General features: G+C 45.5%; 1 protein-coding gene and 1 long non-coding RNA gene across 2 annotated transcripts; both read left to right on the forward strand.

The window, feature by feature from the left end:
• The first annotated feature begins 42315 nt into the window (after positions 1–42315).
• Positions 42316–91071, forward strand: LOC144491555 (uncharacterized). Its single transcript, XR_013497464.1, has 3 exons — positions 42316–42393; positions 42998–43104; positions 90934–91071. It is a non-coding gene; the product is annotated as an uncharacterized LOC144491555 (long non-coding RNA).
• Positions 91072–91107: 36 nt separating this feature from the next.
• On the forward strand, positions 91108–113388 carry sgms2a (sphingomyelin synthase 2a). The gene is made up of 5 exons (XM_078209394.1): positions 91108–91675; positions 101770–101887; positions 103630–103783; positions 107498–107664; positions 110096–113388. The coding sequence occupies exons 1-5, from the start codon at positions 91242–91244 to the stop codon at positions 110273–110275; spliced, it is 1053 nt and encodes a 350-aa protein (XP_078065520.1). The 5' UTR covers positions 91108–91241; the 3' UTR covers positions 110276–113388.
• The last annotated feature ends 7142 nt before the right edge of the window (positions 113389–120530 follow it).

Consider the following 120530-nt stretch of genomic DNA (forward strand, 5'->3'; position numbering starts at 1 on the left):
GAGGGAGGCTCGAACAATGACCCTGTTTCTATCACTGACATCTTCTCTGCTGGACCTATGGCTTCCCACTCAGTCGACTGACCTAGCACTGATTCCATTGAATATCTTTTATTTAGTCTTGCCCATTATTCCCACGCACGATGAGATTCTGCCATGGCCTCATCAGCATAATGTCAAGGGGATTTAATTATTTAATTCAGAAAGTTCTACAGTGCAATAGTCAGACCTGAAACAACCATATTGGGGGAAAGGACTCGCATTTATATAGTAGGACTTGCTGCCCTGTATTAGCTGCTGGTCCTCTGAGAGAAGAAATTCCTCCTCGTCTCTGTCTTATCTGGGACGACCAGTTACTCTGAGATTATGCCCTCTGGTCCCAGACTCCCCCACGAGGGGAAGCAACCTCTCAGCATCCACCTTGTCATGCCCCCTGAGAATTCTATACGTTCGGGCAGCACGGTGGCACAGTGGTTAGCACTGCTGCCTCACAGCTCTAGGGACCCAGGTTCAATTCCCATCTTGGGTGTCTGTGCGGAGTTTGCACATTCTCCTCTTATCTGACCTTTCCATGCTGCACTCCTTGCCTGCTCCGATTCCCCTGACGGGCGACACGGTAAAGTTCCAGCCAATATATGTGTTAAAATATGCAATGCAGTAAAATATATATACAGTTTGTTTGTATCAGACATGGATGTGATTGAATATGAACATGGGCGGCACAGTGGTTAGCACTGCTGCCTCACAGCTCCAGGGACCCGGGTTCGATTCCTGTCCAGGGTGACTGTCTGTGTGGAGTTTGCACGTTCTCCCTATGTCTGCGTGGGTTTCCTCCACGTGCCCTGGTTTCCTCCCACAGTCCGAAAGACGTGCTGGTTAGGTGCATTGGCTGTGCTAAATTCTCCGTCAGCATACCTGAACAAGCGTTGGAGTGTGGCGACTAAGGGACATTCACACTAACTTCATTGCAGTGTTAATGTAAGCCGACTTGTGACACTAATAAATAAACTTAAAATAAGGTCGCCTCTCATTCTTCTAAACTCCAATGGGAACAGGCCCAACCTGCTGAACCTCTCCTCAAAAGAAAATACTGAGTCTGTGCTAAGATCAAGGGTTGGATCAAGCCCAAGATGGGGTACAATGCCTTATCTTGTCAGCTTGGATCTTGTTTGTATCTCTTGTGGGGACCATGGATTGGATTCAGTTGGTTTTTGAATTTGATTTTTGGAGCAAGCAAAGAATGGATTTGTTTTTGCTTGGTCCACTCTGAACATTGGCTTTTAAGGATGGAGTAAAAAAAATTGCTTTGGACAACAGGATAACTCTCCCACTCACCTCTGAGTATTAAACTGGATCTTTTAAATCTACTGGAAAGATCACAAGGGACTTCAGTTTAGCTTCTGATCAAAAAGATGGCAACTCTGACCACCGCACTCCTTCGGCACTGCCTCAGTTACGTGCTCAAGTCTCACGAGCGCCTGAACTTACAACCTTCTGATTCGGACTGCGACTGGCTGAGAGAAAGGCACTCTGCTCTGTCTTGGGGCAGGATCGTAAGAAGTCTCACAACACCAGGTTAAAGTCCGACAGGTTTGTTTGGCAGCACAAGCTTTCGGAGTCTCGCTCCTTCATCAGGTGAGTCTCACCTGATGAAGGAGCGAGATTCCGAAAGCTCGTGCTGCCAAATAAACCTGTTGGACTTTAACCTGGTGTTGTGAGACTTCTTACTGTGCCCACCCCAGTCCCTCGCCGGCATCTCCACATCGAGGCAGGATCAGCAGAGAAACTGGTGACAGGGCAGAACCTGAATCTGGACATAGTTCATTCTAGGAGGAGCTGAACTTGGGAAGAAATGTCAGGCTATGTGTCTGTGAGTCTCTAAAGAAATCAAAGGGAGACATTTGGTGAGAGAGATTTTAGAGGACATTCTACGAATAGTTTGGCACACTAGCGCTGTGCATGGTGCATAGAATGATCAAAAGGGGCTGCCTCTCAGTCTTCCATATACTGATTAAATTATAATCGCAGTCGATACATGTTGTGGGGACACATTTCATAGAATCATAGAATCCTACAGTGCAGAAGAGGGCCATTCAGCCCATCGAGTCTGCACCGTCCACAATCCCACACATTTACCCTAGCTAGACCCCCTGACACTAAGGGGCAATTTAGAATGGCCAATCCAACTAACCCGCACATCTTAACACTGCAATGAGGTTACTGTGAAAATCCCCTAGTCGTCACACTCCAGCGCCTGTTCGGGTGCACTGAGGGAGAATTTAGCATGGCCAATGCACCTAACCAGCACATCTTTTGGACTGTGGGAGGAAACCGAAGCACTCGGAGGAAACCCACGCAGACACAGGGAGAATGTGCAAACTCCACACAGACAGTGACCCAAGCCAGGAATTGAACCCGGGTCCCTGGCGTTGTGAGGCAGCAGTGCGAACCACTGTGCAACGGTGACCCCCCACCCCCGCAATGTGCCACCGTGCCATCCTCCGAATCACACACCACCCTGACCTGAGAATATATTGCTTCCTCAGCAGGATTGAGGAACTGCTGTTGTTGGCATATCTTCACACCCCATACTGTTTTTTTCTTACCCTTTTAGGGAATAGTGGTGGAGGGAGTGGTGGAAGGATTTCTGAGCTGATTATCAGCCCGTTAAACCACACTGAACGCTCCTTCTGTAGCCAACAAGTCATGGCATTGGCCTTCAAGTGGAGATGCCGGCGTTGGACTGGGGTAAACACAGTAAGGAGTCGAACAACACCAGGTTAAAGTCCAACAGGTTTATTTGGTAGCAAATGCCACTAGCTTTCGGAGCGCTGCTTCTTCGTCAGGTGAGTGGAAAATCTGCTCATAAACAGCAAACAGGGCATATAAAGACACAAACTCAATTTACAGAATAATGAATAATGATTGGAATGCGAGTCTTTACAGCTAATCAAGTCTTAAAGGTACAGACAATGTGAGTGGAGGGAGCATTAGCACAGGTTAAAGAGATGTGTATTGTCTCCAGACAGGACAACCAGTGAGACTTTGCAAGTCCAGGCAAGTTGTGGGAGTTACAGATAGTGTGACATGAACCCAATATCCCATTTTGAGGCCGTCCTCATGTTTGCGGAACCTGGCTATCAGTCTCTGCTCAGTGACTCTGCGCTGTCATGTGTGTTGCTGTTTATGAGCAGATCTTCCACTCACCTGACGAGCGAGCACCGCTCCGAAAGCTAGTGGCGTTTGCTACCAAATAAACCTGTTGGACTTTAACCTGGTGTTGTTCGACTCCTTACTGTATTGGCCTTGAACCCAGAGCTTCCGGCCCGGATGTACAGGTGTCCTATTAACCTGGAACTCCTTACCTATCAGCACTTTGGGAGAACCTTCACCACACGGACTGCAACTGCTCAAGAAGAAGGCCCATTTCACAAGACGGCTAGGGGCAACAAATGCCAGTACTGCCAGTGGTCCCCACACCCCCAAGAACAAACAAAAATGTCACGGATATTAATATTAGATAGCATTTCGATTGATTTCAGCAAGATGTCAGCTATTTTTAAAGTTTTTCATTTCAAATCACAGGATGATGCTTTTAACTCCACATTGTAGGTATTTGTAGCCATAAATCTACTCTTTGAAGCATCCAATAGAATATGTGGGTCTGAGCGGTAAGAATTGTCCAAATGTTTGTCCGATGTGCCTGTTTTTATTGAACAGAGGGAAAGATCCAATGGTCTGTGGACACTGCCCCCCACGGGGCCATTCGAAATTGCCCCTTAGTGTCAGGGGGTCTAGCTAGGGTAAATGCGTGGGGTTATGGGGATAGGACTTGGGTGGGATTGTGGTCGGTGCAGCATGGTAGCACAGTGGTTAGCACTGCTGCCTCACAACTCCAGGGGCCTGGGTTCGATTCCCGGCTTGGGTCACTGTCTGTGTGGAGTTTGCACATTCACCCTGTGTCTGCATGGGTTTCCTCCGGGTGCTCCGGTTTCCTCCCACAGTCCAAAGATGTGTGAATTAGGTTGATTGGTCATGCTAAATTGCCCCTTAGTGTCCTGGGATGTGTAGGTTAGAGGGATTAGTGGGGTAAATGTGTGAGGTTGAGGTGATAGGGCCTGGGATGGGATTATTGTCGGTGCAGACTCGATGGGCCGAATGGCCTCCTTCTGTACTGTAGGAATTCTATGATTTCTATGATTTCCCTTCCTGATTACAGTCAACGCATTCTTCGCGAAATTGAAGAAAGCTTTGCATTTATACAGCACCTTTCACAACTTTAGAATGTCTCAAAGTGCTTTACGGTCAACAAAGCGTAGTCACTGCTGTATCATAGGAAATGCAGTAGCCAATTTGCACGAAGCAAGATCCCACAAATTGACAGGGCCGAGATTTGAATATATCATTCAAAAGACAGTGCTTCCAGCAGTGTAGTATTCCCTCGATACTGCATCGAGAGATTTTCATGCTCAACTCCCTGTAGCAGGATTTGAATCCTTTTGAATGGACTTACCTCGTATTAAGCTGATCTTTCTCTACACCCTAGCTCTGACTGTAACACCACATTCTGCATCCTCTCCGTTCCTTCTCTATATGCGGTATGTTTTTTCTGTATAGCATGCAAGAAACACTATATATATGTGATGCGCGACAATCAAGCACGTGGAACAAGGCTTCAGTTATTGAAGGCTTTTATTATCAAACAATGGAACTAACTAACACGAGTACACCAGTTCAGACTGGAGGGGTCCTGCCGGAGCAGAGGGTCTTATACCTCTCCTCCGGAGGCGGGGCCCCACCGGGATGTGCCATAATAACATTTACCACAGGTAAACACCCTAACCCAACAACATTATACAACCCCCACAGTGACAACACCCTAACCCAACAGTAACATAAGAACAACCCCCAGTGGTAACCAACGATGGTTCACCACATTCACCCCTCCTTTAAAAACAAAGGCCGGCGGGGTGCAAAAAAACAGGTCATATATGTACAAAATTCACAAGTCCAGACGGTCTGGAGGACCGCACCGTCGCTGTGATCTCCTCAACACCGGTTGCGAAACCGGAGCAGGTGCTTGCGGTGGCTTTCTCTCCAAAACAGCGTCCGGCTGTCCCCTCAAGGACTCCCGGGCCGGTTGACCCTGGTGAGGCGATGGTGCAGGGGATCCTGGAACCTTCTGTGGTGGCGCCGATCTCCGAGTCTCAGGCAAGCTGTACATGGGAGTATAACTGTTATGCACTGGTCCCGGTGCTGACCGCGCCACGTCTGGGGAAGAAATAAGTAGTAGGGGATTCGTGACAGGGGGTATGGGAGCGACAGGAGTTGCTACGTCCCCTGTGGGCGCCAGGTCTCAAATGGAGACAGTGTCCTCTCGCCCGTCAGGATATGCCACATAGGCATACTGAGGGTTGGCGTGGAGGAGTTGGACCGGTTCGACCAAGGGGTCGGACCTGCGAGCCCTCACATGTCGCCGCAGAAGGACGGGTCCTGGGTACGTCAACCAGGCTGGTAATGAGATCCCCGAGGACGACTTCCGAGGGAATGAGAACATCCTCTCGTGGGGAGTAGCATTGGTTGCCGTACACAGGAGGGAGCGGATAGAATGGAGCGCATTTGGAAGGACCTCCTGCCAACGGGAGACTGGAAGGCCCCTGGATTTCAGCGCCAGTAGGACAGCCTTCCAGACTGTAGCATTCTCCCTTTCCACCTGTCCGTTACCCCTAGGGTTGTAGCTCGTGGTTCTACTAGAGGCAATCCCGTATGAGAGCAGGAATTGCCTCAAGTCGTTGCTCATGAACGACGAGCCCCTGTCGCTATGAATGTAGCAGGGGTACCCGAACAGGGTAAAAAGCTCACTGAATGCCTTAATCACGGTGGCAGTCGACGTGTCCGCACAGGGGACAACAAACGGGAACCGGGAGTACTCATCTATTATATTGAGGAAATAGACGTTCCGGTCCGTTGAGGGAAGGGGGCCCTTAAAATCCACACTCAGCCTCTCGAAGGGGCGAGTGGCCTTGACCAATTGTGCCCGGTCCGGTCGATAAAAGTGCGGTTTGCATTCCGCGCAAATCCGACAGCTTCTCGTCACTGACCTGACATCCTCCACCGAGTAGGGCAGGTTGCGGGCTTTGACGAAGTGGTAGAGTCGGGTGACTCCAGGATGACACAGGTCATTGTGGAGGGCCTTCAAGCGGTCCTCCTGCATGATGGCGCATGTTCTGCGCGAGAGGGCATCCGAGGGCTCATTGAGCTTCCCTGGACGATACATAATATCGTAATTATAGGTGGAGAGCTCAATTCTCCACCGCAAGATCTTATCGTTTTTGATCTTGCCCCTCTGCGTGTTACTGAACATAAACGCCACGGATCGTTGATCCGTGATCAGAGTGAACCGCTTCCCCGCCAGGTAATGGCGCCAGTGTCTGACTGCCTCCACAATGGCCTGAGCCTCCTTCTCCACCGCTGAGTGCCGAATTTCGGGGCCTTGAAGGGTGCGGGAAAAGAACGCGACGGGCCTGCCTGCCTGGTTTAGTGTGGCGGCTAGGGCGAAATCAGATGCATCACTCTCCACCTGGAAAGGGATGGATTCATCCACTGCGTGCATCGTGGCTTTCGAAATGTCGCTTTTCAAAGCCTTGAAGGCCAATTGGGCCTCCGGCGTGAGTGGGAGGGTCGTGGACTTGCTGAGCGGACGGGCTTTGTCCGCGTAGTTGGGGACCCACTGCGCGTAATACGAAAAGAACCCAAGGCATCTCCTCAGTGCTTTCATGCTAGTGGGCAAGGGAAGTTCAGTAAGGGGGCGCATATGGTCTGGATTAGGGCCAATGACCCTGTTTTCCACCACGTATCCAAGGATGGCTAACCTGCGCGTACGAAATACGCACTTCTCCCTGTTATAGGTCAGATTCAGGCGAGATGCAGTGCGCAGAAAGTGTTGGAGATTCGTGTCATGGTCCTGCTGGTCATGGCCGCAGATGGTGACGTTATCCAGGTACGGGAAGGTAGCCCGCAACCCGTTCTGGTCCACCATTCGGTCCATAGCACGCTGGAAGACCGAGACCCCATTGGTGACACCAAATGGAACCCTGAGAAAATGGTATAGACGACCATCCGCCTCAAAAGCCGTATATTGTCGGTCCTCTGGGCGGATGGGGAGTTGATGGTAGGCGGACTTAATGTCTATGGTAGAGAACACTCGGTACTGCGCAATCTGATTGACCATATCAGAAATGCGCGGGAGAGGATACGCATCCAGCTGCGTATAACGGTTAATGGTCTGACTGTAGTCGATGACCATCCGAGGTTTGTTCCCGCTTTTGACTACCACGACCTGCGCTCTCCACGGACTAGCACTGGCTTGTATGATCCCTTCCTTGAGGAGCCGCTGAACCTCAGATCTAATAAAGATCCGGTCTTCAGCGCTGTAACGCCTACTCTTAGTAGCGATGGGCTTGCAGCCTGGTACCAGATTCTTAAATAAAGAAGGTGTGGTGATTTTCAGAGTGGAAAGATTGCATGCGGGGCGCTTTGGGCAATTTGGAGGCTGCGGCTGATTCCCTACTGCCAGTGAAGGGAGTGGCCCACCGTACTGTAGGATCACACTCTTCATGTGGACCATAAAATTTAGTCCGAGGAGAATTGGCGCACAAAGGTGAGGTAACACAAGGAGCCTGTATTGCTCGTAAATTGTGCCCTGTACCTCTAGGGTTACCATACACCGTCCTTGGATCGGTACAGACCGGGACCGTGATGCCATGGAAATTGTCTGCTTGGCAGGTAGAACCCGGAGTCCACACCTTTTTGCAATGTCAGGGTGTATGAAATTCTCAGTGCTCCCACTGTCAAACAGACAAGACACAGTACGACCATTTACCTTGATATTCATCATGGAATTCTCAAGCCTGTGGTGCTTTGTCTGGTCCAGGGAGATCGACGCCACTGTTGGCCCCTGGGCGTCACTGCATGCAGCCGATGTTGATGCTGAGGACCCCTGCTGGTCACTTCTAGTCGTCGTGGACCATGATGGCCGCCCCCATGAATCGCACGTGGGTGAGGGCGCCAAACGTAGCGACTCCTGGTGGTCTTCCTCCTCCTCCGTCAGCCACGATGGCGCCGTCCTGGATTCGCACGTGGTCGGACCTCGTGGGTACTGCGACGCCGAAGGAGATTGTCTCCGCTCTGGAGGGTTACAAGCTGCACTGCCGTTTTTGGACTTCGACCTGCAAACGTTAACATAGTGGCCCTTTTTACCACACTGGTTGCAGATTGCCGTTTTTGCAGGACACTGTTGCCGTGGATGCTTGGCCTCACCGCAAAAATAGCATCGCTGGCCGCCTGGAGCTGCCGCCGTCGTCGGATCGATATGGGAGCGCGAGCCCGCGGGGCGAGGAGGGATTTGAGCTTGCTCTTGCCACGTTGTCTCCACGTGGTCCTCGGGGTACAGAGCCAAGCTTTTCGACGCCGCTTCCAGCATCTCAGCCATCTCCATCGCTTGGGTCAAGTTGAGGTTCCCTTTCTCCAGTAACTTAAGCCGGATGTACGAGGACCCTACCCCTGCTACGAACGCGTCTCGGGCGAGGTCGTACATATATTGTTCGGCTGATACGTCTTTACAATCGCAACCCCTGGCAAGCTGCAGGAGCTCATTGGTGTAGTCCTCCATGGTTTCGCCCGACTGCCGACGTCGTGTAGCGAGGAGGTAACGAGCGTGTATCTCGTTGGGTGGTCTCGTGTATCGTTTCTTCAAGAGCTCGACGGCCCTCGGGTAAGTGGTGGCCGCACGAATCGCCAGATAAATCGTGTCGCTTACCCTTGCGTGGAGGACCTGGAGTTTGTCGCTGTCAGTAGTAATAGCTACAGAGGCTGCCAGGTAGTCTTCGAAACACTTCCACCAGTGGTCGAAGGTGTTAGCGGCACCGACCGCACGTGGGTCCAACGCCAGACGATCTGGTTTTAATATCTGTTCCATACTCCCTTTTTACTGCTGAGAGTTTTCTGTTTGATAATAAAATTGATGCGCGACAATCAAGCACGTGGAACAAGGCTTCAGTTATTGAAGGCTTTTATTAGCAAACAATGGAACTAACTAACACGAGTACACCAGTTCAGACTGGAGGGGTCCTGCCGGAGCAGAGGGTCTTATACCTCTCCCCAGGAGGCGGGGCCCCACCGGGATGTGCCATAATAACATTTACCACAGGTAAACACCCTAACCCAACAACATTATACAACCCCCACAGTGACAACACCCTAACCCAACAGTAACATAAGAACAACCCCCAGTGGTAACCAACGATGGTTCACCACAATATGTGACAATAAATCAAATCAAATCAAACTCACCCCCCCGCACCCCCCCCCCCCCCCCCCCCCCCCGCCCACCCATGGACATGTACCATGCTCCTTCGGTACTGCACTGGACTGCAGTATGCGGTCCCCAGATGGGGTCCCCTCGGCAGTACCCCTGGCACTGCCCACTGGCACTGCCCCTGACAGTGCTGGAGCGATGTCCAGTCAGTGCCAGGGCACTGCCAGGGTATTGCCCAGGGACGTCCCTCTTTCCCCCTCCTTGGGGGCTATAATTGTCCGTGCGTCCCCGGTGGGTTCACTTCAACTGGTTGGTGTTGCTCCAGATCTGTTGTAAACCTTGTCCACATGACGCCACGTTGTTGAATGGGGAAATCCCAATGTGGAAGCCCAATAATGACATTTTAAATGTATTTAAATGAGGTTCCCGACATTCCTGGGTGGGAACCTCGTGATGTCAATGGCAGGGGGCCGGGGACAATCATGTCCGGTGGGAATCTTGATTTTGGCCTTTCGCCCACATTGCTGTTTGTGCCCATGGCAAACATGGGCACAAGATCCTGGCGATTATGTTTGATTGGGTATACGATTTCAATTGGAAAACATGTGAACATGCTGAATTGAACATAACAGGCAGCCTTTGGAACTTTATAAAGTGAAAGCATTGAAACAAATCATGGTCCTAACTCGACGGGAGGGAGGACAGAAAACACCATTCTGAGAACTTAGCAGTGAGCTTGCACTGATCATTTTCTCACAATATCAAATAATATTCTTATTGCACCACACACAATGTTCATATTCCTGGTCCATAATATAGATTTTAACACCAATACGCAGATAGTGTGTTCAGTAATAGTACATTATAAACATTTTATTCTGTGTGGATAAACAAAATAATGAACAAAGAGCAGTACAGCACAGGAACAGGCCCTTTGGCCCACAATGTTGAGCTGAACATGACGCCAAATTAAACTAATCCCTTCTGCCTGCCCTTGCTCCATATCCCTCTACTCCTTGCGTATTCATGTGCTTATCTAAAAGCTCCTTAAACACCTCTATCGTACCTGCCTCCACCACCACCCCGGCAGCGCGTTCCAGAAACCTACAACTCTGTGTAAAAACTTTGCCCTTCACATCTCCTTTGAACTTTCCCCCTCTCACCTTAAGTGCGTGCCCCCCTAGTATTCGACATTTCAACGCTGGAAAAAGATTCTGACCGTCAACCCTATCGATGTATCTCCCATTCCACCTCATGGGGTATCTTAGCCAGTTTAAAGGTTTACACAAATCTGTAAACGCGAGTTATTATACCACCCCATATCACACTTACAACAGTAAACCATAACAGATCTGTTATAATTGACTCCTTAAGTAACATGAACTCAGTGTGCCTCAGAACAACCTTCTCTGACTGCAATAAGGTGAACTGACATGACAAACTACTCCCTATCAATTAGCAGCGTTTGATTTATGGTTTCTGGTAAATGCTGCATGATAACACTTGCCACTGTGCAATTTCCAACTAATTATCAACATGGTTTTCCCAACCACAGCACAAAGTCTCTGTACATTATCTCAACTCATGGTATAGTGGGGAACAACTAGTTATTCCCGTCTGCTCAATCCCACCTATTTGAATGCCTATGGTCGCATAAACATTACATCACTGGAGTATTAATCCACTCAATGTGATTGCAAATCCTGATGCGGAGATGCCGGTGTTGGACTGGGGTAAACACAGTAAGAAGTCTCACAACACCAGGTTAAAGTCCAACAGGTTTATTTGGTATCACGAGCTTTCGGAGCTCTGCTCCTTCATCAGGTAACTCATCTGATGAAGGAGCGGCGCTCCGAAAGCTCGTGCTACCAAATAAACCTGTTGGACTTTAACCTGGTGTTGTGAGACTTCTAACATTGCAAATCCTACCATAGCATTTTGACAATATGAATTCAATTAAAATTAATCTGGAATTTACGACCTGGATATTGGTGAAATTGACCATGAAGGATTCTCGTAAAACCAAACTGATTTAGCAGCACCTTTTATAGAACCCCGACAGTGCAGAAGGAGGCCATTTGGCCCACTGAGTCTGCACCGATCACAACCCTACCCAGCCCCTATCCCCACAGCCCCACGTATTTACCCTGCTAGTCTCCCTGACACTAAGGGACAATTTAAACATGGCCAATCCACCTAACCCGCACATCTTTGGACTGTGGGAGGAAACTAGAGCACTCGGGGGAAACCCACACAGACACAGGGAGAATGTGCAAACTTCGCACAGACAGTGACCCAAGCCAGGAAACGAACCCAGGTCCCTGGCGCTGTCAGGCAGCAGTGCTAACCACTATGCCACCATGCCGCCCATGATGATTTAACCTGAGGATCACCACACCTCAGGCGAGGGACAAGGTTGAGAGTTGAGAGGAGGAACCTTCATGAACAACCGTAGCCAGTGCAGGAATTGAACCCGTGCTGTTGGTGTTGTTCTGCACCACGAACCAGCCGTCCAGCCAACTGAGCTAAACTGACCCCCTTTTAAAGAAGACAGCTTGCTGTCCATACCTGGCTTGGTCTATGTTTGGCTTCGGTCATACACTAATGTGGTTGACCCTTAATGCCCTCTGAATGGCCTAGCAATCCACTCAGCTGTATCAAACTGATCAGTTGTTGCTGGATCAAAATCCAGCAAAACTTTATCAAACGAAGACAGAAAATGCGGAAAAATCTCAGCAGGTCTGACAGCGTCTGTGGAGAGAGAATGGAGCCTACATTTCGAGTCAGGATGACTCTTGGTCAGAGCTTGTGCGCAGACTGCAGTGGTCCAGGGGGTTGGATCGCCATCACCTTCTCAGGGGAAACTAGGGGTGGACAATGAAGAGCAGCTTGGCTATCAACACCTACATCCCAAAAATAAAAAAAGACCCTGCAAAGTCTGTACTGGTAACATGTAAAACACACATGTTAAATAAATAAACATCTTGTGTTTATATAGTAGTTCTAACGAGTATATATAGAAACTAGAAGCAGGAGGAGGCCATTCGGCCCTTCGAGCCTGCTCCGCCATTCAGTTTGATCATGGCTGATCAACAAATTCAACATCCTGATTCCCCCCTTCCTCCCATATCCTTTGATCCTTCTAGCCCCAAGAGCTATATCTAATTTCTTCTTGAAATCACACAACATTTTGGCCTCAATTACTTTCTGTGATAGTGAATTCCATAGATTCACCACTCACAGGGCATATACACCGGGGCGTACGCACTTGGACAGATGTGGACCAGGGCCATGGATACCAGTAGGGGATGACTGCAGACATGAGCAAAGCAGCAGCTCTGAGGGTCTCCATTTGCAGGGCCAAGAGGGTTAGTGGTAGAACAGAGAGAGAGGGGAGGTGAACTATTCATAGAAGTGTGGACAAACTGAAAATGCAACAGTTTCAGTAAGATATTAAGGCATTAACTTCTCTCATCATCTCACTCACCAAATGCAACAATGTTTACTGTTATTGGGCCAATTGCACGGCTGAAAGAAAGCCATTCCTCTTTTGAAGACCGCTGTGCTAATTTTTTGTTGAAAGCTCCCAGGCCTCCGGCCTCTGCAATAATACATTTTAAACAGGGGCGTTTTCTTGGCCAACATTTAGCCCTGAGCCAGATTGTTCATTTACTTCATTGCTGTTTGTGGGGCCTTCCTGTGTGCAAATTGGATGCAGTCGGTGGTTAGGATTGGTCCTCTCACCACCTTGGTGCACAGGATGTAATTTTCAGCAGTATCATTTGTGAACAGTTTTACTTGGTAGAAGTTTGGAACTCTCTTCCACAAATGGCAATTGATACCAGGTCAGTTGCTACTATTAAATCTGATTTTTGATTTGATTTGATTTATTATGGTCACATGTATTAGCATACAGTGAAAAGTATTGTTTCTTGCGCGCTATACAGACAACGCATACCGTTCATAGAGAAGGAAACAAAAGTGTGCAGAATGTAGTGTTACAGTCATAGCTAGGGCGTAGAGAAAGATCAACTTAGTGCAAGGTAAGTCCATTCAAAAGTCTGACAGCAACAGGGAAGAAGCTTTTCTTGAATCGTTTGGTACGTGACCTCAGATTTTGTATCTTTTTCCCGATGGAAGAAGGTGGAAGAGAGAATGTCCGGGGTGCGTGAGGTCCTTAATCATGCTGGCTGCTTTGCCGAGGCAGCGGGAAATGTATACAGAGTCAATGGGTGAGAGGCTGGTTTCCGTGATGGATTGGGCTACATTCACGACCTTTTGTAGTTCCTTGCGGTCTTGGGCAGAGCAGGAGCCATACCAAGCTGATTGATAGGTAATAAAATGTATAAGGGTTATGGGGCAAAGGCAGGAACAGGCTCAAGGGGATGAATGGCCTACTCCTGTTCCTATGTTCCTGGCATTTTTCATACATTAAAATAGTAAATACACTTCAAAAAATACTTGATTTGTTGCAAAACATTTAGAGTGTCGAGTAATGGGGAAGGTGGTATATAAATACAAGTTGTTTTTTCATCTTACATAATGGCAGCATTGAAACTAGCATTTGAATACAGTTGTCTAAATATGTAGGATATGCATTTGAATCTGGCAGTTAATTAAGGTTAACTGTGCCTGAATTTCCTAATAGCTGACATCTGGCCTGTCATTAATTAGCATCAAATATGGCTGTTATAGTTACAGACGCCAGAACGGGAGCTTGGGTGGGAAAGGGAAATATCAAGATGGTTGTGTAGGATCCGACTGGATGATGGGCATGTTTTGCCCAAGAGAGAGCTTTGCCCACTGTCCAGTGACATGACTGGAAGGACATGGAACTAGAAGCTTGGTGAATATTCATCCCTCTATCTATCCATCCATCTGTCCGTCCATCCAGCCAACCACAGGTGTCTCAATGCACGCCAGTGACAGAACCCAGAAACTTTACATCAATTGGCTTTTTCGACAGTGATCAATAGATTTTTATTGGATAAGGATTTCACGGGATATGGATGTACAGCAGGTAAATGGGCTGGAGATACAGATCATGATCTAACTGGATGGCAGTACAGGAGCAATTTGCTGAATGGCCATTCTGCACTCTTTTTGCTCCATGTCTACGTGCTGAGTTCCCACTAGGGGTGGCACGGTGGCACAGTGGTTAACAGTGCTGCCTCACAGCGCCAGGGAGCCGGGGGGATGGGGGAGGGGGGTGGGGTGGGGGGGAGGGGAGTGGGGGGAGAGGGGGGGGGCAGGACTCAGGTCATCCTCTGATCGGGGTGGGGGGGGAGGTGTGACGTCCCATCCTCTGTGGGGAGGGGGAGGGGTTGGGGGGCGGGACCCAGGTCATCCTCTGATGGGGGGGTGGGAGGGGAGGGGGTGTGACCAATCATCTCCTGGGGGTGGGGGGTGGGTCCCCGCTGAACTTTAAAATAAACAACTTTCTTAGGCACACAGCCAGCATTCCGACACATCTGTAAGGCTTTGTTTCCCAAGAGGTAGGCATTACAGAGAGTAGCATTTTCTTTAAAACATTGTAAAATGCAGATACAGTTTGAGAACAATATTCTGTTATACCAGTAGTAAAAAGTGATTTTAAAAAGTCCCCCTCCCCAAATGCTGCACATTTATACATAGTAGCATAAGTTTCAGAGTCCAACATTTTATACTTCATTATTTTACAATTGCAGAGTAAAAGAAGCAAAGAGGAACAGACAATAGTCAAAACTATTTGTTGGGTCTCCACCGGTAAGCTCCTTCAATGAGACCAATTGGTGGAACTGATATTCTTTGAAGGTCCCATTCAGTTTCATTATTATTCACAACTGCTGCTGCTCATACAGGAAGCAGTGGTCTCAATGCAAGTGTCTGCTGTATGGGACATATTGTTACATCATTACCTGTTGCCTTGTAGTAAAACTTGGGTTGCAAATGGGTAAAGAGCTATTGATTTGTTCCATGACATCCGGAAGGTCTGTACTCATGTCCTGGGGCGGAATCAGTCAATCATCTGTCTGCGAGCTGAAGTCCACATTACAGGTGTGACCATTTCCAGCAAGCTGAAAGGGAGCAGTTGGAGAAACCGAAGGAACTCCATTCAGCTTCGATTCTGTTAATGGCTCTTCCAGGAGTTTTCGCAGTCGGCACAACTGTGACTCCAGTTGTTTGTTGTGGTCCTCCAATATCTGCATTCTGGCCTCAAGTCGTCCCTTGTGTTGCCGTAGGAGCTGAGCCTCAGCCAGGAGCTCAGCATCGTGATAGTTCTGCTGGTTTGCTGAGAAGGTTGGCGACGGCAGGGGTTTTTGCAGCAGACCCTGAGAGATATAAACCTGAGAGACCTGTGCTTAACGCTCTCTCCACTCACATTGTCTGTACCTTTGAGACTTGATTACCTATAAAGATTCGCAGTCCAACCATTATTTTGTAAATTGAGTTTGTGTCTTTATATGCCCTGTTTGTGAACAGAACTCCAACTTACCTGACGAAGGGGCAGCGCTCCGAAAGCTAGTGGATTTTGCTACCAAATAAATCTGTTGGACTTTAACCTGGTGTTGTGAGACTTCTTACTATAATGTGACTCCAGAGCCACAGCAATGTAGTTGACTTTTAACTAACTCCTGAAATAGCCCAGCAAAACATTCAGATAAAAGCAAAATATTGTGGATGCTGGAATATGAAAAACAAAGCACAGAAAATGCGGGAAAATCTCAAGAGGTCTGACAGGGGTCATCCCCAACTCAAAATGATGGCCCTATGCTCTCTCCACAGATGCTGTCAGACCTGCTGAGGTTTTCTGTTTTTGTGGCAAAGACACTCAGTTGTGTTCAATGAAGCGCTTATCCACATCTTCTCAGGACAATCGAGGATGGACAATAAACACTGACCTTCCAAACAACGTCCACACATGCGAATGTGAAAGAAGTGAGCGAGAAGCCAGTGGGCTGCAGGTTTCTGTGGATACTATCTCAGCGCAGGTTAACACCTTCAGGAGATGGTGGGGTGTGGTGGGGTTGGGTGGGGGTGGGGGGGGGGTGGGGGGGAGGATCGAGCAAAAAAAAGTTGGTTAAATGTAATGTCAGATAAGCCAATCTTCCCACCACTCTGTTCAAAATGTTACTTTCTCAAAGACTGTTTGCTTTTCTCTCAGGTTGTCATCTGCACACCATTTAGGGAAACACTTAGGGAAACTAACAATTGGTTTTTGGAATGCCCCTCATACAATGACATTGAAATGACTTTTCCAAATGCAACTTGGTAAAATTGAAGGACACTTAAAACTGATCTGAGTTTAAAGTAACGTTTTAGGAAGAGATTGGTTGAATAGCATTGCATTGTGAACCAATGGAGTGATCGCAAAACAGAACTGGAGTCTGCGTGGTGGGATCAAATAGATTAGATTCTACCCTGTGCTAGGATGATAACCACAGGGCCCAGTTTAATTTGGGAAAAGAAAGTTAGCCTAATGTAACACATATAATTTATAGAATGTTATAGAAACATTGAATCCCTACAGTGCTGAAAGTGCATTCGGCCCATCGAGTCTGCACCGACCCTCCGAAAGAGCATTCCACCCAGGCCCTCCCCTCTGCCCTATCCCCATAACCGGCGTATTTACCATGGCCAATCCACCTAACCTGCACATCTTTGGAGTGTGGGAGGAAACCAGAGCACCCGGAGGAAACCCACGCAGACATGGGGAGAACGTGTAGACTCCACACACACAGTCACCCCAAGTTGGGAATTGAACCTGGGTCCCTGGAGCAGTGAGGGAGCAGTGCTAACCACTGTGCCACCGTGCCACTCATGTTACGTTATATAGTGGGACAGAATCATTCATTGTTATTTTTCTATTACACTCAAATTCCAATAGTTTGAAAGCTGTCATTTGTGATTTTGCTTTTCTGGCCTCCATATCTCTGATGGCTGCACCGATGAATGGTGGGATGCATTTTGACTTAGCAAGGAATCAGCACTAGATGATGGACCGAATGGCCCACTCCTGTGCCGCAAGCATCTAAGCTTAAATGGTGAGATATATCCCAGTAAGAGTTTTAACAACACCAGGTTAAAGTCCAACAGGTTTATTTGGTACCAAATAAACCTGTTGGACTTTAACCTGGTGTTGTTAAAACTCTTACTGTGTTCACCCCAGTCCAACGCCGGCATCTCCACATCATGAGATATATCCCTACAGACCTGTGATTGGAATGCTGAGCTTTTGCATACATCCAGAGAAAAGTGCCATTGTTTCCCTGTTACCACTGCCTCTGAAGGCAATTGTTGAAAAGTTGTTCTTCAAAAGGGTCTCAGAGCCTCAGGAGGTAACAATAGTTTGTGCCGTGTACCTTGCTAAACTGCCATTCATGTCAGTGTGTTATTAATGGCAATGCTAAATATAACTACATAATGCCAGTTAGCTCAGTTGGCTGGATGGCTAATGTGTGGTGCAGAATAATGTAAACAGTGCAGAGTTTGATCCTTGATCTAGCTGAGGTAGTCTCGGGGTCTGCCTCATACGTGAATCACGGCAGACGCTGTGGGTCAGCAATGCTTGAATAATCAAGGATGCTACCTGGAGAAACTGCACCACAAACCCTTCTCTCCAACATTTAGATAAAGGCTTCTTCATAATTTTCTTACAATTTTCAAGGAGAATTGTTGGCTTACAGTATTTACAGATATCTAGGTTAAATGCTGAGGAATCCATGGGATCTGTCTTGGTCGCATCTGCCATATATTGTACAGTGTAGTGTGCAACCACAGTTAATTCACATTTACCTCACATTAACCCCGAGTGTTAAAGTATATGATAGATATTGTGAATTGATTTATCTTCTGACTTTATATAATAAAGTTTATTTTGTTTGTTCAAAAACAATGGAGTCTTGGAGCTTCATTCTCTTAGCAAGTGTCTTGGATCTCAAACTTTGTCTACTTTAAACAAAAGGTCCTATGAAAAATGTGGGGGGGAGGGGGGTGCGAGGCAGGGGGGCAGGGGGGGGGATTGTTTTGCTCCAGGATCATAACACTTGTATCTGCTACACCCTCTATCTTATACTCTCAAACCCTCAACCTCTACCATCTGGAAGAAGTAGGGCAGCAGATACATGGAAACACCATTGGTTCCAAGTTGTCCTCCAAGTCATTCACCATTGTGACTTGGAAATATATCTCAGTTCCTTTGCCTCTGGATCAAAATCCTGGAAATCCCTTCACCACATGGACTGCAGCAGTTGAAGGGAGAAACTCACCACCTTCTCAGGACAACTAAAAATAGGTGAGAAAGACCAGCCTTGCTCGAGATACCCCCATCCCCTGAACACATGTCTAACAGGTGGTAACTCAGTTTGTAGCACTCTCACTCCTGTCTCAGGAAGTTACGGGATCAAGCCCCTCTCCAATAACTCCAGCACATAGCCTGGATGAACACTTCAGTGTAGTACTGAAGGAGTGCTGCACTGTTGGAGATGCCATGTTTTGGATGAGATCTATCCATTCAGTTTGTTGGCACAAGATTCCATTACGCTATTTGGAGAGGAGCTGGTAAGTCGTCCTGGTCAATCTTTGCCCTTCACCAGCACCAACCAAAACCAAAGTAACTTGCCGTATATCGCAGTGTTACTTGAGTGACCTTACAGCATAGAGTCATAGAAATTTACAGCATGAAAACAGGCCCTTTGGCCCAACTTGTCCATGCCGCCCTTAAGCTAGTCCCAGTTGTCCGTGTTTGGCCCATATCCCTCCATACCCATCTTACCCATATAGCTGATGCAGCAAATTGGTTGTTGTGTTTGCCTCCAAAGCAATGGTGACTGCGTTTCAAAGTGATTGGCTGTGAAGCACTTTGTGAGATCCTGAGCACATGAAATGTGCTAAAATAAAGTGCACGTGGGGTGGACTATTCATATGAATAGTAAGGAGAAGTCCCAAGTGCCCACATGAATGGTTCCATAGCATCACCAGAACCTGTGAGGACCCTGAGGATTCTAATGCCCTTTTGGGAGACCCAGTTTGTCTCTGAATAATTTGGGATGCACTGTCTGGAGGGCTGGTATTTATTCTTCCACGGCATGTGGGCGTCACTGCCTGGGCCAGCATTTATTACCCATCCCTCATTGCCCTTGAACTGAGCAGCTTGCTTGGCCATTTTCAGAGGGCATTTAAGAGTCAACCACATTGCTGTGGCTCTGGAGTCACATGTAGGCCAGACTAAGTAAGGGCGGCAGATTTCCTCCTCCAAAGGACATTCATGAACCAGATGTGTTTTTATGGCAATAGTTTTATGATCATCTTTAGATTTTTAATTCCAGATTTTTTTTTAATTGATTTCAAATTTCACCATCTGCTGTGGGGGGATTCAAACCCAGATCTCCAGAGCTTTACCCTGGGACTCTGGGTTACTAGTCCAGCGAAAGTACCACTGTGCCACTGCCTCCCCTCATAGTAGCAGATTCACTAGTAACTATTAAAAGGAAATTAGGTAAATATTTGAAAAGGAGAAATATGCAATGGAGTAGGGAGCGGAAGATGCGGGACTAATCTTTCAAAGAGACAGCACAGGGTACAATGGGCCAAATGACCTCCTTCAGTGCTCTGAGACTCAGAGAGCTCATTTCTGAATGTTGATAGAGTTATCTAAATGCAATTGTGGTGAACCATAGATGGTTATCACTATGGGTACTGAACCATAGATGGTTATCACTATGGGTACTGAACCATAGATGGTTATCACTATGGGTACTTGTACATATGTTACTCCTGTTACTGTTGGGGTTAGGGTTGGGGTGTTCCACCTGTTGGTATTGTTCTGTGGTACACTCCAGTTGGCTCCGCCTTCCTATAGGAGTATAAAGGTCACTGCACTTCCTAGTGACCCTTTAGTCTGGGATTGTATTGTTAAGCAGTATGCTCTATTCTTGTTGCTAATAAAAGCTTTTATTTCCCGGGTACGATCCAGCCTCCCGAGTGAATTAATCGCGCATCAGCAATTTTGCCCTGTTTGAGTGGGAACACTGTAAGCAAACTATGGGTTACATAGCTAAGTGAGACATCTGCGACTTGTTGGTTACCCAAATGGAATAACCGCACTCAATTAAACGGCCATGTACAAACATTTACCATGGAGAGGTATGATGATGTGGAGATGCTGGTGTTGGACTGGGGTAAACACAGTAAGAGTTTTAACAACACCAGGTTAAAGTCCAACAGGTTTATTTGGTAGCAAATGCCATTAGCTTTCGGAGTGCTGCTCCTTCGTCAGATGGAGTGGATATACCACTGGTGTTGTTAAAACTCTTACGAGGTATGATAAGACAGACTTGGAAATGTACATGTTTATCCCATATCTCGCAGGATGTATTTTGAATTGATTGCAGCATGGCATGTTGAAGCCAAGTCACTGAAACCTTTAGACGGTAATAAGGTGAGATCCAGTTCATCTCGATTTAGGTAGGAGGCAAAATATGGTGTTTTGCAAATGAGGGTGTGACAGAGACCTCTGTTGGTGGGCCAGCTGTTGGGGAAGAGGGCTTGGGTGGGGTAAGGAGAAAATTGTTGTACACAGAGTTGTGAGACTGTGGTATTCACTTCCAGGGTTAATGACTGAGGCAGAAACTATGTCAACATTCAAGATTAGATTGAATAGGTGAATGAAGGGAAAGGGGTTGAAGGGATATGGAAACAGGGTGGGTAAGTGTGATTAGAACTATTTGCTCGTGTCAACACAGGCTGGTTGATCCAATGACTGGTCTCTGTGTTTTTTATATGTATTTACTAACGCTGTATTTACCTCACAAGTCAAAGTTCACCAACAGCACTGTTAACATAGTGAACTGCTGCTACACTTGAAAGAAACCAAGTGTCACTTCATAAGATTCCTTCCTCACAGTGCTGTGGAATTACAGTGCCAGAGAGCATGTTAAAAGTATCCCATGAGGCTGGCAATGTAATCATGCCAGTCCATAGCCTACATGGATTTAAAGGTGCACATTGATGAGAGACCATTTATATCCTTTTTTTACTACAAAAGGTCGTGAATGTAGCCCAGTCCATCACGCAAACCAGCCTCCCATCCATTGACTCTGTCTCCACTTCCTGCTGCCTCGGAAAAGCAGCCAGCGTAATTAAGGACCCCGTGCACCCCGGACATTCTCTCTTCCACATTCTTCCGTCAGGAAAAGGATACAAAAGTCTGAGATCACGTACCAATCGACTCAAGAACAGCTTCTTCCCTGCTGCCATCAGACCTTTGAATGGACCTACCTCGCATTTAGTCAATCTTTCTCTACACCCTAGCTATGACAGTAACACTACATTCTGCACTCTCTCCTTTCCTTCTCTATGAACGGTATGCTTTGTCTGTATAGCGCGCAAGAAACAATACTTTTCTCTGTATAGCAATACATGTAACAATAATAAATTGAATCAAATCATTCCAAGGGCCAAATACAACAGTTCACAGAATCATTGATCAAATCATTCTCCATTCACTTCTTAAAATCTACCTGGTATCAGATTGGAGGAAAGTCTGTTCACCAATTGAAGTGACTGTTCTGCATAATTGATATGGAGTGAGTGATAGGCTGTGTTGAATTGTGGAACAGGTTTGAAGGGCCGAGTGGCCTACACCATATCTTCTTATGACAGGACGTTGTGACCTTCAGTGTTGAGCAAGGACATGTGGTGCTACATACCGTCCCAGAGGAGAGGGTGGTGCTGCTGTTGGTGACTTTAGTCCGCACATGACCATGTAAATACAGTCATTCCTTCTTGCCAAGGTGTAACTGGCTACAGACGTGCGTATAATGGGGACCATGCTGGCCTCAACCAAGCAATCATGGTTTCTGTGACAACCCTGTCCTTTCTATAAGTGATCCATCAGGACGGCCTGTTCTGACCCTGATTCCTCAACATGAAAGGCTCTAGTCCGCCTGACCGTTTGAGAGGTTATCATCGGCCATGTTTGCTTTGGCTAGTGAGTCAGGCAAAGTACTTCCTGCTTGCCAAACAACTTAACCTGGCCCCTTTTCCATCCCTCTCAGTATCAACCTTGATACTTGGCACAAACAAACTATTGTCTTTCATGGAGTCCTATTCACTACTTGCACTCACATCTTCCCCCAAATTTTCTACCTGAGCACTTCCTGCCTCCAGTTATTTGATTCGATTTGAATTATTATTGTCACATGTATTGGGATACAATGAAAAGTATTGTTTTTTGCGTGCTATACAGACAAAACATTCATAGAGAAGATAGGGGAAAAGGAAAGAAGAGGGGTGCAGAATATAGTGTTACAGTCACAGCTTGGGTGTAGAGAAAGATCAGCTTAATATATGACAGGACCATTCAAACTTCTGATGGCAGCAGGGAAGAAGCTGTTCTTGAGTCGGTTGGTATGTGATCTCTGATGTTTGTATCTTTATCCTGACGGGAGAAGGAGGAAGAGAGAATGTCCGGGGTGCATGGGGTCTTTGATAATGCTGGATGTTTTTCTGAGGCAGCGGGAAATGTAGGCCTCCTTAATGAGATAAGAAAGGATTTCACCTTGCCTAATTGATATAGGAACCCTATTGCCTTTTCCATGACGCATTTAATGGTTCAATAACATGTAAATCACTGGTATTCAAAGACCGTTTACATTGTTCAACCATTCTATCAGTTCATTAATTCCTTTTATCCAGGGAATTGGGTCCGAGATCAATTAAAGTGCATCATCATAGAATCATAGAATCCCTACAGTGCAGGAGGAGGCCATTCGGCCCATTGAGTCTGCACCGACCACAATCCCACCCAGGCCATATCCCCATAACCCCATGCATTTACCCTAGCTAGTCCCCCTGACACTAAGGGGCAATTTAACACGGCCAATCCACCTAACCTGCACATCTTTGGACTGTGGGAGGAAACCGGAGCACCCGGAGGAAACCCACCCAAACACGGCGAGAACGTGCAGACTCCACACAGACAGTGACCCAAGCCGAGAATCGAACCCGGGTCCCTGGCGCTGTGAGGTGGCAGTGCTAACCACTGTGCCACCGTGCCACCCTTTGAGAAAGATTGTATCTGGAGAAAATATTCCCTGTAATAATGCAACCTTAGGATTCACAGAAAGTTTCTCTTGAGGATCTAGCTGAATTCATCTGTAAAGAAGCTGTCCCTCACAAGATCACTAACTTACAAAAATGCCCATCCATGCCATACTGCATAGAAGGAAGAAAGACTCCTATTTATGAAACGCCTTTCACTGCCAGTGGGTCTCACAAAGCGCTTTACAGCCAACGAGGTATTTCTGAAGTGTAGTCACTGTTGTAATGTAGGAAACACAGCAGCCAATTGCCTCACAGCATCAAGGGCCCGGGTTCAATTCTTGCTTTGGGTCACTGTCTGTGTGGAGTTTGTACGTTCTCCTTGTGTCTGCGTGGGTTTCCTCCGCGTGCTCCGGTTTCTTCCCACAGTCCAGAGATGTGCAGGTTAGGTGGACTCGCCATGCTAAATTACCCCTTAGTGTCCCAAGATACATGGGTTAGGGGGATTAGTGCGGTTACAGGGTAAGGGTCAGTACAGACTCGATGGGGTGAATGGCCTCCTTCTGCACTGCAGAGATTCTATGATTTGGGACATTTAGCTGCCTCTTGCATTCCTGAAGTGACAGAATTTTGTTGCTTTTCCCCCACTGTTTATAAACATTTCATTGCCCATATATGGTCACATCTGAGACTATTACAATTCATTTACATAATCTAGTTCCAGTTTATGACCCTCAAGACGACAACTTCATTGGGCATCTTATGACTCTGAGCTTATCGAACTGGGGTAAACTTATCCTTATCAAGATCCTATTCCATTGTCTAAAGTTATCAACCTATTAGACAATAGCGAACTATACTCCATTACACATGTCTCTTCCCGGCTGTAGGTAAAGTAAATTAAAATGCTCTTCTTCTATGGTTTGATCAAAATGTTTTTAGATTGAATTCAGGATTTGAGAAGCACTAAGTTCATCATTATCCGCTATTTTTGTTGTCGTCGTTCTGCCTTGCGTTCAGTTAGAAAACCAAATGACACAACTTTTCGCATTTCCGTCCCTGCCTCTCTGTCCAACTACAGCTGAAACTCTTGCATCTTTGTTACCATAAGACCATAAGACATAGGAGCGGAATTAGGCCACTCGGCCCATCGTGTCCGCTCCGCCATTCAATCATGGCTGATATTTTTCTCATCCCCATTCTCCTGCCTTTTCCTCATAATCCCTGATCCCCTTATTAATCAAGAACCTATTGATCTCTGTCTTAAAGGCACTCAATGACCTAGCCTCCACAGCCTTCTGCGGCAAAGAGTTCCACAGATTCACCACTCTCCAGACTTGACCTTTCCAAGGTTCTCCTGACTGGCCTCCAAACCGCCGTCCTCAGTAAACATCAACCCCTTCAAAATTCTGCCCCCCATGATGTGTTTCAGATGTGTTAGATCCTTAAGAGAAACTTTCTGTGGTCACTAAAGTTACACTATTACAGGCAATATTTCAGATGTGTGAGGTAATGCATTTTGCATGGAAAAGACAAGTGACTGCATATACTCATTGGAAAGATGTGGATGAACAAAAAATATCACTAGAGGGTCAAATGCATTACCACCTGAATGTGTGGGTGATGGTAGATCACACCATAACGATCAACTGAGTCTTCTAAATAAAACTGTTAAGTATGATGTGGATCTGAACGAAATTTGGTCTGGCTGCAGTTAGTGTGCAGTTTTAGATATCTCTTTGATTTGATTTGATTTGAATTATTATTGTCACATGTATTGGGAGACAGTGAAAAGTATTGTTTCTTGCACGCTTTACAGCCAAAGAATACTGTTCATAGAGTATAAAGTCTAAAGATGTGCAGGTTAGGCTGACTAGCCATGCTAAATTGACCCTAGTATTAGGGGAATTGGCAGGGTAAATATGTGGGGTTACGGGAATAGGGCCTGGGTGGGATTGTGGTCGGTACAGACTCAATGGGCCGAATGGCCTCCTTCTGCACAGTAGGGATTCTATAATTCTATGATTCTACATAGTAGAGAAGAAAAGGAGAGGCTGCAAAATGTGGTGTTATAGTCATAGCTGAGGTGTAGAGAGAGATCAACTTAACATATGCTGGGTCCATTCAAAAGTCTGATGGTAGCAGGGAAGAAGCTGTTTTTGAGCCTTTTACAGGAAGGACATTAAAGCTATTGAGATCATACATAGGGTGGCACAGTGACACAGTGGTTAGCACTGCTGCCTCTTAACACTGGGGACCTGGGTTTGATTCCAGCCTGGGTCACTGTCTGTATGGAGTTTGCATGTTCTCTCCGTATCTGCGTGGGTTTCTTCCGGGTGCTCCAGTTTCTTCCCATAGTCCAAAGATGTGCAGGTTAGATGGATTGCCCATGCTAAATTGCCCCTTAATTTCCCAAGATGTGTAGGTTAGGGGGATTAATGGGTTAAATACGTGGAATTACAGGGATGGGCCTAGGTAAGATGCTCTGTCGGAGAGTCGGTGCAGACTCGATGGGCCAAATGGCCTCTCTCTGCACTGTCGGGTTCTATGATTCTATGACCTATCCAATGTTCCATTTAAAGTTTTTGTTGTTGTGTGCGACCAGTTTTCTCAGTACGTGGTTCCTTTCAATTTATTTTTTCATGGTTGTCTTGCAGCCACGGACACATGTGGTATTTCTCACTGGACCCGGCCTTCTGGGGTGTGTGTGGGAGGGGTGTGGGGGCTACACACCCACACAGATTAAAGGGCACATTGATCCTAACCCACAGCTGTGACCTTCTCCTTCTGAAGGGGCTGACTCTTGGTGGGGCAAGGGCCAACATCGTGCTGCTATTCTCTGAGTATCTACACATTGAGACAGTCAATGTGTCAATTTTGGGAGGGTCTTAATGGAGGAGATGAAGGTGGAAAGATGGAGGGATATAGAAAGGGATTCAAAAATGTGGGGCCTCGGATGTTTAATTCAAGGTTGCTGGGGGGAGGGGTTGGAATGGGGGTGGGGGGGGGATGGTGGTGGGACAATGAATTAAATGTGGTTGGGGAGGGTGGTGTCTGGAGTAGTTCCCAAGCCCTTCCAGGTAGGCCTACTCTACGGTGGGATTATCTTGGTCAGAAACACCAATGGTCTCATTGGGAGTCAAGTAGGGTTGCCAACGATGATTCAATGTATTCCTGGAGGTTTCATCACATGACTTGCCCCCACACTCCAGCCATTAGTCAGCCAACACATCCATCCTTGTGACATCCAGCCTTCCTACGCCAGTTGGAAAGCAAAGATTCAGTTCCCCAATTGGATGACGCTTGCAAGTCAGCCGATCAGTCTTTTCTTTCTCACCCATTTTAGATCTGGAACAGAGAAATGTTCAATCAAAATGACAACAAAAAAACCCAATCTTTTTTAACGTCCAGATAACTTTTCTCAGGGGTTGTAAACAGCAGTATCCTGGAGACTCTGGAACAACCCTGGAGAGTTGGCATCCCTAGAGTCGAGGAGGAAACCAATAATCTCAATTGTAAGGCCCTTTCCTTTATCCACCCTTAGATTAGTATGATACCAGTCAAATTCTCTTTCCTAGTGGACAGTGTTCATTCACCTTTGCAGATAGCTACAGTCCATCCCAAGTGTGCAGTTGACCCTCTTCCCCAGGACTTGCAATAGAATTCCTGACCTAGTATCTGGGCGGTTGGAAGTTCTGCTCCATTACACTTGAGAAGGACTTGTAGAATGTTGGGCCTGTTGTCTTTTGTGCAATGCTTGTGGTCACGCCACATGATACTACCTCCCTGCAACATTTAAAGGCACCAACAAGAAGTTACTTCCAGTTATTAGCTTCCATGGGGGTGTCAGATATATTTTACCACCCAAACATATCTTTACCACCCTCCCCACCCAACCCCACCCATCCTGACCTCCACACCCAGTTGTAATTCTTCTTTCCTGGAAGCACTGGCTCACATTGGACCACAGACCACAGAGACATTGACACATTGAACCGGTCTACAGGGGAAAGCTTAGCATTTTCGAACATGTCCTCACCCGTCATTCACACACCCACAATACCAACATAGATTAATCGATAGCAATCAGCAATGGATAATATTTCTGGATAATTTCCTGGCCCCGCAATACTAAATTACAGAGAACATCCTTGTTCATCTTTGAAATAGTGGCCATGGGGTCTTTTACCTCCAGCTGAGAGAGCAGACACGACCTTGGTTAACAGTTCATCTGACAGACGGCATCTCCCACAAGCCTGTTCTCCCTCAAAGCTGCACTAGCGTGTGGGCTTAAATTACTTAACCAATCAAACGCGGGACTTGAACCCACAACATCTGGCTGAGGTAAGCACGCTATCAGTGAGCTATCAGTGAGCTAAGGCTGACAGGATGAGCCTGCAGCTTGATCTACAGGCTGGAGCTGAATAGCAATGCTGCAATGACAGAGCTTGACTGAATTGATCTATGAAGTTTCTCATTGCCTGAGAGGCGATCTCAAAACCATCGCATCACAATGGCTGTGGTGACTGTGTCCACGGCCCATGAGCTGCTATCCAAAGTGTTACTTCAACCTTTATTTCCTCCCTTCTCCAGTCATACATTAGGCCCAGATATATGCTTCTGATAAAGTAGGAGCGTCTGAGGTTGAAAAGCGTCAGGATTGAGCATCAGTTCTGTAGCCGAGACTGATAAAGGGAGAGAGTGAGTCTTGCTTACATTCTCAGGAACCGATGGAGCTGGAAAGAGGAAGGTGTCTACCATGGAGGATGCCATTTGAACAGTTACATCAACTTACAGACCATGGACTGTTACCAAGGAAGCTGGCTAGCGGAACGTTCAATTTGGTTGATGAGCTTGGCACAGTTCTTGAGAAGACCTTCCTGGGGAAGGTGCTATGCGAGGAAGAACACCCAATGGATCATTGTCCAACATTTGGTTCTTTCTGTTTGTATGACCATTGCTGGGTTACTACATTGATGGATGAATTTAGCCTTAATATTGCATCTTCATTTGGAAGAGGGAGCAGTTCTCATTCAGTAAGCTCACATACAGAACTAACCCAGCAAGCAAACAGCAATTGTTTTTAAGTTTAAGTTAAAGTTTATTTATTAGTGTCACAAGTAGGCTTACATTAACACTGCAATGAAGTTACTGTGAAAATCCCCCAATCGCCGCACTCCGGCGCCCATTCGGGTACACTGAGGGAGAATTTAGCATGGCCAATGCACCTAACCAGCATGTCTTTTGGATTGTGGGAGGAAACCAGAGCACCCGGAAATTGTGATTCTATTGTGATAGAACCATAGAATCCCTACAGTGCAGAAGGAAGCCATTCTGCCCATCGAGCCTGCACCGACAACAATCCCACCCAGGCCCCATCCCTGTGACCCCATGTATTTACCCTGCTAATCCACCGACACTAAGGGGCAATTTAGCGTGGCCAATCCACCTAACCTGCATATGTTTGGACTGTGGGAGGAAACCAGAGCACCCGGAGGAGAACGTGCAAACTCCACACAGTCAGTGACCCAAGGCTGGAATTGAACCCGGGTCCCTGGCGCTGTGAGGCAGCAGGTGTCAGGATGGAGAACTCAACAGAGCCTGAAACAAAGCAGAAAGTAAGGGTTAGAAGTATCGAAAGTCACCGGCTGTCGGGATAAATGTACCATGTGATGTAGTTCTAAGCCGTACAAAGCCAGAAAATCCCTGGACAGCTTTGATTTCCTGAGTTATTTGATAACATTCCAAGGCAGGATTTGGAACACAACAGTTGGCCCTGCAGGACGGCAGGGTTATGGAAAAGAAAGCCAGCCAAAATTCCACTCGCTCATTGCTATTCGACTGACCCCCCTGCTAGAAAATTCCAGCGCCTCAGGGAAGACAGTCGTGAAATGGAGAAACCAGCTGGACTCTGGCTACTCACATTCATACACGTAGAATGGCCACTTGGACAAGATACCAGAGGGCCCCATTCACTGTGGTCCAATGTGAGCCAGTGCTTCCAGGAAAGAAGAATTACAACTGGGTGTGGGGGCCAGGATGGGTGGGGTGGGGTGGGGAGGGTGGTAAAGATATGTTTGGGTGGTAAAATATATCTGACACCCCCATGGAAGCTAATAACTGGAAGTAACTTCTTGTTGGTGCCTTTAAATGTTGCAGGGAGGTAGTATCATGTGGCGTGACCACAAGCATTGCACAAAAGACAACAGGCCCAACATTCTACAAGTCCTTCTCAAGTGTAATGGAGCAGAACTTCCAACCGCCCAGATACTAGGTCAGGAATTCTATTGCAAGTCCTGGGGAAGAGGGTCAACTGCACACTTGGGATGGACTGTAGCTATCTGCAAAGGTGAATGAACACTGTCCACTAGGAAAGAGAATTTGACTGGTATCATACTAATCTAAGGGTGGATAAAGGAAAGGGCCTTACAATTGAGATTATTGGTTTCCTCCTCGACTCTAGGGATGCCAACTCTCCAGGGTTGTTCCAGAGTCTCCAGGATACTGCTGTTTACAACCCCTGAGAAAAGTTATCTGGACGTTAAAAAAGATTGGGTTTTTTTGTTGTCATTTTGATTGAACATTTCTCTGTTCCAGATCTAAAATAGGGAAGAAAGAAAGACTGGTAGGCTGATTTGCAAGCATCATCCAATTGGGGAACTGAATCTTTGCTTTCCAACTGGCGTAGGAAGGCTGGATGTCACAAGGATGGATGTGTTGGCTGACTAATGGCTGGAGTGTGGGGGCAAGTCATGTGATGAAACCTCCAGGAATACATTGAATCATCGTTGGCAACCCTACTTGACTCCCAATGAGACCATTGGTGTTTCTGACCAAGATAATCCCACCGTGACCAAGAGTAGGCCTACCTGGAAGGGCTTGGGAACTACTCCAGACACCACCCTCCCCAACCACATTTAATTCATTGTCCCACCACCATCCCCCCCCACCCCCATTCCAACCCCTTCCCCCAGCAACCTTGAATTAAACATCCGAGGCCCCACATTTTTGAATCCCTTTCTATATCCCTCCATCTTTCCACCTTCATCTCCTCCATTAAAACCCTCCCAAAATCCCACAAAGAGCCAGTGTAGGTCGGTGAGCACAGAGGTGAGAAAATGAATGAGACTTGACGAGAGTTGAGATCCAAGAAGTAGAGTTTTGGATGACCTCAAGCTTTCGGAGGGTCAAAGGTGGTAGACCAGCCAGGAGCGCATCTGAGTTGTCAGATGTAGAGGTAACAACGACCCGAATGAGGATCTTACCAGCAGGTGAATCGAGACAGGGTGAAGTTGGACAAATGTTGCTGTTATGGTGGGCACAGGGGGTCGTCAATAGATCTCCCTGTGGCCATCGTACAACCTCCTTTATTGAGTGGGTGGACGTTCGCCCAGTGGGAAATGAACAGCGGAAGGCGGAGGGGGGGTGTTAAAACCCATTGCTTCAACCTGGACCAATATTCTGTGGGTCCCCCGTATTGATTTATATGCTGTAAGCCGTGGGTGTGGCTCTTGTGGTTATCAATAAGGAGTTTTTGTTGATGGAAGAATGGCCTTGCTGGAATGATCACAATTGCAAAGGTGAAAATTGGAGATCTGAGTGATGGTGCGATGACGTGGTACATGGGATCGATAGTGACACCAGTTCAACACGTAGACTGGCTTAATCTCAGACTGCTGTCAGGGAGAGGGAAAGGTTTGGTAGCAAGGGAATGGAGCTTGGAGCAGGAACCAAAAACAATGTTTTCCTGATATCTTATTGTGGAAATTCCTGCCCATCCAGCACTGGATAAACAGGCCGATAGGTTAGCGACAGTGGAAGCGTTGAGAGAGGTAGTGTTGAGGTAGAGCTGGATGTTCGGAGAATCATAGAATCCTGCAGTGCAGAAGGAGGCCGTTTGGCCCATCAAGTCTGCACCGACCATAATCCCACCCAGGCCCTATTCCCATAGCGCCATGCATTTACCGTAGCTAGACCCCCTGACACTAGCTTGGGAAATTAAGGGGCAATTTAACATGGCCAATCCACCTAACCCGCACATATTTGGAGTGTGGGAGGAAACCTGAGCACCCGGAGGAAGCCCACGTAGACACAGGGAGAACTTGCAAACTCCACACAGACAGTGACCCAAGCCAGGAATCGAACCCAGGTCCCTGGCCCTGTGAAGCAGCGGTGCTAACCACTGTGCCACCATGCTGCCCAGGGTGTTCTGAGGACGGGATGAGAAATAGGAGGGCCTTGGGCGAATCCCAGAGATAACGGTACGGGAGTGGGAGCAGTGGAAGCTGGTGACACTGTACCCACCTCAGGCCCAGAGATGTTGTGGGACCCCAGACTAAAGGTGAGTGAAGTTGGGATGGGGGTTGATGGATGGGTGCCACGGGAAGAGTGTGGGGGAATCCAAGTCAAGGATCGTGGGGGTGAGGGAGCTTTCAGCGCTTGACCTAGCCCTTCCCCTCCCCCATGCCGGGTCCCTTAATCGAGCACTGAGTGGCTGATCATGAGGACCCTTCCGCCCCTCTTGGAGGCCACTGGCTAACACAATAGGGTTTTCTGAGTGGCCTTCCAAGGGTGCGGGAAAACCATTAAATCCTGGAGGCACAATTAAATTGCTGTGGCCTCAGGGATAATGAGCGTCAATTGGCTCATTAATGAGTCTACTTGGCATCCCACAGCCAGTGGCATCAGCCACTTCTGCCCTCCGAATTAATCAGGGTGGGGGGCAGGCGGGGAGTGGGGGTTTCTCTCCATCGCTGGAAGACTGAGCTGGGATCTCACCCCCCCCACAATGAAGTGTGTTCAGCTGCCATAGTTCCCACCATGATGAGCAGTGTTAAAACTAGCCCTATCTCTATTGGAAAGCAATCTAGAGATATCCTGTCATATTTAGGTTACTCGATTGCGAAAGAACAGTCTCATGATTGGGGAATTATAGAGTGGTACCACAATCATACTGTGATTACACAGTCACAAACGGCCAGTGTATGATGTTTCCCTTCCCTATTCATGGAATAGCTGAAACATAACATCAAAGCCATGGAATGAGTTCATTAGAATTTAGAACACGTTGGCACAATGGTTAGCACTGTTGTCTCACAGCGCCAGAGAACCGCGTTCAATTCCGTCCTCAGCTGACTGTCTGTGTGGAGTTTGCACGTTCTCCCTGTGTCTGCGTTGGGTGGGTTTCCTCCGGGTGCCCAGGTTTCCTCCCACACTCCAAAGATGTGCGGGTTAGGGTGGATTGGCCATGTTAAATTGACCCTTAGTGTCGGGCGGATTAGCAAGGTAAATATGTAGGGTTACAAGGATAGGTTCTGGGTAGGATTGTTGTGGTTGCAGCCTCAATGGGCTGAATGGTCCCGTTTTGCACTGGAGCAATTCTATGATTCTCGGAACAAAGGAATCAATTGAGCTTTCGCTGAATTTGCCATCATAAAAAGTAAAGTACAAAGTGCATCCAATTCCCAGAACTATTTCCTGAAACAGAGTCTCCATTTTTCAATAAATCAAACGTGACTTTTTATTGCCCCACAAAACAGAGGGCTTGGCCCCAAATCAGAACAACACATTACTTTCTATAATCCCCTGCACTATCGGAATCGATCAGCTTGACTTTGAATAACTTTCTCCTTTGATACTTTGGCCTATTTTAGTTATGTCATTTTCCTTCATTCTGGTAGCCTTGTGCCAATCAGTCCTGCCTGATAGCACAAGAGCCCATTTAACAAATATTCCACACCGTGCAAACATGCTTTCTAACAACTATTAGAGACCACGTTTCCTTACATTTCATCACAGGAATGGAAAAGGTTTCAATGAGAACTGTTTTTGTAAATGTTAACGGAGGGTCAAAGGAACAAAACTGGCAGGCAACAAAAGGCTGCCCCATATCACGCACGGCTGGAGCATCTTGACTTCCTTCATGAAACCATTCTCCATCATTACCCCCATCCAATATTCCTTCCTGAATTTCTCGCAACAGCATCCAGGAAATACATTTTTAATTCTTAGAGACGCTGGGACAATCCATGGGGGCCTCGACCCTTGCTCTCAGGTTGATCAGTCCTATATCTTCGCTGTCGAGTCTTATTTCCAGCCCATCTTGACACTCAATCCAAGCAATTGTCCATCAGGAAGTTGCTGGATCTTCAAATAATATTATTTTTCCATTCTCTATTCCATGTTGATGTCGATTGTGGAAACAGCTCGTCCATGCATGGGTGGCACGGTGGTTAGCACTGCTGCCTCACAGCGCCAGGGACCCGGGTTCGATTCCCGGCTTGGGTCACTGTCTGTGTGGCATCTGCACATTCTCCCCGTGTCTACGTGGGTTTCCTCCGGACGCTCCAGTTTCCTCCCACACTCCAAATATGTGCAGGTTAGGTGGATTGGCCACACTAAATTGACCCTTAGTGTCAGGGGGACTAATAGGGTAGATGCATGGGGTAATGGAGATAGAGTCTGGGTGGATTGTAGTCCGCGCGGACTTGATGGGCCGAATGGCCCCCTCCTGCACTGTTGGATTCTATAATTCAGAAGTCAAAAACGCACATCCTTTAACAACAGCCTGCATTTATATACCAGCAAATTATCCCACTGCAATTCCATGGAGGTGCTGTTGTACTAGGTTTGCCACATAAAGAGATATTAGGACAGGCAACAAAAAAGCTGGTTCAAAGAGGTTGGTTTTGAGTAGCATTTTGGAGGATGAGAGTTTTAGGGAAGGGAATTCCAGCATGTTGAACTTAGACAACTGAAAGGTTGGCCACCAGAGGCAAGACAAAGACAACTGGGGAATCTGTAAGAATTAGAGTAGGGTGGGGATCTCAGAGCATTGTAAGGCTGGAGAAGATTGCAGGGTTGGGGGCGAGGAGGTGGTGGGGGCAAGACTGCACCGGGCTTGATTTCGCACATCTCTCTAAATGTCAACCCCAAGCCGTCATGAGGGCCGCAGCTCACTGTAGCTTAAGCTGTTTCCTTCTTTCTTGTAGATGAAAAGCTGCTGTGTTGTTTCAGCAATGACTTTTTTCACATTGCCTGAAGTAATCTTTCCTTTAAATTGCCTGACTGTGGATGAATCATGGCGACTCACATTTCAGTGTCCAAGGGTGGGGTAAGTCTGTTATTTAATTTTAATTCATCTTTCTTCCCCTTCTCTTTTTGAAGAGAGTGAATGATATTAATTCCCACCTTAGAGATGCTGAGACAATCCATGGGGGGCCTAGGCCCTGTGTCACCGGGCAGTAGCTTAAAATGGCCAGGTTATAAATACATAGCACTGCTGCCTCACAGTGCCAGGGACCCGGGTTCGATTCCCGGCTTGGGTCGCTGTCTGTGCGGAGTCCGCACATTCTCCCCGTGTCTGCGTGAGTTTCCTCCGGGTGCTCCGGTTTCCTCCCACACTCCAAAAGACGTGCCGGTTAGGTGCATCGGCCGTGCTAATTTCTCCCTCAGAGTGTGGTGACTGGGGGATTTTCACAGTAACTTCACTGCAGTGTTAATGTAAGCCTACTTGTGACTAATAAATAAACTACTCTAGGAATTTTACTGCCCTGGGAATCGGAGAGGGTGAGGGGCGGACAATGGAAAGGTCCGTTGACCTTTACGGTTTTGGGACGAGCGAGGGCGTAAAAGCCCACCCATTGGGCCAGGAGTAGGCCATTTGGCCTCTTGAGCCTGTTCTGCCATCCAAAAATGCTGATCTTTACCTTAACTCTATCTACCTATTTTTGTTCCGCAACCCCTTTAATACCTTTGACTAACAAAAGTCAATCATCTCTCTTTTGAAAAATGACAAAATGTTACTGGGTTGGGGAAGAGAATTCTGCATTTCCACCACCCTTTGTATGAAGACGTGCTTCTTGGCATCATCCTGAACAGCCATGTTTTAATTTTAAGGGCTGTGTCTCATGGGTTCGGAATCTCCCAGCCAAGGTAATAACTTACCGTCCTTCACCTCATCAAAAGCTTGAATCATTACAATTGACTCTATTGGGTCACCCTTTAAACCCTTTATACTTATGAGAATTAAAGATGAGTTTATGTAATCTGCCTTCATAACTTAACCCTTTCAGCCCTAAATTAATTCTGATGAATCTGCACTGCACCATCTCCAAGCCCAATAGATCCTTGCTGAGGTGTAGCGCCCAGAACTGAATAATACCATCAAAAAGTTAAAGTCACCATATTCCCAGATGACCATAGGTTGCTCTCCCCTTTGAGGGAGATTGTAACCTGAGGTTCACCACACCTCAGGCAAGGGGCAAGGTTGAGAAGGCGGAGCCTTCATGAATAACCTCAGCCGGTACGGGAATTGAACCCGCGCTGTTGGTGTCGCTCCACATCCAGCCAACTGAGCTAACTGTCTCCCCAACTAATAAGTCCAATAAGATCATTACACCGTGTGAAATGGAAGTAGGAGGAAGCCATTTTCCATCCCGCCCACGATGATTCCAATGGCAGGTGGGACTGGAAAATTCCAGCCCTGCCCTCAGCCGGGATTGTCCAGTCCCATCAAAAGTAAATGGAATCATAGAAAGAATCATAGAAACCCTACAGTGCAGAAGGAGGCCGTTCGGTCCATCGAGTTTGCACTGACAACATCCCACCCCAGGCCCTATCCCCACAACACCACAGATTTACCTCTCTAATCCCTCTAACCTACACACCCCGGGACACTATGGGCAATCTGGTATGTCCAATCAACCTAACATGCACATCTTTGGACTGTGGGGGGCAACTGGAGCGCCCGGAATGTTGGTTGGGTCGTCCAATCTCTCGTCATGATGGGGTCAGAAAGTCCCAGCTTATATCGATTGGTATCTTATATCCACTGGTACTTGTTACATCATCAAAGAACTCAAATAAATTTGTCAAACACAACTTTCCCTTTCACAAAACCATATTGTCTCTGCCAGATTGTGTTATGATTTTCTAAATGTCCTGCTACCACCGCCTTAATAATGGATTCCATTATTTTTACATGACAGATGTTAAACTAGCCTATTGTTTCCTGCTTTCCCACTCCCTCCTTTCTTAGGTGGAGATGGTACGTTTGTGGTTTTCCACTTTGATGGAATCTAGGGAATTTTGAAAGGTTACAACTAATATATCCACCAACTTTGCAGCCCCTTCCTTTATGATCCTAGGATGCAGAACATCAGGTCCAGACTTGTCAGCCCTTAGTTCCATTAGTTTCCTTGTACTTTTTCCCCAGTGATCAGGATTGTTTTAAGATCCTCTCCCCCTTTTGTCTCTTGATTTTCTACGTCTCTGGAGTACTTTCTGTGTCTTCTACTGTGAAGACAGATGCAAAATAGTTGTTCAAAGCCATTTCCTTGTTTCCCATTATTAGTTCCCCAGCTTTACCCTCTGAGGTTCTCATGCTCAAACACTTTGGCTACGCAGCAGAAAGACCTGTTCTATCAGCTAGGCCATGCACACACTTGAAATTCCTGAGCTCCAGGAGGGCGGAAAATAAGATCCCCACCCAGGAAGGCCAGGAATTTGGGGTGGAACCGGATTATATCAGGATTCTGCCCTGTTTAGAATGATCCTGTAAATTCCGTAACCAGTTCTGTCACCCGTCCCCCTGTCCACCAGGTCAAGGGAAATTCTGCTTTTGTCTGGCCTCAGTGCAACACACACACGCACGCACACACTCACGCACATGCATACACGCACATACACATGCACACACACGCACATGTGCACACACACGCACATGCATATATACACACACACACGCACATGTGCACACACACGCACACACAGACACGCATACACACACTTAGACAGCAGGGGAGATCTCAGCAGCACCCGAGAGAATGGTAATCATCCTGCCAGATGATCAATTGTTGTTCAAGTCCCCGTATCCTTCCGATCAATACAATGAATTCGCGGGCAAGATATGTTGACGCCAGGTAGGGGCCTCAAGGTCTCTTGTTAGAGATCATAGAATCATGGAATCCCTACAGTGCAGAAGGAGGCCATTCAGCCCATTGAACCTGAACCAACAACAATCTCACTCAGGCCGCTATCCCTGTAACCACGACATATTTACCCTGCTAATCCCCCAAATGCAAGGGGCAATTTAGCATGGCCAATCAACCTAACCCGCACATCTTTGAGAAGAAACCGGAGCACCTGGAGGAAACCCATGCAGACACAGGGAGAATGTGCAAACTCCGCACAGAGAGTCACCCGTGGTCGGAATTGAACCCAGGTCCCCGGCGTTGTGAGGCAGCAGTGCTAACCACTGTGTCGCTGCGTTAAGAGTGATTCTGACAGCAGCCAGTATATTGGGGCCGTGCTTTCAAAATAGTCCTACTGGGGCATTGTGTCTTCCCCCCCACCCAAACAGGCATTTAAATCCTGCAGTCAGGATGGTCAGCTTCAGCTAGGAGGAGACAGGAATTCTACTTCCCTCACCATCACAAGGGTAGAGAGATCCCCCCCCCACCCCCCCACACCCACACCCCCCCCCCCCCCCCCCACCACCTCCCCGCCCTCTCCGAGTAATTACGCTGCCTGTTCATTTCCAATTGTTTAAGCACATCCATTCAGCCAGTTTGAACAGGATCAACTTAGTAAATGAAGTTGCTGTATTTCATTGTTCTTTCCAGAAGGGTAGGGGGTTTTAGTTCAGTCGGGCAGCATGGTCGGTGCAGGCTTGGAGGGCCGAAGGGCCTGTTCCTGTGCTGTAATTTTCTTTGTTCTTTGTTCTCATCATCAAGAAGTAGCCATTCATAAATTGTGTGCCCTCCTTATTCAAGGGGCTTCTCGTATATTGCATTCATAGTTTCCACACCAGGGACAATGGTATAATCTTATATTGCCAGCCAAGTGATTCTAGGAAAGGGCAATTCTAAATAGACTTGCTATCTTCCAATTTCAGTGAAATCTGTAAACAAATATCCATGAACAATTGTATGCAAAGTCTCACCTGGACTTTTGAGAAAGAAAGTTTGAATATTCCAGAAACGGAAGACATGTTTCCAAAGCTTCTCATCCCATACTCTTCGGGATAAATGCAAGAATATTAAATTTCAAATGATCACAACAATTTATCCTACAAGAGAAAAGGGTGCCGATTGGCTGTCAAGTTGACTGTGATTGGCCAAAGTGTTGCCATGGAGAGAGTAACAGGGAGCTATAGTCTCCTCAATCTATCACCATGTAGCTTTAATGCCCTCTATTCCTGTGTTAAACTTGCAAGGTGAGCAAATAGTTAGGCCCCAATTTATAAGATTGTTGATAAAGCCAATATTATAGTATGTGGAGCTATATGAATCTCAATGTGTATATTGACCAGTGAAGGTCATCTCAGAATGCAGAAAGAAAGATTTGCATCTTTCATGGACTCGTGATATCCCAAAGCACTTTACAATCAATTAAGTACCTTTGAAGTGTGGTTATTATGGTCGGAAACACAGCAGCCAACTTGTACACAGCAGGTTTTCACAAATAGCAATGTAATGATGACTAATTCATTATTTTAATTACATCAGTTGAGTTATAAACATTGACCAGAACAGAGGGAATTCTTCTTTGACTAGTGTCGTGGGATATTTTGCAACACCAGAGTGGACAAATTGGATCTCAGTTTAACATCTCATCTGAAAGAAGGCCTGTCTGCGAGTGCAATCCCTCATTACTATTGTGGTATTTTAAAAATACAGGCTTCAGACCACAAAGATACATACCAAACACAAGCTTTATTAGAAAGGTGCTTCTCTACCGGCTGCTAGAATAAACTGACTGTTAACCCGCGCAAACAATCAGTACGTTGCATGATTGTACTCTTAAAGTGACCTTGTTCCAACTAGGATCAAACAGGAATGCACAACCACTATGCTGGATAGTCAATTTGATTCTGTGCTGGAGTCTCTGAGATGGGACTTGAATCCGTGAGCCTCTGACTGAGAGATGAGACACAACTATGGTCAACTACACCTACTGGCGGGATTTTATGGCCTCGCTTGGGCAAGATCTTAAAATCCCACCCGTGGCCAGTGGAGATTTCCATTCTGGTAGGTTTTCAGCCCCCGAGTCCACCAAGAGTTCTCATCGAACCTTGAATGGGTATAGAACAGAAGGCCATTCGGCCTGTTGTGTCCATGCTGGCTCTCTGCAAGAGCAACTCAGCTAGCCCCGTGCCCCCAACCTATCCCCAAAGTCTGACAATTGCTTCCTTTTCCGATTATTATCCATTTCTCCTTTGGCAGCCATGGCTGAGCCTGTCACACGCCACACGCTCAGGCAGTGCATTCCTGATCCTAACCACTTGCTGTGTTGGAAGTTTCTCCTCATGTCACCAATGTTTCTCTTGTCAGTCATCTCAAATCTGTTCTCTCTTCTTCCGACCCTCCCACCAATGGGAACGGTTTCTCCCCACTCTGTTCAAATCTCTCAGGATTTTCAAAACCCTCTCATGCTAATCTCTTCTTCTTCAAGGGGAAAAGCCCCAGCTTCGCCAACCTATCCACACATTCAGAGTTCCTCACCACTAAAACCAATGTCATGAATTGTACCCACATCCTTTCTCATGACTTCACATTCCTCCTGCAGTGTGGTGCCCCATGCAGAACTGGGCATGATTCTATTCTTTCATGTGCTGTGGCTGTCACTGACAAGGCCAGCAACTGTTGCCCATCCCTAATTGCCCTCAAACTGAATGGCTCGCTAGGCCAATTCAGAGGGTAGTTAAGAGCAAACCACAATGGTCTGGAGTCACATGTAGTGCAAACTGGGTAAGGACGGCAGATTTCCTTCCCTAAAGTGAAACAGATGGGTTTATACAACAATCAGTGATAGTTCCATGGTCACCATTACTGAGACTAACTCTATATTTCCCCAGATTTACCATCAGCTGCCGTGGTGGGATTTGAACCCAGGTCACCACAGCATTAGCCTGGGCTTCTGGATTACCAGTCCGGTGACATTTCCATTGTGTTACCCTCTCCCCTAATACCCCAGCTGAGGCTGAACCAATGTGTTGCATAAACCTGCTTTATGTACTTCAGTGGTCTATTGCACCGTCCAGTATTAAACAGGCAAAGACCTCCCAGTTCAATTCCTCTTTTATGATGAATTGTTGGAAGTTGCCATAGCAGCAGTAATGGCTCCAGCAACTATGGGATTGGGGAGGGTTCAAACCAGCTCCTGCTTCTGACTGCTGTCCAGTAACCCCATCCCCGCCCCCCCACCACTGGTAAGTATTTGTGGGCTAAGGACACGATGAGACTTGGCTGTGATGTTCCCTATTGTCAACATCTGCTGACACTCAATTGCCAGGCTCCTCAGTATAAGTGTCAGCATTTGTACAACTGTGCCTGTTGAGAGATAAGGATATATTTTATACATATATATATATGTATTTGAAAATATCCTTTAGGAGGATTATTAAGATTTGAACAAAAACCTGAATGGCCGTGAAGCTTGCTTTCACCATATCTGATGAGAATTATTCTGTTGACCTCAGAAGGAAGGTGTATCTTATTCAGGTACATATGGAGGCTAAGGTAACGGTGAATGCAAGATATTACTTGTAAATTAGATTGTGTGGATGGGAAACCTGGACTAACTCTAACTCAAAAAGATTTTACAACTGCTTTTTGGGGATTTCTTCGCACAGAATGCAGGAGGTGAATTTGCTGGTAGAACAATCTTACAACAATGGTTAAACATCAGGGAAAGCATACCCCCCCCCCCCCCCCTCCCCTTGACTCTGCAAAATCCTGAGGCTGGGGAAGGGGAGAAATCAATGCAGAAGCTTTCTTTTATTTAATGGGAGGGAGAACCCTGGAATCATTTCAGAAACAACTGTGTGCCGGAACGGGGAGAGTGGAGTTAAGGTGCATTTGGACGAATGGAATGGGTTGTGAATGTCTTGTTGTCACCTTCACATAGAAAATTCGACCGTCATCAAATCCCACACTCACAATGTGGAGGAAGAAAAATAACTTTGATACTTCAGAATAGAAAGGAATGAATAGTGGCTCCTCACATCACAGTGCTGGTTGACTGATCTGACCTCACAATGACTTAAAGATATACAATTCCACAGACTGTGAAAAGGGGAGGGGGCTGGGTGAAATATTCTATTCCAGCTGATTGATACAGTAAGTGTAGAAAAGGGGGAGTCAGATATTCTATCCCAGCTGATAGATTGAGTGTAGAAAGAGGGGGTTCTGGTTGATAGACTGAGTGTAGAAAGTGGGGGGGGGGGGGGGGGGGGGGGTGGGGGGAAGGGGGGGGGAGATATTCTACCCAGCTGATAGATACAGTAAGTGAAGAAAGAGGGGAGGGTGAGAGATTCTATTCCAGCTGGTAGAACATAGAACAGTACAGCACAGAACAGGCCCTTCGGCCCACGATGTTGTGCCGAGCTTTATCTGAAACCAAGATCAAAAAGATCACACTTACTGATAGATACAGTAAGTTTAGAAGGAGGCGGCGGGGGGGGGGGGGGGGGGGGTGGTGAGATATTCTATTCCACCTGATGATACACTGAGTGTAGAAAGGGGTGTGAGATATTATATCCCAGCTGATAGATACAGTAAGTGTAGAAGGGGGAGGGGGGGTGATGAGATATTCTATTCCACCTGATGATATACTGAGTGTGGAGAGGGGTGTGAGATATTATATCCCAGCTGATAGATACAGTAAGTTTAGAAGGGGGGGGGGGGTGGTAAGATATTCTATTCCACCTGATGATACACTGAGTGTAGAAAGGGGGGTGAGATATTATATCCCAGCTGATACAGTGATGGACTGGGTGCCAATAAAGCATTATTTTTAAAATGGACAGAGAGGTTCTGGGGCAGAAAGGGAAAGCGAAAGAGAAGTGGAGTTTAAATGGAGAGGAGTGCTTGAGCGTGGGATAGGTTCATGCGCAGACTGGGAGAGAGGGAGGGTGGAGACAGACTGGGATTGGGACTGGGACTTGTCCCGGAGCTGCGTGTTCCCTGACCGCTTCGGTTACAGCTCCTTGGCGCAGGCTGGCAGAACAGCAAGAGGGGCTGGCAGGCTGGAGGACATGCATGGTGCGAGCTGCGGTAAGAAGCTTTGGGGGGGAGAGTCCCTGGTTCCACTTTCACCTCTCTTTCTGCTCTGCAATTTGCAGGAGTTTGTGAAAGTGTCAGGGACGCCCGAGAAACGTCTCCAGTTCCGGGGGGGGGGGGGGGGGGAGAGTGTCCTGTTTAAAAGGACACAGATTTCACACCTCAGTCACTGATTTAGTGGGGACCAGTCTGAAAGGGCTGGACTTAGTAGGTGCTCTGAATGGCTTCAGATAGGTTGGTACAGCTCAGGGGGGAGTTTCTGAAGTATTTGGAAATGAGTTGGTAGTTTCAAAGGGGCTAGTAAAGAAATGGGGACAAAGATTAAAGGAGTTCACCATGTCGGGGGGCTTCGTGTCTGTGAAGTTCGGAGCTAGGGTAGATTTCCATGGGGAACGGAACAGAGGTTCCTCTCTCCCAGTGAAATGAAACTAAATAAAGCAGTGTTTGCTCCAGTGACTCCTGCAGAGGGTTTGAACCCGGAGACTACCTTCAGAGTGATTTATTTCCAAATTGGGGGGGAGTTTATTTTTAGTGACAAACTAATTCCTCCTCCATTCCTGGTGTGTTTTAATCCTTTATTTTTCTCTCTGTTTCTAAGGTTCGCTCCCTCATTCCTGAGGAGCAGAGCGTTCCAAGACGAGTTAATCACTTGCAGGCAAGTGGGCACTCGGTGTAAAGGTGTGTCAGGACAGAAACACAAGTTGGGTAAGGAGAAAGACTTCCTTGTTGTGATGATTGGTATACAATTAATCCTTGCTCCCTCCCAATATTGACCATCTTTTGACCAGCAGCTGGGTCACCAGGGGGAATGGGGTGAAATATTCTATTCCAGCTGACATACAGTAAGTGTAGGAAGACGGGGGAGTCAGGTACTCTATCTCAGCTGATACACTGAGTGTAGAAAGGTTGTGAGATACTCTATTCCAGTTGATCGATACACTGAGTGTGGAAAGGGGGGTGAGATATTATATCCCAGCTGATACAGTGATGGACTGGGTGCCAGTAAAGCATTATTTTTAAAATGGGCAGGGAGGTTCTGGGGTAGAAAGGGAAAGCGAAAGAGAAGTAGAGTTTAAATGGAGAGGAGTGCTTGAGAGTGGGATAGGTTCATGCGTAGACTGGGAGAGAGGGTGGAGACAGATTGGGACTGGGATTTCTCAGTCTAACGTGGAGAGTAGTTTCAGGAACAGGAACCTACCCAGGAGCTCATGTACGAGATAAGGGGCACATAAACAGAAAGTTCTGGAAAATCTCAGCAGGTCTGACAGCATCGACGATGGGTCTCCACACTCGAAACGTTGGGTCTATTCTCTCTGAGATTTTCCAGTATTTTCTCTTTTTATTTTAGATTCCAGCATCTGCACTAATTTACTTTTATTAGAGTCATAGAGGTTTACAGCATGGAAACAGGCCCTTCGGCCCAACTTGTTCATGCTGTCCTTTTTTTAACAACTAAGCTAGTCCCAATTGCTCGCATTTGGCCCATATCCCACGAAAGCCATCTTACTCATGTAACTGTCTGAACGCTTTATAAAAGACAAAATTGTACCCACCTCTACTACTACCTCTGGCAGCTTGTTCCCCAGACACTCACCACTCTTTGTGTGAAAAAATTGCCCCTCTGGACTCTTTTGTATCTCTCCCCTCTCACCTTAAACCTATGCCCTCTGGTTTTACACTCCCCTACCTTTGGGAAAAGATATTGACTTTCTAGCTGATCGATGCCCCTCATTATTTTATAGACCTCTATAAGATCACCCCTATGTTTCCAATGCTCCAGGAAAAAAAAGTCCCAGTCTATTCAGCCTCTCCGTATAACTCAAACCATCAAGTCCTGCTAACATCCTAGTAAATCTTTTCTGCACTCTTTCTAGTTTAATATCCTTTCTATAATAGGGTGACCAGAACTGTACACAGTATTCCAAGTGTGGCCTTACCAATGTCTTGTACATCTTCAACAAGATGTTCCAACTCCTGTATTCAATGTTCTGACCGATGAAACCAAGCATGCTGAATGCCTTCTTCACCACCCTGTCCATCTGTGACTCCACTTTCAAGGAGCTATGAACATGTACCCCGAGATCCCCCTTGTTCTATAACTCTCCCCAACACCCTACCATTAACTGAGTAAGTCCTACCCTGGTTCGATCTACCAAAATGCATCACCTTGCATTTATCTAAATTAAACTCTATCTGCCATTCGTCAGCCCACTGGCCCAAATGATCAAGATCCCGTTGCAATCAGAGATAACCTTCTTCATTGTCCACTATGCCATCAATCTTGGTGTCATCTGCAAACTTACTAACCATGCGTCCTAAATTCTCTTGCAAATCATTGATATAAATGACAGGTAACAGTGGACCCAACACCGATCCCTGAGGCACACCACTGGTCACAGGCCTCCAGTTTGAAAAACAACCCTCTACAACCACCCTCTGGCTTCTGCCATCAAGCCAATTTTGAATCCATCTGACTACCTCACCCTGGATTCCGTGAGATTTAACCTTATGCAACAACCTACCACATGGTACCTTGGCAAAGGTCTTGCTAAAGTTCATGTAGACAACATAGACTGCACTGCCCTCATCTACTTTCTTGGTTACCCCTTCAAAAAACTCAATCAAGTTTGTGAAACATGATTTTCCACTCACAAAGCCATGCTGACTGTCCTTCATCAGTCCCTGCCTCTATAAATGCCTGTAGATCCTGTCTCTCAGAATACCTTCTAACAACTTGCGCACTACAGATGTGAGGCTCACTGGCTTGTAGTCCCCAGGCTTTTCCCTGCAGCCCTTTTTAAACAAGGGCACAACATTTGCCACCCTCCAATCTTCAGGCACTTCACCTGTGGCTGTGGATGATTTAAATATCTCTGCTAGGGGACCCGCAATTTCCTCCCTAGCCTCCCACAACATCCTGGGATATACCTCATCAGGTCCCGGGGATTTATCTACCTTGATGCGTTTTAAGACTTCCAGCACCTCCTTCTCTATTATATGTACGCTCCTCAAGACATCACTATTTATTTCCCCAAGTTCCCTAGCATCCATGCCTTTCTCAACAGTAAATACTGATGAGAAATATTAATTTAGGATCTCACCTAGCTCTTGTGGATCTGCACATAGATGACCTTGTTGATCCTTAAGAGGCCCTCCTCTCTCCCTAGTTACTCTTTTGTCCTTTATGTATTTGTAAAAGCTCTTTGGATTCTCCTTTGCCTCATCTGCCAAAGCCAGCTCGTGTCCCCTTTTTGCCCTCCTGATTTCTCTTTTAACTCTGCTTCTACTCCCTCTATACTCTTCAAGGGATGCACTTGATCCCAGCTGCCTATGCATGTCATGTGCCTCCTTCTTCTTCTTGACCAGGGCCTCAATATTCTGAGTCATCCAGGGTTCTCTACTTCTGCAAGCCTTGCCCTTCACTCTCAGAGGAATGTGCTTACCCTGAACCCTGGTCAACACACTTTTGAAAGTCTGCCACTTATCAGACGTCCCTTTGCCTTCCCACAGACTCTCCCAATTAACTTTTGAAAGTTCCTGTCTGATACCATCAAAATTGGCCATGCCCCAATTTAGAATTTTGGGCCAGACCTATCATTCTCCACAGCTATCTTAAAATTAATGGAATTATGGCCACTGGATCCAAAGTGATCCCTCACTAACACTTCTGTCACTTGCCCTTCCTTATTTCCCAAGAGGAGGTCAAGTTTTGCCCCCTCTCTAGTTGGACCATCCATGGACTGAATGAGAAATTCCTCCTGAATACATTCAACAAATTTCCCTCCATTCCACCCTCTAATACTATGGCTGTCCCAGTCAATGTTGGGAAAGTTAAAATCCCCTACTATTACCACCCTATTTTTTTTTGCAACTATCTGTAATCTCCTCAATTTCCCGCTGACTATTTGGGGGCCTACAATGCAACCCTATCAAAGTGATTTCCCCCTCCTTATTTCTCAATTCTAACCATGTAGACCCAGTGGGCGAACCCTTGGATATATCCCCTCTCAGTACAGCTGTGATGTTTTCCCTAATCAAAAGTGCCACTCCCCCTCCTCTCTTACCTCCTGTTCTATCTTTCCTATAGCATCTGTACCCTGGAACATTGAGCTGCCAGTCCTGTCCTTCCCTTAGCCATGATTATGAAACATTAGTACATTTATTCCATTGGATTAGAAAGCTGTGGGTTCCAACTCCACTCCAAAGTGTGCGGTTTGGATTTGCACACTGCAGTGCAGCACTGTCTGAAGTGCTGTCTTTTCAATGAGGTGTTTAAATCAAGATGTCTGCCCTCTCAAATGTATGTTCATGGTCTTAGTGAAAGAAGTGCTGGTGCCCTGGTAAACACTTAGCCCTCAACCAACATCACTGATGGCAGATTGTTTGGTTGTCATCACATTGCTGTTTGTGGGATCTTGCTCTGTGCAAATTGGCTGTAAGATCATAAGAGTAATTACAATTCAAAAGTACTTAATTGGCTGTGCATCGTTTTGGGATGTCACAGTCATGAAAGGCGCTACATGAATGCAAGTTCTTCTCTCTTTTAGTTGCACTGTTAAACCAAGAGTGTTAAACTTAGGAAGAGGAAGGGAGTAATTTGTCTGTGATGGAGATTTGATCTCCAGGATGAATGCAGCTCCAACAAAATTGAGAAGCTCGATGCCATCCAGAACAAAACAGCCCGATTGATTGGCACCCAGTCCACCACCATACACGTTATTCACCCCCTGCACTATCGCGCACATTGGCAGAAGTGTGTGCCATTTGCTTTCTCAAGGGCAATGAGGGATGGGCAATAAAAGCTGGCCTCGCCAATGATGCACATATCCCATGAATAAATATATATTTAAAAAACATGAGCAGGATTACAAATTAGTTTATTGCTGAAAACAGATAGTGGAGCAAACTATCAAAAATTGATTTTTTAAAAAAATCATTTATGGGATGTGGGTGTCGCTGGCGAGGCCAGCATTTATTGCCCATCCCTAATTGCCCTTCAGAAGGTGGTGGTGAGCTGCTTTATTGAACTGCTGCAGTCCCTCTGGTGTAGGAACACCCACAGTGCTGTTAGGAAGGGGTGTTTAAGTATTGGCTGTTTTACTGTGGCTAACATTGGGATAAAGTCATTGAATCATCCAATAGTTGCATTAAGAAATCTTTTTAACAATTGGCTGCACTCTGGAAGATATCCCATTTAAAATTATAGCCTAAATTTCACAAGACTGGAGCAGCAACAATCTGGTTTGTGATTCTGTTCTTGGTTTTTATTCCTTCCCCCTCCCCCAATGTTTTGGAGGATGTATGCGTGGGTTTCCTCCGAGTGCTCCAGTTTCCTCCCACAGTCTGAAAGACGTGCTGGTTAGGTGCATTGGCCATGCTAAATTCTCCCTCGGTGTACCCGAACAGCCGCCGGAGTGTGGCGGCTAGGGGAATTTCACAGTAACTTCATTGCAATGTTAATGTAAGCCTACTTGTGACTAATAAACTTTAACTTTATATATGATGGAAAGTCACCTCACTGGTCTAGATAGGTGGGTGTAACTGCTGATTCTGCTAGTTGACGTGCAAGATGTGAAGACCAGAAAATCCCCTTTAAATTATTTTGCCAAGTGCAACTTGAATGGTTGGAGTTGTTTCAAGTTAGCTAGTGAGCCAGATAGTTTGTGAAATAGTTTCGGCTGATCTCTGCCAGCCATACGTTTTGTCTGTTGTTTCTTTCTAGTTTATTAAGCATTGTTCAAATATACAGTGACCTATTTGTGTGTGACTGGTTGCCCAGTTCAGAACGCGTGATAATGCAGGTATTGTTAACAGATCCTTTTCTCAACACTGTGCAGGTTGATTCAGAAGATATGTCAGTGCCAACTTGTGACAGGCATAAACAATAGGAACATTATTGAAATAATTGCGCATTTTGGAGGCCACACTTGATTTAAAAGCAAATTGAGGGTCTGATGTGGCATCTCAAAGTGCTTCGCAACCACTGAGCGAAATGCAATTTTTAGTTTTGAATGAAAGCAGCAACTAATAATCAAGTCCCACAAACAATTGAGGGAGAAAAATGACCAATTATGCTCCACTATTTACACCTTCAATTGCCCAGACCCTAAGCACTGGGTTCCCCTCCTCAAACTTCTCTTCCCTTCTCCCTCTCTCCTCCAGTAAGATGCTCTTTAAAACCTACCTCTCTGACCAAGTCTTTGCTCACCTCTCCCAAAATCTCCTTGCGTAGCTTGGTGCCAAATTGTGTTGGGTAACATTCCTGTGAAGTGCATTTATACTCTGTTTAAAGGCAAGGGATAAATTCAAGTTAATCTGTTTGTGGAGTTGGCTAAGGGAGGATTATTGGTCAAGGTAACAGGAGAATTCTACAGCTCCTCTTTTGATCGTGTGTTGGGATCTTTTATTCAATTTTGGCAGATGGCATCTCCATTTAACATTATCAAAGGTGTCATCTTTTAATGCAATGTAACATCCTGACTGTTCTGAAACAACAAAGAACAGTACAGCACAGGAACAGGCCCTTCGGCCCTCCAAGCCTGCGCTGATCACGTTGTCCTATACAGACCAACCGCCTGTATCCCTTTATTTCCCCGTCTGTTCATCTGCCTATCAAGATAAGTCTTAAATGTTGCTAATGTAACTGCCTCATCCACCTCACTTGGCAGTGCATTCCAGGCCTCACCACTCTGTGTGGGAAAAAAAACTTCCCTCGTACATCTCCACTTTCCTTATCTTGAATTTGTGCCCCCTTGTAGTTGTCATTTCTGCCCTGGGGAAAAGCTTCCAACTGTTTACCCTATCCGTACCCCTCATAATTTTATAAACTTCTATCAGGTCGTCCCCTCAGCCTCCGTCTTTCCGGGGAGAACAATCCCAGTTTATTCAATCTCTCCTCATAGCTAATACCCTCTATACTCGGCAACATCCTAGTAAACCTTTTCTGTACTCTCTCCAAAACCTCCACATTCTTCTGGTAGTGTGATGACCAGAATTGGACACAGGATTCCAAATGTGGCCTCACCAACTTTTTATATAACTGTGACATAATTTGCCAACCTTTATACTCGATGCCCTGTCCGATGACGGCAAGAATGCCATATGCTTTCTTCACCACCTTTTCCACCTGTGCTGCCACTTTTAATGATTTGTGGACCTGCACACCCAGACCTCTGTATGTCTATGCTCCTCTTGGTTCTGCCATTTATTTTATAACTCCCACTTGAATTGGATCTACCAAAATGCATCACCTCGCATTTGTCCAGATTAAATTCCATCTGTCATTTCTCCACCCAATTTTCCAACCTATCTATATCCTGCTGTATTCTCTGACAATCTTCATCGCTCTCCGCAACTCCAGCAATCATCCACAAACTTGCCAATCAGACCAACTACGTTTTCTTCCAAGTCATTTATATATTACAAACAGCAGAGGTCCCAGTACTGATCCCTGCGGAACACCACAAGTTACAGACCTTCATTCAGAAAAATACTCTTCCAACGCTACCCTCTGTCTTCTATGGCCAAGCCAGTTCTGAATCCACCCAGCTAGTTCACCCCTGATCCTATGTGATTTTATCTTTTGCACCAGCCTGCCATGAGGATGAAATGTTGGAACTATGGTGAATGGAAAATGTCATCGATGCTGGTAATTCCAAAGTATTAAATGCTAAAAATATCTCTGATTTAGGTAGGTGTAGGAGCAGTTGGAATAAGCTGCCTTTGGTTATTCCTGGTTGGCAAAGCAGCATTAAGAGCCAATTTAGAGTGGTATAGGTTAGCTGTAAACCACAATGATGCTGTGATATTCCAACCCCCGCCAGACCCCATAATACTACCAAACGTATTTCATAGCATGTTGAGTCTGTAATGACTTGAATCTGAGTGTGTGATGATGTAATCTAAAGGAAATGTTTCATCAAACGCCATAGTAGCAACTGTATTTTTTCAAGCCCTTCCTCATTATTTCTTCTCCCTTTCCTCGCTGGGATAGGACAGGAATCTTGTTTAAATAGTGTGGGCTCGGGCACAGGAAAATCCCCTTGTTTGGCTCTCGGGTGTCAAATATGGTTTAGCAGCAGAACACTCGCCTCAAAGTCATGGAATCACACCCCAGTCAAGAGAGGAGAATGTAATCGATACCGATGCAACAATTCTGCTATTAGGGAGCACTTCACTGTCATCAGTGTTGCCTTTCTGATGTTAAAGATCATGGAGCACTATTGGAGTGGGGGGTTGGTTCAGCTCAGTTGGCTGGACAGCTGGTTAGTGATGCAGAGTGATGCCAACAGTGCAGTGGTTAGCAGAAGGAGTAATACCTGTCCCTTTACCTCTTCCAAACTTGCTATCCAAGGTCCAAAACACTCATTCCAGGTTAAGCAGCTTTTCACTTGCACCTCTTTCAATTTGGTAAATTGCATTCGCTGCTCCCAATGTGGTCTCTTCTATATCGGAGAGACCAAGCATAGACTGGGTGACCGTTTTGCTGAGCACCTTCAGTCTGTGCACAACAAGGACTCTGACTTTCCAGTTGCTTGCCATTTTAACACACAATCCTGCTCCCATGCCCACATGTCTGTCCTTGGCTTGCTGTATATATTTTTTCCTTCCAGGAATGCCAACAGCATAGGTTCAATTTCTGTACCGGCTGGGGCATTGAGTTTAAAAATTGGCAAGTCATGTTGCAGCTTTATAAAACCTTAGGCTGCACTTGGAATATAGTGTTCAATTCTGATCGCCACACTACCAGAAGGATGTGGAGGCTATGGAGAGGGTACAGAAAAGATTTACCAGGGTGTTGCCTGGTATGGAAGGCATTAACTATGAGGAGAGATTGGAGAAACTTGGTTTGTTCTCACTGGAGCGACGGAGGTTGAGGGGAGACCTGATCGAAGTCTACAAGATTATGAGGAGCATGGACAGAGTGGATAGTCAAAGCTTTTTCCCAGGGTGGAAGAGTCAATTACTAGGGGGCATAGGTTTAAGGTGCGAGGGGCAAGGTTTTAAAGGAAATGTACGAGGCAAGTTTTTTACACAGAGGGTGGTGGGTGCCTGGAACTCGCTGCCAGGAAAGGTAGTGGACAAGGGGAGTCTGGATAAATACATGAATAGGATGGGATATGATCCCTGGAAGGGTAGGGGGTTTTCGTTCAGTCGGGCAGCATGGTCGGTGCAGGCTTGGAGGGCCGAAGGGCCTGTTCCTGTGCTGTAATGTTCTTTGTTCTTTTCTTTGTTATTCACAAAGGCCCCGACTTCTCAACCTTGCCCCTTATCTGAGGTGTGATGATGCTCAACTTAAATCATCACCAGTCAGCTCTTCCCCCCCCTCAAAGGGGAGAGCAGCTTACAGTCATCTGGGACTATGTTGACTTTACTTTGTTTAATGAATCCATTGTTAAAGTTACAAAGCCAGTGCTCAGAGTGGACCAGGCAAACCCAAGTCCATTCCTTGCTTACTCCAAAAATCAAATTCAAATTGAATCCAATTCAAGGACCCCACAAGAGAGACAAACAAGATTCAAGCTGACAAGATGAGGCATTGCACCCCATCTTGGGTTTGATCCAACATACTTGATCTTAGCCAAAATGCCGAGTGACGTTACTTATTTTACTATTGGAGCAAGAGAGTTTCCTGGTCTCCCGAGCAACACTGAATCAACAAATAAAAGCAAGTTGTGTCACATTGCAGTTGGTGTGGCTTTGCTGCATGCAAATTGGCTGCTGCATTTGTGACATAAAAGTGGTAATTACGGTTCAAAAATATTTAATTGGCTGTGGAACACTTTAGACATCCTGAATGTTGTATAAATGTTTCTTGGATGAATAGGCAATAAGTTCTGTTGCTGTGAGCGGTAATCTATTTGATACATATTTGGATTGATTAGTGACTTGACTGAGGTGCGTTCGATTTGCTGGCTGGGATTTTGTAAGCAGCAACAACTTGTGTCGATAGAGAAACTTTAACATAAAAAAAATCCAAAGGTGCTGCGCAGGAATGACATCAAACAAAATTTCACATTGAGTCAGGTGAGATACGAGGTCAGCTGACTGAAAGCTTGGTGAGAACGGGGTCTTGTGAAGTATCTTAAAGGAGGACAGTAAGGTGAAGAGAGTGAGGGAGGGAATTCCGGACTTTAGAACCTTGGCAACTACAGGCAAGGTTGCCTATCAGTGGAGTGTTCAGGAAGCCAGAACTGGAAGAACTCGTACCTCGAGTTTTTGGGTTGGAGGAGGGCTGAGGCTGTGGAGAGATGTGAGAATTTTTAAAATGGAGGTGTCACTCATCCGGAATCTGACGTTGGTCAAAGAGCAATGGATAAACAGGACTTGGTGCGAGTTACAGGAGAGTTCGCAATGAGCTTAAGATTTTGGAGGGTGGAATGTGGGAGATCAACCCAGAGAGGGTCAGAATATTCAAGACCAGTTGTAACAAGAGCATGGATGGGGGCTTCAGCAGATGATCAGCTGGAGCAAGAGAGAAGCTGGGCAACGTTATGGAGGTGGAAGTTAGGCAGTCTTTGTGACAGGGCCGGATATGTGGCCAGAGGATCATCTCGAGGCCAAATACAAAGCCAATTGTGAATGGCCAGATTCAGCCTCTCAGTTGTCAGGGAGAGGGATTGAATCGCTAGCTAGCTTTTGATGTTGGGCGGGACCAAAGATGATGGCTTTGATCTTCACAATATTTAGTGGGTGGAACTTTCTGCTCATCCATGACTGGACATTGGACAAGCAGTCTGGTCATTTAGAAGCCATGGAAAGGTTGGGAAGGGTGATTGAGGTCAAGTTGGGAGTCATAGAATCATGGAATCATAGAATCCCTAGAGTGCAAAGGAAGGCCATTCGGCCCATTGAGTCTGCATCGACTCTACGGTGTATCTTTCCCAGGCTCTCTCCCCCACCCTATCCCCATAACCCCACACATTTACCATGGCTAATCCACCTGACCTACAGACCTTGGGACACTAAGGGGCAATTTAGCATGGCCAATCCACCTAACCTGCACATCTTTGGAGTGTCAGAGGAAACTGGAGCACCCGGAGGAAACCCACGCAGACACGGGGAGAACGTGCAAACTCCACACAGACAGTCACCCAAGACCAGAATTGAACCTTGGCCCCTGGCGCTGTGAGGCAGCAGTGCTAACCACTGTGCCGCCCACTGAGTCATCAGTGGAAACTAACTTTGAGAGTCAGCGTGTGGATGAGAAATAGGAAAAGACCGACAATAGATGCTTGGGGAGAACAGAGATAATGGTGGAAGCAAGAAGAGAAGACATCATCAGTGATTCTGGCTGTTATTAAATGGGTAAGAATGGAACCAGGCGAGGACAGTCCCACCCGGCTGGTGAAAGTGGAAGAGTTTTGGAGGAGGATGGTTGGGCCAACCATGTCACAGACTGCGGGAACAGCCCAAGAAGCAAGAGGCGGCACAGTCATATGGGATGTGATCTGAACTTTGATCGGTGCAATTTGAATACTGTGGCAGGAGTGTAACCCAGAACACTGATTCAGGAGTTGTCAGTCTCATTCATGCATCCTTGAGTTTCAGTTGTGTTGTGACTGGGTATTGGCCGTTCTTGAATAATTCAGCCGGATCTGCAGAGCAGCATTGACACACCTGCCAGGGTATCTGTCATGTGAGATTACACAACAATGCAAATACACTTTGGTGCAATCAGCAATGGGCTAATAATCAGGGAAATACTCTCTCAACTGGGTGCAGCAGTGACAGCCTGAGATTTGTGTTACAACTAGATTAAGAGGAATGAACTGACTCCTCCCTTTGTTCCACTCCTGGGCTGGTTTTAACAGAGTTTGAATTTAAAAAGGTGATATGGCCAATTCTTTGTATATATTTGTGTTTATCTGTTGTTTGGGGTAAAAATAAAAGTCAGCCTGGTTCCTTAAGTGAACAAGTAAAGAGTTAGTTTTAATGCTAAAACTCACTAGGGCAACATGCCCACTTAGCCACCAATGCAAAAACAACACACTCGCAACTAGCATCCCCTGCCCCAGTTTCCGCATGCAAAAAATAAAAGGCCTGCAGAGTAAAAAAAAAGAATCACTTTCCGCCATAGTTGCTGATATTTGGGTATCTCACTGCAGCAATTGTGACTGGTTGATTCTCATTTCTCTTAGCGATGGTGGTGTTGGTTTGCAATCTTCCTTCAAGAAGTCTTGGTTTGCAGCAATGAGGTCTTCTGGTGGGTTTGGAAATCACAAAACAGCTTTGAGTGTGGTTTCAGAGAAAGAGCGATGGGGGAAGGCTCTCTGATAGCTCAAATCCAATCTTTACACCCAAGAGCTGGGTCACGTGACCTTGTTTCAATCTGAGCTTTCATAGCCACTGAATCTGAGATCTCTGTAGACTCTCGCTGGAATTCTACTGCCCCGCCCACTACAGAATTGGAGCGGGCGAGGGGTGGACAATGGAAATGTCCGTTGTCCTTGTGGGATTTTCTGGTCTTGAGCGAGGCTGTAGAATCCTGCCCTCTGTCTCGAGAAAGCATCTTGTGTCCTTCACAAATGGACGACAGCTGATGTTCTTTGCATTATTTTCAAAAAGTTCTCTCTCTCTCTCTCTCTAATAATGAACAGTCAACGATATAAATTAATATTCTGTATAACACATCTTCATAACACTTGCTCTTTTTAAAAAAAGTTTGACATTGATTTATTTGGCAACCACTGCATTGTGGTGATAAAATCCAAGACTTTAACATGCCAGCGAGGCCTGGGTTTCATGTCCCATCTGAAAGTTGGCATCATTGTGCGTGCAATTGTTGAAATGTGTAACTCCAAACTACATAAACTTTACATTACAGACCAAGCCATTGGTTCAACTACCCATGCCAGTGTTTCCGCTCCACCTCGAGCCTCATCCCACTCTTTCATCTAACCAGATCGTAGTACATCTATTTCTTCTGTCTTGCTCCAACTATACCCCTTGCTCCGCCCTTCCCTCTCTGTCATTGCTCAAAAGGTGGGGTACACCAGATAAATAGTGGGCATCGATCCACCTTAAAAAGATCCAACCAGAACTTTTAGAGTGCTGCTCGGTATTTTCCATTGTTCTCTGCGTTTCTCCTGAAGTTTTTTAACTCTGGAATGTGTACTGGGGTGTCGGAGATGGGAGTGGAAAGAATTGAGATAATAGCCTGTAATTTCTTGGCTCCCCAGCGTGGATTTGGGGGGGTACCCCAAAGATGCGCTGAGAAATCTCTCTCGGAAGTTCCCAGGTAAGGGTAAGCGCTAACTTCCTCCTGGGCAATTGCCCTGGGCTGGGAACCATCCAGCAAAGCAATTTAAAATCGCTAACTTGATTGGTTCAGCCAGTGTTACACTAATAGTTACTCCGAAAGAGTTAGAAGAAATAAAAGCATTTCTAACATCAGGGTTACTATTTTAAAGATTCAGACCGAACCCCACATGGGAAACCCACCCAACTGAGCACCCCACTCCCCAGAGCATTCCGCCATACCTCCAGCCACATGGGAATTCCCAACCTCCCACCCTTGACCTGACCACACCCCAACCTGCCTTGTGGGTAACTCGCCAATTTGTCCACCATTGACCAAGGAAGGAGACACTCTCCAGACCAGAAAGTGGTGTTGAGCTGTCCAACTGTCAGGCATCACACCGCAGCCTCACCCAGCACATACATCGATCTTTGTACATTTCAATAGACCTGGAGATATTTAAACCCATGTCAAATGAGGAGCCACATCATTTCCACCCCTCCCATTCTCCACGGTCTTTCTACAGCAGGGATTGGACCTCAGGCTTTTGTTGTCTCTGCATAGGTATAACTGCATTTACTTGGAGCCCGTTGGTAGTGCAACTAGCTGTCCGAGTCTGTGCCTTTGTGCATTCTCTCAAGGGCAACTAGGGATGGGCAATAAATGCTGGCCAGCCAGCGACGCCCATGTCCTACGAATGAATTTTTAAAAAAATTCTGCAGATTTGAATAGTGACTGTGAAGATTAAACTGGATTGACTCCTGGGATGAGAGGACTGTCCAGTGGGGAGGATTTGAATAGAATGGGTCCACATTCTCTGGAGTTTAGAATAAGGAGTGGCGATCTCATCAGTTTCTTATGACGACTGGATAGGGTAAACAGCTGACAGTTTGTTCCCCCAGGCTGAAGAGTCATTAGTCTCTGATGAGGAAAAGGTTGGTCATTTTAGGATTGGAATGAGTGAAGAGGGTTGTGAATCAGTGGAATTCTCTGCTCCAGAGGGCTGCGGATGTCCAGTCGATGAGTATTCCCAAGACAGGGATGTCTTTGTGCACTCGAGGGAATCTAGGAATATGATGATAGGGCCGTGTTGTCTACTCCTCCAGTTCCTTGTGTTGTGTTCTTAGCCTGGCTTGCTATCAGTGAGAGAGGTTACCAAGCAAAGGTTTGGGTTCCATCTTTTTTAAAGTTTATTTAATATTGTCAGAAGCAGGCTTACATTAACACTGTAATGAAGTTACTGTGAAAATTCCACTAGTCGCCACACTCCACCGTCTGTTCGGGTACACTGAGGGAGAATTTAGCATGGCCAATGCATCTAACCAGCACATCTTTCAGACTGTGGGAGGAAACTGGAGCACCCGGAGGGAACCCACACAGACACGGGGAGAACATGCAGACTCCGCACAGACAGTGACCCAAACTGGGAATCGAACCCAGGTTCCTGGTGCTGTGAAGCAGCAGTGCTAACCACTGTGCCACTTCATGTGTTGCATTGCAATATGAGGACAGAAGTGGGTCTTTCAGCCATTCGAGTCTGTTCCACCATTCCACTAAATCCTGGCTGCTTTGCACCTCAACTCCATTTTACCTGCCTGCTCCACATTCCTTGATTTCCTTAACCCCTCTTACCTCCTTTTTAAGTTTATACTGCTTGTGCTGAATTCCCTCTTCGAATCCTTTTAAGGTTTTATTGAGATCATCCCCTTTACCTTCTATACTTGGGGGAAGACAGGCCAGGTTACTGCAAACTGTTATTAAGGTTTAAGCCTTCAGTCCAAGATAATGACAGTCCTTCTATAATGAGACCCTGATAAACAGAGCAAAGTCCATCGCACAGAGACGCCAATGTTAAAATCAAATGCAAGTTTCGGGCTGTCAGGTGGGGCACAGAACCAAGCTCAGTCCCAGTTCCTGGGATGTGGGACTGTACAACTCAGCTGCTGTACAAAGTATAATTCATTCAACTAATCTCTCGAGCTGTGGCTTGATCTTGCCTTGAGGACACACATGATTAATAGGTTGTTTGTGCAGTTCATGTAGATGCGCTGAGTGAAGCTGATTGTGTGGTTAGACCATTAACTACAAATAGATCCTTCGGTGAGTGAGAAACCAATGTCTTGCTACCTCTTTACAACACTTTCCGCAATCTCGTTATAACCTTTGTTCTTTTACCGTCTTGTGTCTTTTGAGATTTATCCTAATCATTGCTATTTCGCATTTTCAGCCTGGTTAAATCTGAGAAATCCTAGACCTGTCAGAAGTCAACCTGGTGTTGCTGACTGGAATTCCTTGTTCCACTCTTTTACTCCCAGTGGATCATGCTTTGAGCTGTATCGGTATCAGCCTCTGAGCCAAGATTTACAACCCCCTGCCAGGAACAACATTTCATTGTGCTGGGGTTGGGGTGGGGTGAGGGGGTCAGAGGTCACTTCCCTGCTCCCATCTAATGCGCATATCCCATTGGATATCTGCTCACCGTTGAGAGATTAAACTCTGATCTCCACTTGTTGGGATTATCTTGGCAGTGGAAGCTACCTCGTTAAATATGTTGGCAGTTATCTTGGCAGTGGAAGCAGCGGAAGCTACCTCGGTAAATATGTTTAAGTCGCAGGTAGATAGATTTCTGATCAATAAGGGAATTAAGAGTTATGGGGAGCGGGCGGGTAAGTGGAACTAAACCACTATCAGATCAGCCATGATCTTATTGAATGGCGGGGCAGGCTCGAGGAGCTAGATGGCCTACTCCTGCTCCTATTTCTTGTGTTCTTATGTTCACTATAATGTATAACCCTTAACAAATATATCTAATGTGGTCCAATCAAACCAATCCCATAGACAAAAGACCCTTTTCACAGGTTCAACACAGCAATGACTAATGCTCACATGATACTGGACTTGGGTCATTTGGATGAAGTCTCTGAACAGTTTGGAGTCAGAACAGCTTCCCAAAACACCAGGCAAGCCACCAACAGCAGATTTCCCCCTCCAGAAAGGCAAAACCTTGCTTTCAGCTAGCCAGCAGAATTTCCAAAACCAGAAAGAGAGATTTCTATTCAGCTTGATGCCCCTTCTAAAACTTTTTTTAAAAATTCAAACTGCAGCTCCAAACTGAAAATGGAAAAAACTCCTATCACCTGACCTGCCAACCAGTTCTTCTCCAAACAATGCAGAGTCATAAACATCCCAGTAAAAATAAACAAACCCCGTTTAAACAGCAATAAAAAGACTCATAGACAGCCCAGCAACAATGAGAAAAACAAACTGAAGAAGTTTACTTACAACTGCAGAGTACATGATTTTTTAAAAAGCACTTCTTAAAGGTACACTAATGTCACACTACCGTATGGTAGACATAGTAAGTCATAGAGTCCCTACAGTGCAGAAGGAGGCCAATCAGTCCATCAAGCCAGTACACCTGTAAGCTGCTCTCTGCAAAGTCTCTGACAGCTTCAAGATTTTCTACACTAATTTATAACAAGTATGTCTGGCTTTGCTAACTGTATTTAAAGTTGCATTTAAGTCTTTCGGAAGAATGTTGCTTATTTGGAACTGAAATACTGATAAGTTAGAAATTAGAGTTGTTTCCTTTCATTTCTTTTCCTCTTCTCATTTGAAATCCAGTCTTGCAGCCTCAAATTTGGACTTTTCAATCTGAGATCTGGCTCCGACCCATATCCCTGTGTAGAGAACGACTGAGACTTTTAGTCCTCTCATTGCTCTCTCCTTCCCTGATTCTGGCAGACCAAAATGTCTGTGTGTTTCAGAAATATATTTGGCCTCCACTATCTGGCGAGCTGGCAGGAAACACATCCCTGCTGACTTTAACAGGCCTGCTGCCATTTTACACTCTTAACAGCCGTCGCTTTGACCCAGGTGGGACTTACGTTCATCGGGGTGGGAAAATCCCATCTTGGAGACCTGCTGGCCAATCCAAAAAACACATTGTGAGGGTACATAAAATTCGGGTCCTAGAAACCCCCCTCCCCCCATCTTCATGAGCCCATGTCCATGGCAACATGAATCATATGGGCTTTGTATCCAGGTAGCAACACTGATTTAGCTTAGGCCCCAGCTCTATTTTGGAATTACATTGGCAGTTTAAATGTAACTGCTTATAAGTTGATATTCTCAATACTGTGTGCAGTTTTGGTCCCCTTATTGGTGAAAGGATATATTGGCCTTGGAGGGAGTGCAGAGAAGGTTCACCAGGTTGATACCGGAGATGAGGGGTGTAGCTTATGAGGAGAGATTAAACAGATTGGGTCTGTACTCGTTGGAGTTTAGAAGGATGAGGGGTGATCTTATAGAGACATATGAGATAATGAAGGGGCTGGATAGGGTAGAGGTGGAGAGATTCTTTCCACTTAGAAGGGAAACCAGAACTAGAGGACCCAGCCTCAAAATAAGGGGGGGCCAGTTCGGAACAGAGTTGAGGGGGAACTTCTTCTCTCAGAGGGTAGTGAATCTCTGGAATTCTCTGCCCATTGAAGTGGTGGAGGCTACCTCGTTGAATATGTTTAAATCACGGGTAGATAGATTTCTGATCGATAAGGGAATTAGGGGATATGGGGAGCAGGCGGGTAAGTGGAACTGATTTGCTTCAGATCAGCCATGATCTTGTTGAATGGCGGGGCAGGCTCGAAGGGCCAGATGGCCTACTCCTGCTCCTATTTCTTATGTTCTTATGTTCTTATGTTCTGTCCTTGGACTTTGGAGACGTGCAGTCCAATCACTGTAAACTGTTGCCAACGTCTCAAAGTGTGAACATTGTGCTTTTTTTCAGCAAAACAATCTGGGCCTTCCCTTAATCTTAATAGCCACATCAGTCAGGCCTGCTGCTGTTAGGCAGACTTCAGAACTGGTCACATGAACCCTTCATTTTATCTTAAATCAAAGACACCATTCCAAAACATAACTATCTTAAAACCTCATTTGTCAAACCTTACACCTTTTTTTGCAGTACTGGCAGTGAACCTTCGATTCGTGTCATATCGTTGTCTTGCTTAGATGTGCCCAGTTTATTTATTAGTGTCATAAGTAGGCTTACATTAACACTGCAATGAAGTTACTGTGAAAATCCCCTAGTCACCACACTCTGGCTTCTGCTCGGGTACACTGAGGGAGAATTTAGCATGGCCAATATACCCAACCAGCATGTTTATCGGACTGTGGGAGGGAACTGGAACACCCGGAGGAAACCCACGCAGACATGCGGAGAATGTGCAAACGCCACACAGACGGTGACCCAAGCCAGGAATCAAACCTGGGTCCTTGGCGCTGTGAGGCAATAGTGCTAACCACTGTGCCACTGTGACCCAATCTCTACAGTCAATAGTGTGGCTTCCCTTTGCATTATTAGAATTACTTTGAAGTTATTGTCTTTTTCTTCTGTGTTCAGTGTATCCCTGCCTGTCGGGGTAATCCAGTCAACCTCGTTCAAGCCTTCTGCCATCTTGACGAATATGGCCCTTTTAAAATCGGGTAATGGAATGAAATGTCCTGTGATTTTGCTTTCAACATCAGTCAAATCAGTGTTGCCCAAGTAACTCCCTCCTAGAGATCCGATACTGCATCAAGCTCTCTACTTTTAAAACCAAATCTAGTACGCAATTGCCCTTCACTCCCTCCATAAACATATAAGGAAATAAATATTTCCTGTGTGTGCTAATAACTACACCAACAAGATAAGATAATCAGCAAGAGCATGCCTTCTACTCCAGAAGCCTCAGCTGAACCAATATCTGAGGTCACCATCGCAGACGTCAGAGCAGCCTTCTCGAAACTCTACCCTTGGAAAGCGACTGGCCTGGATGGGGTACCCATCACTCAGATCCTGCACGGACCAGCTGGTGGGGTATTCGCAGACATCTTTAACCTCTCTTTACACCAATCTGAGGTCCCTATCTGCTTCAAGAAGACGACCATCATCCCAGTGCCAAAGAAAAGCCAGGCAGCGTACCTTAATGACTATCGTCCTGTGGCTCTGACATCCATCATTATGAAGTGCTTCGAAAGATTAGTCATGGCACGAATCAATTCCAGCTCTCCAGACTATTTGGATCCACTACAGTTCGCCTATCGCCACAACCGGTCCACAGCAGACACCATCTCCCTGATCCTAGACTCCTCTTCATAGACTACAGCTCAGCCTTCAACACCATTATTCCTTAAAAACATTCTCCAAACTCTGTGGCCTGTGGCTTGGCTCCTTCCTCTGCGACTGGATCCTAGATTTCTTAGCCCACAGACCACAATCAGTAAGGATAGGCAACAACACTTCCTCCAAGGTCATCCTCAACACCGGTGCCCCACAAGGCTGTGTTCTCAGCCTCTTACTATACTCCTTCTACATCTATGACTGTGTGGTCAAATTCCCCTCAAACTCGACTTTCAAGTTTGCTGATGACACCACCCATAGTGGGTCGGATCTCAAACAATGATAAGTTAGAGAATCTGGTGAACTGGTTCGACGACAATTTCTCCCTCAATGTCAACAAAACGAAAAAGATCGTCATCGACTTCAGGAAGTGTAGAGGTATCATCCCCTGTCTACATCAAAGGAGAAGAAGTGGAAATAGTTGAGAACTTCAAGTTTTTAGGTGTCCAGATTACCAACAACACCGCCCCCCCCCCTCCCCCCCATGCCGACGCTATAGTTAAGAAAGCCCACCAACGCCCCTACTTTCTCAGGAGACTAAGGAAATTTAACATGTCCACTACGACACTCTCCAACTTCTACAGATGCACCATAGAAAGCATACTTTCTGATTGTATCACAGTTTGGTATGACTCCTGCTCTGTTCAAACCACAAGAAATAACAAATGGTCGTGAACAAAGCCCAGTCCATCATGCAAACCAGCCTTCCATCGAACGACTCTGTCTACACTTTCCACTGCCTTGAAAAATCAGCCAGCATATTCAAGGACCCCATGTATCTGGACATATTCTCTTCCACCTTCTATCATCAGGAAAAAGATACAAAAGTCTGAGGTCACATACTGACCGACTCAAAAACAGCTTCTTCCCTGCTGCTATCGGACTTTTGAATGGACCTACATTGTATTAAGTTGATCTTTCTCAACACCCTAGCTATGACTGTAACACTACATTCTGCACTCTCTCTTTTCCTTCTCTATGTACAGTATGCTTTGTCTTTATAGCGTGCAAGAGACAATAATTTTCACTGTATACCAATACATGTGACAATAAAGCAAATCAAATCAGTAGAGTTTGTAATGTAGTTCCTTTGTGCTTGCTAGGAGTGATGAACATTCATACGCAGGGACCCATTCTCTGCAAACTAATGAAACATGTTTAAGCCTCGCACCTTTTTGTGAATTATCCGGCTTCTTGGATAGCCTCTAGTTCCCTAGTTGCTGTCTCCATGGCAACACCTCGGTCAATCAGAGTTGACTTGCCAACCAAATTTTTTTTCTCCTTTTTAGTATACATTGTTGAGATTGTTTGTTTGAAATTTGGCATTCTTGTGTTTGTCCTGATGAGTGCAAGATGAAAAGTTTCGGAAACATGTCTTTCTTCAGCAATAAGTAAACATCAGTTATATCTCTAAACTATCCTGCCTTCTATATTAAATAGATTGAATGAAGGATAGGAATGGGAGACACATGGGACTCGGAATGTTGCTCATATGGGGGGTGGAGTGGATAAATACCAAGATGGATGGCCAAATGCCCATTTTTCATTTTCTGAATGGTAATTTATTTTCCAGTTTATGCAATAAGGGGCAACATAGGAATGGCATGGTGGCACAGTGGTTAGCACTGCTGCCTCAAAATACCAGGGACCCGTGTTCAATTCCCAGCTTGGGTCACGGCGTGGGTTTCCTCCAGGTGCTCTGGTTTCCTCCCACAGTCAAAAGGTATGTGGATTAGGTGGATTGGCCATGATAAATTTCCCTTTAGTGTCAGGGGGACTAGCTAGGATAAATGCATGGGACTAGCTAGGATAAATGCATGGGACTAAGGGGATAGGGTCTGGGTGGGATTGTGCACAGTGCAGACTCGATGGACCGAATGGCCTCCTTCTGCACTGTAGGGATTCTGTGATATGATTGTGCAGTGCATCCAACCAGAAACCTGTGAGCAAGGTATCTGTGGATCAATGGATTGGGCGGCACGGTAGCACAGTGGTTAGCACTGTTGCTTCACAGCTCCAGGGTCCCGGGTTCGATTCCCAGCTCGGGTCACTGTCTGTGTGGAGTTTGCACATTCTCCTCGTGTCTGCGTGGGTTTCCTCCGGGTGCTCCGGTTTCCTCCCACATCCAAAGATGTGCAGGTTAGGTTGATTGGCCAGGTTAAAAATTGCCCCTTAGAATCCTGGGATGCGTAGATTAGTGGGTAAATATGTGGGGGTAGGGTCTGGGTGGGATTGTGGTCGGTGCAGACACGATGGGCTGAATGGCCTCCTTCTGCACTGTAGGGTTTCTATGATTTCTATGATTTCTATGATTAGTCAGGCTGTGACTTTCAGCTTCCGTCCTAGACTGAAAAAAATATTGGCGAGGATTCTGAATCCCTTTCCTGGGCTGATACGCATCAAAAATGCTCATTAAACATCTTTGGAATGTTTGTGGGATGGGATGGGATTAACGAAATCTGGACGGTCGCTGTCACCGCCTTGAAGTTGCCGATTGGTACAGGTGGCACTAGAGCTTTGGGATCTTAGTGTTTGCTTGGTGCAGGCATTGCGCATGCCCATTGGGCATATCCCTGACACATGCCAGCTTCATGTCAACAGGAATTCACCTGCCCGCCTGGGGGAAGGGGGGGTGGTCTTACAGGGTTACCAGTGGTCACAGTTCTGACCAATGCCAAGGCTTCCATGAAGTCTTAGAATGATAACAGAATCATCGAATCCTTACAGTACAGAAGAGGCCATTCAGCCCATTGAGTCTGCACCGACTCTCTCTGACAGAGTATCTTACCCAGGCCCTCTCCCCTGCCCTTTCCCTGTATCACCACACATGATGTGGCACAGAAGGACACCATTATACCTGTATCAGTGCTTTGAAAGATGAATCCAATTGGGCCTGCCCTCCCCCCACTCTTCCCCCTTGCTGTACATTTTTTAACTCTTCAAGTATATATCTGATCCCCTTTTGAAAGTTACTGTTGAATATGCTTCCACCACCCAGCCATGTAGTACAATTTGGTTTCAGATCATTGCCACTTGCTGTGTAATTTTAAAAATCACTTTAGGGGAGGTGATGGCCTACTGGTGTTATCGCTAGACTAGTAATCCAGAAACTCGGCTAATGTTGTGGGACCCGGGTTCGAATCCCGCCATGGCAGGTGGTGGAATTTGAATTCAATAAAAAAAAATCTGGAATTGAGAATCTACTGATGACCATGAAACCATTGTCGATTGTCAAACAATCTGGTTCATTAATGTCCTTTAGGGAAGGAAATCTGCCGTCCTTACCTGGTCTGGCCTATATGTGACTCCAGAGCCACAGCAATGTGGTTGACTCTCAACTGCCCTTGGGCAACTCGGGATGGGCAATAAATACTGGCCAGTCAGCGACGCCCATGTCCCACGGACTAATTTTAAAAGAAATATTGTCCCTGGTTCTGCTGCCAATTTCTTTAAATCTGTGTCCTGTGCTTGGTAACGTGAATGTCAGTGGAAACAGTTGTTTCTTAGTTAATCTGTCAAACCATTAATGATTTTGAATATCTCCCTTTAACCTTTCCTGTTCCAAGGAGAACAACAGTACACGTCCATGCCCCACCTGAAGAACTAGAGCCAGCAAAACAGTCATGAGAAAAAAGCATCATGTGCCTTCCTTACCTGTTACCACTTTTACCTGTGATGTGAGCTGTGCCAATCCTTGTAGGCCGGTTAGGGGGTTTCCCAGCAGTTGGTCTGTACAGGCCAACTTTAGGTATCTAGCAAGGTCCGGGGGCTCGGAATGAAATCCTTAATGCAGCCTTCAGTGAGCTGTGCTTGCTCATTCTTCCCAAGGCTTTTTAATGACCCACTGCTTGATGTGACTGGTGGGTAAATGAATGGGAAAAAAAAAAACTGCATGTCCTTCAGATACGTTCTGTTCTCGGGAAGTATCATGAGTGTCGACAGCCGGTGACATCTTCCTGAACAACCTGGTGTTGTCCAGTTAAATGGAAATGTGACCTCTTTCTTTGCACCTGGCTGCTGAGGAAGGTTTTTAATTTGGTTTGACACACTTGAGTGAGCTGAGAAGTACCGAGTGTAAAAATGTAACTTGAATGGGAACATTCAGTCCAATGCCATTCTCCCTGGGGGTGAATAACTCGTCCGGTCTCACCCTCCGTGTGTGTTTGTTAAGTGTGATGGCGATCTTAAATACAAGACTGGTATCGAGTCAGTCTCCATCGAATAGAATATTTTCATATGCACTGAAGCCGGATGCAAAACAATCTCTGGGCAACCATCACCATTGCACATACAGTAGTGGGAAGAAATGAAAGGAAACAACCACTTATAGTTGTGTTGAACTGTTCTGACCCATCGCCCTTTTTATTCTTATGGGTTTTGCTTCATTTCCGTTTCCAATTGTTGGCCTCTGAAAATGCCCAGCTGAAATTTCATTCCATTCCTGTACACTACTTGCAAACAGCAACATGCAGTACCCTGAGCTCCAGCTTGTGGCATCTCTTGTTCACCTGACTGCCTGTACATAAAGGGCTCAAAGTTGCCCTACACTGCGTTAGTGAGAGACCAGTGACCATAATTCCATTAATTTAAGCTAGCTATGGCGAATGATAGGTCTGGCCCAAAATTAAAATTCTAAGTTGGGGCAAGGACAATTTAGATGGTATTAGGCAGGAACTTTCAAAAGTTTGGGAGCATCTGTTGGCAGGCAAAGGGACGTCTGGTAAGTGGGAGGCGTGTGTTAACCAGGGTTCAGGGTAAGCACATTCCTTTTAGAGTGAAGGGCAAGGCTGGTGGAAGTAGGGAACCCTGGATGACTCAGGATAATGAGACCCTGGTCAAGAAGAAGGAGGAAGCATATGACATGCATAGGCTGTCGCGATCAAGAGGGTGTAGGAGTAGAGTTAAGAGAGAAACCTGAAGGGCAAAAAGGGGACATGAGATTGTTTTGGCAGATTAGGCAAAGGAGAATCCAAAGAGCTTCTACAAATACATAAAGGGCAAAAGAGTAACGAGGGAGAAAGTAGCACCTCTTAAGGATCAACAAGGTCATCTATGTGCAGATCCACAAGAGATAGCTGACATCCTAAATGAATATTTCTCATCAGTATTCACTGTTGAGAAAGGCATGAATATTAGGGAGCTTGGGGAAATAAAATGTGATGTCTTGAGGAGTGTACATATTACAGAGAAGGAGGTGCTGGAAGTCTTAAAGCGCATCAAGATAGATAAATCCCCGAGACTGATGAAGTGTATCCCAGGACGTTGTGGGAGGCTAGGGAAGAAATTATGGGTCCTCTAGCAGAGATATTTGAATCATCGACGGCCACAGGTGAGGTGTCTGAAGTTTGAAGGGTAGCAAATGTTGTGCCTTTGTTTGAGAAGGGCTGCAGCGAAAAGCCTAAGAACTACATGCCAGTGAGCCTCACATCTGAAGTGGGTAAGCTGTTCGAAGGTGTCCTGAGAGACAGGAACTACACGCATTTAGAGATGCAAGGTCTGATGAGGGACAGTAAGCATGGTTTTTTGAGTGGAAAATCTTGTCTCTCGAATTTGATTGAACTTTTTGAAGGGGTAACCAAGAAGGTAGATGACGGCAGTACAGTTGACGTTGTCTACATGGACTTTAGCAAGGGCCTTTGAGAAGGTACTGCATGGTAAGTTTGCATAAGGTTAAATCTCACGGAATCCAGGGTGAGGTAGCCAAATGGATACAAAATTGGCTTGATGACAGAATGTAGAAGGTTGTTTTTCAAATTGGAGGCCTGTGACCAGCGGTGTGCGTCAGGGATCGGTATTGGGTCCACTGTTATCTGTCATTTATATCAATGATTTGGGTGAGAATTTAGGACGCATGGTTAGTAAGTTTGCAGATTACACCAAGATTGATGGCAGAGTGGACAGTGAAGAAGGTTATCTCCGATTGCAGTGGGATCTTGATCAATTTGGCCAGTGGGCTGGTGAAAGGCAAAAGAAGTTTAATTTGAATAAATGCGAGGTGATGCATTTTGGTGGATCAAACTAGGGCAGGACTTACTCAGTTAATGGTAGGGCATTGGGGAGAATTATAGAACAAAGAGATCTAGGGGTACAAGTTCATAGCCTCTTGAAAGTGGAGTCACAGGTGGACAGGGTGGTGAAGAAGGCATTCGGCATGCTTGGTTTCATTGGTCAGAACATTGAATACAGGAGTTGGAACATCTTGTTGAAGTTGTACAAGACATTGGAAAGGCCACAATTGGAATACTGTGTACAGTTCTGGTCACCCTATTATAGAAAGGATATTATTAAACTAGAAAGAGTGCAGAAAAGATTTATTAGGATGCTACTGGGACTTGATGGTTTGAGTTATAAGGAGAGGCTGGATAGACTGGAACTTTTTTCTCTGGAGCATAGAAGGCTGAGGGGTGATCTTGTAGAGGTCTATAAAATAATGAGGGGCATAGATAAGGTAGATAGTCATCATCTTTTCCCAAAGGTAGAGGAGTGTAAAACTAGAGGGCATAGGTTTAAGATGAGAGGGGAGAGATAGAAAAGGGACCAGAGGGGCAAGTTTTTCACAGAGGGTGGTGAGTGTCTGGAAAGGGCTGCCAGAAGTAATAGAAGAGGCGGGTACAATTTTGTCTTTTAAAAAGCATTGACAGTTGCATGGATAAGATGGGTATAGAGGGATATGGGCCAAACGCGGGCCATTAGGACTAGCTTAGTGGTTTAAAAAAAGGGTGGCATGGACAAGTTGGGCCAAAGGGCCTATATCATGCTGTAAACCTGAGTCAGTGTTGTATTAAACTCTCAGTTTCAATCTGAATTCTTACCTTTTCTTTGCAAGTTTCTTTCTCTTGTTTTCAGACAGCAACAGTTCATCATTCGCACCTCCTCGAGACACATTTTTTTCGTTTTTTTTATTCATGGGATGTGGGCATCGCTGGCTGGGCCAGTATTTATTATATATCCCTGAGGGCATTTATGAGTCAACCACATTGCTGTGGAACTTAAGTAATATGTAAGCCAGACCAGGCAAGAGCGAAATATTTCCATCCCTAAAGGACATTAGTGAGCCAAATGGGTTTTACGACAATGGTTTCATGGTCATTATTAGATCTTTTAGTCCACATTTCTATTGAATTTAACATCTACGATGGTGGGATTCGAACCTGGGTCCCCAGAGCATTACCCTGGGTCTCTGGATTACTGGAACAGCAACAATACCATGACGCCACTGCCTCCTCTCCATTACTTGTCCCATTTCCACTCCCTTTGGCCTTGAACAACTGACTCCTGATATTTAATTTCCACCGTGTCACAGACTGTCCACTTGCTCTTTTGTCACCCTCTCCCATCTAACTTGCTTAAAACCTATCAGATTTCTACCTGTTCCCATTTTCTAATGAAAGGCCATTGATCCGAACTGCTATTTCTTTCTCTCTCCCGGCAGATGCCGCCTGCCTTGCTGACTACTTCCAGCATTTTCTGGGAGATTTTTTTTATTCCTGATTTTCAGCATTCACATTATTTTGATTTGATAGGGATTGCAAGGTTTTTAATTAAAAATACATTCTTGGAATTCTGCAAGGCCAGCATTTATTGCCAACATCTAGCTGCTTTTGGGAACTAGATTGCACAGCAGTTAACACTGCTGCCTCACAACGCCAGGAACTTGGGTTCGATTCTGGCCTCGGGCGACTGTCTGGAGTTTGCACACTCTCCCCTTGTCTGCGTGGGTTTCCTCCGGGTGCTCCGGTTTCCTCCCACAATCCAAAGATGTGCAGCTTAGGTTGATTGGCCATGCTAAGTTGCCCCTTAGTGCCAGGGGGATTAGCAGGGTAAATAAATGGGGTTTTGGGGATAGGGCTGGGTGGAATTGTTGTCAGTGCAGACTTGATGGGCCGAATGGCCTCCTTCTGTACTGTAGGGATTCTATGAAATTCTATATTCAGAGCAATCATGAGCTAACCAAGTTGGAGTCACATATAACCAGGCTGAAGAAGAACGCCAGGTTTCTTTCCTATTTGTAGTTTTATATCAATCTCAGTCACTTACTGAACCAGGGCCTTTTGATTTCCAGAATTTTCTTTCTTTTAAACTGAATTCAAATTCTCAAACAGCCAAGGTGGGATTTGAACTTGGTGATCTGTAAATTTGCCACACAAACTACTACCTATAAAATCTATAATGGAATCTCAAAAGCTCATCTTTTACCCCGAGTAACCACAGGGCTCACTTCTTAGCCAATTGTTGGATAATGATCTGCCCAGCAACAAAATGCACCCTAGAAAACTTCAAGCCTTCTAAATAAATGTTTTGTTTTGATTTGATTTATTATTGTCACATGTATTGGCATACAGTGAAAAGTATTATTTCTTGCGTGCTATACAGACAAAGCATTCCATTCATTGAGTACATAGGGGAGAAGGAAAGGAGAGGGTGCAGAATATAGTGTTACAGTAATAGCTAGGGTGTAGAGAAAGATCAGCTTAATGTAAGGTAGGTCCATTCAAAAGTCTGATGGCAGCAGGGAAGAAGCTGTTCTTGAGTCGGGGAAGAAGCTGTTCTTGAGTCGGTTGGTACATGACCTCAGACTTTTGTATATTTTTCCTTACGGAAGGAGATGGAAAAGAGAATGTTCAGGATGTAGACATTCACAGATATTTCACAAGTAATCTGTTTGACCAGGTGATTAAAACCACGAGACTAACATACCGATGTAGTCTGTGGTACCTGTGAACAAGAAAGGTTTGCAACAAGGCTAATACAGGTAATGTGTAGTCACTGTTGTAATGTAGGGAAATGCAATAGCCAATTTGCACTGCAAACTCCCACAAACAACAATGCAATGATGACCAGGTAATTCATTTTTCTGCAATGTTGGTTGAGGTAAGAATAGTAAGCAGTCTCACAACACCAGGTTAAAGTCCAACAGGTTTATTTGGTAGCAAAAGCCTAATTAACCTGGTGTTGATAGACTTCTTACTGTGTTTATCCCAGTCCAACGCCGGCATCTCCACACCATGAGGTAAGAATGCCAGGGAGATCATCTTCAGAAAATAGCTTTACTGACATTGTGGTTGGATTGTATAGTAAGTGCACATTATGCATTTCTATGTCATTGCTAATTATATTGTCAGAATAGAGTATTTTGTAACCATAGCAGTGTTGCCAACAAAGTTGTGATGGTGAAGCGATCTGTTACCAATGGGGAGAGATGGAGGTATAGTTTTTCCCCTTTTTTCTCAATAGACCACATTGAGATTTCTTTTAGAGTGTTTTAAACCTGGAGTGTTGCGAATTTATTTACATAGAACATAGAACAGTACAGCACAGTATAGGCCCTTCGGCCCACGATGTTGTGCCGAACCTTTTCCGAAACCAAGATCAAGCTATCCCACTCCCTATCATTCTAGTGTGCTCCATGTGCCTATCCAATAACCGCTTGAAAGTTCCTAAAGTGTCCGACTCCACTATCACAGCAGGCAGTCCATTCCACACCCCAACTACTCTCTGAGTAAAGAACCTACCTCGTACATCACTCCTATATCTTCCACCACGAACCTTATAGTTATGCCTCCTAGTACCTCTACCTTGAAATCTCATGAGCGAAGGGGATAAGATTGTTTGTTCCAACCTTCATCAAGGTGGTATTTCCTGCAATTGCTGCACCAAAGTTATTCAAACTGAGGAAAAATAAAATGTGATCAAACATGTTTGTGACATGCACTGGCTTTCTGGTAAGTCAAAGGAAATGATCAACGTAAATTTCCACAAAGCCCAAAATGTAAATGCAACAAATTGCCCACTCCCTCATACGCAGACATATGAACACGGCAAGACAGAAACATGCACTTGTTTTATTAACAGACTAACGAGAAACAAATCAAATGTTCTTAATTAATCCTTAAGGTGAAAAGCGTTATAAGGCCTGAAGGATTCATTCTCTCGGTTCTTTGATGACAGTGGAGATTGGAAGTTTTCCAATTTTTCAGACAAAATTGAGGCTGAGCTTCTCTTGAAAAGAAATATAACCATTGCAGGGGAAGAGTCGTTCTTCTCTCTGCCCGTGATAAGTGTTTGAGGCAGGATTGCTTTCTTCTTGTTGGGTGATGATTGCTCTGTGCTGCTGGCCTCAGACTGCCTTGCTGGGTTCTCTTGTAGAGTAATAAGTTGTTGACCACCCCCCCCCCTCCCCCCTCCCACTAATTTTGTTGGTAGTTTCAATAGGTTGCATTGTCCACATAATGAGTTGGAGCCATGGAGATTAGTATCTGATGGGGTGGGAGGATGATTGGTATCCATTAATATACCAGTTATAATTAGCTCACTGAAAGACCTTAATTCATGGTGTCGACAGGTCTGGTGGCCATTGTCTTTTAAATCCCTTTCATTGAAATGGTGAGAGACAGTCATTTTGCACTTGGTAAATCTATTTACATAGTAAGTTCTCAGACATTTTAGAATCATAGAAACCCTACAGTGCAGAAGGAGGCTATTCAGTCCATTGAGTCTGCACGGACAACAATCCGACCTAGGCCCTATCCCCGCAACCCCACATATTTACCCACTAATCCCGCTAACCTATGCATCCCGGGACACCAAGGGGCAACTGAGTATGGCCAATGCACTTAACCCGCACATCTTTGGACTGTGGAAGGAAACTGGAGCACCCGGAGGAAACCCACGCAGATACGGGGAGAACGTGCAAACTCCACACAGACAGTGACCCAAGCCGGGAATCGAACCCAGGTCCCTGGAGCTGTGAAGGAGCAGTGTTAACCACTGTGCCACCGTGCCTCTTGTCTGTCCAGAAACCTGAAACAGAAGTCACCTGACTTCCAGTAATCCAGTTTGAGAGCGTACCATGTCCATTATCCCATGTTACTTGAGTCCACTGCCTAATTATCTTTATGGGTGTGACGTGACTGTCACAGGTGACTGAAGAGTTATTTGACGTGCTGATATGTGCAGCATCATTAATACTGAAACAAGCCGCCCATTGTTCAATACACTTCCATAGAGACTGAGGGGTTTTACACTGAAACTTGGAGTGATGAAGCCTCAGTATTTCAGTGCGATGTTCACATAGAGGATCTGGGACCTGCATGATCAGAGCAATCAATCCACTTCCTTAAACTAACAGATTGAGTGCTGCTGTCTCGGTATCAGTTGGTTTGTAACCGCAACCATTTTGAGTCTTGTCAAATGTTTTATTGACATTTGTGTCCTGGTCTTGAATTAAACTGATCAAAGTATTTTTGACACTAAACAGCAGCAACTTCACAGTACATCAAATCCTGTCTCTTATTAAAATGGACAAGTAACATGATTGACAATGAAACTTGTTTAAGTAATTTTAGTTGACTGTATCTGCCTCCCGATTGTAAAACTCAGTTTACCTTTACTTGGGTAGAAGATTACAGGGTTGATCCAATTGGGTTGCTTAAATTGTTTTTTTAAAGAAAAGACCCAATTGGGTGGATACAGAGAAACACTTCACACTTTAGTGGGGAAACCAACCATGTGGGGACATTTATCTTTAAAATCAAAACCAGACCATTTAGGAAGCCCTTTTTTACACAGCAGGTAGTAGAATTCTTTCCCTTTAAAACCCAGTGAATGCTCAGTCAATCGGTGTTTTCAAGACTGCAATTAATAGTTTCTTTTTGCCAACGGTATCAATGGATGGGTAATAACTATTAGCCTTGCCAGCGATGCTCACATCCCACGAATGAATCACAAAAATTCTTTAAAATCATTGCTGCCTCACAGCAATGTGGAGTTTGCACATTCTCCCCGTGTCAGCGTGGGTTTATTCTGGGTGCTCCGGTTTCCTCCCACACTCCAAAGATGTGCAGGTTAGGTGGATTGGCCATCTGAAAATTGCCCCAGGTCTGGGTAAGACACTCTTTTGGAGAGTCGGTGCAGACTCGATGGTCCAAAAGGCCTCCTGCACTATCAGAATTCTATGGATCTTCCTTTGTGCTAAGTATGACTCCAACCAGGGAAGAACTTTGCCCACAATTCCCATTTACCTGCACTTCATTTTGCTACAGTGTTCCTTGGTGCGCCATTCGGCCAAGAAGTGCCTTGATGTCACTTTCCTCTGACCTTAAGCCAAATCCCATTGACAACATAGGGACTCTAGGGCAGGGTTTTCCGGCCACGTTCGCCCTGAAACCGGAAAATCCCACCTGAGGTCAACGACCTCTCCATGGTCCGCCCCTCGCCTGCTACGGGAAAATTCGCCCCCGACAGTATGTAAAAAAAAATGCTCAACAATGATTTGCCTATAGAGAGGATGTAGTGGAAGGTTTCAAAATGCTCTATGTATTGCTTCACTTGGCTTGAGTACAGTTGCGTTATGTACAAGATACTGCATTGTACTTCTGTAAGAAATCTTCATTTATCCGACCGCACGTATCTCCTCACACCTGTGTGCTTTTACCGCCGCTTGTGACGAAATGTTGCTGCCTTGGGTGTGTCAAATTCCAGTCAGGAAGCTGCACAAGCTTGTCTGATTTGAAACTCAGTAGTTTACTGCACTCCCTTGCATTAGTCATATTGCTTTGATTAAAATCTGGAGTGGAAACCAAGATCAAATATGTTTGTTTTAGTTCCTGACGCATCATTGCTCGATGATCACCAACATGTTGAGAGGTTTAGGGTGGGACTGTGGGTGGAATTTTCCCATCCTGCCCGCCATGGGGAATTGTACCGGGTGGGACACATTGACCTCAGGCGGGATTCTCTGGTCTTGGGGTGAGTGCGGACGGAAAATCCCACCCTGTGTCTTTCTTTATTCTTTCTCTTACAGTTATGAGCATTGGCAGCGAATTTGTTGGCCCTCATGTTTTAAGTCAGGCTTCCTGTGCTTTGTCCACATAAAATCCCTACAGTGCAGAAGGAGGTCATTCGTCCCATCAAATCTGTACTGACACTCTCAAAGAGCATCTTACCCAGCCCCCCCCCCCCACCCCCCCCACCAACCCCCCCCACCACCCCCCCCCACCACCCCCCCCACCACCCCCCCCACCACCCCCCCCACCACCCCCCCCACCCCCCCCCCACCCCCCCCACCCCCCCCACCACCCCCCCCACCACCCCCCCCACCCCCCCACCCCCCCCCACCACCCCCACCCCCCACCCCCCACCCCCCCCCCACCCCCCCCCCACGCCCCACCCCCCCCCCACCCCCACCCCCCCCCCACCCCCCACCCCCCCACCCCCCACCCCCCCCCCACCCCCCCCCACCCCCCCCCCACCCCCACCCCCCCCCACCCCCCACCCCCCACCCCCCCCCCCACCCCCCACCCCCCCCACCCCCACCCCACTCCCCCACCCCCCCACCCCCCCCCCACCCCCCACCCCCCCCCACCCCCCCCACCCCACTCCCCCACCCCCCCACCCCCCCCACCCCACCCCCCCACCCCCCCCACCCCCCCCCCCACCCCCCCACCCCCCCCCCCACCCCCCCACCCCCCCCCCCCCCCACCACCATTCACCTGATGAAGGGGCAGTGCTCTGAAAGCTAGTGCTACCAAATAAACCTGTTGGACTTTAACCTGGTGTTGTGAGACTTCTTACTGTGTTTACCCCAGTCCAACGCCGGCATCTCCACATCATGGCTAACTTATCTAAACCCCTCATGATTTTATAAACCTCTATAAGATGATCAGTGTTCCCTAAATACTCTCACACTGGCATTTGGTCCACTTGTCCCACCCTGTTCCCCAGAACTAGAGCGATGTCGCTTGTTGGACTGGAAATAGACTAATGTGGAAAGTTTTGCTGAATGCTTCAGAAACTCTTTTCCCCTCTCTACCCTTTACACTCCTTAGTGTCCAGTCCATATTAGAATAATTAAGCCCCCCTCCTCATTATTACAATTCTTACACTTCTAATTTCCTTGAAAAATTGTTTCTCCAAATATTTCTCACTAGTTGGTGGCCTATAAAACACAATCATACGTTAAGTGGTTCTTAGTTCTAACCAAGCAGAATCTGTCCTCTGGGACATCCGCTCTCCAGCATTGGGGGGTAATATTCCCAACATGGTGGCACAGTGGTTAGCACTGCTACTCACAGCTCCAGGCACAGCTCCGGGTTCAATTCCCGGCTTGGGTCACTGTCTGTGTGGAGTTTGCAAGTTCTCCCCGTGTTTGCGTGGGTTTCCCCCGGGTGCTCCGCTTTCCTCCCACAGTCCAAAAATGTGCAGGTTAGGTGCATTGGCCATGCTAAATTCTCCCTCAATGTACTCAAACAGGCGCTGGAGTGTGGTGACGAAGTGATTTTCACAGTAACTTCATTGCACTGTTAATGTAAGCCTACTTGTGATATTAATAACTAAACTATAAAACTTTCTTCTGTGTCTTTCTTGAACATCTTGTATCTAGGAATATTGGATACCTGGTACCGTCCTTATTTTAATTGAGCGAGCGCTCAACTATTGCCAACATCGTTCTCTCATGTCACTACCTGTACCTGCAGCTCACCAACCTTGCATACCACACTCTGCCCATTTACATGTACTGTAAGCCTAATTTAGACCTCCTTGTATTCCCTCAAACTTTGACCCCAATTAATATTTCTTACCCTAGTGTTACCCATCTCTCCCAATGTTTTAATGTACTTGGTTTCTCCTCTCACTTTATCATAGAATCCTTACAGTCTCCTGGTCCACAAATTTATCCTGCAAAGTTGATTTAAACCCACCCCCATAGGCAAATTGGTCTGCAAGGACTTTGGCCCTGGCCCTGTTCAGGAGTGGCCTGTACAGGTCCCATCCGGAAGGAAAAAAAACAGGAAAACTTGGAAGTGATTAATAGTAGTGGGGTGGCACTGCTGCCTCACAGCGCCAGGGACCCGGGTTCGATTCCTGGCTTGGGTCAGTCACTGTCTGTGTGGAGTTTGCACCTTCTCCCCGTGTCTGCGTGGGTTTCCTCCCACGGTCTGAAAGACGTGCTGGTTAGGTGCATTGATCCAGACGGGTGCCGGAGTGTGGCGGCTAGGGGAATTTCACAGTAACTTCATTGCAGTGTTAATGTAAGCCTTACTTGTGATTAATAAATAAAATTTAACTTTTAAACTTTTACTGGTCTGGATTGGAGCTATTTCAAATGGGAGGAAGGAGTACAATATAAAGGGAAAGACTCTTAGTACGGTAGAGGATCAGAAGGACCTTGGGGTCCGGGTCCATAGGACTCTGAAATCGGCCCCGCAGGTGGAGGAGGTGGTTAAGAAGGTGTATGGTGTGCTGGCCTTTATCAATTGAGGGATTGAGTTTAGGAGTCCGGGGATAATGATGCAGCTATATAAGACCCTCGTCAGACCCCACTTGGAGTACTGTGCTCAGTTCTGGTCGCCTCACTATAGGAAGGATGTGGAAAAGATTGAGAGGGTGCAGAGGAGATTTACAAGGATGTTGCCTGGATTGAGTGGCATGCCTTATGAGGATAGGCTGAGGGAGCTTGGTCTTTTCTCCTTGGAGAGACGAAGGATGAGAGGAGACCTAATAGAGGTGTATAAGATGTTGAGAGGCATAGATCGGGTGGACTCTCAGAGGCTTTTTCCCAGGGTGGAAATGTCTGCTACGAGAGGACACAGGTTTAGGGTGCTGGGGGGTAGGTACAGGGGAGATGTTAGGGGTAAGCTTTTCACACACAGGGTGGTGGGCGAGTGGAATCGGCTGCCGTCAGTGGTGGAGGCGAACTCAATAGGGTCTTTTAAGAGACTCCTGGATGAGTACATGGAGCGTAATAGGATGGAGGGTTATAGATAGGTCTAGAAGGTAGGGATGTGTTCGGCACAACTTGTGGGCCGAAGGGCCTGTTTGTGCTGTAGTTTTTCTATGTTCTATTTCCCAAGTTTTCCTGGTTTTCCCTCGCACCTCCCCCCAGGTCTGGTCCTTGACTTGGTGGTGTACAGATTAATGATAACTTGGGTACAATTCAGGCGAGTACTGGGTCTTTATGGACATATATCACCCTCTCCTTGCCTTTTGGTGGTGTGAAATAGTTTGGCACAAGCTTGCTTGACAAGAGTGGCATTTTCGCCTATCTGACACGACAATAATCTTCCCTCAGTGTTTCTTGTTCCTACCCTATCCCCTTTTATATTCGTCTGTGCTGGCTTTCAACACAGTTCAGCCCATGTGTGTATTCGGCCCATTCAACAAATACCCTCACTGAAACTCACACTTGCTGCTCTGTGTACTATCACCACTTGGAGTTGGCTCAAAGTGCTGCTTGCTGCTAAGATTTCTAAGCCACGCCTCGCCCCCCACTACACACACAGGTCACAAATCCCTGCCTAACTCTGAGGATATTTTTGTTGTTATCTATGGCCAAGCACTCCAGCTCTTATTAAGCCCGGGCAGGTTTGATCCCAGCTTTAATGTCAACTGGGGTACAACAAGGCAAACGGGGACCTTATCTTGTGCACAAAAAGGTGCCTAACCTTGGCGTTGCACTCCAGCCAAGTTGCTAAGGCAATTTAACAACATTGTGTGGAACCGTCTACATCACAGTGCGCACAGTGAACACGTTCTTCAGATTCGGCAATGAGATAACGGTGTGGGTGGGCTTTACGGACCCGAGCCAAGCTCATTTGACTTTGGTTCACTTTTTTTACTCTTTGCAAGTGTAAATAATTTCGGTCTGATAAAGCACCCTGCCGGGGTATCTAGTGTCCCTCTGCATTAAAAGTTCCCAAGTCCGGGGCGTCCCCCGCAGGCTGGGCTGGGCTCGAGAAGGATATATTTCCACTCCTACTTTAGCCCTGAGCAACGCTTCGGGGAAGAGATTTCTTCACACAACCCCCGCCCCCCCCCCGGAGTGACTCTGAGAATTGAGAGGGGAGTGGTTACAGTTATCTTGAACAGCCACTGACTCCTGCTGGAACATCTGGATATCTGGTGAGGAATGGATTAATTTGAATTTCTGATACTCCAAGATCCTCCCTCGCACCATCCCCCCGCCGCAAACACTCGCTTTTTACAAGTCATTTAACTCAAACCAAGTCAAAAGTTTTTTTTAAAAGTGGAAATCAGTAACATAAAAGCAAAATACTAGGAATGCTGGAAAACTGAAATTAAGTTAAACTTTATTTTATTAGTCACAAGTCATAGAAAGGGTGCAGAGGAGATTTAGATGTTGCCTGGATTGGTTGGCATGCCTTATGAGGATAGGTTGAGGGAGCTCGGTCTTTTCTCCTTGGAGAGACAAAGGATGAGAGGTGACCTGATAGAGGTTTACAAGATGTTGAGAGGTATAGATCGGGTGGATTCTCGGAGGCTTTTTCCCAGGGCTGAAATGGCTGCTACGAGAGGACACAGGTTTAAGGTGCTGGGGAGTAGGTACAGAGGAGATGTCAGGGGTAAGTTTTTCACTCAGAGGGTGGTGGGTGAGTGGAATCGGCTGCCGTCAGTGGTGGTGGAGGCAAACTCGATAGGGTCTTTTAAGAGACTTCTGGATGAGTACATGGGACTTAATAGGATTGAGGGTTATAGGTAAGTCTATTTATCTGCCTAGGTAGGTAGGGACACGACTGGTGCAACTTGTGGGCCGAAGGGCCTGTTTGTGCTGTAGTTTTTCTATGTTCTGTGTTCTAAGTAAGACTTACATTAAGACTGCAGTGAAGTTACTGTGAAATTCCCCTAGTCGCCGTCACACTCCGGTGTGTGTTCGGGCAAATGCACCTAACCAACACATTTAATTTTTGATTTGATTTATTATTGTCACATGTATTAACATACAGTGAAAAGTATTGTTTCTTGCGTGCTATGCAGACGAAGCATACTGTTCATAGAGAAGGAAATGAGAGAGTGCAGTATGTAGTGTTACAGTCATAGCTAGGGTGTAGAGAAGGATCAACTTAATGCAAGGTAAGTCCATTCAAAATTTTGACAGCAGGGAAGAAGCTGTTCTTGAGTTGGTTGGTACGTGACCTCAGACTTTAGTACCTTTTTCCCGAAGGAAGAAGGCGGGAGAGAGAATGCCAGGGGGCCTAATTATGCTGGCTGCTTGCCGAGGCAGCAGGAAGTGTAGACAGAGTCAATGGATGGGAGGCTGGTTTGTGTGATGGATTGGGCTACATTCACAACCTTTTGTAGTTCCTTGCGGTCTTGGGCAGAGCAGGAGCCATACCAAGCTGTGATACAGCCAGAAAGAATGCTTTCTACAGTGAACCTGTAAAAGTTGGTGAGAGTTGTAGCTGACATGCCAAATTTCCTTAGTCTTCTGAGAAGGTAGAGGTGTTGGTGGGCTTTCTTACCTGTCGTGTCAGCATGGAGGGACCAGGACAGGTTGTTGGTGATCTGGACACCTAAAAATTCGACCCTCTCTACTTCGGCCCCGTTGATGTAGACAGGGGCATGTTTTCCTTTACGCTTCCTGAAGTTGATAATCTCTTTTGTTTTGTTGACATTGAGGGAGAGATCATTGTTGCCACACGTCTTTCAGACTGTGGGAGGAAACCGGAGCACCCAGAGGAAACCCACACAGACACGGGGAGAACGTGCAAACTCCACACAGATAGCGACCCAAGCCGGGAATCAAACCTAGAACCAGAAAGTGCTGGAAAAACACAGCAGGTCTTGACAGCATCTGAGCAAAGAGAAACAGAGGGCGGAATTTTCCCGTCCCACCCGCCACGGGAATCGTAGCGGGCTGGATGGGAAATTCGGCGGGCCATGTAAAGGTCCATTGACCTCCGATGGGAATTTCCAGTCTTGGGGCGCATGAAGGAAAATCCTGCCCAGAGTTAACGTTTCCATAGAACTGTAGAATCCCTACAATGCAGAAAGAGGCCATTTGGCCCATTGAGTCTGCACTGACTCTCCGAAAGAGTATCCCCAGGCCCTCCCCTCTGCCCTATCCCCGTGACTCTGCGCATTTTTACCATGGCCAATCCACTCGCCCTGCAGATCTTTGGACTGTGGGAGGAAACCGGAGCATCTGGAGGAAACACATGCAGATACGGGGAGAACGTGCAAACTGGAGTTATTTAAGGGAAGATATTTCATTGGAGGCAGTTCAGAGAAGGCTCACTGGGATTATCCCCAGTATGGGGGGATTGTCTTCTTAAGCAAGGTTAAATAAGTTGGGACTCTACTTATTGGGATGTAGAAGATTGAGAGGTGATCTCATTGAAACATAGAGGATTCTTAAGGGGCTTGACAGGGTAAATGCTGAGAGGATGTTTACCCTCATGGGAGAGTCTAGGACCAGAGGGCATAGTCTCAGAATAAAGGGCGCCAATTTAAGTCTAAGATGAGGAGAAATGTCATCTCTCAGAAGGTTGTGAGTCTTTGGAACTCTTTGCCACAGAGAGCTGTGGGAGCAGAGTCCTTGGGTAGGATCTTCCAGTAAGACGTTTAACAACACCAGGTTAAAGTCCAACAGGTTTATTTGGTAGCAAAAGCCACAAGCTTTCGGAGCCTTAAGCTCCTTCTTCAGGTGAGTGGGAATTCTGTTCACAAACAGCCCATTTGCTACCAAATAAACCTGTTGTACTTTAACCTGGAGTTGTTAAACTTCTTACTGTGTTTACCGCTGTCCAATGTCGGCATCTCCACATTAGGATTTTCCAACCATGGAAAATCCCGCCCAAGATCAATGGACCTTTGCATGATGCATGTCTCTCCTGCTACAATTCCCATGGCAGACAGGATGGGAAAACTCAGCTCCTTGTGTAAATTTAAGGCTGCAATAGATTTTTGATCAGTAAGGGAATGATGGGTTACGGGGAAAGGGTAGGAAAGTGGACATGAGGAATGTCGGATCAGCCATGATCCTATTGAATGGTGGAGCAAGCTTGAGGGGTTGAATGGCCTACTCCTATTCCTATTTCTTATGGAGTCTGTATGACTCTTCTTCAGAACTGAATATTGGACTCCGAATGTTAATTCTGCTTCTCGCTCCACAGTTGCTGCCAGACCTGCTGATTTTTTTCCAGCATTTTCAGCTTTGATTCACATCAGCAACACGTCTAACACTCTTTACTTCACCATACACTGCTCTTCTGATTGAGATTAAAATGCACATGTGGAACTTGCAGAAGCCTTTGCTTTATCCTAGGCTATAGGCCTTTCCTGGTGTTTAGATTTTAACTTTCCAGATGCACATTTTCTGACATTGTGACGGAATAATCAGCTGTAAATTTAATAGCAGCCTAAACATTACAAGGAGCTTCTAACAGTCATTCATGGATAAGTATTACAGTTCGAGTTTTACAACTCATATAGTATCTAAAGTCATTCAGAACTATAAATTGGGGAAAAGAACTGTGTTGCTTTGAACGTAAGCACGTATAAAAATTGCATTTAATTCGTGACACAAATGTCGAAGCTTGTTTTTCAGGATGGCCTTGTAGGTGGTGAATGAAATTTGGCCTCACTCGGCCCTGAAGGAACATAGAATCATAGAATCCTACAGTGCAGAAGGAGGCCATTCAGCCCATCGAGTCTGCACTGATCCCACCCAGGCCCTATCCCTATAACCCCATGCATTTACCCTAGCTAGTCCCCCTGACATTAAGGGGCAATTTAGCATGGCCAATATGCCTAACCTGCACATCTTTGGACTGTGAGGGGAAACCCACACAGACATGGGGAGAACGTGCAAACTCCGCACAGACAGTGACCCAAGCCGAGAATCACACCCGGATCCCTGACGCTGTGAGGCAGCAGTGCTAACCACTGTGCCACACATTTTTTTAAATTCATTTGTGGGACATGGGTGTCACTGGCTAGCCAGCATTTATTGCCCATCCCTAATTGCCCCCTGAGAAGGTGGTGGTGAGCTGCCTTCTTGAATCGCTGCAGTCCATGTTCTGTGGGTTGACCCATAATGCCGTTGGGGAGGGAATTCCAGGATTTTGACTCTGACTATGAAGGAACAACGATATGTTTCCAAGTAGGATGATGAGTGGCTTGGAGGGGAACTTGCAACTGGTGATGCTCCCTTGCTGCCCTTGTCCTTCAAGATGGAATTGTTTGTGGGTTTGGAAGGTGCTGTCTAAGGATCTCTGGTGAATCAGCCCATATGTTTTACAAATCGCAGCTATCCTTGTGACCAAACGTTCAGCACTTTTCTAACCAAATGATGCAACATTTGGTGACAATGAGATTGGAAACCTTGCAAGAGCAATTCACACGTTGTGCTTGAATCAATTTTAAAATGACCTCAACATATCCGCATTCAGTGCAGTTACAACTATGTGTTACATGTAAAGGCTGTCGAGCTTTTGCTTGTCAGTTTTGATTACTTGCTCCCTAGTCCCTCGCCCTGGTACCTATCTCCTGTTCAGCCAGATGGTCATGTAATGGGTCAGGGGTTGGATAGGGGTGGTTACACATAGGACATACACCTTGGGACTTTGGGGTGGGGATGTTTGCCAGCAGACAGCTGGACTGAAAACCTTTTGACTGGAGAGTTGGAATTGCTCTATTGGGGTTCCTCCACTGATGCCAATGAATAGATCTCTCCTCACTCGAGGTTGGTGAGAAAGGAGGGAATCCAGCACTGAGACCATTCCTGATTGGCCAATTCCAGTTGTGGATCTGGCAGTCCAGTCTCCGAAGCAGCCAATCAGCAGTCTCAAATGGATGGGATAGCATAGGAGGCAAGCACAACCTGTGCTGACCCTAGTGTCAGGGGGATTAGCAGGGTGAGGTGAAGGGAATAGGGGCTGGGTGGGATGTTGTCTGTGCAGACTTGATGGGTCGAATGGCCTCTTTCTGTACTGTAGGGATTCTATGATTCTGTGAATTACACCAGTTGTGTTTGGTGCCAAAAACAGCAATCAGCCGTATTGTGCTGGGATTAAAAAAATAAATGCAGTTTTCTTCTAAACTGAAAAATTTCGTCAATTAAAAGTCACAAGTCACCTCCCCACCGCCTCTCCCCATAACAAGATAAATTGCAGCTCAATAAAACTCGTCATCAGTCAGACTCGTGTCCAAGTCACTGACTCATCAACCACTCTATGTATTAGAAATGGTTAAATTGGTGAGTGATGCGCGATTAAATCACTCAGGAGGCTGGATCGTACCCGGGAAATAAAGGCTTTTATTAGTAACAAGAATGGAGCATACTGCATAACAATACAATCCCAGACTAAAGGGTCACCAGGCAGTGCAGTGACCTTTATACTCCTACAGGTAGGCGGAGCCAACCGGAGTGTACCACAGAACAATACCAACAGGTAGAACACCCCAACAGTGACAACAGTAACATATGTACAAGTACCCATAGTGCTAACCATCTATGGTTCAGTACCCATAGTGGTAACCATCTATGGTTCACCACAGTGAGTTAGCAAGCATTTCCAGCAACTGTAGTCTGCATGAGTCACTAAGGAAGGATTTCAGTTGCTACAGAAGAAATACAAATTCGACAGCAACCTTTTAACTTGGAAAATTTATTTCCCTTGTAGTAATGACTAAGTTTTTTGGGTTTAGTTTTTTCTGTTTGTTCATGGGATGTGGCCATCATTAGTGAGAACTTGGCGGTGGTTCAGGAAAGAGATAGAGAAAAATAGACTACTGCAGTCCATGTGGTGTAGACACACCCACAGTGCTGTTAGGGAAGGAGTTCCAGGATTTAAATCCAGCCACCGTGAAAAAACGGTGATAGAGTTCCAAGTGGGCGGCTTGGAAGGGAACTTGCATCGTGGGGATGGTGAGCCCATACATCTTGCTGCCTTCGACCTTCCAGGCTGAAGATTTTAAAGGGACTGTCAAAAGATTTCTCTGTGACTATTAGCGAGCAGTACAAGCACCATAGAGCGAAATCATAAACTGTAATATCTACTCTACTGGCAACCTCATTCTGGTGAACAAAGGGGGAATAGGGAGCAGAACAACAACCAGGGATCCTGCTCCAGGCTGCTACCTAGTGATCCTCAAAGGAAAGCAATCTTGCGTGGATGTAGGCTGAAGATGGTGAGGCTTTCCAAGGTCACTGTTTAGCTGTGGCCATGACCAAATGAGGCACTTAGCACACTGTCCACACGTGCAGAGCTTATAAGAAAATAAAGTCCATCTGTTGTCAACTTTCACCTAGAAATAGTGACCGTAACGTAAGTAAACCAATGATTTTTCTTTCTCTCTGGAGTATTCCACTTCCATTTAGGCATACACACACTACGCATGCATACACACTCTCAAAGACATGCTCGTATGTGTTCATGCATACACGCACGCACATACACACACACACATATGCTTACACTCGCTTGCATGCATGCTCACACACACTCGCACACAAAATAATATAAAATATGCTGTGCTATTTTGTCCCCTTGTACTGCAATGCAAAATTGTGTCGCCACTATCTGTGAAGTAATCTGTACGAAAGGCGGCGGGGGAGGATAAGTGGGATTGTGGCTTGCCTCTAGGCTTACTGTAACCTTTAGCTAACTTGGCAATCTTTGCTTTGGCAGCTGGAGTTAATAGAATTAAAATACATTGGAGGTTAAAAGAATTCCAGTTTGTTCATCTTGCTGGACGGTACGGCTGCTGAATGACTTAACAAACTAACTCTTAAGAAGCTGGAACACAAGTGCCAGCAGGAGAGTGGGAGACTCGACGGGAAGGACCTCACTACGTTTTCCAGATGTCGGCATTAAATCAATCTCTCATTGAGAAACAATTTTGGAACTTAGATTTTCCTGACGTTTTTTCAAAAAAGCAGGTTTGTCCCTGAGCTAATGATAGCTTGACACTAATGCAAAGGCGTTAGCATTGAGTATTAAAGCTAAATCCTAAAGCAGTTAAGTTGCAAAGTTAATTCTCTTCCAGGATTACAAGATGTGTATTTTGGACCTGCTTCTGAACATTTGTTGAGTGAAGGCTAAAATTTACTTGTCATTGAAAGGATTGTCTCTGCCTTGAGCATTATACCCTTGGGCTTGGCCAGTGTTTGTTTAAATCCTTTCAACTGAGATTTTGTACTTGGAGTTTTAAGCAATAAATTTGGCCATCTTTGGCAGTACTTGAGGAGTAGTCAACTTGAGTGGTTTACACTGATGACACTGTCTGAATAATCAATTGGAATGAGGCTTTTTTTCACCCGCCCCAAGGGTTTTATGTATGATGGTGACTCATTAGCCCTTGAGTCATCACGCATAAACCAATAATTCTTCACAAGAAAGTGCTTGGCAACCGGCACAAACTAAATAAACACAAGTTAATCACAAGTTAACTTTATTTTGACGAGAAAATATGAGAGACTGAACAGAGCGCCACTTGATGTATTACTAACAGTGCTTTGCTTCATTGCTTCTCCATTTAAGGGTGATGCATTCTGTCAACATATGAGAACCAGGGAAGGAATTTGATTGCTGAATTCAACTTGCTTCCATTGAGCATCATTCAAAAGTACCCTAACATTGCATTACAAAAACAGAAAATGCTGGAAAATCTCAGCAGGTCTGACAGCATCTGTGGGGAGAGAATAGAGCCAACGTTTCGAGTCTGGATGATCTAGACTTGAAACGTTGGCTGTATTCTCTCCCCACAGATGCTGTCAGACCTGCTGAGATTTTCCAGCATTTTGTGTTTTTGTTTCAGATTCCAGCATCCGCAGTATTTTGCTTGTATCCTCCCTCATACTGCGTTAACCAGGCTCAGGAGAGGCGATGCCCTAGTGGTATTACTGCCAGACAATCCAGAAACTCAGCTAATGTTCTGGGGACCCGGGTTCGAATCCCGCCACAGCAGATGGTGGAATTTGAATTCAATAAAAAATATCTGGAATTAAGGATCTACCGATGGTTTCATGGTTATTGTCGATTGTCGGAAAAACCCATCTGGGTCACTAATGTCCTTTAGGGAAGGAAATCTGCTGTCCTTACTGGTCTGGCCTACATGTGACTCCAGAGCCACAGCAATGTGGTTGACTCTCAACTGCCCTCTGAACAAGGGCAACTAGGGATGGGCAATAAATGCTGGCCAGCCAGCAATGCCCATGTCCCCCAAATGAATTTTTAAAAAGTTTAACACAGCGTAACCTAAAATGAATGTTTCATTACATCCTTGACAGAATTAGCCTGCTGCAGTTGATAGAAATGTAAGGGATAGTAAATCTTGTTACATTACTCATCCATGATGTGTATTTAGACATATGACCAGTTTGATCAACTGGCGACTTAACAGCTACATCCCAACAGTCCAACATTGCCTGCATATCAACTGGCTTCAAGTTGTCCCCAGTTCTCTTTATTCCTGAGTCTCTGCTGTTACACGAATACTTTCTTTCAATCCACATCACTGAGTTAACGGTTAGTTTATCGTAATTTGTAGAATGTCAATCCACACAATTGTGGGGCTAGTCTCTGAACTAGAAGCCAACATTGCTGTTGGAAGGATCCTAGCAACAGAGAGAAGAAAGAATTTATTATACCTGTGTAGTGCCTTTCGCAAGCTCAAGATGCTCCACAGTCAATGATGTACATTTGAAGTAATGTAATACAGGGAAACACAGCAGCCAATTTGTGCACAGCACGATCCCACAATCAAAAGTGCCTCTGAATTCAGAAGGCTGTGGTTTAAAGTTTCACCTTTAGGACTGACATTCCAATGCAACACTAAATGAGTGTCAGGTTGTTGCAGGTGGTATTTTGTTCCTGATCAGAAACATGACAGGTGGAACGACAATGTTCTTTCAGACTTCGAGATGGTGCCGGAGCGTGGTGACTTCTTGTGAGCTGTCCCCAGCATTTCCTCTAATCCTATCTTTTACTCTCGTTCTGTGCTTTTATAACTCTAACTCTTATAAACTGTCTGTAAATCTAACACTACATTCTGCACCCTCTCCTTTCCTTCTCTATGAACGGTATGCTTTGTCTGTAAAACAAGCAAGAAACAATACTTTTGACTGTATGCTAATACATGTGACAATAAATCAAATCGAGATTTGAAGAAGAACAGGAGAATTCAAACAACTCTGTTATCCAACATTCATCCACCAACATCACCAGAAAATGGATGACCTGGTTCGTTCTTTCAATTGCTAGACATTGCAAAGGCCAACACAAGAAATGACCACAAAAAACAGGAAGAACAAAGGAAGAACTTGCATTTACACCACGTTTCACAACCTCAGGATATCATGGGTACGGGGAAAGGGCAGGGGAATGGCACTAAGCCATGATGCTTGTTTGGAGAGCCGGTGCACATACGATGGGCCAAACGGTCGTCTCCTGTGCCGAGATTCATAAGAATTACTTTTGAAGTGCAGAATGGTGAAATCTTTTTTTTTGCGCATCGTAGGATTTCACAAACCGGGATGCAATAAATAATCTATTGTCACCAAAAGAGAAAATGCTGGAAAATCTCAGCAGGTCTGGCAGCATCTGTAAGGTGAGAAAAGAGCTGACGTTTTGAGTCCAGTCGACCCTTTGTCAAAGCTGGACTCGAAACGTCAGCTCTTTTCTCTCCTTACAGATGCTGAGATTTTCCAGCATTTTCTCTTTTGGTTTCAGATTCCAGCATCCACAGTAATTTGCTTTTATTAAATAATCTACTGTTCTGTATTTGGTTGAGAGCTGGAAAGAGGGGGACTCCCCTGCTCTTTGAATAATATTGTGGGTTCACTAACATTCACCTGAAAAATTTAACAGGAATCCTGGTTTAATGGAGGTGGCATCTCCAACACTACAGCAATCCCATCATCCTGTGTAGAGGTATCAACTTGGGGTGAGGAAATGGCATTGATTTGAATTGATTTATTAGTGTCACATGCATTAACATACAGTGAAAAGTATTGTTTCTTGCGCGCTATACAGACAAAACATACCGTTCATAGAGAAGGAAAGGAGAGAGTGCAGAATGTGGTGTTACAGTCATAGTTAGGGTGTAGAGAAAGATCAACTTAATGCAAGGTAGGTCCATTCAAAAGTCTGACAGCAGCAGAGAAGAAGCTGTTCTTGAGTCGGTTGGTACGTGACCTCATGTATCTTTTCCGGACGGAAGAAGGTGGAAGAGAGAATGTCCGGGGTTTGTGGGGCCCTTAATTATGCTGACTGCTTTGCCAAGGCAGCGCGAAGTGTAGACAGAGTCAATGGATGGGAGGCTGGTTTGCGTGATGGATTGGGCTACATTCACGACCTTTTGTAGTTCTTTGCAGTCTTGGGCAGAGCAGGAGCCAGACCAAGCTGTGATACAACCAGAAAGAATGCTTTCTATGGTGCATCTGTAAAAGTTGGTGAGAGTCATAGCTGAATGCCAAATTTCCTTAGTCTTCTAAGAAAGTAGAGGCGTTGGTGGGCTTTCTTAACTAAAGTGTTGGCATGGGGGGACCAGGCTGTTGGTGATCTGGACACCTAAAAACTTAAAGCTTTTGACCCTTTCTACTTCGTCCCTGTTGATGTAGACAGGGGCATGTTCTCCTTTACACTTCCTGAATCGTTTCCTTCGTTTTGTTGACATTGAGGGAGAGATTATTGTCCAGTTCACCAGATTCTCTATCTCATTCCTGTAGTCTGTCTCATCATTGTTTGAGGTCCAACCCACTACGGTGCCGGTATTGTCACTGGACTAGTAATCCAGAGACCTGGGGTGTCCCTGGTGACCTGGATTCAAATCCTATCACAGCTTTAAATTCAATAAAAATCTGGAATGAAAATTCCAGAATTAAATGATGATCATGAAACCATCAGACCCCAGAGTGCGGTTTGACCTTCTGACTCGGGTGAGAGTGCCGACAGCAGACTTGAGTGTGATGCAGCCAAAATTCTTCAACCCTCCTAGTAATCAAATGCACTGACTTTTTTTGCATATCAAAATCAATCACATCTCCATTTAGATTGCAGTGCGGTGAATTGCAAACTTGGCCTGGTGTTGCTTTTACCTGATTGCATGCTAAGATTACTTGACAGTTGCTGATATTTTGTGGTGAACTTGCTGGGTTGCTATTTTTATGATCAGAGTTCAAAAACAAATCCACAAAACTTCCTGAGAGTGTGAAGTTTGGTCAGAGCATTGCGGAAAGTGGAACAGAGCCAACAATAAAAAAAAGCGGAGGAAAATAGAATTCCTGCATGGTGCTTAGTTTATTCACCGCCATAGCGATGAAAGTGGCTTGGGTCATAGTCACTTCTGGGTTTGGGAAAGGCCAGGATCCCTGCTCCTGACCATTATCGGGTGGCTGCTGTGTAAGTGTTGGGGATTGTTTTTATTCATTCATGGGACATGGGCATCGCTGGCTATGCCAGCATTTATTGCCCATCCCTAGTTGCCCTTGAGAAGGTGGTGGTGAGCTGCCTTCTTGAAACGCTGCAGTCCACATGCTGTGTGTTGACCCACAATGTCATTTGGGAGGGAATTCCAGGATTTTGAACCAGCGACTGCGAAGGAATGGCGATATATTTCCTAGTCAGGATGCTGAGTGGCTTGGAGGGGAACTTGCAGGTGGTCGTGTTGCTGTGTATCTGCCAGTCTGGCATGTGGGACCTTGTTAGCTGCCTTACTAAAGTCCATATAAACAACACCCACAGCGTGCGAGGTAATATTTTTAAGTTTATTAATTAGTGTCACAAGTAGGCTTACATTAACACTGCAATGAAGTTACTATGAAAATCCTCAAGTCGCTGCACTCCGGTGCCTATTCAGGTACACTGAGGGTGAATTTAGCATGGCCAATTCACCTAACCAGCACGTCTTTCAGCCTGTGGGAGGAAACGGGAGCACTCGGAGGAAACACACGAAGACATGGGGAAAACGTGCAAACTCCGCACAGACAGTGACCCAAGCTGGGAATCAAACCTGGGTCTCTGGCACTGTGAGGCAACAGTGCTAACCACTGTGCCACAGTGCCACCCACTGAAATGTGGAAGTGGCACAGTAGCACAGTGGATAGCACTGTTGCTGGAAGTGGTCATGGGTTTGGAAGGGGAGAATAGGATCGCTGTCAGTTGTGATACTCCCCTATCTCAGTGCAACAATCTTGTCTTGAGGTACTATTTGGACTGGCACAAGGAGGGCATGCATTTGCACCAGTATGTTGGACGGTGATTGTCATCCATGTGGGGAGAAAATAGTCATTCGGGCTAAAGTTATTTTTGCCCGTGTACATGTGTGAGGTTTTCCACCAATGTCCTGCCCTGTTTGAAACGTGGATGCTTATTTCTGGGTTTCTTTTTCGCAGGTGTGATCAGACTGGAAGTGGAATGAAGCAACAACTGCACCGCTTTGGACACCCTTGTTACAATCCCTACTCTAGAACCTGCCCTGCATGTGAACACCTAGTTAACTGTGGGAATACGCTACTTTCTGCACTCCAAGACAATCATCTCCAATCGATAGACTGGTTTTCTGTAAAGAACCGCACTTGCACTACAATGTTCTGCTGAAACTTTTCTTCATTTAGACAAGAATAAGAACTTGTAACAATTGTGGTAATTTTGCATGGTTTCCATGTTTTTATAATTTTGACTGTCAGACGTACAGACATTGATGGAAGTAATTGAGATATTACAGTTTGAAGAACAGGCAGACAATCAGCAGAACATGCCTTCCAGTGGTCATGGCAGGTCCACCTTACCCTCTGTCGGCAATGAGGGTGTCAAGTCGAGTAGTTTACAAAATGGCATCAGGAAGAGCCCAAAGGAGTTCATTCAAATTTCCCTACCAGATACAACCAGTAAGTTTCCAATGGAGTGGTGGAAGACTGGTGTCGCCTTTATTTACGCACTGTTCAACTTAATTATGACGAGTGTTATGATCACTGTTGTGCATGAAAGAGTACCGCCCAAAGAGAAGAATCCTCCACTACCTGATACCTTCTTTGACTATGTGGACCGTGTTGAGTGGGCTTTCAAGATCTCGGAGGTCAATGGTCTGATCCTTGTTGGCCTCTGGACAATCCAATGGCTGCTCCTTCGATACCGGTGAGTGACTCCTTGGCATGTAATTCATTGTCCGATTGGCATTGACCTCATAAGACATGAATGCTTTCAACAGCTGGGAAACCTGTCAAGTACAGGAAACAGCAGGGTGGCACAGTGGTTAGCACTGCTGCCTCACAGCGCCAGGGACCCGGGTTCAATTCCGGCCTTGGGTGACTGTCTGTCTGTGTGGAGTTGCACGTTCTCCCCGTCTCTGCGTGGGTTTCCTCCAGGTGCCCTGGTTTCCTCTCACACTCCAAAGATATGCAGTTTAGCTGGATTGGCCATGCTAAATTGCCCCTTAGTGTCCCAAGATGTATAGCTTAGATGGGTTAACCATGGTAATTGTGTGGAGTTATGGATATAGGGTGGGGGAAAGGGCCTGGGTAAGATGCTCTGTCAGAGAGTTGGTGCAGTCTCGATGGGCCAAATGACCTCCATCTGCACTGTAGGGATTCTACGATTCTAAATGTATTGTTCTGGAAAGTTCCTTATGATATTGAGGAACATAAAACTATTTCATGGTCTGGAAAGATATTTCTCATTGTAGTTTAGTTGTTTGATTGGAACTGAATGGGAATATAGGGTGTTGGGGATATTGGTTAGTAACTGTCCTTTCAGCTCTGGCACTCCCAAGTTTGAACTTGGGTCAGGTGGCCTGGATGCAAGTATCTCATCTTTGCTGATAACAATGATGTTCCAAGCAATATGTCCCTGATATCTGATGCAGGTACATAGGATAAAATTTATGGGGAACCCTGAGGCCTTAGAAACGTAGGCCTCCAGTATGTAAACCCAAGCAAGGGACAGTTGTATAACTAGGGCCTTCCTCTGAAATAGACCTTGAGTACATCATTGAAATCCAGCAGAGAGAGCTTCATTTTGCATCCAGCTGCTCAGCCGCCAACTCGAGTTCTTATCTCGAGATTGGCAAAAGAGTTCCACTTCCCAACACTTTGATCTTTCAGCTGGGTGAGCATGGGAGTTGCCGTAAATGGTTTTCAGGAGTGGGGGCAGAAAAGGCCTTCCCTCATCACATTGTGTGTGTCCCCACCCAAAATTCCCTCCAATTCCTGTTTGCTGTGCCCAGCCAGCTTATTCCACTGTACAATCCCTTTACGATGCACGTGTGTCCGCTAACAGAAACATAGCTCGCATGCTGCATGTTCCCAATTTCCAAACTGAGCTTTCCAAAGGCCCTTTGTGGCTGTTTGCTATTCTGAGATTCTCAATGTGCTCACTCACTATTTCTGTTGCTGCGTTAATAAAGCAACTTACTGCCCTTTCAAGGACCTTAGTCTGCTTAAATTGACTGATGTAATTTTCTACCATATAATGATGACTGATTTCAGAAATACATCCTTGGCTAAAAAGCACTTTGAGACATAGTCCTACAACTATGAAAGATGCTACATAAATTCAAGTCCTTCTTTTCTGCAACTTTAGTATGGCTTATCTTTGCATAGTTGACACTCTGAAAGTTGGTATAGGGCAGGCCAGTGTTTGCAAGCAGTCCCAGGCGTGTAGTCAAATTTTGAGAAGCCGTCCCCTCAATAAAGAGAATGTTGATTGCCACCAGGAAGGTGTGGTGATTATTCCTTTAAGGGCAACAGAGCAGAAGAGAGTCAACTGGCTTGAGGGACCAATCGAGAATGGCGGGGGAGTTTTCCCATCCTACCCGCCAAGGGAATCATAGCGGGTGGGGTGCGAACCACACGAAGGTCCGTTGACATCGGGTGGGATTTTACGGTTTTGGGGTGAGCGCAGTCTGAAAATCCCACCGTAAGAGTGGGTAATCACCCCAAGGGAGTCCTATCTGGGGCAGAAGACATCTAGAAAGTATGTCGGGGTAGGGAGTGGTTAGGGGGTAGGTGGTCTGCTAGCCTCTTTAAAGCTTTTCCTTGTTAATAAATACCTTTTGTGTTCCTGCTGAAGTCTGAGAGTGTGCATCATTCCAGAAGGAAAGGACTTGCATTTATGTAACGCCGTGCTGACCTCGGGACTTCTTAGAAAGTGCTTTGCAGCCAATTAAATCCTTTATGAAGTGGAATCAAAGTAGGAAATATGGCAGCCAATTTGTGCACAGGCACCTCCTACAGACAGCAATGTTTTACATAGAAACATAGAAAATAGGAGCAGGAGGAGGCCATTCGGCCCTTCAAGCCTGCTCTGCCATTCATTATGATTGTGGCCAATCATCCAACTCAATAGCCTGATCCCGCCTTCCCCTTTTGATGTTTGTTGTAAAGATTGACTAAGACATAGGAAGAATTCTCCAGCTGCTTTTCGAATGGTGCCATGGCCTTGGGTTTAACATCTCATTTGAATGACAGGAGATCATAGAATCATACAATCCCTCCAGTACAGAAGGAGGCCATTTGGCCCATCAAGTCTGTACCAACCACAATCCCACCCAGGCCCTATTCCTGTAACCCTACACATTTGTCCTGCTAATCCCCTGACACTAAAGGACAATTTAGCATGGTCAATCAACCTAACCCGCACATCTTTTGGACTCTGGGAGGAAACCAGAGCATTCAGAAGAAACCCAAGTAGACTCCACACAGACAGTGACCGAGGCCGGAATTGAGCCTGGGTCCCTGGCAGTGTGAGGCAACAGTGCTAACAACTGTGCCACCGTGCCGCCCCTTATCTGACAGTGTTGCACTCTCCTTCAGCTCCCTGGGCTTGCACAATGTCTTCAATCTCCAGAATGAGTCTTGAACCTGTGACCTCTGTGCCCAGGGTGACTGCTGTCACTGAGCCAAGGTTGTGGTGGAGTAAAAACCAAAATTCCTCCTAGAATGTACGACCAGAGGGCAAAGTAAACTTAGGAGAGGACGGGGGAAAACAAACTCTTTTAATTTGTTCAGCACACCGAGTAAGAGAAACCAAATCTCTGTTAATTTAAAAAAGATAGGTAGCAGGGGGAAAGATGCATTCGAGTGGGAGTTTGTTACGATCAACGGGAACCATTCTTTTGGATATCATCCAGCAGATCAATGGACTCAACACATCTGGAGATGACCTCTGGAATCAGAGAAAATCAGTCAAGACACAAACTCTCAACATCTTGTGATCTGTTAGCTGGGCTGAAACCCTCTGTGAGATACCCCAGTATTTTATTTAATAATTTCACAAAACGTTCTTGAACCTTTCCGTCCCTATTCTCCCCTTCTGAAGCTGTATGAATATCCCCCCACCCCAGTCCACCCCACCCCCTGCACTTGGCCCAGGTGACTGTTTTTGAGCCGAGTCTCTGCAACTGTGCCTGGTTGTAACAACATTGTAAACAGTTTCATAGAATTATAGAATCCCTACAGTGCTGAAGGAGACAATTTGGCTCACTGAGCCTGCACCCACAACAATCCCAAGCAGACCCTATCCCCGTAACCCACATGTTTACCCTGGCTAGTCCCCCTTACACTAAGGGGCAATTTAGCACGGCCAATCCACCTAACCCGCACATCTTTGGACTGTGGGAGGAAACCGAGCACCTGGAGGAAACCCACGTAGACACGCAGAGAACATGCAAACTCCACACTGACAGTCACCCAAACTGGGAATCGAACCCAGGTCCCTGGCTCTGTGAGGCAGCAGTGCTAACCACTGTGCCACCCTGCTTGACCCAGAGGACAAACAGATGGAGAAACAAGGACGTCTTTGTCAAAATGCCCGTGATATGTAGGGACGATAGGGCTGCTATAGCCTAGTTACCAACCAGTAAAGGATATTGACTGAAAAAAAGCCTAGCACATCTTACATGAGATTCCATTGACAGAGCATTGGCGATGGCTTGTCATAGCACAGACAGTAATTATCTCCAACAATCCTTTACTTGGATAGCATCAGATTGGGGCCAAAATTGTTGGGTTCTTTAGCACTGCCGTTCAAAAGTAGCATATACTGTTGTTTCTATTCATTCATGGGATGTCAGTGCTGCTTACTGGGGCTGGAGTTTATTGTCCATCCCCTTGAACTGAGTGCATCACTTCAGAGGGCAGTTGAGAGTCAACCACATTTCTGTGGCTCTGGAGTCACATGTAGGCCAGGTCAGGTAAAGACGGCAGATTTATTTTCTTTTTAAAAGGACGTTAAGTGAACCAGCATCTGTTCAGAGTGAAACCGAGTTAACGTTTCAGTCGATGACCCTTTCATCGGAGCTCCGTTTTTAGATGTCAGTGAAGGAATAAATATTGATCCAGGGAAACGTGAACTCCCTGCCTGTTCTTTGAGTAGTGCCACGTGAACTTTCATGTCCATCTGAGAGATTAAGCTCTGTTTAATGCCTCATCCAAAAGATGGCATCTCCAATAGTGCAGTACTGTCTTAATACTACAACGTTAACCTGGATTAGCTGCTCAAATCTCTGGAGTTAAGCTTGAACCAATAAGTGTCTGCCTGTGAGGCAAGAATGTTACCTCAGAACCAAGGTACATGTTGGGGCCTGTAATGTTGACTTGTGCTATAAGAATGACATAATCTGCTTAATCATTTTTAGAAACCTTTCAGGAAGCTTAAATTTTCAAACGACAGGAAATGAAAGCACTGGCAGATGAGGTGTTTTGAATCACAGAACCTTTATGGTACAGAAAGAGGCTGTCGAGCCTGGCTATCTGAAAGAGCAATTCTACTCGGTCCCACTCCCCTGCCTTGTTCCTGTAACCTGACACATTCTCTCTCTGCGCATAGCAATCTAATTCCCCGTTTGAGCACCTCGATCAAACCTGCCTCCGCCACCCATCTGGGGAAGTTCGATCCAGACTCCAACCACCCTCTGGGTGAAAAATCTTTTCCTCCCATTTTCCTCCAATTTTGAATGCAGTTGGATTGAAATGGAGCAGGCTTTTCAACCCCTTTTGAGCCCCTCTCCCTGACTGATCTGAACGGAACCCCATCTACTTGCCTTTGCTCCATATCCCTTGAATATCTGAACAATTGAACGGTCTCAGTCATGAACAGTTCAGGTTATTCAGAATCCAAAGCCTTCTGCGGGAGAGAGTTCAAGACTTCCACCACCTTTCTACAGGGAAAAATGCATCACTCCTGCCTCTAATATTAAGATTGTGCCATTTTTTTTGTGACCTGCCAGAAAAAATAGGTTCTCTCAATCAAACTCACCAAATGCCTTTATCATTTTAATCTTGTACCTCAATCTTGTAAGAAGGGAATACAAGGTCAGTTTCTATGCCACCCGTGCTCAAAAAGAAACCTTTAAATGTTGGAATTCTCCCAGTCAACCTGCGCTGGTCAAAGTCACAACGCGAGTGCTGCAGTGTCCGATATTGTACACCATTCTGTTATGTGTGTGTAACCACAGGGAACAAAAGACACATACACACTAAAAGAAATTGCTTTCATGTAGTGGCTTTGTTTAAACTATCTTGACAGTTTGGAACATCTTCAGAGAACAGTGAAGTTTAAAGAGCCCGATAACTGGCAAAACAATACAGTCTAATTGAATCTTTGAAACCATCTGCTGGTCAGAACAGTCACTGGAGAGAGGGAGTGCTGAAGGTGGCACAGTGGTTAGCATTGCTGCCTCACAGCGTCAGGGACCCAGGTTCAATTCCCAGCTTGGGTCTGTGTGGAGTTTGCACGTTCTCCCCGTGTCTGTATGGATTTCCTCTGGGTGCTCCGGTTTCCTCCCACACTCCAAAGATATGTAGGTTGGGTGGATTAGCCATGGTAAATGTGTGGTGTTGCAGGGTGGGCCTGGGTAAGGTGCTGTTTTGGAGAGTCGGTGCAGACGCGATGGGCCAAATGGCATTTCTGCTCTGTAGGGATTCAATGGTTCTAGGAATCACTATAAATACTAACACACTCCACAAGAACCCCTGTAAGTATTGACACACCGCACAGGAAACTCCTGTAGATAACTAGCATGTTGTTCACATGCCCACAGTAAATACTGACACCCTCTTTAGTGAGTGGACGCACACCCTTGCGTTCCCTGTCAATCTGGCGATTTTCGAAAGCACAAAGTTCAGTCTCAAAAGTCCTGCCGAGGAAAGCAATGAAACTGCAGAAACACCACCCATTCAATTGGTGACATATTCCTAAGGGATTGCCTGCAAATACTGAAATGCTCTCGGGAATTCCCATGTTAATTCTGAAATATTCCCTGGATCCCTCCTGTCAATTCTGTGCTTGTAACGTGAGTGGGAAGAACACATCATTCACCACATCTTCCCTGTAATGTTGTGCCCAGATTGTACACATTGTTCTGGCTGTGATCCACCCTGTGTTTTATACAGCTCTAATATAACCTGCCTGCTCTTATATTCTGTGCATGAAATAAGAAAGGAAAATAACTCATATACCTTCTAACCACTTTACCTCACCTACCTTGCAGACACCCCATTTACCCCCTATTCCTAAACTTCTCCGTCTCCCACCATCTATTTTGTCACCCCTAGCCTTGTTTGCCCTCCCCAGGTCCATTATCTTCCCTCAGTCCCTCTCCCTCCATCGTACATGTTGCCCTTTGCAGTGAGCTGCTGCATCCCTGCATCGTGGCTGTCATCAAACCTCTTCTGCCTCACTGAGTGCCTCTTGCAGCTTTTATCAGTGGAGTCTGCAGAAGGAAGCACTCACACCACTCAATCCGTCTATAAATCTGTGGTCCTGGGCCAACCAGCTGTGACATCTGCGACTGGCACAACACAGATGGATTGCTGACTGATATCACGCTCACACCTACAACTTTCCCTCCTGGACATCCACAGCAACCTGGGTGGTTGAGCTAAAGTAGAAGTCCCTGCCTCTGTGGAGAGGTAACCTCATTGAAACCTGCAAAATTCTGAGGGGATTGGATAGGGTAAACCCTGAGAGATTGTTTCCGCTGGTCAGGGAATCTAAGACATGGTGGTGCAGTTGCAGGATAAGGGGCCAATTGTTTAGGACTGAGATGAGGGGAAATTACTTCACTCAAAGGGTTGTGAATCTTTGAAATTCTCCACTCCAGAGGCTTGTGGATGCTGCACTGTTGAATATATTTGAGGCTGGGACGGACAGATTTCTGGTCTCGGGGAGTTGAGGGATCTGGGCAGTAGGTGGGTCTGTTGAAGCCAGGTCAATGGGCCCTGTGGCCGACTCCAGTTCGCATTCCTTGTGTTTGTTTTTGCACTGCCATTAGAGAGTGCCCTTGCTGACTCTGTGGCTGCCCCTATGATCATGTGGAATGCCAGCCTGACCCTGCACACTTTGGGATGTGCTGGGGCGCCAATGCCTTTGGCAAGGTGTGTGTGGTGGGGAGAACAGCAGCAAATGGGAGAGGGAGGGAGAGCTATACACAGATGTGTGTGCGTGCGCGTGTATGTGTGTGTGGCAGGGGGGATGTTAGGGGGAACAAGGCCTTCAATACCTGGGGAAGCAACCACAGATGTGCCTGATGTCTGCCCATAATGGTTGCTGAAGCCATTTGGGATCAGGCAATGCCTTTGCACACCTACTGGACTTGAGCACTTGCACGCTACCTACCCTGTCCTAGAGTCACCAATCCTACCCAATTTCCTGTCTTCAGCTCACTCCCCATAGCTTTGAACATCTGCCCAGTGTAATCCCTCTCCCATCCCTCCTCCACACTCCCTCCCTTCCCATACAATGCATTGTCCCACCAAGTCTAATTCCCCTCTTCCTATTTGATACAGTGTAATCCCACACTCCCACTCAATCGTCTCTCATCCCTCTGTGTCCCATCCGACCATCTAGTATGGGTTAACAGAACTAGCAGGCTGATTCTCCAATCTGATTGATCATGTGTCACCGGCACACTCGTGCCAGTCGGGCAATCGAGCTGTTAACTGGGGCGGGAGGGGATCTTCCAGCAGAGTCTTGGGGTGTCTTCTGACACAGGAATGTTTGGTTTCTGTGAACTGCAAGACTCATCGCTACACATACAATGTGACAGCGGTTTGCAACTTTCATCTGCAAATGGAAAGTGGCACTGGGCCCATTGTTAATTGAGACAAGATCTTGTGGGATATTGGGAACAGGCAGGCACATGGAGACATGTCACAGATCAGCTCCGCTCTTGAATAGTATGAAAGGCTTTGGGGCTATTATTTCCCCTCCTGTGCTCCCACGGTTCCACTGAAGCTGCCCCCACGGTATCCCTGGCTCCAAGATGATGCAAGTTCTTGGGGCAATCTATGATTATCGTCAACTTCAGACTGCTGCTCTCGAGATGAATCACATTTCACACAGTTACCACAGGAACAACCACTTAACAAAGGGCAACTTCAGATAACATCACTCTGGAGCCAATACTCCAACCACAACTCCCATCCGACCCGCCCCTCCCGCCGCCCATCCACTTCCTCCCCATCCCAGGATCTCAGCAAAACTGAGTACAGCCAGAAAGTCTCTCTTTTTAGTCTCTCTCTCTCTACAACTAAAGAACTGCTGAGTTTTGAAATTCATGCATGATCCTTCTGATGTCACTGTGGGGGGTGGCCCTTGGTTGCACATGCACGTGACATCACAGTGCCAGAACATAATGACGTCAGAACATTTGAATATGCTCGATGCATACACAGTAGACTAGGCTCAGTTGAGAGACATCATGGAATTTCTGTGCATGTGTGAACCAATGCTGCTGGAATATCTAAAGCCACGTGGCAAGTAACACTTTTATAGCAGGCAATGACCGCCTCCAACAGGAGAGAATCCAATCATCACCCCTTGACATTCAATGGCATTACCATCACTGAATCCCCCACTATCAACATCCTAAGGGTTACGCTTGACCAGAAACTGAACTGGACTAGCCATATAAATACTGTGGCTACAAGAGCAGGTCAGATGCTGGGAATCCTGCGGCAAGTAACTCCCCACATGACTCCCCTATCTTGTCCATCATCTGCAAAGTACAAGTCAGGAGTGTAATGGAATACCCTCCACTTGCCTGGATGAGTTCAGCTCCAACAACACTCAAGAACCTCAACACCATCCAGTTCAAAGCAGCCTGCTTGATTGGCACCCCATCCAGCACCTTAAAGACATTCAATTCCTCCACTACTGATGCACAGTGGCAACAGCGTGTATCATCTACAAAATGCACTGCAACAACTCACCAAGGCTCCTTCAACAGCGTCTTCCAAACCCACGGCCTCTATCAACTCAAAGAGCAGGGCAGCAGGCACAGTAGATGGAAACACCAACACATACAAGTTCACCTCCAAGCCACTCACCATCCTGGCTTGGAAATATATCGCTGTCTCTTCACTGTCACTGGGTCAAAATCCTGGAACTCCCTCCCTAACAGCACTGTGGGTGTACCTACACTACATGGACTGCAACAGTTCAAGGAAGTGGTTCACCACCATCTTCTTGAGGAAAATTTGGGCGTCGACAATAAATGCTGGCCTAGCCAGCGACCCAACTCTCCCCACGCCTTATGAAAGAATAAAAAAACTCGACCACTGCTAACCTTCAGATCTTAACTCAGACAGTTAAGAATTGTCCACTCAGATATTGAAATCTGCTTTCCATTGGGTGCCCAAAATGAATATGCCAAGAGGAAGGACGTTTCAAGCAGGGTGGCATGATGGCACAGTGGTTAGCACTGCTGCCTCTCAGCGCCAGAGACCTGGGTTCAATTCCAGCCATGGGTGACTGTTTTGCACATTCTCCCCGTCTCTGCGTGGGTTTCCTCCGGGTGCTCCGGTTTCCCCCCTCAGTCCAAGGATGCGCGGGTTAGGTTGATTGGCCATGATATATTGCTCTTTAGTGTCAAGGGGATTCGGACTGTAAATATGAGGGGTTACAGGGATGGGACCTGGGTGGGATTGTTGTCGGTGCAGGCTCAATGGGCCAAATGGCCTCCTCCTGCACTGTAGATTCTGTGATTTTAAGCACCCAGGAGAGACATTTGAGGTTCGGTGGAATCAGGGTATAAACACTCGGAAGAATTGGTATTGATTCATTTTGCCATTTTTACCATAAACTGGTGCTAACTCAGAAGCTTCTGGAATTGGAAGCCATGATCCGATCACATGGTGCATGTTTTCTTTTTATAATATTGTTTCTCTGTGGTACAGTAGTGAGGTCTCTATAGGTAAACACTGAACTTGCAGCTTTTCTTTCCATTGCAGGTCGATCGTGGGACGCAGGTTTTTCTTCATAATGGGAACTCTGTACCTTTACAGGTGTATCACCATGTATGTCACCACTTTACCAGTGCCTGGCATGCACTTTCAATGCGCACCAAAGGTAAGACCCTCACTTTATAATGTGTTGCTCTGCATTGGGTCATTTTATTTTCAGTGATCAAGGGCGATATCGGTATGGCAGTGGATCGGTATGTTGAGAGGCAAAATCAAAACAGACTGGGAGACAATCCCAGGTTTGTGCTGATTTAGCTGATCTCAGTTGTGGGTGTTATAAAGTATAAAAAGTTTATTTATTAGTCACAAGTAGGCTTCCATTAACACTGCAATGAAGTTACTGTGAAAATCCCCAAGCCACCACATTCCGGCACCATTTCGGATACACTGAGAGAGAATTTAGCACAGCCAATGCACCTAACCAGCACGTCTTAAACCGGAGCACCCAGGGGAAACCCATGCAGACACGGGGAGAACCTGCAGACTTTGCGCAGACAGTGGCCCAAGCCGGGAATCGAACCCAGGTCCCTGGCACTATGAGGCAGCAGAGCTAACCACTGTGCCACCGGGTGTTGAGTATGGGGGTGAAATGGGGGATGCATAATTAGCTTCACTGTATTGGTTCAGTGAAAGGGACATCACATTTCACGCCTTTGGTGCTGTCCAACAACCCCCTTGGTGTTTTAAACTTCCGTTGCCTGCTGTGTGCAATTTCAAAGATATTTACAGCAAAATTGTTTTCCTTCTGAGTATTGGTGATGCTTTTCAAACATTCAAATGGGGCGAGGAGAATACAACAATGCTTGAGAGTGGCAGAGGGAGAAGGTCATTGGGAGTTGGGCAAAATTTATAAAGGGTTTTGTGCAGAAAGAAAAGTGAAAATAACTTCTCCATGTTTCTGACAAAATTGGAAATTTAACATCAATTGACTGATATCGAAACATTCCTAAAAAAACAGATTAAAGGAATAATTTCTTCGGGTGAAACCCAACCTCACAGAAATGTTGTAGTCAATCTTCAACCCAATGCTCCATAAGTGTCACCCCCTACTGGGAGCACAGGATCACGGAAACTTCCCTTAGGCATTGTCATAAAGTCATAGAATCCCTCCAGTGTAGAAGGAGGCCATTTGGCCCATCGAGTCTGCACTGACTCTCTGATTACCCAGGCCCTCTCCCCACCCTATTCCTCAAACCCCACACACTTACCCTGGCTAATCCATCTAACCTACACATCTTTGGACTCAGAGAGGAAACCAGAACAGCCAGAGGAAACCCAAAGAAACACGGGGAGAACATTCAAACTCCACACAGACAGTGACCCAAGGCCAGAATCGAACTGGGTCCCTGGCGCTATGAGGCAACAGTGTAGTCACTGAGCCACCGTGTCCCCCTAAATTGTTGTAATATTTCATTAAGTTTGGTTATCATAGCCTTAAATCTATGAAGCTATTTATCCTGCCACTACATTATATTTGTTTGAAGTCTATGTTTATATTTGAGGCAAGTTAACTATGCAAGCAATTCTAGAGATCGTGCTAAGGATTCATCAGAAGAAGGTCAAATTGAATTCTATTGTATAAGCCGGTTATACAATTGGTTTCCACTTGGGTCTTTTGAAAGAAATTATTTTTGGTATGCAAGTGCCATTAAACAGAAAAGCACATGTTTGCTTGCTTGCAAAGGCACGGAAAGGATTGGTATCAGTTACATTCGTGTATCTTCCAAATTGATTTTTTGGTGGAGCCATGGCGGGTGGGTAATGTCTGGGCTAGATGTGGTGTGAACTGCACTGGGTTTCTCACGTTGTTGGCCTTCTATTTCTCATCCTGGTTTTCTTCTCTTCCAGCTGTATGGGGACTCCCAGGCCAAGCTGCAGAGGATCTTAAAGCTGATATCTGGCGGAGGGCTTTCGATTACTGGCTCCCATATCATGTGCGGAGACTTTCTGTACAGTGGTCACACTGTCATGCTGACTATCACCTACTTGTTTATCAAAGAATGTAAGTGGTTGCTTTTATGTTGGTGTGGGAGTTGTTAATGACTTTCGTCGGGCTAGTGCGAGGGAGTAGGAGCTATGGAGTTCTGATAGACTGTCCCGTGCTGACCCAATGCCGTTGTATTTTAGATACTGCTGTGATATCACATATTTCTGTTTTATTTAATGGTGCCCAATTTTGTTTCTTAGGCTCTGAGCATTAATAGGCACTTTTTCTATTTGGATTTCCTTTACATGCAGTCCTTCTTAAATCCATTGCGTGCTTTTAATCTTCACCTTTTAACTGCTCTGTATCACTCATTTTCAATTTTTAGGGTAGAATTTTATGGCCCTGTTGTGCTGGGTGTGGGGCCATAAAATGCATTTTTTTAAATTCACTTGTGAGGCATGGGCCTGCCAGCATTTATTGCCCATCCCTAGTTGCCCTTGTTCAGAGGACAGTTGAGAGTCAACCACATTGCTGTGGCTCTGGAGTCACATGTAGGCCAGATCAGGTAAGGCTGGCAGATTTCCTTCCCTGAAGGACATTACTGAATCAGATTGGGTTTTTCCGCCAATCGACAATGGTTTCATCGTCATCAGTAGATTCTTAATTCCAGATATTTTTTATTGAATTCAAGTTCCACCAACTGCCATGACAGGATTCGAACCCAGGTCCCCAGAACATTAGCCGAGTTCTTGGATTAATAGTCTAGCGATAATACCATGAGGCCATCACCTCCCCATCAGCGGGCCATTCAAAACTCCCTTGACTGTAAAATCCCACTGGTGCAAAATTCTACCCTAGCAGCCTGAAGTATTCTCTTGCTTTCTCCCTGCCTCAAGAATATTAGTTTAAAGGCCCCTTGGCTCCAGTTAATCTCCCCAGAAGGATATTGGTTCCAGCTGTACTCGGAGAGAGGCCATCCTGTTGGCACAACTCCTCTGACTCCAGAGCCTGTTGCGATCCTCCAGGAATCCGAACCCTTCCATCTCATTCCATAGGTAACCAGGAATGCTTTCCCAGAACTGGTTCGGATTTAGAAGAACAGAACAGGACCTGACTGTGCTATTGGGATGTGGCCGCTCACATTCAAATGTCTATACAAACCATTGTTCCTTTCTTGAAGTCCCCAAGCCAACTCTGACCTAGATATGGTGGTGAATAATCACCTGATGCATTGGTCGTATCGTTTCAAGCAGGCTTCATCCTGTTATGTGTATTTTTTTGCAGGCTTTCTCTGGGTCCAATTACAAGAAAAGCTGTGTTTTTCTTTCGTAGCTGTGAGCATCAGGGTTCTTTGCAGTCAGTTACATAACATAAAAGAGTTCATTCAGTCCTTTTGGAGTTGCAATGCCAAGATTTTCTGTATGACTTACCCCAGGCTATATTTCCAGAGCCTATTATGTTTCCCAGATGATATTTGCACCACTCCCAATCGTACATAGACAGTTGTAATTAAGCTCGAAGAGCAGAGCCTGATCAATTTGTTGTGCGTTTAAACAATGGAATATTGCATTATCATTGTATTTAACCCAGGCTGAAGTCACTTGCATTTGCTCCTGAGTTAGACAAGATGCATGCAACTATTTAACACACCACTTGATTCTGCACAGCTAAATCAAAATTCACTGGAGCTGCTGTGAATTTATATTCTGGTTAGATGTGGCTTCATTTTAGTATCTTGAAATTTGTACCCAACATTTTAAACAAAAACATAGTAAATAGGAACAGGAGGAGGCCATTCGGCCCTTCGAGTCTGTTCCACCATTCATTATGATCATGGCTGATCATCCAACTCAACAGCCAGAATCACCTTTCCCCCATATCCTTTGATCCCATTCGCCCCAAGAGCTATATCTAACTCCTTGAAAACATTTTCACCATATTTTCAACTCTTCATGAAGATGCGGGACAAGATTGCAAAATTGCCAGCATCACACTTGACTATGTTGCCCAATTGGTACTGGGGAGGAGATCCCAAATGCAGTGTTCAGCGGAGGAGTGGTTAGAGGGGAGGGGGTGCAGAGAAGATTTATGTGGATTATACCAGAAATGTGTGGCTACACACACCAGGAAAGGATTGACAGGCTGGAGTTCTTTTCTCTTGAAACAAGAAAGAGTTCTTCAAAATGTGAGAAGTTGTGATAGAATGGATCATCCATTTTTAATCTATTCATGGGTTGTGGGTGTCGCTGGCTGGGCCAGTATTTATTGTCCATCCCTGAAGTTAATCACATTGCTGTGAGCCTGGAGTCACATGTAGGCCAGTCCAGGTAACGATGCAGAAGGACATTAGTGAACCATATGGATTTTTACCGATCATTTCATGGTCATCATTTAGACTTTCAACTCTAGATTTTTTATTGAATTCAATTTTCACCATCTGCCATGGTGGGATTTGAACCCTGGTCCCTAGAGCATTACGCAAAGTCTCTGGATTATTAGTCCAGCGACAATCCCACTACATCACTGCCTTCCCCACTCCACTGTTGTCGAGAAGAGTCTAACTAGAGGCTATCAACATAAGATCATCACCAAGACATCCAGTAGGGAATTCAGAAAAAACTTCTGTACCCAGGGAATTATAAGAATGTGGAAGTCACTATCACAGTGAATGGGTGAAGCAAATAGTATAGAGTCATTTAAGAAAAAAATGGACAAACATATGAGGGAGAAGAGGGTTAAGATAGTGCATTTAGATGAGAAAAGATGGGAGGAGGCTTAGTGGAGCATAAACACTTGATGAACTAGTTGGGTCAAATGGCCTTTTCCTGTGCCTTACATTCTATATAATTACTGAAACAAGGCGTGCAAATTATATTCAGTCCATGTTTATAAAATTATCCATTATGGCTCTATTTTTGCATCTATTATAAATTCCTGTGTCTAAAGTTAGAAGAGCTGTCTGTCTGTAAGTTACTATGCTCCAGTTACAATAATGGCACTGTGACGGGAAGTGGCTACATGTATAAGATTTTAACAATATAATTTATACGGGTGTGACCCATTATAAATGTGGATATGGAGAATAAGATAATGGAACAAATATTGACACAATGGGTGAAGTATTCTGGGCTGTTCCCGGATCTTTCTAGTCTTCCGTTCCTGTCGACAATGACCCTCTGCCGTGGGTTCCCTGGCGATGGAAGGTGCAAACAAGGGGAAGCTCCTTTGACAGCAGCGGGACCGGAAGATCTGCCACCACAAAACACGCCGCAGGGAGGGGGAGGGGACACGGAAAATTCTGCGCAATGGGTTTAATTTTAACCTAGCCTGACCAGCAGAAAACCGGCAGGATGAGAGCAAGGTGAACACTGGTTTCACATCCCACCCAATACATTCCCTGGCCACTTCCCTGTAGGACAAGATCGTGCAACACCAGATTTGTACACGATGCCATCCGCTTTCTGACAGGCAGCTTAGATGCAGATGTCAATCCTGTGCAGAATTACAATTACTTTTGTTTTTGAAATAATGTTTTAGACTTCTGCTTGTCATTCATAAGGTTGCCAGGAGGTATATTTTGATCTTCAATGCCTAGGTGATAATCGGGGGGAGTGGGTTTCAAGTCCTTTACAGAACTTGCCCAATTACAATGGAATAGAAATCGAGTGGGTTAAATTTAGGGTGAATAATTCACTTGGTCAGATAATCACTCAGACAGTGAAGGTGAAACTCTAGCCCGCTGAGTTTTTGTTAAATTAGTTAACACCCGGTGGCTTTATTTTTTCACAGATTCACCACGCAGGTTCTGGTGGTATCCGTGCATCTGTTGGATCCTCAGTACGGCTGGGATCGTGTGCATCCTGATAGCCCATGAGCATTACAGTGTGGATGTCTTAGTGGCCTATTATATTACAACGAGGCTCTTCTGGTGGTACCACACGATGGCCAATATTCCGGTGAGTTCCTTGTGGTGTGTGGAGAAGGAAACACATTTTGAAGGTTAGACTTGGACACCCAACTTGCAGCACAACAAGAAACAAATATACAAGCGGTTTTCTTTTTACCCACGTTTTTTGAGATGGCGCCAGAGCATGGTGACCACTTGTGAACTGTCCCCAGCATACCCTCTAATTCTATGTTTTTAAAACTGTACCCTAACTCTTCTAAACCCTCTAACAATTCTCTATTTCAATCCCTTACAAATTTGGTGACATTAAGTTGATCTTTCTCCACACCCTAGCTATGACTTAACATTACATTCTGCACCCTCTCCTTTTCTTCTCCCCTATCTACTCTATGAACGGTATGCTTTGTCTGTATAGCGCACAAGAAATACTTTTCAACTGTATATTAATACATGTGACGATAATAAATCAAATCAAAATCAAATTTAACTATTTACTTGATTATTTAAGTAACCATATTTCATGTATTAGTTCACACAATCTCATAAGAAACAGGAGTAGGTGCAGTCATTTGGTAGACCTTCAAGCCTGCTCCATCATTCAATAAGATCATAGCTGATCTTCCACCGCAACTCCACTTTCCAATGTTATCCCCATTTTGTTTGGTTCTCTTGGTGCTGCAAAAATCACATTATCTCTGTCCTGAATATGCTTTATGACAAAGCGGCCATGACTCTCTAGGCCAGAGAATTTCCAAGCTGGACAAACGTTGGTGATTTTAAACTTAAATTTTAAAATTTTCTTTTGTGTTTTTGGATCTTATTTCATGGCCCTGCCTCTCTCCATCTCCAGAATCTCTTGCGGTTTTACCTAAGCCCTCACCCTTACAACTCTGTGCCACACCGATGCTGACCTATTGACCATTTCCAAACGGTGATGCCGCAAGTGATGATTGGCGCATGTAGTTGCAGAGCCTGTGATGTCACTGCCAGTAACAGTGCAGCCCAAGCTCTGCTGGATAAAGATTACACTGTATTGAACCTGCAAACGATGCTATATCTTCTTCTCGTTTCCTCCCACAGTCCAAAAGATGTGCTGGTTAGGTTGAATGGCCATGCTCAATTGTTCCTTAATGTCAGAGGGATTAGCAGGGTAAATAAGTGGGGTTACAGTGATAGGGTCTGGGTGGAATTGTTGTTGGTGCTGGCTCAATGGGCCAAATGGCCTCCTTCTGCACTGCAGGGATTCTATTATATTTTTAAGCAGATTGAGTATGAGGTGATTGTTGCATGATGTTGTGATGGTTCCTGAAATAATTATTTCAAGATGTTACTGTAATACTCGAGACAGCAGTACTTTTCAGATCTGTAGGGAGACTGGCAGGTATTTTGACAATTTAGATGGCCAGTGTGTTGCTTTGCTCTACATCTAACCCCCTGTTGTATCTTTCCAGGGGAATGTGTATAGGTCGATGTGGAGGGTAATTTTCCCTGTACCTAACCGGTGCTATAAGTGCAAAAGAGAGGTGGCAAGAAAGTGCTTGAGCGAGAGGCAGCAAGTGTGAAGTGGTAAGGGTTCAGAAGAGGGATGGGGAGGCAGCAAGGACTGGGAGAAGGGGGGGTGGTGAGTAGGAGGCAATGAGTGAGGTAGGGAGGACTTGGACCAGTGGGGGACAGGATGGCGTAGGCACAAATCAGTATTGCCACCTGCTGTTGGGTGCACATCAATGCAGTCAGCAGTGGAAGAAACCCATTGTATTGTACAGAGGTCAGTGACCACAGTGGGTGCTGAGTGTGTAGATGCACTTGTTACTTCTTGCCATCAGAAGTTACCATATTCCCAACTTTAATTACATTGCCATTGTTGGCAGTGTCATCAGCTACCAAGGCCCAAGGTTCTGGAATTCCCTCCTTAAATCTCTTCATCATTCTTTCCTTTTTTAAGGTGCTTCTTAAAGCTTCCATCTTTGATGAGTTTTTGGTGAAATATCTCCATATGTGGCTCAGCGTCAAATTTTGTTTGACCTCATTTGAAAAGTTCCTGAGGATGTTTTATTACATAAGTGCAACTTGGCGTTGGAACAGTAGTAGTAGCAGTATTTTCTTTCCTCATCTCATTCCCAAATAGCTGACCACTACTTTGCATAAGGAAAACGTCCTCCCTGCCATCTACCCTGTCAAACCGCTGAAGAATTTTATTTGTTTCAATGAGGTCACCACTTCTTCTAAACCCTCTGAAATGTCAGCAAATATTTGTTTGTGAGCAGTAAAAGATGATTAACAATCTGGTAAGACAAGGTCATTGTGTCTTTAGATTATCCAGGTTAACTAGATTTAGTAGCCCAACCTATTTTATTTTGGGCAGATCTTGTTTATCTAGTAGGTTTCAAATCTCTGGGCCATTGTTGTATCTTTGTTCCCAGACATGCCATTAGATGTATAGTATGATATCTTTTCATATCAATTTTTGTTTCCCTCAACAGACCTTGAAAACTCCCTCACAGAGCAATCAGTTTTCCCAGGCCTGGTGGTTCCAGGTTTTCATCTTCTTCGAGAAGAATGTACGTACTACAGTTCCCTGCTCCTATGTGTGGCCACTCTCCTGGCTTCCAAGCTGCCTGAAGTCGCCGTGTTGGAAATACTCGAGGGTTCAAAAGTTGTGAAGAGGTGGCATGAGCCCAGGTGGTCCTCCATCTTTTCCTGCACAGCAGTCCAACAATAGAAAAATAATTATTTTTTTTATGGTTCACAGTCACTTCCATCGAATAAATGAATCGAGCACTTTTCTGGGTGACAGCTTGAACATAAGCCCGAGAAATTCAAGGACGTTGGGGAACAAATGCTTTGCAGACCCATTTGGTTCATTTTAATAACTGCAGCCTAAGTTTCAATTGCAATCACTTGAGTCATTCCTGAAGAGTTGGCTAAATGTATAAACAGTAAGTGAGGATCTCAGGTTAATTATCACTGGTGACCTAGGTAACAAGGATCTAAAGTCAGATTCTTTAAGAGTACAGTTCTACCAGATTTGAACATTTCACTTGAAGGAAGAGTTGGAAGGTCCAGGGAGGAGAACTAACTATCCTGCTGAGTACGTCCTAACCAATCTATGCAACTTAATATTTTTGCACACTATTTCAGATATAACTACAACTGTGAATTTGGAAATTTTAAAACCATCACCCCCGGAAACTGAGATACTGGGATGGAAACATGTAGCACATACCAAAAGAAGTTGACCAAAAACGTGTTTGAGGGTATCATTCAATGTTTGTGTCATTCTGAAAATCATTATCTAGAACTGAGCTCCTTGTAACGGGGCACAGTTCTAAAGACCCTCCTGCCCTTCTCCAAGTTCAGTGTGTAAGTGCAACACAAGGTGTGGTGCCGTGGTCTCCAGCTCAGTCTGTGCTTGAGTTAGATCATCTCAACAGGGACAGCAATTGGGAGACACCACAGTTGTCATCAGTGCTGCTGAATTCTGGCATTCCCTCTGCTGACTGCTGTGTGCAGCGACTCCGGGCATAAATGTGCACGGGTGAACATCGAGTGAAACTGGCAGCAAGCACAATTGTGATGCCCTTCGCTTTCAGGCACTGGGCACTGAAATAGACAGGTGAAAAGTTGCCACTTGGGTGAGCTGCTGGAGGACTGCTCGTTGAATGATGCCTCAACAAAGAAACAGAGCTTTCAGGAGGAAAGCAAATGAAAGGAGAAAGGGATGGCGGATTCCTGATGCAATATGCAGTTGTTTAATGGTGACTGATTTCAATCTGCTGGAAAATCTCAGCAGGCCTGACAGCTTCTGTGGAGAGGAAATAGAGCCAATGTTTTGAGTCTGGATGCCCTTCGTCAGAGTTGCTGAGATTTTCCAGCATTTTCTGTTATTGTTTCAGAATCCAGCATCCGCAGTACTTTGCCTTTAACTGATTTCAATCTGATTGTTTTGCAACAATTTAAAGCTGTATTTTCTTACAGATCAATGTTCTGATGGTGGCAAGGTTCAACAATACTCAAAACCCAGTAGGTATTATCCTGACAACAGTTGCACTGAGTTTAGTGGTGGAGTTTATTATCTAATGGCTGTAAAGACTCCAGTCAACTGAGCAGACTTAGTGATGTTAACATCTCAAATATTTTTGCTTTCCCGTCATCAATCATAAAAGTTTTATTTTACGTTAAAATTTAAATTGTTAGAATTTGTTTTTACCCAAAACTCTATCCAGAGTGAAGTGCATTTATGTACAATTATTTTTCATTTTAATAATGTCACAAGTAGGCTTACATTAACACTGCAATGAAGCTACTGTGAAAATCCCCTAGTTGCCACACTCCAACGCCTGTTCAGGTACACTGAGGGAGAAAAAAGCTCCCAAGCTACCATTAACCCACGCAGACATGGGAAGGACATCCAGACTCTGCATAGACAGTGACCCAAGCCAGGAATCAAACCCAGGTCCCTGGCGCTGTGATGTAGCAGTATTAACCACTGTGCCACTCACATGTTAGCAGGTGAGGTCAATCCTTAAGGAACAATTCCTGTATCCCAAGGCTTATTTGTGCTGAATGACTCAATCATGATGACAAAGCAGATTTTTGTACAGCATAAAACAAAAAGTTTTCTGTTGATAGCGTGGACAAGAGCAGCATCACATTTTTTGCAAGAGGAGTTGATGAATGGAGTTGCGTGTCCCTGGTATTGGAGAGGGAGTGGCTGCAGTTTCACAGAATGCATTTGGGTCTCTGCCCAGTCTCAGTTATTGCATACAGCTGCGTGCCTCTTTGCACTAAGAAAAGTAAAACTCTCCATCTGAAACTGGAGGTAGGATAACATTAGTGAGTCCATTTCATGTCTTTCTTTGTCTCTCCCTCTCTCTCTCTCTCACGGAGACCATGTCCACACACATCAGCACCACACTGTGATATTCTGGCTCAGGAGTTGTTTGAGCAACATTTAAAACAATCTTTCCAATCCGCCCTCCTCCACTTCTGGAGCCCGCTACATAGAAATCTCGCACTTTGGCGCACCTCAAAACTTGGCATCTGTGGAGGTGTGTTTAATTGCCCCAGAGTTGCTGAGTGTTAGAAAAGGGAGATATCTGTACATTCTTCAGTCTGGTATGTCTCGGTCAAACTTTGTTGAGTTGAACTTCTGATCAGTAGTAGCCTGGGAACAGGCGTTTTGTATTGAATGACCCTTTGTGTGCCATTGGGCTTTTGTGACATCAGAAAAGGGAAGAAATTATTATTTATATTTATCTGACTTTTATGAAAAAGCTCTCAGGCTACAACGAACCAGCACCCCTCAACTCTGCTCACTACCCAGCAATAGTTTAAACTATAGACACTCAACAGTACAGACATCTCCCTTTGGAACAGATAACATTACAGGGAAGTTGAATAGAGTATATTTCCTAATTCAGGGAATGCAGATCATTTTGGAGGCCTTTAAGACTTGATTTCTGTCCCCTGAAAGTTGCACCTTGCCATCATCTTACTTAAATACTGTTCTGAAAGTGTTTTCAAATCAAAGTTCAAAATGAAAGATGTTGAAGAAAATCTCCAGGGTTCATTGGGGATACAATCATTTGTATTTTTATTATTCAAAAATGCTGATTTCATATTTTGAAAAATGCCTTTTAATAATCTTATGCCTTGTATTTTATTCTTAATCTGTGTATATGTAGTTGTGATGTATTTCTGGGTACAGTTTGTCATTCAAAATGCTGTAATTATTGTGTACAATTAAAATGAAATATTTGATTGTATTAAAAAAAATGAATTATATGGCCCGTGTATTCCGTTTAAAGAAAAAATCTCAGTTTGAATTTTTGTCACTACGGTTTTCTCGCCTCTCTCAAAAGCTTTGTTTCCTTCTGGGGTTGAGTTGTGAGTCACTTGCAATATTTTGTCAGAGTTGTCTAGCCTGTTTTTTCTCCTCCTTTGTCAGTTCGGACAGTGAATTGGCATGCTGTTTTCCATGGAGTGCGTCACTGTCAAGATCAGTGTGAACCCAGCCCAGTGCTAACATACACACACTGTCTAATGTTGCTGAGCAGATAACCTTTGGGCTCCATGGCTGTGATATCTCCACGCAGACTGTGGATCAAACCTTGAAAGGTCCTGGTTCTCTGTGGTTTAATGGTGTAGCCATTACTAACATTGGATGTGATTTTCATCAATGTTTGTGGGCCTTTTCATTCATTACCTCATTAATTGATTCATGTGTGGAAATCCATCATGATCTTTGAGTCTCCAATCAATCCACACAGGTAAAGTTTCCGTTTGACTAAATACACATCCCCAATAAACCAAATAAATTAAATCAAATTAACAAGGGGACAAATTAAAAGGGGCATCTCCCAGAAGGAAGGGAACTGCCCAAAACAAAAGACAAAGTACAAAGGAAACTTAAAATATCAAATCAAAATGTGATTAAAGGGTTCAATAATGCACCCCAGTCCCTGCGTTGCCCAGCAAGCATATAAGGTGTTAACAGTACCCTTGGACACCGCATGCTCCCTCTCCAGGGACACCCGGCCCTGAATATAGCCGTGGTAGAGGGGTGGGCAGGCAGTCGGGTCGGAGAGTCAAACCTCCAAGTCAGACTTATTATTTGAGCCCATCAGCTTCACGGAACTTCAATCACTACTGATTGGGCAAACAGCATCACTTATTAACAGGACCCCCTTGGGGAGATATTCTGCTTGCTTGGAGCTCTATTGTATCCCATTCGGCCTTATGAAACCTTCTGCCTTATATGCCCACTGGGCACCGCTGGGACTGGGGGGCATTATTGACCCCTTTAATCACATTTTGATTTGATATTTTAAGTTTCCTTTTCACTTTGTCTTGTGTTTTGGGCGGTCCCCTTCCCTCTGGGAGATGCCCCTTTTAATGAGTCCCCCTGTTAATTTGATATAATTTATTTGGTTGGCCAAAAAGATTGGTTTGACCAGTTCTGATTTTCCACTGTTCAACCTTGGAGTGAACAACAACCTGCTTCCTTCCCCTGCAGGTGGTAGAGGATTAAACAAATCTGAGCCTATCAGGAAATTGGTCCCAAGCCACTGACTTTAGACTTTTACTACGGCAGGACAATGGTGTGGACAGTTTTAACGGTGGCTGCCCAGATTTCTGGACAATTTCGGGAGAAGGCAGGTGGCCTAACTGCATTCCTTATGTGCACCCCCCCCCCCCTTTCCAAACACGAACAAAGAACAGTACAGCACAGGAAACAGGCCCTTCGGCCCTCCAAGCCTGTGCCGCTCCTTGGTCCAACTAGACCAATCGTTTGTATCCCTCCATTCCCAGGCTGCTCATGTGACTATCCAGGTAAGTCTTAAACGATGTCAGCGTGCCTGCCTCCACCACCCTACTTGGCAGCGCATTCCAGGCCCCCACCACCCTCTGTGTAAAAAACGTCCCTCTGATGTTTGAGTTATACTTCGCCCCTCTCAGCTTGAGCCCGTGACCCCTCGTGATCGTCACCTCCGACCTGGGAAAAAGCTTCCCACTGTTCACCCTATCTATACCCTTCATAGGGTCAGAGTTTGGACACTCCTTCACCCTTAAGGTTGTGGATAGGGCTGACTGGAGGTCAAGCTCGTCAATCCAGGAATGAAACCTGTTGGGAACAAAAGATGCACGCTATGGAGTTAAATTCCACAGTACGCGGGGAAACACAGACCTAAGTTTTCGAGCACCTAATAAAACTAAACCCCAACCCCCCCAGCCAGTATTAATCTCCTCAGTACTCTAATAGGTCCCAATGTTGCATACTCAGTACTGTACTTCAAAGACTATTTCCTCGGGTGGATGGAGCTATTACAAAGGGGCATAACTATAGGGTTCATGGTGGGAGATATAGGAAGGATATCAGAGGTAGGTTCTTTACGCAGAGAGTGGTTGGGGTGTGGAATGGACTGCCTGCAGTGATAGTGGAGTCAGACACTTTAGGAACATTTAAGCGGTTATTGGATAGGCACATGGAGCACACCAGGATGATAGGGAGTGGGATAGCTTGATCTTGGTTTCAGATAAAGCTCGGCACAACATCGTGGGCCGAAGGGCCTGTTCTGTGCTGTACTGTTCTATGCTCTATGTTCTATGTTCTATGTAATAGGTGCAATACTGGGCTTTGTATTCCAGTCCTGGCATAGGGCATGAAACCAAGCCCTTGTGACTCTGAGACATTAATCTACCATCTGAGCCAAGTCTGACCTTGGAAGAAAACATATTGAGAAAAAAATGTGCGAATACAATATGCATTAGTACAGTGATTGTGTTTAAACTGGAACACTGCATACTCAGTAACAAAGGTACCTTGTTGGTACAAAGGTAAAAGGCTGGTTATTAAGCAAATAACATTTGACAATCAGTTGACTTATGGTCCCTAGATATCAGCATTCAAAACAAAACTGGTGCGGGTTCCCTCGTATCTTCATGTGAAATAGGAGATTTTAGTTTTTTGATATCTTGTATACGAGCTGAAGATAAAACTGATAAATGGCCAAATGAGTAGATAAAGAAACAAATCAGACGTTTGCAAGATGTTACATATTGGAAAGAAAAGTAAGCATCATAAGTGTATTCTGGAAGGGTGGGAAAAGGGCCAGCAGTTAACATGCCAAATCACTCTGACGCAGTAAGGAACAAAGCACAAGGAAGGAAAAATTATTGTTGGATCAGTTATTTATGGCTACAAGAGCAAGTCAGAGGCTGGAAATTCTGCAGCGAGTAACTGATCTCCTGACTTCCCAAAGTCAATCTACTATTAAGGCACAAGTCAGGAGTGTAATGAAATACTCTCCACTTGCCTGGATAAGTGCAGCTCCAACAACACTCAAGACGCTCGACATCACCCAGAATAATGCAACTTGATTGTTTGGCATCCCTTCCACCACCTTAAACATTCACTCCATCCACCACCAGCCACAGTGGCAGCAGTGTGTACCATCTACAAGATGCACTGCAGCAACTCATCAAGGCTTCTTGGTTCCTTTGGCAGCACCTTCCAAACCCTGACCTCTACCACCGTAAGGACAAGAGTAGCAAGAGCATAGGAACACCGCCACCTGCAAGTTCCCCTCCAAGACACACACAACATCCTAATTTGCAACTATATATTTGGAATCGGCTGTCACTGGGTCAAAATTCTGGAATTCCCTAGCAGCATTGTGGTTGTACCTACACCACATGGACTGCAGCGGTTCAAGAAGGTGGCTCACCACCATCTTCTGTAGGGTAATTAGGGATGGGCAATAAATGTGCCCTAGCCAGTAAAAAGCACATATGATCAATTTAAAAAATAGGTTGGTAAACATTCCAATATAGTACAGTGTAGTGCTCTCTATCACTGATTACTCATTTTGTCTGATCCAACAATTGTGGTATCTCCCGCGACTTCACTCTAGTTACCTCCTTCACTGCTTTAAATAGCTTCCTTAAGCCATACTCTTTACCATGTTTTTGCTCTTTCCCATGGCCCTCATACCCCACACCCCTAGCTCGGCCCCATCACCCGATAAAGTGCTCTGAGACGTCTTTATGTACATTATGGAAGTGAGTTGCTAGTCAGGCAGCACTTTGAAACATGTGTTCAGATATAAGGAGCAGGGCATCAGAAAAACATTCAAACCATGGAAGCAGTGAGGAAAACTCTAATCCTGAGGTTAAAGAAAAGTTATCAGGACAGATTGGAACAGTTGGTATTTTTACCCTTGAAAGAAATTGATCGATCTCAGGTCTTTAAGAATACGGCAGTAGGTTGGTGAGTCTGTGCTGCAGGCCATGAGAGTGAAGGTAACTGGAGCAGTAATATTCTGGTCAGTGGACTACAGATAGGTTCTTGATTAATAAGAGGATCAGGGGTTATGGGAAAAAGGCAGGAAAATGGAGATGAGAAAAATATCAGCCATGATTGAATGGTGGAGCAGATTCGATGGGCCAAGTGGCCTAATTCTGCTCCTATGTCTTATGGTCTTGTGGTCAGTGCAGCTGAAGGGCTGGTGCTGTGCTTATGAGTTGGTGCTTGAGCATATACTTGGAAATCCAGGGGAACGTGAACTCGGGAGGAAAGATTGTAACCCTGCAAGGTGGACTGTCGTTGAGGTCAACTGAGTTGGAATGACTTTTGGAGAGAGTTGCAAGGTGAGATCTCTGAAACTGAAGGGCAGGATTCGCCAGTCCCATCCCACCACTGTGAGAATGGATAAGTTAATGCTCAGCCAAAACTCCTTTCACTGCAACAGCACCAGAGAATCCCAGATGCAGATGAGGTGGGAGGTGTTCAGCATAAGTCTGAAATCCCTTGTGTGAGAGACAGTGTTTCAGCAAGATTGGTTGACTCACAGTGTTTGCTATCATCTGGTGTGTTGTCAAGAAATCCATGGTCTCTGTCTCGATCGCATCTGTCATTTATTGTTCAGTGTGATGTGTTTGGCCATAGTTTATCTGCTACTTCACATGTACCTCATATTAACCCTGAATGTTAGAATCTAAGATACATACTGTAAATAATTCTTTATTTCTGATCTTGTGTAGTAAATGCTATTTTTGTTTGTTCAAAACCAATGGAATCTTGTGGCTTTAATCTCTTAGCAGGTGTCTTGAAACTCAAACTTTATCTGCTTTAAACAAAACATTATTGATTTTTTAAAAATTCATTCATGGGACATGGGCATCACTGGCTGGTCAGCATTTATTGCCCATCCCTAATTGCTTTTGTTCAGAGGGCAGTTGAGAGTCAACCACATTGCTGTGGGTCTGGAGTCACATGTAAGCCAGACCAGGTAAGGACAGCAGACTTTCTTCCCTATAGGACATTAGTGAACCAGATGAGTTTTTCCGACAATCGACAATGGTTTCATGGTCATCAGATTCTTACAGATTTTGTTTTTATTGAATTCAAATTCCACCATCTGCCATGGCGGGATTCGAACCTGAGTCCCCAGGATATCAGCTGAGTTTCTGGATTAATAGTCTAGCGATAATACCTCTCGGCCATCGCCTCTCCAAATATAATTAGATATTACCAAAAAATTAGGAATCTGGCTCAGGATCATAACAACACAAAGAATAATCAACAGTTCTGGACAAAGTATGTCATCAAAAATATTAGATTTACTCAAGTTGATATTAGATATTGGGACTGGCCTGTAAGGTCTTTTATTCCAAGCTAAGATTGGTCAAATTACCTTCCTCATACCTATCTATGTGCATCTCTATTGTTTAATGAATTCAGCTGGACGGCATCCAAAGGTTTGGTAAAAAATCAATGTTGGGACATGCAACAATTTCACTGGGCTTCCAAGCAGACATTATTCTGAGGTAATTAAAAAAGATCATCTTATTGACCCATGAGATTTTTTTATCCAAAAACATGAAACAAAACACAAGGAACACAAGACTGCAAGGAATTACAAAAACAAGAGATTTTTTTTATCCAAAAACAGCAAAATCATTAAACAAAACACAAGACTGCAGGGAACTACAAAAGGTCATGAATGTAGCCCAATCCATCACACAAACCAGCCTCTTATCCATTGACTCTGTTTACACTTCCCGCTGCCTCGGTAAAGCAGCCAGCATAATTAAGGACCCCACGCACCCTGGACATTCTCTCTTCCACCTTCTTCCTTCGGGAAAAAGATACAAAAGTCTGAGGTCACGTACTAACTGACTCAAGAACAGCTTCTTCCCTGCTGCTGTCAGACTTTTGAATGGACTTACCTTGCATCAAGTTGATCTTTCGTTACACCCTAGCTATGACTGTAACACTACATCCTGCACTCTCGTTTCCTTCTCTATGAACGGTATGTTTTGTCTGTATAGCGCGCAAGAAACAATACTTTTCACTATGTTAATACATGTGACAATAATAAATCAAATCAAATCAAACTTGAGGACTAACTGCAATAACACTTACCAACTCCTGGAATGTACTGCAACCTGGAGAAGAGATTACAGAATGAGACTTTTTTTTAAGTTATAAAAGTACAACATGTAATCAGTGTCTATAAAGATATTACATACCCTTCATCTGAAAGTGTTCTAGTCCTGGTTCAGTCTCAACAGCCACAGGCTGAAGTCCCACCAGCAGCCCAAGATAAGTTACTGAGGGGGGCGTGGGGAGTTAAAATGGCTCAGATGTCTAGTCTGCATAGACTAAGAACTTCGATTCCCAGTCTCTACTGAGTGATGAAATCGCTTCTGTGGGGCATTGATTCTGGTGTCATCATTAGTTTTGGCATCCCTGAATCAGAATTCCTTTTCCTGGCAATGCTGGAAGTCTGTGTCCATGCACGTTGCCTGAAGAGAGCTTTGGGCTTAGTTACAACACCTCCTGTAGTCAATCAATCTATCGACACTGGTATGAACAATAACTACTTGGGTGTAGTACTGGAAGGCCCAGCTGTGGAACTGAAGGAAAGGAGCATTGCACCAGAAGGAACTTAAAGAAACTAAGTGTTAGAGTGTATATAGACCCAAATAAGTGGATGAACCCGACAAAATTCCAAACCTGTTCTTGTTTCTACCTTCTCATGCGCTTATGTTCTAATATTTGCATGTTTTATTCTGCATGTACTTGTAGGAATTTGTCAAACTGCAAGGCATGATGGGAAAGATGTGGGAAAATGTGGGAGTTCCAAAAAAATTAAACTGAATATTTTGTCTCATCTCGCACAGGGAATGGTCTGATGCCCCACCTCAGCTATTTCCAATGAGGGGATGTGTAGTAATGTCCAATCTCCTGTTTATGATAAGTATTATTAGTCTTTTCTCTTTTGCCTGAGGTCCATATTGTTTCCTGAAGTTTGACAGTGTTACGCTGTATCAGGTTATCAGTATAAATGCAAGAGTACCTCACAATGAATCCACTTCTCCCTCTCCCTTTTATACCCTGAACCGCATCCC

The sequence above is a fragment of the Mustelus asterias genome, chromosome 1 (assembly GCF_964213995.1).
Source record: "Mustelus asterias chromosome 1, sMusAst1.hap1.1, whole genome shotgun sequence".
NCBI classification, from domain to species: domain Eukaryota; kingdom Metazoa; phylum Chordata; class Chondrichthyes; order Carcharhiniformes; family Triakidae; genus Mustelus; species Mustelus asterias.

Bases quoted from the DNA above. Each gene is read 5' to 3' on its own strand.
- sgms2a (XM_078209394.1), top strand. From the start codon at position 91,242: ATGGAAGTAATTGAGATATTACAGTTTGAAGAACAGGCAGACAATCAG. The intron at 103,784-107,497 runs GTAAGTGGTTGC...ATTTTTTCACAG, and splicing joins CTACTTGTTTATCAAAGAAT to ATTCACCACGCAGGTTCTGG. The intron at 107,665-110,095 runs GTGAGTTCCTTG...TTCCCTCAACAG, and splicing joins ACACGATGGCCAATATTCCG to ACCTTGAAAACTCCCTCACA.